The 144179-nt window shown below is 33.7% G+C and overlaps 2 protein-coding genes and 1 long non-coding RNA gene across 3 annotated transcripts in view; all 3 read left to right on the top strand.

Moving 5' to 3' along the window:
- Positions 1-17404, top strand: part of LOC109097233 (disks large homolog 5-like) — a 39254-nt gene extending 21850 nt beyond the window's left edge. Inside the window, 18 exon segments of the mRNA XM_042734869.1 lie at positions 1000-1096; positions 1977-2093; positions 2135-2311; positions 3133-3213; positions 3289-3448; positions 3816-3893; positions 7378-7540; positions 7623-7756; positions 7836-7970; positions 9310-9490; positions 9566-9714; positions 11349-11519; positions 12891-13087; positions 13162-13305; positions 15431-15558; positions 16483-16596; positions 16801-16906; positions 16993-17404. Coding sequence (XP_042590803.1) covers positions 1000-1096; positions 1977-2093; positions 2135-2311; positions 3133-3213; positions 3289-3448; positions 3816-3893; positions 7378-7540; positions 7623-7756; positions 7836-7970; positions 9310-9490; positions 9566-9714; positions 11349-11519; positions 12891-13087; positions 13162-13305; positions 15431-15558; positions 16483-16596; positions 16801-16906; positions 16993-17096 — 2436 coding nt within the window. The 3' untranslated portion in view covers positions 17097-17404.
- Positions 17405-25206: 7802 nt separating this feature from the next.
- On the top strand, positions 25207-106842 carry LOC109096456 (calcium-activated potassium channel subunit alpha-1-like). The gene is given in 32 exon segments (XM_042734836.1): positions 25207-25829; positions 43301-43447; positions 56420-56481; positions 67055-67148; positions 68102-68213; positions 71863-71938; positions 72702-72777; positions 73451-73621; positions 76534-76625; positions 78332-78442; positions 78574-78679; positions 79459-79541; positions 79636-79705; positions 80353-80508; positions 80585-80694; positions 81154-81222; positions 82986-83072; positions 83195-83271; positions 84398-84571; positions 85391-85423; positions 86463-86792; positions 87897-87993; positions 90539-90662; positions 91896-92120; positions 92351-92543; positions 93674-93787; positions 97029-97159; positions 98135-98329; positions 99362-99480; positions 100935-101150; positions 103980-104008; positions 105479-106842. Coding segments are annotated over 32 exon segments (4098 nt in total). The 5' UTR covers positions 25207-25562; the 3' UTR covers positions 105631-106842.
- Positions 106843-139844: 33002 nt separating this feature from the next.
- On the top strand, positions 139845-142433 carry LOC122139074. The gene is made up of 3 exons (XR_006155973.1): positions 139845-139983; positions 140540-140655; positions 142309-142433. It is a non-coding gene; the product is annotated as an uncharacterized LOC122139074 (long non-coding RNA).
- Positions 142434-144179: the final 1746 nt, after the last annotated feature.

Raw genomic sequence — 144179 nt, 5'->3', positions numbered from 1 at the left:
GAATTACATTAAGCATTAAACTATTGGTTTGAACAAAATTTGAGAATAATTGTAATAATTATTATTATTATTATTAGTCACGCTTTTTATTTTATTATTATTATTATGATTATTTATTGTTATTAAAATTATAAATATCAATAACAACAACAATAATAATAGTACTAATTATAATAGTAACTATTATGAGTAGTAGTAGTATTATTAAATACACATTTTTATTGCAGTAGTAATATATTTTAATAATTAATATTCTTTATTGATTTGTTTCTTTTTTTATAATTTCAGTATTAAATACAAATATTTTGGATTACAACAATAATAATAATTTGGACCCTTTTCAAAATCCTCAAAAGTTTTTTATATTTGTATTTTTTTAAAAATGTGTTTACATAAGACTGAAAAGTTCATCGGTAAATCCTCGAAAGTTGTTTCTAATGCAATGTGTTTACATTTATAACACTATTCTTTGTGTTAGATTACCTTCGCATCAAATTATTAAAAAAACTAGTTAACACTAATGCGAGGGTGTTTTTAATGCAGTTTCTAAAGTTTTTTTATTTTATTGAAAGTCATTAAAACACTATCGTGGAGTTTTTCCTTTTGCTATTTGAGCAAATGGGAATGCAAAAAAATGTATTTGTGGTACTCTCCTATTCGCTGCTGTTGAGGTTTACCCAACTGTGACGACTTCTGCTGCTGAGAAACCTTTTAAATAATAAATATCAATAATGAAAGTTATTTAACAAAATATTAAATATTTTAATATTTAATTTTTTTATTATTCAAAATATTTATTTTATTAGTATTCAAAATATTTCTTATTTCAGTTACTTAAATCAGTAGTTATTATTATTATTATTATTATTAAATTCACATTTAAAAAATTACTTAATATATCATAATATCCAACTGATCTGTGCGACTCCTAACTGATGCTGTACCTGTAATTCAGAAGCAACCGTGTTTATAACATTCAATCTGTTTCCTCTGCTGCAGAGCTTCTCTCACGATGAACAGTCTCCTGAACCTGTGGATCTGGTCCGGTTTTCTCCTTTCCGTTCAAACCGTCACAGCTTCTCGCCTGTTCAAGCACGTGAGTTTGACACAGTTATGTTAGTTGATAGAATCAAAAAAATTAAAATGTATAACACAGAATAGGGATGCACTGAAATGAAAATTCTTGGCCGAAGCCAAACTAAATGAAACACTGGGCCGAAGGCTTTTAATGTTTTGCCCCCCACGTATTTTGCCAATTTTTTTCACCATTGTATTAATAAAATACCCACATTTTGCTTTTTACTGTTCTGTCGGTACAGTAAAAATCAATTACAAAACAACAATTTAAAAATATTTAATTAACACTAAACATTCTAGCAGACATTATACCAACAAAACACAATTTAACTTAAAATTAATATGTAAGTAAAAAAAAAAAATAATAAATTGGTAATTTTTGAGACCCTGTTCTTTAATCAGGCATATATTTCTTTTACTGTACAAATAAATACAGCCTTGCTGAGCAGAAGATAATTCTTTTAAAATATTTCAGATCCCACAAATACAAATCTATTACAGATTTGAACACTGTGTGAATGTTATAATAAATGTATTAATATAGCTGTAGTTATTATCATCGTTATTATTGTCTTACTTTTGATTTTACAGAACAACAGTAAAATTACAATACTAAAACATTTATGAATGTTGATGGAGCTTTTATTTTGGCGGAAACCCCCAGGATGACCTCAGCGCTTCTTTTTTTGTTGACAACACCAACATTCGGTGCATCCCTAACACAAAAGTAGATGTTCATGCTGTTTTCTATTCAGTGAAATCTATTGATTTCCTTTGTATGACTTTTTAAAACAAGTTAAAACAATACATTTGTAAATGCAACTTGTTTTGCATGATGCTTGTGTATGTTAAAATTATTATCTTTCTTTGTGTGTTTCGGTGTATTTGTGTGTGTCTAGACACGGCTCCCAGAACGCTGTCTCCATACCCCGCTGTGACCGCAGTGATGAGGAACCCGGTGTACACGGCCTGGAGTCACTGCGTCAAAACCACCAGCTCTGCTTCAGTCCCAGCACATGACTCTGTCTGCTCTCTTCACACACACACACACACACACACACTCACACACTGATGTATGGCGTCTGTTCTGACTCTCTGTCTGCTCTCTTCAGTCCGCAGCATCAGGGCCGATGGAGTGTGGATCTCAACCACAAGCGCTCCGGTGAGCTCTTCGACGGCTCTCGCGGTTCGGTTCAGCACAACACCAACTCCCTGCCCTCCAGCGCCAGACAGGGTCTGTCCTCACACCAGCAGTGCTCTCTCACACTACACTCACTGTTATTTGATGATGCTCTATAGTGAGCATAACATGCACTAATTGCCACTTATCAGCACTTGAGAAACTGTAAGGTGTCCCTGCATTTTTCCGCAACAATACAATCTCTATGGTTTAATGTTACAAAATCAAAAAAAAATAGTTTGAAAGCAAAAAAAAATAGTAGATGGCTATACAGTTATTTTTTTTTTTTTGGTAAAATAAAATTGATGATGATTATTATTGTTATTATTATTATTATTATTATTATATAAAATACTTATTTTTATGTTTTACAGTGCTATAGTAATACTATAATAATAATAATAGTAATCATTTCTTTATTGGTGTATTTTTAATAATTTAAGTAAATAATAATAATAATAATAATGTTGTTTAGTAAATTATAATTATTATCATTTTATCAAATTATACAAATTCAAAAATATATTATTAATATTATTATTTTTTTTTATTTTACAATGCAATACTATTACAATAATATATTCATTTATTGGTTTAATGATTATTTATTCCTTTTATTATTATTATTATTATTATTATTATTATTATTATTATTATTATTATAAGCATGCCCCATGAGTGGGTTTGCAACTTTGTCACCTTTTGCACCCTGATGAGTTTGCATCCCTGTTTTTAATTTAAAATCTGTTGTGAGTGATTTGTGCTGTGCATGTAACCCATCCAAGTGCACACACACAGCAGTGAACATCTTAACTGGTGATCTAAACGAAGCCTGTGACCTGTGATTGATAAGGAGTTTGTGTTTGTGTCCGTAGGTTTGTCTCAGTACCGCGAGCAGCGCATTAAGATTCCCTCCACCCCTCGTTACGCGCGATCCGCTCACGGCTCTGACAGAGGTGCTGATCTCTCTACTTCCTGTGCGGTTACGAGAGTGATGATGTACCAATAACTGTACACATTGTGTGTTTCAGGATCTCTGTCTCACTCGGACTGCAGCAGCCCCAGTCTGATAACTCCGCCCCTCTCTCCTCTGGACGCCGCCTCCTTCAGCAGCAGCCAATCACAGGGCTCCATCTCCGCCCAGACAAGGCTGTCAGTCAGTCCTGTGCCAATAGACAGGAGGAGGGACAGGTAGAAATATCAAAATTTAACCCTCTGTCATCATTTACTCACCCTCTTAATGGTCCAAACCTGTGCTAATATTTTTCCATGCAACACAGAAAGAAATGCTTTATGTGAGGAACAGACTCAAATTCATAACCATTTACTGAAGCTCCGAGTTTGACGTTCGTAACATATTCATATGGGTTTATAATAACATGAGGCTGAGTAAATATGCCTTTGTCTTCATCTTGCATTCAGTAGTTTGTGCTGTTCTCGTCCTCCTCTTCTTCCTCTCGTAGTTTATTTAGCTCAGACCTGCTTGACTCTGTATTCTCCGTTCTAGTCTGTCTGCTCTTCTGCCCCATTTCTCTCTGTGTTCTCCTTCCTGCTCCAGATGCTCGTTGCGTAACAGGTCTTACCTGAAGCTTTCTCGAGCTCAGAGGTCGTGGTTTGCCTCTTTACGGACCCTGAGGTTTGTTCACTGTGCAATGAGAGCAAAAAAAAAAATTCCTGTTCAAGGGATTTTCTTTGATCTATTATGAATAAATTGAATTAATATTTAGAAAGCATCTGTGACGTGCTGTTATTTGAAGTGTTGGGGCTCACACATTATAAGTACTTACTTTTTTTAAGTAACTAGTAAAGTAACACATTACTTTTTAATTTAGAAGGTAATATCGAAGTTACTTTTTCAGACAAGTAACTCCAGTTACTTTGTTTCCAGTGTTTTGACTGACAGCTCTCGTGTTGCCATGTTGAGAGAAATCAGGATTTAATCCCATTTTTTTAATAAATGACTTTGCTACTGACCTTTGGTGCAATTCAGCCACACTAATAAGCAAAAATGACACATTTGTGTTTTTTTTTTTTTTATTGCTTGAACTTTCTTCTCCTGCATCATATTTTTCATGTTATTTGTTTGAGCTGCGCCCTCTACTGTACAGATGTGAATTTACCTTTCCTTCAGCCTGAGGAGTATTCACTTCACTTTTGGTTTGTAAAATAACCTTATTATATTAAAAACAAACAAGCAAGCCCTGCCCAGATTTAAAAAGTAACTCAAATGTAACGTAACGCATTCCATTCCGTAAAAAGTAACTAAGGATATTAGTTACTTTTTTAGGCAGTGACGCAATATTGTAATGCATTACTTTTAAAAGTAACTTTCCCTAACACTGGTTATTTATCACTGAAGTATTTAACTTATGATTACTTTCATTGTAATTGATTGACTATCAATTATTTGCAAAATATCCACCAGTTATCATGTCACTTTACACTCTTGAATAACGCATTTCTGTGTCCAAATCTATAATATGCCAGAGGACACAGATGGTGCACGAAAAAAAAAAAATAGTATTCTATGAGCGCATAACCTCTGGAGTCTAAGGGTATTTTGGGGCCTGGAGAAGTTTTGTCATGCCCTGACATTTGTGCTTTTTTTTCAGTTTCTTATAAAGATCTAAATGGCTAAAGTCAATCTCACTGTAATCAGCACAAACTAGGCTATAATAATATGTGAGCAGCATGTATGTACATGATTGTGTTTTTTTGAGAAAAAAAATGTTATGCGTGGTTTAGTGAAAAACTAAAAATGTTAAATCACTTGAATAAGGCAATAAAACACATACAGAAAATTGGTTTTCCCAGGAATTTTGAGAACTGGAGCTTGTAGACTAGAATTTTTTTTTTTCTAAATGATGTGAAAATCATCTTGTTTACTCACTTACCAGAAAAAAATATATTGATTTCAATTTTCTAAGACACTTTTTGTTGGTAAAAGTCATATGCGAGTAGGCGTCAACTATCATGAATTCACACCTGAGAAGACAAAGGCCTGCATAATGAGCTGCATAATGAGCCATTCAGTCAGCTGTGTCACTGAGAGGGATGAGTTACAAGAAAGAATGCGAGGACAAAATAAATGTATATAATTTTATGTTTGTAGAATATATTTAATTATCCCACAACATAATTTAATATTCACTTGTGAGTGCAGTTAAACAGTTTATTAGGAAAAATCAAAGCTGACTTTCAAACTGAATTTTTTTCATCATTACTCCAGTCACACAATCCTTCAGAAATCCTTTTAACAATCTTATTTTCTACAAAAAAACATTTATTGTTATTATTCTCATTATTATTATTATTATTATTATTATTATTATTATTATTATATTAATTTGAAAAGAGCTGAGAATATTTTTTTTCAGGTTTTTTAGGGGGGATAAATTGAAATAACAGCAATGATTGTTACATTTGGTTACAGTTACATTTATTGTTACATTTATATTATTTACATCAAGCTTTTGAATGGTATAATAGTGTATATTGTTATTGAAACTTCATAATATTTCACTTGATTATACATTTAGTCAGGAATTATAGTTTAGGAAAAAAGTCTTTGGAAAAAGTCTAACTAGTAAAATGTTTACACGTTATGTGAAAACTAGTACAAGTATATAAATAAATAAAAAGAGACTTACTCATGTTTATGAACTCTGCTGAATAAAGTGCTTCATTCTTTTTTCTGAGGAAATCCAAATCTCAAATCCTCAACCACATCACATCTTTTTGGGGTGAATTATGTCTTATTCCTCTCATCGCTAAGCAAACAGTAAAATAATAAAAACTTGAAGAACAGTCTCGCTGCGTTGTCTTCTGTTGTGTGGGCGTATTCAAAAGCCGCGCGCTTCAGTGAAACATTTGAATCTCAAAAGCGCGCGCTCGGCGCGGGGGCGTGGTCGCATTAGAAGATAATGAAGGGAGACGTGAAAAACGGACATCGCGTTGTTTTCATATGGATTACTTTATCACAGAATATTTGTTTTCAGCAGCACTTGGTTTAGTTTAAAAGTAGACATGTCAGGCTTTCTATAGATATCTTCACTCATGTCTCTTTGTTGAGTATTCACTGAGTTACAGTTCATTTTAATGACGCGTTTGTATCTGAAGATCAGCGCAGACAAAGGCTGCAGACAGCACTCCTTGTTTGTTATCTTTATTTTATAAGTGCACAAAGTTTTGTTGTTATTATGTCTGTATACAAAAAAAAGTAGACCCTTTACAGATTCGATTGATGTATTGCACTTATCTGTACGATCAAAACTGAAAGTGTAATTTAAGTTCTTTTCGGGGTTATCATGACAAAATACCCAAAAACGCAAATACGCACAAATCTACACCAAATCATTAACATGCTACATGTAAAATAAGTAATTGTATTCTATGAGCGCATAAAAAGTAAATTAATATTAATTTTTATAATGAAAAAAAAATATTTATATTATATCACTTTTTGAACAATTTAGATTTTTATTACTTTTTTTGGTAATAATGTAATGTTTATATTTTAACACTTTTTGCACAATGTATAGCATTAGCTTTTATTACTTTTTTATGTTATTTGTACAATTTATATTTTTATATCTATTTGTAATCACACACATTCACACACATATATAATATTAATTATTGTTATTATATATATTTTAATGCTAGGTGTGATTAATCATTCATTACACAAAAATGTGATTTAATGATTACTTTTTTAATCAACAGACAGCACTAATAAATATATATGTGTGTGTGTGTGTGTGTGTGTTTAATCAGATAAAATGTGTTAAATGTGATTAATCAAAATTCTAAGTTTAAGTTAAATATTTCACATACATTTTAAACACTTGACAGATGTTTTTAATCGCTTTTGAAGTCTGTGACTTTTTACAAACTGAGCGATGAGTGAAAATGATTTTCTTTGCCGTCAGTCAGAATGTCACAGATAATATCTATAAAGCCTCAACCTGAAATATTCTGATGCATTATGCAACAGATGAACACCGATCTGTTATTCTGTAATAACTGAACATGGCAGTAAATGCACGTGTGAGCGCTTGTGATAGTTTGGTTCTGTTCTGTTGCTCTGGTTGCCCATGTTGTGTGTTTTTGTGTTTTAGGCCGTACATTGAGGAGCCGCGATGTGTCACTATCCCCAAAGGGGCGGAGCCTCTGGGCATCTCTATAGTGGGCGGGGAGAATGGCGGCATCTTTGTTTCCAAGGTAACGGGAGGCAGCATCGCTCAGAAGCACCACCTGGAGTTTGGAGATCAGCTGCTGGAGGTGCGTCAGAAGACACTCGGAGAAATACAGAGCTTATCGTTACATCGAGCACGTGTGAATCTCTCTCTCTGTGTCTCCGCAGTTTAACGGCATTAATCTCAGGAACGCCACGGAGCAGCAGGCCAGACTCATCATTGGGCAGCAGTGTGACACCATCACCATACTGGCACAGTACAACCCACACATGCACCAGCTGGGCAATCACTCGCGCTCGAGGTACACACACACCGTACACGTGACTCTGTCATGCTTTAGAAACACTGTGGGTGTGTCCTGACGTCTTCATTTCCGTCAGCTCCCGGATGGAGTCGTCTGTAAGCTCTCACTCGACGCCCGACACACACTCCAACATCGACACGCTCAGCGAACAGGACGAGGGCACCATGACTCCGCCCTCCAAACAGGCCACGCCCACAACCAGCCCTCTCAGGTAACAAACACTCTGGCTCTCCTTCGCTAAGATTCCAGGGTTTCTGGTGGTCTTAAAAAGTCTTAATTCACCCTTCCATAATTTTAAGGCCTTAAATAAGCATTAAATGTTGCATACTTAGCAAAGAAATAAATATCTCCCTCAGTATTATTGTTTTGTTGTCTAATGCAAATATCTAAACATTCTTAAATCAAAGCTGCATGTCCATAACTTTTTTTGGTTTGGTTAAAAATTATTCTAAATCAATATTTGAGCAAGTGCATAACCAGCCGGTGTTCAAAACTAATGCCTTGCTTTAGCCGGATTCTCAACAGTTATCTTATAATAATGTTTTCTGATTTCTAAATCAGAAAGAATTATGTTTTTATGAAACACATCTGACTGAAATTACGGACTGCGGCTTTAAATGTAATCCAGCTTTCTGAGAAATTGAGCAAAATTAAGTGAGTTTATGCCTAAAATAAATAACCAATATCTGTCACGGGGATTGACTGATATTTGTTCTTGTTTTAATCATAAACTCGCTTTATTTTGACCATTGACTGATATTTGTTCTTGTTTTAATCATAAACTCGCTTTAATTTGATCACTTTATTATTATCATTCATAAAACAAAAATTCTTCGATTATATGATTGAGTCTTAAAACCTTTGCACTGGAAGACGAGATAAAAATACTGAGGATGAACATCACTTTTGTGTGGTGTAATTAAAAGGTACTTTTATTACTTAAATTTTCTTTATTTTAAAGGTCTCAAGTTTACATTCACACCACCTGCAGAAACCAAATTAAATTAAATTAAATTAAATTAAATTAAATTAAATTAAATTAAATTAAATTAAATTAAATTAAATTAAATTAAATTAAATTAGATTTGTCAAGGCAACATTTCTCATTTTAAGTTAGTATAATTTAATATACTAAAATAACAAAAAATAAAATAATAAAAATGAATAAAACTATGTAGACATAAAAAACAGAAAATACTAAAAATGACCAAAACACACAACAAAATTACTTAAACTTTAACTGAAATTATGAAAACAGAAATTATAAAAATAAAAAAACTGATGTCAAATATTAATAAAAACAATATCACTTTCCAGGATGTTTTTTTTTTTTTTTTTTGCCATATGTGTGATTTCAGTTGTTCCTACATTTATGTATAGATTGAGAATAAATTTTTTTTTACATACGTTTCTGATGAATCTCAAAAAGATTTGTTTGTGAAAACGTTTTTTTTTTTGTCATTTTTCTTTCGCTGTAATCAATGTTGCATCCTGAACACGCCTGCTGCTCTGATTGGTCTAACTGTGCGGTCTGCTCTGTGATTGGCCAGGGATCGGAGCGAGGGCAGGAAGCAGGCGGAGCTGAGGCTGGTGGTGCTGAGGAAGACTCCGGTGGATCTGGGGCTGAAGATCTGTGGAGGAAACCTGACGGGGGTTTTCGTGGAGGCTCTGGAAGAGGACGGTCCCGCTCGAGGAGCCGACGGCCTGCAGCCCGGAGACCTGATCCTGGAGGTATGAGAACCAGCCTCACGTGACCCTGTTTGACAGTGTGCTGGAGGGTGTCGTGATGTCATTTCCTGTTTGCAGTGTAACTCGGTGAGTTTGAAGAATAAGACCGCCGAGGAGGTGTATCTAGAGATGCTGAAACCCTCGGAGAACGTCACGCTGAGAGTCCAGTACCGACCCGAACACTTCAGGAGGGTCAAAGACGCACTCGGAGACGGGTTTTACATCAGGTGACAGACTGAACCCTGTCTATTGGTGGATAACAATTCTTTCCCTCTTCACTTTTATTTATTTTGTTTGTTTGTTTAAATGTTCCATATGTGTTTATGTAGTTAAACACAAACCACATATCAGTGTTATTCGAGTTTATAATATATAAACTACTCAAAATAAAAAATGAAATATTATAGTTTTATTGATATTTAATATTTAACCATATTTATATATGTTCTGTTTTATTTTCATTCGCTGAAGTTTTAGAATTTTGTTGTTTTTGCTTATTTTTTAATTTTTTTAATGTCTGTATACTATTTTTATTCATTTTTTTTAATCATTAAGGTTTTGTTTTTAGTTCTTTTAGTACTTAAACTAAAATGAAAATGAGAAATGTCTATCTGAAATAAAATAAAGTGTGTATATGTGTATATACAGTACAGGTCAAAAGTTTGGAAACATTACTATTTTTAATGTTTTTGAAAGAAGTCTCTCCTGCTCATCAAGCCTGCATTTATTTGATCAAAAATACAGAAAAAAACAGTAATATTGTGAAATATTATTACAACTTAAAATAATAGTTTTCTATTTGAATATACTTTAAAAAAATAATTTATTCCTGTGATGCAAAGCTGAATTTTCAGCATCATTACTCCAGCCTTCAGTGTCACATGTAACATCCAGTCTATCACATGATCATTTAGAAATCATTCTAATATTCTGATTTATTATGAGTGTTGGAAACAGTTCTGCTGTCTAATATATTTGATGAATAAAAGGTTAAAAAGAACTGCATATATTCAAAATAAAAAAAACATTCTAATAATATATTTTCTTTACTATCACTTTTTATCAATTTAACACATCCTTGCTGAATAAAAGTATTGATTTTATTTAAAAAAAAAAAGAAAGAAAAAAATTACTGACCCCAAATTACTGACCAGTAGTGTATATTGTTATTACAAAATTTATATATTTTAAAAACATCTTCTTCTTCTTTTTTTTTTTTTTTCCTTTTTTTTTTTTTTTTTATTCATCAAAGTATCCTAAAAAAGTATCACATGTTCTGAAAAAATATTAAGCAGCAGAACTGTTTCCAACTTTGATAATGAATCATCATATTAGAGTGATTTCTAAAGGATCATGTGATAATGATCCTAAAAATTCAGCTTTGCATCACAGAAAAAAATGATAATTTAAAGTAGAATAAATTTAAAAACAATTATTTTAAATTGTAATAATATATCACAATATAAAAAATTTTTTCTGTATTTTTGATCAAATAAATGCAGGCTTGATGAGCAGAAGAAACTCAAAAACAATAAAAATAGTAATGTTTCCAAACTTTTGACCTGTACTGTATATATATGGTAATTTTTACATTTACATTTGTCTAATTTAATTTTACTTTATTTAATTCAATGTTTTTTTTTTTTTTTTTTATTCAAGTAATGATTTTTTAAAATGGTTTTAATGTTGGTTTTCAGTAACTATAATTACCCCATCACATATAAATATTTACTGCGCACAATAGCTGTTTGGTTAAAATGAAACAGAGCAAATATTAAATATTAAGATATATCATCATGGCCTGCTCATTTGTCTGCATGATGTTTTTCATATTCTTACTCTTGATCTGTTTGTGTTTCAGGGCGCTGTTTGATCATGTTGGTGATTTGGAGCAGGAGCTGAGTTTCAAGAAGGATGATATTCTCTACGTGGACGACACGCTGCCTGGGGGGAGTTTGGGCTACTGGTTGGCATGGCAACTGGACGAGAACGCACAGAAGCTGGTGCGCGGACACGTACCCAGCAAGTGCATGTATGTCTAAATGTGCTCTTCATGTAATCATCACTGGTGTTGAACAATTCATTCTTATAAATAAGTTTATATATATATATATATATATATATATTTTTTTTTTTTTTTTTTTTTTTTTTTTTTTTTTTTTTTGATACACATGGATACCGATATATCTGAAACTGCTTCCAGTGTGAATTAAACATACATTACATGTGTCTATAGTGCTCAGTAATGCTCACACCACAATGTTTTAAGTAAAAATAGAAGAGAAAAAAAATCATTTTCTCTAAAGAAATGTGAAGTAAACATTCAAATCCTTATGTTTTTCTCCAGTGTATAGTATTTTTGTTCTTGGTGGATTCATAAGAGGCTCATGTTTCATATTAAAGGCATGGATTGATTTTGCATACCTAACGACAAAAATTAAGAAAGTGCTGCAATATTTTTATCATAATAATATGAAAATTTATAATATAACCTTTTCTAACAATTTATAGTTATTGGCATCCTCAAAAGTTTTTCATAAAATAAAATCGTGATAATAATATTAATGTATTTATTCTGAATTATCTTATATTTATTCTTATATTTGTTCTATTTTTATTTTATATGAAATGTTATTACAATAGTATTTTTTTTTTTTAGATTTTTGCATACCCGACAAAAAATTTAGAAATTACTGTCACAGATTTTATCCTGAAAATATAGTATTTTATAATAAAACCGTTTCTAATAACTTGCACGTTAACAGGTCACCCTGTAGTTTTCCTTAAAAATAAATGTATTGATTTTGTGTGTGTGTGTGTGTGTGTGTGTGTGTGCGTGTGTGTGTGTGTGTGTGCAAGTGTGTGTGCACGAGTGTATGCGCGCGTGTGTGTGTGTGTGTGTGTGTGTGTGCGCGTTCTGTGTATGTGTGTGTGTCTGTGTGTGTGTGTGTTGCATATGTGTGTGTGTGTGTGTGTCTGTGTGTGTGTGTCTGTGTGTGTGTGTGTCTATGTGTGATACATTTTACTTGTCTGTCGTGTGTGTGTGTCTGTGTGTCTGTCTGTGTGTGTGTGTGTGTGTGTGTGTGTCATGTGTGTGTATGTGTCTGTGTGTGTGTCTGTGTGTGTGTGTGTGTGTGTCTGTGTGTGTGTGTCTGAGTGTGTGTGTGTGTGTGTGTGTGTGTGTGTGTGTGTGTGTGTGGTCCTGTGTGGTCCTGTGTGTGTGTGTGTGTGTCTGTGTGTGTGTGTGTGTGATATCATAACAACTTGTAAGTATCAGCCTACCACTGTGTGTGTGTGTGTGTCTGTGTGTGTCTGTGTGTGTGTGTGTGGTGTGTGTCTGTGTGTCTGTGTGTGTGTGTGTCTGTGTGTGTGTGTGTGTGTGTGTGTGTGTGTGTGTGTGTAGGATGGATCAAGATTCCCAGCGGCGGTACAGTGTCACAGACGGTAAGGACGACAGCGGCTCTGGTAAAACGCTCTCAGCCGCGGCGCGCCGATCCTTCTGTCGCCGTAAACTCAAACACAAACGCAGCAGCTCCAAAGACGGGCGTGATGCTCCGGCGGCAGACGCCCTCAGCACTGACTCCGTGCCCTACATGGACGGTGAGAAACCACACGTGTAGTGAGTGAGACTTCACGCTTATCCTCAGCGTCTCATTTACTCTGTGTTTGTTCAGACTGTCTGAGTCCGGCGTATCAGCGCGTGCTGAAAGTGGAATCGACCAATCGCAGGCCGGTGCTGATTCTGGGGCCCCTCGTCGAGCCAATCAAAGACATGCTGCTCAGAGAGGCTCCTGGGAAATACTGCCGCTGTTTACCTGGTGAGACCTACATTCATAACAACCTGACCCTGACTGGGTGTGCAGTTTTGACTGCGGGATGATAATAAGATGTCAGATGATTTCTCACTCGCTCTGTGTTCAGAGGGGATGAAGGCGACCCAGCAGGCCATCGAGCGAGGCGTCAAAGACTGTCTCTTCATCGATTACAAGCGCCGGAGCGGCCACTTTGTGTGTGACTGTGTGTGTGTGCATCCATCTAAGTGAAATCACAGAGAAGTGTGTGTTATGTGTGTGTGGCTATTGTGTGTCTGTGTAAATAAATAAATGGTTATAATTTTATCTACTATGTATATATGTATATATGTTGTGTTACTATTCTGTGGTTTGTGTATGTATATATATATATATTGTATATATGTTTATATTTATTATTTATTAGTGCTGTCAAACTATTAATCGCATCCAAAATAAAAGTTTTTATTTACATAATATATGTGTGTGTACTGTTTATATTTATTATGTATGTATGTGTGTCACACACGTGTGTGTGTATGTGTTGTGTGTGTCATGTGTGTGTGTATTTAAGTGTCTGTATTTATATTGTCTGTGTGTGTGTCTATGTTAAATATGTGTGTATATGTGTAACGTAACATTTTCTTAAATATATACATGCATGGGTGTGTGTTTGTATATGTGATAAATGTGTGGAGTACACCACCACTAACTATGTAAACAAAAAACTGTGTGTCTGTCTTGTGTGTGTCTGTGTGCGTGTCTGATGTTTGTCTGTGTGTGTGTCTGTGTTTATCTGTGTGTCTGTGTGTGTGTTTTTTTGTCGTCTGTTGTGTGTCTGTGTGTGTTTCTGTGTGTATGTGTATGTGTCTGTGTCTTAATGTATGTGGTGTCTGTGTGTGTCTGTGTCGTGTCTGTGTGTGTCTGTGTGTTGTCTGTGTGTAAAGTCATGTCTGTGTGTAGAATGTGTTGTGTGTGTGTGTCTATGGTGTGTAGTGTGTGTCTGTGTTGTGTCTGGTGTCTGTGTCTGTGTGTATGGGGTGTGTGTCTGTGAGTTGAGTGCGTGTGTGTGTCTCTCTCGTGTTGTTCTGTGTTCTCTGTCTGTGTGTGTGTCTGTCTGTGTCGTCTGTGTCTCTGTTGTGTGTGTCTCTCTCTCTCTCTCTGTGTCTCTGTGTGTGTGTGTGTCTGTGTCTGTGTCTGGTCTATCTTGTCTGTGGGGTGTGTCTTGTGTCTCTGTGTCTGTGTCTGTGTCGCTCTCCTTGTGTGATAGTGTCTGTGTTGTGTGTCTGTGTCTGTGTGTCTGTTGTCTGTGTCCTGTGTCTGTGTCTGTGTCGTGTGTGTTCCCTCTGTGTCTGGTGTGTGTGTCTGTCTCTTGTCTGTGTGTGTTGTGTGTGTGTGTGTGTCTGGTCCTGTGTGTGTGTCTGTGTGTGTCTGTTTGTGTCTGTGTCTGTGTCTGTGTGTGTTCTGTGTGGTCTGTCTGTGTCTGTGTCTGGTGTGTGTGTGTGTGTGTGTGCGTGTGTGTGTGTCTGTCTGTGTGTCTGTCGTCTGTGTCTGTGTCTGTGTGTGTGTGTGTGTGTTGTGTGTGTGTGTGTGTGGTGTGTGTGTGTGTAGGATGGATCAAGATTCCCAGCGGCGGTACAGCGTCACAGACGGTAAGGACGACAGCGGCTCTGGTAAAACTCTCTCGGCCGCGGCGCGCCGATCCTTCTTCCGTCGTAAACTCAAACACAAACGCAGCAGCTCCAAAGACGGGCGCTCGATCACGCTCCGCGGCAGACGCCCCATCAGCACACACTCCGTGCCCTACATGGACGGTGAGAAACCACACGTTGTAGTGAGTGAGACTTCACGCTTATCCTCAGCGTTCATTTACTCTGTGTTTGTTCAGCTGTGTGAGTCCGGCGTATCAGCGCGTGCTGAAAGTGGAACGACCAATCGCAGGCCGGATGCTGATTCTGGGCTCCCTCGTCGAGCCAATCATAAGACGGGATATGCTGCTCAGAGAGGCTCCTGGGAAATACTGCCGCTGTTTACCTGGTGAGACCTACATTCATAACAACCTGACCCTGACTGGGTGTGCAGTTTTGACTGCGGGATGATAATAGAGAATGATGTCAGTCTCTGGATTTCTGCCACTCGCTCTTGTGTTCAGAGGGGATGAAGGCGACCCAGCAGGCCATCGAGCGAGGCGTCAAAGACTGTCTCTTCATCGATTACAAGCGCAGGAGCGGCCACTTTGATGTGACGACGGTGGCATCCATTAAGGAAATCACAGAGAAGGTGAGTTATTATGGGCGTATTAGTAAATAGGTAATAGTTTTAAAATAATTATATATAATTTTATCTACATTATGCTGTGTATAAATATAATGTACTTTTTATTATATCAGCTATATATATATATATCTATATATATATATCTATATATATACCGCATATATTATATATATATATGAGCTTTTTATTAGTGCTGTCAACTATTAATCGCATCCACCAAATGAAGTTTTTATTTACATACTATATGTGTGTGTATGTTTATATTTATTATGTATGTATAATAAATACACACACATACAGTTTTTCTATTTTGAAAATATTTACATGTATTTACATTTATATATTTATATTCATAAATAATTTTATATTTAAATATAGGTTATCTATAATTAATACAAGCATTTTCCTTTCATATATACATGCATGGGTGAGTATTTATATATACATGGTTTAACATACAGAATTTACACACACACATAGTACTATGTAAACAAAAACTTTTATTTTGGATGCGATCAGTCGCGATTCTTGTTTGCCTTCACTATCATTTTATAATATACTTTTTTTTTTTTTTTTTTTTGTGGTGAAAATAACCTGTACATGATTTCATGACATTTATATGCGTCTGTCATTAATATATCAATTCTAAAGAATCTAAAACACACAAAAAAAAAAATCTTTTTCTGAATGTAAAACATGAGTAAATAATCTAATGAATGATGTATCTATTATACATATTGTATTTTCAAAGGTCACATTTATGTAGTAATCACTCCAGAGGTAATGCTCTCTTCTCTCCATCTCTCTCTAGTCTCTCTCTCTTTGACTCTGACTAAATCTCTCTCTCTCAAAACTCTCTCTCTTCTCTCTCGTCTCTCTCTTCTCTCTCTCTCTCGCTCTCTCTGCTCTCTCTCTCATCTCTCTCAGGACTGTCATTGTCTGCTGGACATCGCTCCTCACGCCATCGAGCGCCTGCACGTCGTCAACATTTACCCCATCGTCATATTCATACGATACAGAAACGCTAAGCAGATCAAGTGAGTGACGTCTGCCTCTGGACGTTTACATAAACACTCATTTAGGCTCATCTGTGTCTTGTATTGGTCCTGAACACGCTCAGTCTTTCTCTCTCATTACATTCAATGACTTCGCATCTTTATATTGCATTGTCCTTGCAGGCCGAAATGCATTTGATTTGCAGGAGCTGCGTCTGTTCTGAGTCTGTGTTTTATTCACTCAGGTGAGCAGAAAGACCCCGTGTATCTGCGAGACAAAGTGTCCCAAAAACATTCCAAAGAGCAGTTTGAGTCTGCGCAGAGGATCGAACAAGACTACAGCAAATACTTCACAGGTCTGAGACACACACACGCATGTGTTTACACGATCACACACACGACGGCGCGCTGGTGAGTGATGTGTGATGCTGTTGTGTTGCAGGCGTCGTCCCGGCCGGCAGTCTGTCCAGCATATGCTCTCAGATCATGGCCATCGTGGACCAGGAGCAGAACAAAGTGCTTTGGATTCCTGATGGAAGCATATGAAGAGAGTACACACACATCCTTCACAACACACTGCTGATTATCTGCTTACTTTATATTTCTGTTGTTTTTCATTACACATATCTAAAGCTACGTTTAAGGAAAGAGACTTAAGGTATTACGTCTTGTTTTCTGAAGAATCGAGTGATGTGGGATAAGAAAAATAATCAAGTATTTAAGTAGAAGTTCATTAAGAAATGAAAAATGTGCTCACACTCAGATCAGCTGAGATCAGGATGAGTTTGTTTCTTCATCAGGTTTGGAGAAATGTAGCACTGCATCAGAGTCTCAGCAACAGATGCTATGCAGTGAATGGGTGCCGTCAGAATGAGAGTCCAAACAGCTGATAAAAACATCACAATAATCCACAAGTAATCCACAGCACTCCAGTCCATCAGTTAACATCTGGAGAAGACAAAAGATGAAACACATCCAGCATTAAGATGATTTTAACTCAAATACATAGAGTCTATAATCCATAATAACACTTCCTGCAGTGAAAAAGTGTTCTGGTGTGAATCAGGAGTGAAATCTGCACAGATCAAGCAGCGTTTAAACAGCTCTAAACAAATATGTGTCTGGATTTTGATGTGAGAGACAACAGCAGATGCACTTTTTCACTGGAGGAAGTGTTGTTATGGATTATAGACTCTATGTATTTGAGTTAAAAACATCTTAATGCTGGATGTGTTTCATCTTTTTGTCTTCTCCAGATGTTCACTGATGGACTGGAGTGCTGTGGATTACTTGTGGATTATTGTGATGTTTTGATCAGATGTTTGGACTCTCATTCTGACGGCACCCATTCACTGCAGAGCATCCATTGCTGAGACACTGACGCAATCACATCACAACTATTCCTTTAAGAACATTAAGATATTATTACAAGACAAGAATATAATTGTTTTGCAGCCGTGTAATAACACATGGCCATCGATCTCACACTGTTTGAAACACTCCACTGCTGTTAAATTCACTACAACCTCTAGGGCTGGACGCTATATCATATATATATATATATATATATATAATATATTTTCATGAAATATTAAGTGCTTTATGAGCAGCTATGAATTTCCTAAATGTTTAACATGTTTTTATTTGGTGGTCGAGCTTCATGATGGATTGCAATCAACTCGGATTCAGTGATTTGCATCATCAACGTCTCTTTGTTGCTTATAAATATTATATAATATGTAAATATCACAGTTTTTCTTTGACTATATCGTCCGGCCCTGAACACACACTCCTCGCACACACACACACACTCTCAGGCAACGATCACAACTGTTAGATGAGAAGCAGTATCCTCCATTCACTGTGTTCTCTCTGTGGTAACACTAATTTATGAGGCTTTCATGTATTTTGTGTTTACAGAGGTGAGGTTTTCTGAACCAGCTTACTTGAATGTTTAACTTCATGTATCTGTCCCCGTTTGGGTCCCTGATCCTATCGGTGCATGCTAGTTCCAAAACAGACGCTCGATTTAACGCGGTTTTCTGAGGTTAAAGTACTGACTGTTAAAGCTGTTTTCGAGTTTAAGGGTTCATTCACCCCGAAATGAAACTTCTGTCATCTTTTATTCAAGCCTGTATTCTGTGGAGCACAAAAAGGCTGATGTTTACATACTGTTTGAAAAAAGTGCTGCTCTTGTCACACAGGCCATGCTCCAAAAGCACAAAGCAACCATGAAATAATTCTTTCTTCGTCTTCTTCTCGCTTCCCTGCGCTGTCTTCTTTTCTTCTAGCTGTCGCTCTTCTCTTCTCTGTCTGTGTCTTTCTTCTCTTTCTTCTTCTCTGTCTCTTCTTTGTCTGTGTCGCTTCGCTGTGTCTGTCTGCGCGTGTGTCTCGGCTCGCTCTTCTCCTCTTCTCGATCGGCTCTACTGTCTCTCTCAGACGGTAAGACGACAGCTTGGCTCTGGTAAAAACGCTCTCAGCCCCGACCTGCCGCGCCGCTTCCTAGTCTTTCCACTCCCGGCAGGGACCGCTCTTTCCGCCATCGGCTAAAGCCACACACAAACGCAGCAAAAGACTCCAAGCACGGGCGTGACGCTCCGGACGGCAGACGCCCTTCAGCACTGACTTAGCCCCGGGCCCTACTACATGTGACATGTGAGAAACTCACACGTTGTATGAGTGAGAACTTCACGCCCTTAGTCCGCAGCGTCCGTCAATTTAGCTCTGGTGTTTGTTCAGACATTGTCCTGCTAGTCGCGGCTGTATCAGCGGCGGTGCTGAAAGTGGAATCGCCAAATAGTCGCAAGGGCCGGATGCTAGATTTCTGGGGGACCCGTCGGCGCGCCAATCAAAGACGATGCGGCTCTGGAGAGTCTCCATGGGAAAGTACTCTGCTGCCGCGGTTTCCCGGTGAGAACCTACCATGTCACAACAGGCTTGACCTATGACTGGTGTGCAGTTTTGACTGTGGGATGATCAATAAGACGTTGTCAGATAGATTTCTCAACACTCGCTCTTCGTGTTCAGAGGGGAAAGGGGATGAAGGCGAACCCAGCAGCGCCATCGAGCGAGGGTGGGGCGTCAAACGACTGTCTCTTCGTCAATTCATCGATTACAAGCGCCGGAGCGGCCACTTTGATGTGATGACGGTGGCATCCATTAAGGAAATCACAGAGAAGGTGAGTTATTATAGGCTAATAGTAATAGTAAATAAATATTATAATTTTATCTACTATTATATATGTATATATAATTACTATTTTATAATATATATAGATATATATATATATATTATATATTATATATATATATATATATATATATATATATACAATTTTTATTAGTGCTGTCAAACTATTAATCGCATCCAAAATAAAAGTTTTTATTTACATAATATATGTGTGTGTACTGTTTATATTTATTATGTATGTATAAATACACACACATACAGTTTATATTTTGAAAATATTTACATGTATTTACATGTATATATTTATATTCATTTAATTTATATTTAAATATATTATATATATTAACGTAACATTTTTCTTAAATATATACATGCATGGGTGTGTATTTATATATACATGATAAATATACAGAGTACACACACATATATACTATGTAAACAAAAACTTTTATTTTGGATGCGATCAGTCGCGATTCATTGTTTGATGGCACTATTTTTTATAATATACTTTTTTTTTTTTTTTTTTGTGGTGAAAAGTAACCTGTACATGATTTCATGACATTTATATGCGTCTGTCATTAATATATCAATTCTAAAGAATCTTAATCGTTCTAAAAAAAATATTTTTCTTAATATAAAACATGAGTAAATAATCTAATGAATGATGTATCTATTATACATATTTATTTTCAAAAGGGTCACATTTATTAGTATATCACTCCAGAGGTAATGCTCTCTCTCTCTCTCTCTGTCTCTCTCTCTCTCATCTCTGGGGGGCTCGGGGGGGGGCTCCACCCTCTCTCTCTCTCTCTCTCTCTCTCTCCTCTCCCATCTCTCACTCTCTCTCTCTCTCTCTCTCTCCTCCACTCTCTCCTCTGTCTCCCTTCCCCTCCTCTCTCTCGCTCTCGTCCCACCCCCTCTCCTCTCAGCACGCAACACTCTCTCTCTCTCAGGACTGTCATTGTCTGCTGGACATCGCTCCTCACGCCATCGAGCGCCTGCACGTCGTCAACATTTACCCCATCGTCATATTCATACGATACAGAAACGCTAAGCAGATCAAGTGAGTGACGTCTGCCTCTGGACGTTTACATAAAACACTCATTTAGGCTCATCTGTGTCTTGTATTGGTCCTGAACACGCTCAGTCTCTTCTCTCTCATTACATTCAATGACTTCGCATCTTTATATTGCATTGTCCTTGCAGGCCGAAATGCATTTGATTTGCAGGAGCTGCGTCTGTTCTGAGTCTGTGTTTTATTCACTCAGGGAGCAGAAAGACCCCGTGTATCTGCGAGACAAAGTGTCCCAAAAACATTCCAAAGAGCAGTTTGAGTCTGCGCAGAGGATCGAACAAGACTACAGCAAATATTTCACAGGTCTGAGACGCGCACACGCATGTGTTTACACGATCACACACACGACGGCGCGCGCTGGTGAGTGATGTGTGATGCTGTTGTGTTGCAGGCGTCGTCCCGGCCGGCAGTATGTCCAGCATATGGCTCTGGAGATCATGGCCATTGTGGACCCCAAGGAGCAGAACAAAGTGCTTTGGATTCCTGATGGAAGCATATGGAGAGAGAGTACACATACAGCCTTCACAACACACTGCTGATTATCTGCTTACTTTATATTTCTGTTGTTTTTCATTACCACATATCTAAAGCTACGTTTAAGGAAAGAGACTTAAGGTATTACGTCTTGTTTTCTGAAGAATCGAGTGATGTGGGATAAGAAAAATAATCAAGTATTTAAGTAGAAGTTCATTAAGAAATGAAAAATGTGCAGAAAATGTGCTCACACTCAGATCATCTGAGATCAGGATGAGTGTGTTTCTTCATCAGGTTTGGAGAAATGTAGCACTGCATCAGTGTCTCAGCAATGGATGCTCTGCAGTGAATGGGTGCCGTCAGAATGAGAGTCCAAACAGCTGATAAAACATCACAAGTAATCCACAAGTAATCCACAGCACTCCAGTCCATCAGTTAACATCTGGAGAAGACAAAAGATGAAACACATCCAGCAATAAGATGATTTTAACTCAAATACATAGTCTATAATACATAATAACACTTCCTCCAGTGAAAAAGTGTTCTGGTGTGAATCAGGAGAGAAATCTGCACAGATCAAGCAGCGTTTAAACAGCTCTAAACAAATATGTGTCAGGATTTTGATGTGAGAGATGACAGCAGATGGACTTTTTCACTGGAGGAAGTGTTATTATGGATTATGAACTCTATGTATTTGAGTTAAAAACATCTTAATGCTGGATGTGTTTCAGCTTTTGTCTTTACCAGATGTTCACTGATGGACGGATTGCGGGAGGTGCTGTGGATTATTGTGATGTTTTTATCAGCTGTTTGGACTCTCATTCTGACGGCACCCATTCACTGCAGAGCATCCATTGCTGAGACACTGACGCAATCACATCACAACTATTCCTTTAAGAACATTAAGATATTATTACAAGACAAGAATATAATTGTTTAGCAGTGTAATAACACATGGCCATCGATCTCACACTGTTGCAACACTCCACTGCTGTTAAATTCACTACAACCTCTAGGGCTGGACGCTATATCATATATATATATATATATATATATATATATATTCATGAAATATTAAGTGCTTTATGAGCAGCTATGAATTTCCTAAATGTTTAACATGTTTTTATTTGGTGGTCGAGCTTCATGATGGATTGCAATCAACTCCGATTCAGTGATTTGCATCATCAACGTCTCTTTTGTTGCTTATAAATATTATATAATATGTAAAAAACACATCTCACACACAAACACACCCTCAGGCAACGAACACACACTCCTCGCACACACACACACACACACTCTCAGGCAACGATCACAACTGTTAGATGAGAAGCAGTATCCTCCATTCACTGTGTTCTCTCTGTGGTAACACTAATTTATGAGGGCTTTCATGTTTACAGAGGTGAGGTTTCTGAACCAGCTTACTTGAATGTTTAACTTCATGTATCTGTCCCCGTTTGGGTCTGATCCAATCCGATCGGTGCATGCTAGTTCCAAAACAGACGCTCGATTTATGGTTTTCTGAGGTTAAAGTACTGACTGTTAAGCTTGTTTTCGAGTTTAAGGGTTCATTCACCCCGAAATGAAACTTCTGTCATCTTTTATTCAAGCCTGTATTCTGTGGAGCACAAAAGCAGATGTTTAAGCAGAATGTTTGAGCTGCTCTTTTCCACACAGGGCCATGCTCCAAAAAGCACAAAAGCACCATAAAATAATGTATTTAGAGAACTTTGAGTTTTTTTCGATATGAATCAGAATTTTCTGATAGACTTTTATTGCACAGAAAAGAGCAGAGTGAACTTTCTGCGATCTCCGGGTTTGAAACGACATGCAGATATTTTTCATTTTCGGGTGAACTATTCCTTTAAGCTTTAATGTAGCAGTTTCTTCATTTCATTTTCTTTTAAATGTACTTGTTTTTATTTAAATGAACGATGCATGATAATTTTCTTATATGCTCTGATTATTTTTACTGTCTGGTTCATTTGTAACTCTTAATTTAAATGTTTTTTTTTTTTTTAGTAGTCGAGTACTAGGCAGAGCTGAATTATTATTCGTAATATCTTAAAAGCTCCTCTCGTTTTCAGAAAGAAACGTGCCAAATGCTTTCTTCTGCTTGGCCTGTATTTTGCACTCATTTGGATGGAAAGGTAGACAGACGGGAGACTGAGTAATCCTCGTTCAGGAATAGCTAGTTAATCCTCTCTCTCTAGTGAAAGCTTTGGTACAACACTAGTCTTCCTGTTTACTGTGACATCACTTCCTGTTCTGACCCGGGTTGACCAATGAAACGAGTCGTCTGGTTTAGCTTCATCAACGAATCATGTAACGTTCTTCCGCTCATGCTAATAATGACACGGATGTCGATTGGTGCAGATGCTCAGATTGTATCTGAAAAAAAAAAAAACATAATTCCGATTAAAATTCTGTTTTCAGTTATGTTTTATAATGATATAACACCCTGGTACTGTCACATTAAAGAAAAAATATGATTTTGTAATTGTTACATTAATAAAGTCTAAATTAAACATGACCCAGCATATTTATTTATTATATAAAATGATTGTCTTTTTGTATTGAGTCTGTATGTTTGTAGTTTATGCTGAATTCATGAACAATTTGGAGCAATTAGGAAAGTGTAAGTCTCAAATATTCTACACATTTCTATAAACATGATTTAATGTAATGTGTGGTGTGTCCCAGAGCTCTTGTGGATAATGTGATGATGCAGTTCCTGTGAAGAGTCACCAGATGGCGTCATATCCTCCTTCAGCCTCTTCTCCATAACCAGGATTATATAAACATCACATCAGGTGAAATATTATTACTGGCTGAGCTTATCAGCCGGAAAATATCATAGGGCAGAGGGAGGATCATCTGTTATCATACAAAAGAAAAAACAAGCTCAAGTTGATCCCAAATGTGGCTTAGAGCGACTTTTATTGTTTCACTCGCAGAATATCAGTGATGCACATTTAGGTTAAAAATAAATTTATTTGAAGCCGTAGAGAAAAGTGCTTTCTACTTTCTCTGTAAGGTTTTGTAAGTTTGCATCCTTGTTTATCTATGCATATATTATTTTTACATTTCTGGAGTGCATGGATTCAGATGGAAAACCTTTCAATGACAGGCACATATGTAATAAAATCTGGGATGCTTAATGCATTTAAACAACATGTTATAAAAAATATAACATGCGGATCTGACTATGCACAATAATTAAGCCATTCGTATCCATTTATTGGGTATAAAATCATGGTTATAAATGTAATGAGCTTTTCGTTTACTAAAGTAACCATGGTGTCCTTGAAAATGCCATATATGAAATATGTAAGAAGATAAATTTATAATTTTGCCTATTTTGGTAGTAAATGACCTCCTGTTAAAAACTCTCTCTCTTAAAAAACTACACTATAGCACAATATATAAAAAAAAAAAAAAAAAAAAAATCTTTTTTTTTTTCCCAACAGACATTTTAAACTACAAATAAATAAAAAGGTTTTTGTATTTATATTTGTGTTTTGTAAATCTATAATAAATGCATGATGACCACTGATCTATATATGACTATATTATAGATCAGTGATGATGACAGTAGGTTCGATTGTAACACTGTAACGCAAAAAGAAGCCAGCTGTTGCTATGGTTACGTTCCGAGCGAAAGTGTCAATTTACCGCGCGACCAACTAACTTGAAAATGCACTTTTTATGGCTATTGAAACAATGTGTTTTAATAAATATTTTTATGCCCACTTGCCATAATCCACAACCTAAAAACTAAAGATGCTTTTCTCAAAACTGTAATTACCACGAACGATTTCTGTAAAATAATAGCGACTGATGGATGTTTTGACTGTCGGCGGGGTTTGGAGACGTTCTGACGGGCATCAGACCGACTGGCTCCGCCCTCTGGCACCTGTAAATCTGCCCTGAACGCGACGAATGGTTAGAACGGAGCTGAACGCAACACGTTAGTGATTGAGAGCGCACGAAGATCGGCGCCGTCCGCGGACACTCACGCAAGCTTTAAATCGCGGGGATGTTTTCCATCATAATACATACCCAGCGTGCGACCTCGTTTATCCAGTAGGACTTTGAGTGCGTTTTGGGGAAGACTTTTCGACTGCGCGTCACCGGTTGCGCGGAGAACCGAGCAGCGGGCGAGAGCGCAGAGCGCAGCGGGAAGAGAGTGCGCACACGCGGGGCTCTGCCCTGCCAAACATGGCTGATCGTCGGGAGCGAGGCGCTGCAGGGATCTCCAGAAACACGCTCGATGCTCCCCACTGAAGAACCAGAAGATGATGATGGTGATGAGAAGCGGCTCTCCACAATAATGACCTATCCGCCCGCGGTTCGGAACATGGCTGTGATCATCCCCTACACCAGCGATGTACCCTGTGACGCCAGAGGCCAGAGGATGTGGTGGGCTTTCCTCGCCTCCTCCATGGTCACTTTCTTCGGGGGTCTGTTCATCATCCTGCTGTGGAGGACCTTCAAGTACCTGTGGACGGTGTGCTGCCACTGCAAGGGTAAAAAGAAGGTAAAACGCCCCAGTGACACATGCTTTTAGGTCAAATGTTTGGACGCGCTTTTCGTGATCTTAAAAACCTGTGCTCTGAAGACTAGACGCATGCAAATTACTTCACAAAATACAATGATAAGCGCGCAAATCCTTCTTCAGCTTTGAAATCTCCTCTTGAAGTTGTCTGATGCATGAACAGACTGACAAAGAAGCTCAAGAGTTTTTACAACAGCGGCACCACATCATATTTGTGTTTCTCATCACTTTACAGTCATTCTAACAGGTGGGCAACACGATGAATGAGTGGTTGTGCCCAAACTCTTGACTAATAAAATATATAAAACATGCATATTTTTTAATTTTTTGTTGTAGTTCAGCTTGTTTGATTCCGACACTCACACTGTTATTATGATAGAGCTGACCAGTGCACTGCAAATCGCTTCGGATTGAAATGTGCCGAGTGTGAATGTAGTTTTGTTCAACCCTAAAGTGTTTATTCTTTTACACATGTGACCCCGGGCCACAAAACCAGTCATAAGGGTCAATTCTTGAAATTGAGATTTATACATCATCTGAAAGCTGAATAAATAAATAAGGGACAATATTTGGTCGAGATACTATTTGAAAATCTGGAATCTGAGGGTGAGAAAAGAAAATCGCCTTTAAAGTTGTCCAAATGAAGTTCTTAGCAATGCATAATACTAATAAAAAATTATGTTTTGATATATTTCTGATAGGACATGATCTTTACTTAATATCCTAATGATTTTTGCATAAACGAAAAATCAATTATTGACCCATACAATGTATTGTTGGCTATTGCTACAAATATACCTGTGCTACTTATGACTGCTTTGTGCTCCTGAGTCACATATAGCTCTTTCTGAGAGCTTGAGGAGACTAAAACCATTTTGTGCTCTTACTAAAGTCTTGTAGGCCTAAATGGTTAAAAAGTGTGAGAAAATAGGACTTGATGAACTTTGAATCTCTTCTTTCCTGATAACTGACTTGTAAACTGAGCGTTTTACTGATCAAATATGAAAGACGTCGCTTAGAAGAAGAAACAAGTGCACAGAACAAGTGCACAGTCATTTTTAAAAATCTATTTTTTCGTAGCTCTGTAGCATCACTGTTAAAAAGTAATTAGCTGTTGAAGTGGATTTATTTATTGTAGAGGAGACTACTATTGTAGAGGTAAAAGAAGAAAACTTCATCATGTGCATTGTAATGTTTGAAGGCTCTGACAGCACTACCATATACAAATGTTCAGTAGGCCGGGCAGATAAAATAATAGTGATTGATGGCATTTATAAATTCGCAGGACTTTACTTCATGTGGATATACAAAGCGGAAGATCAAAGACAATGAGCGCTGTAAAGGGGCGGGGCTACATAAGGTGGGAGGTGGTTAAAAATAATAGTGATTGATGGCATTAGTTGTTCAGAGATGCAAAAAACTCTTTTTTGGTAATAACAAACTTTTAAATAATTCACAGTATGATCAGGAACATGGTGATATAGTACAGTTTTGATTTCATGTTGACTTTAGATATGGATTCAGAAACTGAGTTTACAAGCTGTAGTTGAACATGCAACAATTTCATTCTCTCAAAATTCACTTGTGTTTTGTTTCTTCCTCTGTCTGTTAAGTGTGTGCGATATTAACCATACAATCATAACACATTATAAATGAGTGCTACTCAATCCACATTAAACAAACAGAAACGCATCTTGACAGTCCTAACACATTGGCAATGTGATGAATCCTGTTAAAATGCAGTTAGAATGACCATATAATTCAATTTATCTAAAAAAATATCCAGAGTGCTGTTTTCCTGAATATCAGCATGTCAGCGCGATTGCAAATTAGATTGATTGTATACAACAATTCAACAAACAAGATGTTAGTTTTAAGTGAATTAAACATTAGTTATACAATGTTTAGTTCAGTTCAATTTTATTTATATAGCACATTTAAAAACAACCATGGTTGACCAAAGTGCTTAACAATGTCAGGATTCTCTCTCGCTCTCTTTCTCTCTCTCTTTCACACACACACACACACACACACACACACACACACACACACACACACACACACACACACACACACACACACACACACACCAGACATATAACTGTCTGTTTTACCAATGAAACAGTTATAAACAAAGCAGGATCAGAATATTTGTGTGTCACAAAGAAGCCCTGCAGTGTTTTGTTCCTTAATGAATCTGTTTTTGAACAAATCGTTTGAGTCAGCGATTCATGAATCCATTCATATAGACAGTTGCTTGCTTTGTTTATGAACATTCTGAAGCTGTTTTGAATGAATCATTTAAATGAGTGATTCAATGAATCACTTACTGAGACAGGGTCTTCCCGCCAGCTACCGGTGGTATTAGTATCATATTTATTTTTCCATGACAGGCTTAAAGTGCCAGCACAAAATCACACTCAGCAAAATATTGTTTAAATACTCACTAAGTGAAAAATCACGAAAAATATTGAGAGATCATTCTTGTCAGAACTGCACACCTCTTCTGTCTAAACAATTATTGAAGACTAATGAGTGTTTTTAAAGAATCTGCTGTGCACTGTTGTACATTTACACCTGTATCTGTGTGAAAGCTGTTGATTTGACAGGAACACAGAGTGCAGAGTCGTACAAGAGCTTCACTTGCGTCTTTTACCCGTGTTTGACATGGAGCCAGTGGTCAGGAATAGGCTGAGTTTTCACTGCCATTGTGTAGTCTGCCCACACACACACACACACACACACACACACACACACACACACACACACACACACACACACACACACACACACACCACAGCTGTTCCTTTCATTACAGGCCTGTCAAACATAGTTGTGTTCATTCTGCCAGACATTTCAGGAAGCCCTTTTCTCCCGTTCAGACCTCAGCGGCCTGTTTCCACTCAAACACACGGCTCTGATTGAACTCAAATCAATCATTTGCTTATTTTCTTAAAACATGTTGCTGCTCTGATTGAGAGTGATTCATCTGTGACTGTCCTGAACTGTGACGTCAAATACAGCAGACAGGGAAAATATGAGTCTATTTCATAATAACCAGACATCTAAACATCTACTGCATTATTGCAATATAGATTATCGGCATATATTTGACCCTGGACCACAAAACCAGTCCTAAGTGTATTGAGATTTATACATCATCTGGAAGATGAATAAATAATCTCTCCATTGATGTATGGTTTGTTAGGAGGACAATATTTGTCTGAGATACAACTATTGGAAAATCTGGAATCTGAGGGAGCAAAAAAATCTAAATATTGAGAAAATTGCCTTTAAATTTGTCCAAATGAATTCTTAGCAGTGCATATTACTAATCAAAAATTAAGTTTTGATATATTTATGGTAAGAAATTTACAAAATATTTTCATGGAACATGATCTTTACTTAATATCCTAATGATTTTTGGCATAAAAGAAAAATCGATAATTTTGATCCATACAATGTATTTTTGGCTATTGCTGCAAATATACCTGTGCTACTTATGACTGCTTTTGTGCTCCAGGGTCACAAATGTGTGTTTATATTTGAAATATATGTATTTTTGCTTTTGCAATTGCTTCCCCAAAAATCCCTAAAACCTTTTGTAATTCATTTGTATTTAGTGATTGATTTTATTTATGTAAAATTAGTTTCTATTTGAAACCTTTCTATTGAATTTGAGGTTATATACTGTATGAGACATACTTTTATTCACCCATTTACATCCACACTTCTGCTGTATTTATAGTGATAGTTCACCCAAAAATAATCATTCTGAATTTGTAACTAACCCTCATGTTGTTTAAAGTCTGCCTGTTTCTCTTGATAAATAATTTAGCAAGATTTGACGGCAATTAAAATATTAGCTACATGCCTGCACAAATGTGCATATATTTGCAGTGTTATAATGTTTTAAAGGTTCAATGTTATAAAGAGCAAGCAAAAGAAATGAAAAAAGCCACTCGTGCATAAATGATGCAACTAGGCGTGTGATATTGGCAAAAAAAATTATATCTCAGTATTTTGGGGATTTTGTCATTTATGTTAATGAAACAATAACTTACTTCAATACTTTAATTCAAGAACGAAACACAGCACAAAATATTCTTATCCGAATAAGCCCAAATATTCGGATCCGGCTTTGTTTGGAACTTTTTCATTTGTGAAACCGTGTAACTCCTGTAATATGAACTTCCTGTTTGTTGAACTGTTTTATAAAATCAATCTCATTCACGATCTCGTGCACGTGCTGATATTCAGGAAAACAGCACTTTTGCTTGTGTGATATTATTAAACTATATCATATCCTATAGATATAAAAAATAAAAACCTATGCAGGGATTATTTTTAGCATATATACCTGACCTTATATGGGTGTTCTGACAGTCTTCATCACACAGTGCATGCTTTTGGACTCTGAAGACGTGTTTTTTTGTTTGTTTATATATGCGCGCCCCTACACTCAGCTACATGCACTAAATGTTATTGTTCTACTGATAGAAGTTCTTCTTAACGTGACATGCTTGTCAGTTCAGTTCAATTACAGTCTTTCTTACAGTATTTCTTTTCTGAACCATGTAGAATAGAATAGAATAGAATAGAATAGAATAGAATAGAATAGAATAGAACAAACTGGTATTACGCTTCACATTCTGTCCCTCTCACTTTGCTTTAGCTGCTTTTGTGTTCCACAGAAGAAAGTCAAACAGAATTGCAATGACATGAGGGTCAGTAAATGATGAAACAGTGTGCAGTATTGGGTGAACTGCCTCTTTAATACAAGTTATTGTCATTTTTAGAGCATATATTTTTTTGCAGTGATTAACAGCTGGCCGTGGCATTAATTGCAGCTCTCCAACTGTCCATCTCCTCTCACTTTCTCTGTTTTCATACATGCATCTTCCTCATTCAAAGTGCCGTGTCACTCTCCTGTAGTGTGCGTGAATCAGATGCTTGTTGCTAAGCAACAGGCGGCATATTCATTATTGAGCTGGGAAATATCCCCTTATGTAATTGTGTTTTTCTAGAGACCACACACACACACACACACACACTCACCTGTCAGAGTGTGTGATCAGAGTGTGTTTTCTTCACCACAAACGCATTTACATTCAGAATCTACAGGCATCTCACACACAAGCCAGAAATAGAAATCCAGTCTGATCTCCTTCAGATGGGTTTGATCATGTTCATATTCAGATGTTGTTTCACAGGATTCTGCTGTTTGTTAATTAGTTTTGCTCGCACATAATTAAAGCACGGATACACATTATAAATGACTGCAAACACAGAATACTATATTCTAGTGAGCTGCCTACATAGTCAGCTACCTTCTCTAAGTGATCTCTTCTGCTCACCGAGGCTGCATTTATTTGATCAACAACAAAGTGAAATTATTAAATAATATTGCAATTTAAAACAGCTGTTTTCTATGTGAATCTCTGTTAAAGTGTAATTTATTTCTGTGATGTGCAGCTGTATTTCCAACAACAATAATCAACAATTCAGAAAAAAATTATCATCATAAATATTTTAAAGTCTTAAACTGAAAAATCATAATCAACAGCATACTACATAACAAATTTGTGGAAACTGTGATGCATTTTATTTTTCAGGATTCACAGATGAATAGAAAGTTGCTAAAGAACAGCATTTATTTTAAATAAAAATATAAATAAAAATTATAAATATCTTTACTGGCACTTCTGATCAATTTAATTTCGCACTCAATATTTTTGTGGAAAATGTGATATAGTACCATTCAAAAGTTTGTGATAAGTAATATTGAAAGACATTAATACTTTTATTCATCAAGGACGTATTAAAGTGATTGAAAGTGACAATAAAGACATTTATAAATTAATGTTACAGAAGATTTCTATTTCAAATAAATGCTGTTCTTCTGAACTTTCTATTCATCTGTGAATCCTGAAAAATAAAATGTATCATGGTTTACACAGAAATATTGTGCAGCACAACTGTGTTCAACATTGATAATAATCAGAAATGTTTCTTGAGGAGCAAATCATCATATTAGAATGATTTCTGAAGATCATGTGAGACTAAAGACTCTAAAAATAAAGCTGAAAATCACAGAAATACATCACAGAAATACATAACAGATATTCACATAGAAAACAGCTGTTTTAAATAGTAATATGTTAATTTTTATTCTGTATTTGTGATCAAATAAATGCGGCTTTGGTGAGCAGACGAGACTTCTTTCTAAAGTCTCCATTTTTGTGGCTCCATTTTTATCATGCTGGATTAATCGTTTTCACTGATCTTGTAGCAGTGCATTCTGGGATTGTGTTCTCGATCAAGGATACCTTACTAGGCAGTAAAGCTGCTTGTTTGACGCACAGCAGGTTCCCAGTGTCTGTGTAATGGTGATGTTTATGGTGTGTGTGTGTGTGTGTGTGTGAGTACAGTCAGAGCGGTGATGGGAGATAAACAGGCAGATAAGATCAGTGTGTGTGTGTGTGTGTGTGTGTGTGTGTGTGTCGCCAGCCGCTGAGCAGCAGTTCGTCTCAGATGCTCACGTGGACAAACAAAGGCCATATTACCCAGACAGACACATCACCCATGATGCCGTCCCAGAGTGCAGTGTTTGAGTGACAGACGTCACCCCTCGAGCTGATGTTCAAGCGTTCAGAGCAATAATGAAACTCCCAATTAATCAAAATTAAACACTTATATTGCTCACAATTAATGATTGCTTTCTGAAGCATTCCAAGTAGCAAAACTTTAGTCTGGTGTTGTTTAGTGTGAAGTATTTTATTCTTTGAAGCCACACCAAGTAGCAAAACTTAGTGGGTGTATTGTTTAGTGTGAAGTATTTTTAGGTTTTGAGTAACCGTGTTTTGTGAACAGGTTCAAACATACCATCAAACCATATAGCTATCGTTATACATTATATCTAATAGCTAAACCTATATATATAACACATATTATAAAATCTATATCTATATCTCATATATATTGTTATATCTATTGTTGAGTCTATCTGTTATTACATCCATTGTTAGTTATTATATCTATCATTATATCTTATCTATAGTCATATCTATTGTTATATCTTATATATATATCGTTATAGTTGTTATATTTTATATATATTGTTAAATCTATCGTTATATCTCATATCTATCTATCTATCTATCTATCTATCTATCTATAGCTATCATCATCTATCTATCTATCTATTTATCTATCTATCTATTACTCTAAGTCTATCGTTCATCTTCTATCGTTCTAACGTTCATTCTATCAGTCTATCATTCTCGTCATTCTATCTATCTAGCGCTCTATCTACTCTATCTATCGTTACTATCTATCGTTTCTGATCTATCGTTCTATCGTGTCAAAAAACAGTCGTTCTATCTACCTCTAGCATTCTATATTCTATCATATCTATGCGTATCTATCTATCATATCTATCTTTCTACTCTCGTATCTATCGTCGTATCTATCGTTCTAAATCGGTCTAGTCGTTCTATCATTCTATCAGTCTATCATTCTATCTTCTTCTACTCTGATCTATCGTCGGCACTATTCTAAGATACTAAAGACTGTCCTTTATCGCTCAGAAGTCCCTGAAAAGTAGACTACTAGACTATTTTATTGTGTGTCAATCATCGCACACCCCCCTGATCGCTGTGTGTATCTTTCTGTTCCATCGTGATTTTTTCCCATGGTTTTCACATTGCAATCGTGTGGTGTGTGTTTGTTATTTATAGTGTGTAGTGGTAGTGGGTAGTCGGCAGTGTGTGTGATGTTGGCGTGTGTTGCGGACATGCACGCGTTCGTGCACTCGTTGTTAGCGTGTGTAGTGTTGTGTGTGTGTTTAGCGTGTGCGTGTGGAGGTGTGATGGGTTATGTGTGGTGTTTAGTATGTTATTGTTTTCACGCGATATGGGTGCTGCAGTGTGGGTTTTAGTACATTGTCGGGCATGCGGGGCCTTCCCCAGTTATGAACATTGCTCTGGCACTGCGCGATAAGAAAGCTTCTCTTCTCTCGTGTCTCTACGTCATCTCTCTGTCTCTCTCTGATCTCTCTCTCATCTCTCTCTCTATCTCTCTATCTTCTCCTGTCGTCTTACCCAATACACGTCTCTCTCTACGCTCTGGTTTGCCTGCCGCCCCCCCCCCCGACCGCCTCCCCAATCTAATAAACAGTCCATTCAGTGGAACGCCATTAAGAAGGAGGTCAGTTGCCAAATCATACTTTCACAATCCCTCCCCCTCCCTTCGGTCCTCTTTATATTTATCATATACACATCTTACACCCCTCTTAATATTTCCCCAAAATAAACACAACCACAGACACTCACAGTCCTTATACTAAACATAAACACATACACATTGTAATATTTGTCAGTTAGTTGTACACGAGAAAGAATGCAGCGCGTCAGAAGGCAGCTGCTCGTGTAAACACAGCGTTCCTGTTATCAGTGAGCACTGAACGCTTATGATTGATCGATGGTTTTATTTATTTATTTAAATTCCATAATTAATTTTTTTATATTTTTGTTTATTCATTTATTTAAATTCAAATACAGCAATAATTTAATTTAATTTAATTTAATTTAATTTAATTTAATTTAATTTAATTTAATTTAATTTAATTTAATTTAATTATAATTATATATATATTTTAATATATATTTATTAATAAATATGTATATACAATGTACAAATTGTAAACAATAAAATTATAAACACATCCCAATAAAAAACAAATTTAAAAAAAAACATGTATAACTGTTCTCGCAACTTTCATCTAATCTCAATCCAAAACCAAATTCTATACTAGTCATGGCAACCAGATCATTGCAAGCTGATAACATGTGCATACATGTCATATGTTTCGTAATGAATAAAAACAATAAACCTTCAACCTGAAACCTACTTCTCTTTTTAACATTTTTACATGTCAACATAGAAACCACAACATTACAAGCTGAATAGAAGCTCTAGAATGAACTAGAAAAATACAACGAGATTTGTGTTCCTACGAAGGAACATCAGTGAGTCACAGACAAAACGGTATCAAACTGGGAGAATGGCTGGGGCAGCGGATGTTTTGCTGCTGGATGTGTGAGATCTGGGGCAGCGGATGTTTTGCTGCTGGATGTGTGAGATTCATGCTGAGTCAGAGAGTCGCTGTAGCGAGAGCCACTTCCTGCTCTCACGGTTAATTACTAAATGGCCCCAGAGCTCTGACAGTGATTGCTTTACCATTATCTCGATCTGATGGATATGGATTCAGGCCGGCCAAGACGCTGACGACAGTGTGAGAAAAGCGTTCCAGCCCGACTTTAACTTTCAGCCTCGCTCAGAATAACTACACAATCATAAATGAGTCTGTCCCCCAGCGCCGGCTGATGGAAATGAGATGAACTTCCTTTTTAATGTCGGATTGGATTTGGTTCTTGGCCAAATGAAACGATCTGCCTAATTTAGCATCCCTCCGATGGAATATGTCCTGAATGATGCTTAGAGGACACTACACGATGATGATATGAAACGCATCCGCGCGTTTAATTACATCACAGGCCATCCGAATACAGATTGCGCTGTGGGAGCTCTTCTGCTGTTCTCCTACAAGATCATTTATCTAATAATGTGAAGGCACACCTAGAAACTTGGTGCTGGGTGCCGAATTATTAACAAGACAGATAACTGCGTTTTGTGATTGTATTGGACAGTGGCATTAGAGCACGCTCAGAGGCGTCAAGAGGTCAGCAAGTGGTAATGCATTTATTTATTCCAGTGTAATTACGTAAGCTGAAGGCCTCACTTAAGGAAAATTAAAAAATGTATAAAAAATTTTTTAATGCATTTATTTATTCCAGTGTAATTATGTAAGTACGTAATACATTTTGTTATTTATTTTCATTTATTATTTATTTAATTTTATCCCATTTTTTTAGAATATATGTATTTGTTTGTTTGATACAGATGCAATATTATTTATCTAAATAGAAGTCACGAAGTTTGTTTTGACTCATTTATTTATCATAACCCCTTTTCATAAGTATGTTCAATTAAATCATTTATTTATAATAAATTATTTATCATAACCCCTTTTCATAAGTATGTTCAATTAAATCATTTATGTATCTTAATGTATTAATTATTTTATTTTATTTATTAATTGTTGATCTTGTTCCAGTTAAATATATGTATTTGTTTATTCAATGTAGACGGTGCAATATAATTAATAGTCTAATATTTTAAATAAATAAAGCTTTTAAAAAGTTTGTTTAGACGAAAAATCATACAAATATATAAAAAACATGCAAGACTAACATAAATGTATCATAACCTCAAGAAATGTTGCATCATTTTGCCTTTAATTTAAAAAGTATTTATTTATTTGTTTGTTAGTCTTAATTCATTTACATATTTATTATAGTAATTCATTTATACTATTGTCCAATTTTTAAATATGTATTTGTTTGCAATATAATTGATCTAAACAGAAATGGTAAAACACTAACATTTATGTGAATACTTTTTCAAAATGTATTTATTCAATGATTTATTTACTTAAATACAATTTGCAAAAAAGTTAAAGATTTTGATTAAAAATTTGTATATTCAGCATAGATGATAAAAATTTGTTTATGTAAATACAAGTGGCAAAAAAGTTAAAGTTTTTGATTAAAAATCATACAGATATATCAGAAATAAGCAAATATATCACAGATAGCAAGGCTAACATGTAGCCTACTGTGTACATATTTATTCAAAATAACCACAAAAGCAAATTTCTGTGTACACTAATCACTTTTGATAACTTCAAGAAATCTTGTATTATTTTGCTTTTAGTAAAAAACACAACAATACACTCACTCTCAGTGACACAAAACAAGTAGAAACAATCTGAATGCAAAAGTTCTGATGGCATTGTTTGTTGAGGGAAGATTTCTAATCTCTACTTAATCAATTATACACAACAAATCAGACCAATCACCTCCGAACATTTTTTGGACGTAGTGTCCCATTATCACTGCTGAATCATGGTTTCAGGATTAATTAGAGCCATCACTGCCGGCCATTTTTCTTTGAACTTTGCCATCTTTTAAATTAAATATTTATAGAGAGCGAGCTTTTCTGGGTGACATTTTCAGGCGAGATCATTAGGCCGGACAGATCTGCAGCGCAGCCAATTAGTCCTGATCTGAGGCGTCTGCCCTTCGCTTCCTTTCATCTCCGTCTCTGCTAGTTTTTAAATTGTGTTTATTGGTGCCTTCGGTTCTCCAACAAAACTTTGATGAAGCTCGCAGACTGGATCGTCCTCGTACACGTTCATGTGCTCGTCTGGGAATCAAGACTAGTGTGTAAAAACTAGTGCACTTTGCAGCTTATTCTGGATCGGTACCGCCCACTTCAACTCTGTTTAGAGACAGTTTTATCAGAAATAAGTGCAATATTTGACCAGCATGAAAACTAATTACTAAAAAAAACTAAAAAATAAAACAATGTGATGCTCTAATAAGCATTAAATATTGGATCCATTTTTAATCATAAAATAATTAATTCCATTTTAAATTAAAAATTAATATGCTCTAACAACCATTAAATATAGTATCCAATTAAAAGTATAAAATAGAATAAAATTTGGTAAGGTTTTAAGTTAATTGAAAGTAAATGTATCATTTTCATTTTCATTTAATTCTTGCCTCAATTCAATCTTCATTCAAATCCCTACTTCATTAAAAATCAAAACAAAAACCCATTTCCATTTAATTTAATCCCAAAGCATGATGCCACACAAACCCATATATTTTATTATATATGTATGTATAATATTCTATTTTAAATGTTTAACTTTTCATCTCATCCCAATCAAAACCAAATTTTACTAAAAACATCCCGAATAAAAACAAAATTTTACTAAAAACATAATGCATACATTAAATATTTAAAATAGGTAGTTTTGCATATAGAGCAATCCGCATGCATGTCCCTAGGTTTGCGTTCAAGAACCCTAATGGTTTGGTAACTTAAAACCGTTCCTTCTTTGTTTACTTTCTTTTCTGGGAATCAAGACTAAGTGTGTAAAAACTAGTGCCCATTGCCTGCTTCGGTATTCTGGACAGGACCGAACCGCCCATATTTTAATGTAATTTGAATTATATTTGTACCACACTTTTTTTAGTATGGAATGTAACATGTATAACTAAGTTGGTAAGGTTTTAATTTTTTTTTTAAGTCTCTTTTGTGTTTTTATGTATTTTATATATTGAAAGAATCGCTTGGCCGCAAAGAAAATGGACAAGCATAACACATTGTGGTTTATATTTCTTGTAATTTCAGTTCACTATAACCAATGTTAGGTTATGTAAGTGGAAGTTATAAAGAATTTCTTATTTGATAAAAAAATAAATTATATAAAGTGTCCGTTGATAGTCAGAGATAATAGTAAAAAAAAAAACAAAAGTAAGTATAGAATGTATTTTAAAACACACCCACCAAATCAAAAAAAGCATTTAATTACATTTGTAAGTTATTATTTTTGATTTTACTTTTAAATTATATAATTAAATTTAATTTTAATGTATTTAGATGTACATTAACTTTATTCAATATAAGTGGTTAAAAAAGTTTTGATTTAAAGAATCATGTAAATAATAAACCATGTGATAGCTCTAGGAATAAACAATAATAAACCAGATGGGTCAAAATGGTCAGGGTGGGCACAAGAAACACACAGTACGTTTGGTTGGTACTATAGAGCAGTATTATTCTTTTTATAATGAACGAGTCGGAAATAGTTGTCCACACATCACGCGCAAGCGCTGGGTTTGGGATGATGCGTGACAAACTGACAAATGAGCTACAATACACTGTGCAAATGACGTATGCATTTGGGGAAGAGACCAGCTAGAGACCAAAAGTGAAATTATGAAATATTATTACAATTTAAGAGTCTCTTCTGGTCAACAAGGCTGCATTTATTTGATCAACAACAAAGTGAAATTATGAAATAATATTGCAATTTAAAATAACTGTTCTCTATGTGAATCTCTTGTTAAACTGTAAATTTATTTCTGTGATGCGCAGCTGTATTTTCCAGCATCGATCTTCAAAAATCATTCTAATAACATTACATTTCCTAAAATAACATTCAGAAAACATCCCAATATGATAATTCGTAAATATGATTTAGTGTGTGCCATGCCATATCTAGTTGTTCACAGAGATACTGTACTGTGTGTGTGTGTTTAGTGTCACATAGAGCTCTTTATGTGAAGTCGTAAATATGATTTAGTGCGTGCCATGTCTTTAATCTCAGACGTGTTCACAGAGATACTGTACTGTGTGTGTGTGTTTAGTGTTATTTATGTGTGTGTACAGTACAGTTAAATAGATTCCCTGTGTTTATTCAGCATCACACACTAGTTTAACTTCTCTAGACTGTTTAATCAGCTGAAATAGATTTCTCTCCCTTTTTTGGCGTGGTTTATTGAAAGCGATGCGATCGCTGCTTCATCTTTTGGGAAATGACTCGCATTCCTTCAGCTTCAGGTGGGATTGAGTTTATTTTATCAGTGCATGTGTTTTATCACACTTCAAACCTGTCCGGCAGAATTTAGATGAAAGTTTCTGCATTAGTTTTGTCTTTGTTGGAAACATTTCTCTGCTCACGGCCAAAAATAAGTCCTCAACAAATGAAAAACAAGCTTCAGTAGCTCTAATGCACCGTAACTGTAATTCTGCATCAGTCAAAGCCCTTATATTGATCAGTGTTACTTTAGTGTCATTAAAACTGTTTTTTTTTTTTAATATTATAAACTATTTTTATAGCGCCTTTGCAAAACCCAAAGTCATTTTAAAAAGTTAAATAATAAGTTAAATTGCCTGTCCAGTTATTTTAATTATTAATGTTTATATATATATATATATATAGTTTTAGTACTTGCATGAAAAGAAAATGTGCTATATATATTATATATATATATAGATTATATTTATATATATATATATATATATATATAGTTTTAGTACTTGCATGAAAAGAAAATGAGTTATATAGGCTATGTGCTCAATATTTTTGAAGTGTTTAAGTTTTGGTTTTATGGTTTTAGTTTTAGTTAACGATAAGAGCCCTGGTTTTGGGGGTTATTTACTTCCTAAAAACTCACGTCTGTCCGTTAGATCCAGGTGATCGTGAGCGGTAGGATGTGAATCATCAGTCAGGCATACAGTAAATACATGTAGTGTGTAATTCATCGTTAAACATGTTCAGAGAGAGAATGAACATGCTTCTGGTCTTCTGTCTGATGTTCATCAGCGATGATGAATGTGTAAATGCAGGAGGTCTAGTGGAGAAATCAACTTGAAATCAAGGTTTTCAGTGATGTTATTGTTAAGAAAAACCTGTTTTTCTTCATAATCTTTCATTAAAATCCTTAGTAATCGCTCTTTTTCATCTGAAGTCATCAATGCCTTTTTATCATCCACCTTTATATGCTAAAGTTCAAAAGTGTGTGTGTGTGTGTGTGTGTATTCATCTGCATAGCAGCATGTTTTTATTTTTTTTAAAAATTTAACTAATTTTCTTGAATGTGTCTAGGATTCAAATAAAACTAATTTACTTATATAACTATAAAATTAATGTAACTGTTAAATGATATACTCATTGAGAAAGTGTATCAAATAATACACAATCATTTTACCTTTCAAAATGTGGTTTGTGTTGATTGTTTTACTGACTGAGAAAGTGTTTCAGATGATTCAGCGTAGGCGGTGTATAGCTAAACTAACCTAATGTTAGTGTAATCTATTAATTATTACACACTTCATAAACCCGTCTGTTTAGGCAAGAACCAGATATGGAGTCATAAATATTTTAATAGGACTGAATTTGCAGTCTAACAAACACAAAAAAAATTTAAAAAAAAAAAAAGAACATTTTTATTTCCAATCTCCAATTTCATATTTCAAACAGCAGATAAATTATATACAGAAAGTGAACAAAGAACATTTACATTATCAAAGGACATTATGACTCTTAATCACTCAAAAATACTCTGGTTCTGTGAAATGAAACAAATCTTAGCAAATCTGTTTCACCAGTATACTGTTATTACAGTCTACTCTCTTAAAAACAAAGGTTCTTTACTGGCATCAGTGGTTCTGTGAAGACCCTTGAAAATCCATGCAACCTTTCAAACGCAAAAAATGTTCTCCAAATGGTAACTGAGGATGCTTTAGACTGTGATATATCTTTAAAACTGTAACCCACTATACATAAAAACTTTAGATACACTAGATAGAGAGTGTGTAACTGTGTGTGGTTTTTCATCATCCTCTCAGATAGATACTGTAGATACAGTAGATAGAGAGCAAACATAGAAGACACTTTCTGTGTGTGTGTGTGTGTGTGTGTGTGTGTGTGTGTGTAGTTTTTTATCATGACTTTTCATTAAAATAATACATTTTTATCTCTTTCATGTTTTATTCATCAAGGATGCATTAAATTGATCAAAAGTGACATTTATAATGTTACAAAAGATCTCTATTTCAAATAAATGCTGTTCTTCTGAACTTTCTATTCATCTGTGAACCCAGAAAAATAAAATATATCACAGTTTCCACAGAAATATTGTGCAGCACAACGGTTTCCACATTGATAATAATCAGAAAATGTTTCTTGAAGTATCATTAGAATGATTCTCTGAAGATCATGTGACACTGAAAGCCTGGAGTAATGATGCTGTAAAATACAGCTGAGCATCACAGTGAAATAACTTACACTAACAGATATTCACACAGAAAACAGCTGTTTTACATTATAAAAATATTTCACAATTTTTACTGTATTTTTAATCAAATAAATGCAGCCTCGGTGAGCAGAAGAGACTCAAAAACATTAAAACGTTTAAACACTTTTTACCTTCCCAGTGTATAAAATCAAGTCGTCCTCATCCTTTGTCTCTTGGAAATAAGTCTCATTATGGAAGTCAAATGGATTGTAAATGCTGATGTAATGTGTTAATGGCTGTGACACTCAGCTGTCAGTGTTTGTGAAGTATTTCCCGAGCATGCAGGGCTGTGTGTGTGTGTGTGTGTGTGTGGGTGTGTGTTTCAGTGTGGCGTGTCGGGCGTCTCACATATGTAACATTCTCTGGCCGGCGTGTTTGAGCGTGACACCTGACTCCAGCACCGCGGCCTGTTTTAGAAACGCAGTATAAGCCTCTATAGGAAGCGTTTGCAGCGCTGCGAGTGTTTGAGTGCTGTGTGTGTCACACAGGAGCGTGTGAAGGTCATGTGTGTTTGCCGTACATAATCAGAAATATCATATGTGGGCCTGCGTATGATTCTACAAATGCTTTTTCACGAATGCACACTTCATAAGTAAAATGTAAAACATATAATTATTCAATTCTAATGGAGTTCACTAGTATTAAATCACACGTTTGGAGTACATGGACAACTAAAGCACATCACACCGGACTTTTACAGGCTAAAAGAAAAGAAAAGCACTGTTGTTTACTCATTACCTTGAATGTTTATAGCTAATAATATCACTTTTTTTCCCCTGTATTTTTTTTTCATACAGAGACATTTTCTCATCTGATCAGTTTCTCAAGTCCTGCCTATCATTGTTTTTCCTTGTTTATTATGTATAATTATCTACAGTTTTGAAAACTTAATGTCATACTGTATTTTATAGTTACTTGTCCAAAATATATGTTTTGAGATATATATATATATATATATATATATATATATAGTTTTTCATTTAAATATAACATTTATAACATTCTCATTATTTTCAAATGAAATAATAATAATTATATTATTACTGTAATACAGTATTTTTTACAGTAATTATTATAATGATTTTTTATTTAAATCAGAATAACTTAATTGCAGTACATCTAATAATACCATCATGTACACACACTTATTGTATTACAGTAATAAAAAAAATTATGAATCAAAATAAAAACCTTAAACTTAAATAATTGACTTAATAATTAAAAATGCCATTTTAAAGATTTAGTTTTTTTTAATACAGTAATTTGTATTTGAGGCATTAAAATGGCACTAAAATCAAAATTCTCATTAGATTTTATTTACTGCAATGCTGTAATTTCTGTCATATTAATGTAATTATAATAAAAGTATTTTTGAAATTTAAATAATAAATTAGATGTAGTACAACTCAAAATTTTAAATAATATTTATATTATTTATTTATATTAATATTATTTTAAATAATAAAAAATACATGTAATTTTTTAAATTTATTTATTTTAATAAAAAAAATCTAAAAAAAATCTTCATGTTCAGCTTTATTATTTTTTCTCAAAACATCAGTAGTTCTTTCTTTTGTTTTTGTGGTGACGTACCTGAAAGCTTTGATGATATTCAGCACTGAGTTCATGTTCACTCGCTCAGGATGCTGATGGTGTGTGTGTGTGTGTGTGCAGAACGTGCAGCGGGTCAGTAACCCGGCGGTGCTCGGTGACGGTGTGACTAAAGCAGCGGTGGCGGTCAGCGAGGTGGGATGGATGACCTCAGTGAAGGACTGGGCCGGGGTCATGATCTCTGCTCAGACGCTCACGGGACGCGTGCTGGTGAGTCCAGCTGCACTCATCACACTCACACCAAAACTCAACAGGATAACGTTTGTGATTACACGATCGGGAATATTTCTGAATAAACCACCAGATTTTACAATTCAGCTCATGTTCACTTCGTTGTGATATTGTCATGAAGGAAGAATAATTAAAAGGTTAGTTTAGCCAGAAATTAAACTCACCGTCACATACTGCCAAAAACTTAGATTTTTATTATTATTATTAGATTTTTTATTTTTAGTATGCAGTAATACAGTTAATATTTTAATATTTGTACAATGTCATATTTCTTTTATTTTTAGTATGCAGTAATACAGTTAATATTTTAATATTTGTACAATGTCATATTTCTTATTTTTTATATTTAATAATAATTATAATTATAATATTAATTCTTCTTGTTTTAATCATTATTATTATTATTTTATTGCCATATTGATATATGATCAGAAAATTTAAATCAGAATAAATTAAATGCACTAAATAAAAAATAAAAGGCTTATGTATATATGTGTTTTTTAATGGCCATGCTGATAAAAGAATCACATATATATTTTCCATAATAATGCACAAAATCAAAATATAACAACAAAAATTTGCAGTTAGATTTCCACAAAAGTCAGCCCTACAAACAAACACAGCTAAGCTGGATTGTTTTAAATAGCTTTTTAAATCTCAATTTTTGTCAGAAAAGTTGCAGTTAGATTTTTCCCCAAGTCATGCATTTGTATGAAGGGTCATGAAAGTGCACAGTAGGATTGAGGCAGCGAGCGTCTCTGCGCTCACGGATGTGTATGCTGGTCATCACGGTGGGCTGGAGAGGGTGTGGTTGTAGTGATGTGTGTGAGGGTTTAGAGGACTCGTCACGGGCGGCACATGTTGGGTAACGTTAGCAGGATTGTGACTGTATGACGGCTTACAGGAAAGACTTAAACCACTGCAGATTATCCTGAGAGTCCAGAGACCGACTGTCTGACTGATGACACACACACACACACACACACACACACCCTCACACACACATACACACACATACAAACACACACATACAAACACACACACACACACACACACACACTGACCCTCACACACACATACACACACACACACAAACACACACACACACACACACACACACACACACACACACACACACACACACACATACACACATACAAACACATACAAAAACAAACACACACACACACACACACACACACACACACACACACACACACAGTGTGCACTAACACACACAACAATAAACATAATCTAACACCAACACACATAGCGTGTTAGTGTTTACACACACACACACACACACACACACTCCTGATGTGTCCGATCAGAAGTACAGTACACACACACACACACACACACACACTCCTGATGTGTCCGATCATATGAATTATTTATATGCCACGAGATGCTGCAGTTTCCATGGAGTAATATTGAATTTTATCTATAATTAAAAAAACATCAAAAATAAAAAAAAAAACATATAACCTATAATATACAACAAAATATATATTATACATATAATGTATAACCTATTATATACAGTTATATATTATTGTGCAATTATATTTTATTTTAATTTTTTTATATATTTGTTATATTTACTTTATAATATTATATTATTATTTTATCATTTATTATATTTTATTTTTTGTTTATTCGTCTGTTTGTTTGTTCTTTCGGTTGTTGTTGTTGTTTGTTTAATGGGGAAAATGAACAATAATGGAACATCATTCAAAAAAATACAAAAGTAAAACATGCTGGATTATGTTCAAATATATTTCTAATAACATTTTTATATTGCATCTGTAGTGACAATATACAAATACAAATATGCACTGCATATCTGTATGTATCTGTACAGTTCAGGTGTATAACTTTAGCAAAAGCAAAGGTAGTTTTTGAAGACAAATACCACAGTTAAATTACAGTTACTCTAGTGAAACTTTTTTAACTAAATACTGTTGTTAAACTTAGATTTGTGTGCTAAAGCAGGGTTAATAGTGTGTGTGTGTGTGTGTGTGTGTGTGTGTGTGTGTGTGTGTGTGTGTGTGTGTGTGGTGCGCGTGTGTGTGAGTGGTGTGTGTGTGTGTGTGTGAGTGTGTGTGTGTGTGCATGCACAGGTTAATTCATGAGTCATTTCCTGTCCAGATTACAGCCGTGGCTCCTTATATTGTTGTTTAGTAGGAACAGTCTGTAACCATGGAGACAGCAGTTAACCTCCTTACAGCAGGTGTGTGTGGGTTGTTTAGGGGTCGAATGAACCTGCAGCTCCGCACACACACACACACACACACACACACACACACACACACACACACATATTCAGAGATGCATGAGTTCGATCCAGGTTTTTGAGCACGTCACACACGTGTCTAATTTGACGAGCATGACCTGATCACATGACCCCTGCACTCAGGTGTAACCCGAACTCTTCATTAAAGCTGTATTAGCTGTGACAGTGGCCGTGAGGGTCCGCAGCGATGATGCGTTTCCTGTTCCTGTGAGAGCCGTACTCCAGGGATATTTCAGGAAGGGCTGTTATTAATTCATGCGCTGTCCGGCTGTGTCTGAAAACACCTTTAATGACTCTGCTGGTGTATTATTCTCCTGAAGATCTGAGATGATTCAGAGACGCTAAGAAATACAGACACAAAGATATATAGGACTTTAAGGTTGTATTCTTTTTATTTATAATTTACAATAATAAGTAAATAAAATAATAATCTTTAAAATACTGTTCTGTATGATTTGTAATATCCGTTGCACACTGTAAAATCTACTATGCTATAATAATAATAATAATAGTGGTAACAATTGAAACTTTTCATGCTTATCCTTTACAAACTGTAAAATCCACTACACAATAAAAAATATACAACACTATATAGTTAAAGATGATTTAAAGATTATTATGACTTGATATTTACTTTACATTACATTTACATTACATTTTGGTCATTACGCAGATGCTTTTATCCAAAGAATGACTTACAACATGAGCGGACAATGGAAGCAATCAAAAAACAACAAAAGAGCAATGATATATAAAATGCCTATAACACAGTCTCAGTTAGCCTAAAACCAGTATCCGTAGCAAGGGCTCTTTTAAATAATATAATAAATAAAAAGAAAACAGATAGAATAGAAAAATAGAATAGAGCCAAGCTAGTGTTAGAGGTTTTTTTTTATAATTGTATATCCATAAAATGAAAAAGAAAATAGATAGAATACAAAAAACGATTAGAAAGGTAGTTAGATTTTTTTTAATATATTTTTTTAAATAGAATGTAGAATAGTGAGTGCAAAAGTTTAGAGGGTCAAATAAAGATGGAAGAGATGTGTTTTAAGCTTTTTTACTCTCCTATAAATAGGTGCAGATATGCTAAATATTGATATATTATGCAAAATCTGCATCAGCTGTCAGATTCACAAACTCCATCGCACTGCAAGAAATCTCCTATAAATAGGTGCAGATATGCTAAATATTGATATATTATGCAAAATATAATTTCTCATTTTTAATAATACTTCTAATAGTAATAATATAATGAACCAAGATTAATAACCCTATCTTGAAGTGTTACTATTATTCATAATAATAACAACAGCAATACTTTAAAATAAGGTTGTATTCATCTTGATTAATAAATTTTTTTGCTTAAGATTTATTAATTTCTATATGTACTTATACATTTCTAACAATAGAACATATATGAAACCTATGTTTATGGATTAACATTATCATTAGTCAGTTGTAAATTTTAGATCAGGAAAACATCATCAAGAGAATCATGTTGCATGTTGCAAAAAATAAAAAGGTCCTAAAAATACAATGGGTTTCATTTACTTCACGCAAAATATAAATACTAATTTCCTAATAATTATAATACTAATAAAATTAAAATAATAGTAATAATTTAAAATAAGATTGTATTCATCTTCAATTCAAGTTTTGTGTAGAATTTGTTAATTTCTACATATACATTTCTGACAATAAAAAATATTAAACCTGTATTTATAAATTAATATTAGTTAAAATAATGTTGTGAAAAATATTCATGATGTCTAATATGCATTAAAGAATGTTGAATTATTAGAATCATTTCTTGAATCAATTTAGTTTTGCAGTTCCATTCACTAAATAAATAAACGTTTCCTCTACTGTACCTTTAAGCTTGCTACAGTATAAATAAATGACCTCCTCTGTCAGATTTAGATCATGAAAACAGAGTCAGGAAAGTCATGATGCCGTGCAGAAAATAGGTGTAGTTTTTTTCATGCAAAATGTGATTACTTATTGTTTTCTTATTGTTAATTTAAAAACAGCAACTCCAAAGTCATGGGTTTGATTCCCAGAGAATGCATCAAACTGATCAGGTGTCCATCTTAAATGAAATACAAGTCATTGCTTTGGATGAAAGCATCTGCAAAAAGCATGAATGTGAAATATAATGTAAATGGAATGTGACCCAGACGGGTTTTTTCGTCAGATTGACCCAGACGGAAACACACCGATGAGAAAGAGATGCAGGTCGTTCCAGTTCTGTCTCTGCAGGGACAAACTCACTGTCCTGCTTTGTGAGCGCAGACACACACACACACACACACACACACACACACACACACACACACACACACACACACACACACACACACACTGTACTGTAAGTGTTCTCCATCCTCCTGCACAGGTCAGAGATCTATATTAGACAAACTCTGATCCAGATTCATTAATGAAAGCAGGTATTTCTAGAACCAGAGTCTACAGAGCTGCTAGTGCTGATGGATCTGCCTGATCGTTCATAGAAATTAATAACTCTATTCATCAAGAGCACGCACAAAATTGCTCAAAAGTGTCAGTAAAGACATTTATAATGTTACAAAAATTTCTATTTCAAATAGAATCTGTGAATCCTGAAAAATAAAATACATCACAGTTTCCACAGAAATATTGGGCAGCACAACTGTTTTCAACATTGATAATAATCAGAAGTGTTTCTTGAGCAGCAAATCATCATATTAGAATGATTTCTGAAGATCATGTGACACTGAAGACTGGAGTAATGATGCTGAAAATACAGCTGCGCATCAGAAATACATTACACTTTAACAGATATTCACACAGAAAACAGCTGTTTTACATTGTAATAATATTTCATGATTTTACAGTTTTTACTGTATTTTTGATCAAATAAATGCAGCCTTGGTAAGCAAAAGAGACTTAATTTTTTTTTACTTTTTTATTTTATTTTATATTTTGAAATATATTTTATTTATCATTAAGTAGAATTACATTAGGTTTATTTTATTTTATTTTTATTTTATTAAGTACCATTTACAGGTTTGGATTGTTTGATTATTTTATTTTATTTAAATTTATGTGAAATTCAAAGCAGGTTTAAATTGTTTGCTGAATATTAATAAATAAAAATACATAATTAAAATTAATCATCATGAATTAATTATTAGCTTCAAGTTTTTTATTTTATTTTATTTTATTTTATTTTATTTATTATTAAGTAAAATTCACATCAGGCTTGGATTATTTTTGTGTTTTGTTGTGTTTCTGTTTTGTTTTATTTATTTTATTTTATTTTATTTTATTTTATTTTATTTTATTTTATTGACAGATTTCCATCATGATTTAAGTACTGTATGTTTTAGTAAGGTGACAGATTTCCATCATGAAGGTGAAAGTGAAGTCGTGTGGTCAGTGTTTATACCGCTGGTTAAAGTGAGCGAGTTTGTAAAGTTATCAGAACCTGCTAGAGAACAAAACGAGAGAAAGAGCTGAAATAATCTGCTCTCGTTGAGGAGATGAGACTGAAAATCCTCTTTGTCCTCTTCCACATGCTCAGAGTTTTTAGCGGAATACAGGCGTCTCGATCCCAAACCCTCGTTATGAAACCGTACACAAAATATCATCAGAGCGTTACATCACAGCACTGGATTACACTGCCGCATCAGTTCAGACACAAAAATTAATATTCTGTTACAGTTTGTGTCTTTTTTGTTTTGTGACTGATTGTGGTAAGTTTGGATATGCAGATGTGCAAATGCATTCAGATAGTCTCATCTTAAAAGACCAAAATATTCATGATTTATTTTCTAAAACTTGGAATGAAATACTGGCATCAATTGGTATTTGATATTTTAACAACCAATATTAGTTTCTTGGTTTGCAGCTTTTCAACAATTTATTATTATTAATATTATGTTCTATTATTACTGTTATTGATGTTATTATTAAAGTTTATTATTTTAGTTTAGTTTTTTAGTTTAGTGTTTGATGTTTTTTTGTTGTGGTTCATATACATTCTTTCATAATTTTTTATTTTAATTGTATTTTTTTTTATATTTTATTTTTATTTATGTTTTTTATGTTTTATTTTTATTTATGTATTTATGTTTTATTTTATTTATATTTTACATTTAATTGATTTGATTTACTGTATTTGTTTTATTTTAGTTTTATAAGGTTTATTTAAAGGTTTATTTTATTTTTGATTATTTAATTTAGTATATTAGTTGATATAAAAAAATTAATTTTATTACTGCATTGCCAAAATCATTTACATTATATGTATTTTAATTTATTTATTTATTTATTTATTGATTTCTCTAGAATAATTGACAAAAATGACACCGAACCGAATGAAAGTCAAATACCATGCCAAATTATGTGAATGCAGTAAATTCAACTGTGGTTAAATGTTTAATTGAATCTCATTTAAATGATCTCAGGATTCACCAAAAATTAAAGAAATTTTACTTAATATGTAATATTTTAATTATCATTATCTTAATTTATTTATTTATTTATTTTTATTTAATATTTTCGTTAGAGAATCCAGGATTCTGTTAGTCTAAACAGAATTCACAAAAATGTACACATTTTGCTTGATTTATTTAATAATTTAATAAATATTTAAATTAAACATTTTGAAGATTTTAAATATATTTTTTATGATTTAAATCAGTATTATGTTAGCCCTAAACCAGGATTGCTCAGAATTGTGTGAACTGTGACATAGGCATGTTAGCTACACTTTAGAAATTTGTTCCATCAATTACGTATTTATAAGTATCAGTGTTTTTCCAAACTAACATTTGTGTTTCTGTTTTCTAGAACGACACATGCCCATGCAAACCACAAATGAGGATCACACTGTTAGTTCTCACAGCTTTTGGCTGTCATTTATACTTATAGAGTAACCGGTTGACTAAACGCTCTCCATCCTTCACAAAGCACTCGAACAGAAGATCTGTGACATTTCCCTCGCTTTACTCCAGCCCTCATTTACAGAGCGCTGCGAGGATGAGGAGGATGAAGAGCGCTTTTATCACTAATTCACTAGCTGCTGTAAATCACTCTCTCTCTCTACTCTCTATCCTCTCTCTATGTGTTCTCTCTCTCGCGTAGTTGTTGACAGATGCCGGAAGTCACTTACTTGCCGGTTTATTTATGTATTTATGTTTTGTTTGATGTTTTTTTGTTGTGGTTCATATACATTCTTTCATAATTTTTTATTTTAATTGTATTTTTTTTTATATTTTATTTTTATTTATGTTTTTTATGTTTTATTTTTATTTATGTATTTATGTTTTTTTATATTTTATTTTATTTATATTTTTACATTTAATTTATTTTGATTTATTTGTTTTATTTTAGTTTGAGGTTTATAAATGGTTTATTTTATTTTTTATTTTAATTTAGTATATTAGTTGATATAAAAAAATTGTTTTATTACTGCATTGACAAAATCATTTTTACATTATATTATTTATTTATTTATTTATTTATTTATTTATATATCTACATATTTATCTACATATCATTTATTTATTTATTTATTTCTAGCAATTAATTGACAAAAATGACACTGAACTGAATGAAAGTCAAATAACATGCCAAATTATGTGAATGCATTCAATTCAACTGTGTTTAATGTTTAATTGAGCTCATTTAAATGATCTCAGGATTCACAAAAATTAAATAAATTTTACTTAATATGTAATATTTTAATTAGCATTATCTTAATTTATTTATTTATTTATTTTTATTTAATATTTTAGTTAAGAATCCAGGATTCTGTTAGTCTAAACATAATTCACAAAAAATGTACACATTTTGCTTGATATTTAATAATTTAATAAATATTTAAAATTAAATTTTGAAGATTTTTAAATATATTTTTATGATTAAATCAGTATTATGTTAGCCTAAACAGGATTCTCAAAATTGTGAGAACTGTACATAGGCATGTAGCTACACTTTAGAAATTTGTCCATCAATTCGTATTTATAATTATCAGTGTTTTTCCAAACTCATATTTGTGTTTCTGTTTTCTAGAACGACACATGATTACCTGCAAACACAAATGAGATCACACTGTTAGTTCTCACAGCTTTTGGCTGTCATTTATAATTTATAGAGTAACGGTGACTAACGCTCTCCATCCTTCACAAAGCACTTGAACAGAAGATCTGTGACATTTCCCTCGCTTTACTCCAGCCCCTCATTTACAGAGCGCTGCGAGGATGAGGAGGATGAAGAGCGCTTTCAATAATTCACTAGCTGCTGTAAATACTCTCTCTCTCTCTCTCTCTCTCTCTCTCTCCGTCTCTCTCTCTCGTGTTTGTTGACAGATGAAGGAAGTATCTGCCGTATTCAAGTCATTAAAAGCAGTGACATTTCTGACAGAATGGAGCGTCAGGCGTCTGATCCATAACGAGCTCAACCTTTATTAGCCTTTACTGCTCTTATACACCGTCTGCTCCACTTTACAGAGCTGCTCTGCTGAATGTTGTTTTGTTTAGTGCTGGCCTTTGAGTTATTTATTTATTTAATTCTTTAATATCAGTTTCTACAGTTTGTTTGATCTGAACCTGAATATTAAATTAATAATGATATATTTAAGTAAAAACCAATTGAAAATATTAATACAATGAGTAAATATCCATTATTAAATATTACAAATAATTATTAATATTCACTAATATTAACATTAACATTCATGGTCAGATATAGATTAAACAGACTGTGAAAACTGATATCAAATCAATCATAAAACTATTTATGAAAAACTATTTTTTTAAAGAAAATAATAAAAATGATAAAAAAAAAATACATTAAAAGCTCAAGTTAAGGTAGAATAGAAAAAAATAAAAAATATTTAAAAATCCAGTTCATTGTATTAGAATGATTACATTTCAGTTATTAAATATAAAAATATTTTCTTTTTACTTTTTTGTAATTTTGTTGTTTTTGTTACTTTCATAAACTCTAGTTTTTATTAATTTTAATTAATACAGTACTTCAATTCAAACTAAACAAAAATGAGAAATGTTGCCTTAAAAAAAACTGAAATATTTATATTAGTTTTAGTTAATTTATTTAACAATAAATTAGTTTAATAATGATTAACATTATAAGAACATCAGCTTTTTTACACCTCCAGCGGGTCTTTATATGAAGAATGACAGATTTAAATTTAGATTAAAAATACTTTTTTTAAATAGCATTTATATAGCTTACTAAAGGTGCATGGCATTGATCATTTACAGTACAGGATGAACAAAAAAATTGCACTCAACTGAGTGGAACATGATGTCACTTGAATGGTTGTTTAAGAGCTAATAGATGTGAGTTTTTAAACTTCATCCTGTTTAAAGATGATTGCAGAAGGAGAATCATGGAAAGATGACAGAAATGGTGCAGATCTTAGATGGTTTGTTGGTCGGATGAAGAAGAAATGTTGCGATGCCGTGAGTGACAGTCCTTCAGTCAGGAAACACACACACACACACACACACACACACACACACACACACACACACATACCCGTCTCCTGCCCTTGTTTCCTCTCTGAAGGACACACACACACACACCGGCAGTGAAAGCACGAATCTTAGTTCCGCATGTGACGTTCATTCTCATGTGTTTTTTGCTATTTTTTATTTATTTGTTTGTTTATTTTTATCCATGACGTAGATTCTGAACCTGATACAATCTTTCCTGCAGCACAGACTGAACTCTGGAAATATATTTAGCTATATCTAGTATATTTACATAAACTATGTTATCTACTGTTAATATTACAATTAATATTAATTATTAATGAGGGGTATAAAATATATATTATATGTAATTAAAAAATGTATGCATATATTATATTTAGAACTAGATTTATATAATTGTATTAATATTAATTTTAAATGAGATATAAATCTGTTCTATATAATACATTTAATATAATAAATTATTTTTTATAATGTTATATCATACTAATAATATTACTACTTAATATTAATTATTAGATAAGATATAGAAATATGTAATTAATAATTAATTATTAAATTTAGATTTAATTTGAAATAATATGCATATATGTTTGTGTATTTAAGTTTTGAAACTAGTGAAAGGATTTCACATTACTGTGTTACTGTGCTGAAATAAAACAAACTAATGTGACTTAGTCCTGTTATCCAGCGTACTGTATATGATGGGGTCTGACAGCAGGAGTGACTCTTGTACAGTCTGGAGCCGGTTTTCTAACGCGCCAGCGCAGGCGGTTAATGAAATGCGTGCGACCTCTGACCCCTGCAGCTGTATGTAGTAAACAGTCCTCTCCTCTTCCGCTCTCAATCAGTCAGCGATTAGAAATCTCACCGAGTTTCACTTTCAGACAGCAGATTAGATCTCATGTTAGACACACAACTCACTCCTGCATTATACATCACATCAGGCCAGTCAAATCCTCAATTATTCACATGCACTTGATTCAGATTTTATACCTTATAGAGGCGACCGGGGCTAGTTGTCACAGTCAAGTCCATTTCTGTTTAGACTAGTTACTGAACACTTCTATAGTTACTTAAAAGAAAAATTCAACTAAAACTAAAACCAAAATAATAAAAAAATAATATCAAAAAACAAAATTCCAGTATCCCATTTATTTGTTTATTTAACAAATTTTAATTATTATATTTTCATTATTTAGATTATTTATATATAATAATTATATAATTGTTTTTCATTAATATTTCTATTAATATGTCTGATTTATGATATATTATTAATATTACTATACTTACTATTGATTTTAATTAATTTTAATTATTTAATAGGTAATTAATATTTAATTTTAAATGATGAAAACGATCATTACTTGAAATTAAATAAAATAAAATATATAATAAATATTTTCATTTCAACTTGATGTACTAAAATAATTAAATCTAAGTTTCTACAATTTAACTAATAATAAAATATAACATATTACATAAAATATTTTAATACATAATTTAAAATATATGTATCTCAAAGATACTATATGTGTGTGTGTGTGTGTGTGTGTGTGTGTATATATATATATATATATATAACAATTTATATATATATATATTCTGTATTCTGTATTCTGAACTGATACAGATATATTTGATATATAATATACTTTCAATATATCTTCATTTCTATCTATTCATATATATCTATTCATTTAATATAATAATAATAATAATAATAATAATAATATAATCATGTTAGTTTATTAAATTTTATTTATTTAATAATCAATTAATCAGTCAAATATTATAATTAAATAATCAAATGTAATTGTAAATAATATTGATAATATTGATAATGACATATATTTGTAATATTGCTAATAAATATAACAGTTAAATCTAACTGAAGCTGTTTCTGTGGGTGAGTGTTGTCTGTGAGCATCAGCTGCTCCCTCTGCTGGTCACATGGGCCGAAGGGCCGCCCATTACCATGGAAACAGATGTGTCAGAGCATGAGTGCATGGATCAGACTCCTAGAATCCACCGTTTGACGACTGTTTTGACTCGCTCCCGTGTGTGAGTGGCCATTAAAAATACATGCAGGTGTTTTCTCAGCAGGAGCGATTCAGTGCTTTACAGACAATAGCATTTCCCCTCATGGAAAATAATCTAGCTGCTCATTCAAAATGCATGAGAGACTCACAGCGAGAGGAAGAGCAGGTCAGCCGCGCTTCCTCACATCCACACACCTGTTTGCTCTCGATCGCATCACTGCCACCTGCTCTCTCAGAGATTATTCAGTCAGAAATTAACTTCAGCATTATTGATTCACTCTCACGTTGCTCCAAACCTGAATGACTTTCTTCATACAGATCTGAGAAATGCCGTATCAAGCTTCTTTTCATTACCTTTTAATATAAAGAATAATGAGAATTAAACAGAGTCAATTAGAAATCATTATATATTATTCTAGAGCTATAGTTGTCATTTAATTTAACTTTATGTACTGAAATAATTTAAAACTAAAATATGATACTAAAAAAAAATGTGTAAATAAGAAATTTGTAAATAAAAATCTATTTCAATTTTAATTCAAAATATCAAATTATGATATTGAAATAACACTATATACATATTTTGTCCTTACTTTTTAAGTTTAAAGGATAATGAGAATTAAATGCTTTCATATGGCTTCAGAAGACTTTTTATGATTCTGTTATGGTTTCTTTTGGGGATTGAACAGTGTGAACATTCTACTAAACGTCTCTTTTTGTGTTCCACGAAACAAAGCGAGACCGATTTGGAAGGACATGAGCGAATGATGACAGAACGTTCCTTCGCTCTGAACCGTTTCTTTAAAGCTGGATGTGAGATCTGGTGGTTTTTAAGTGTTTTTTTTTCCCCTGTCCTCGGTGGCTTGATGTTTACACAGTGTCCTATTCCTGCCCAAATCTCATCAGGATCTTTCAACTAAAATGGGTTTCTGCCAGCAGGACATTCTGACTAATGAGAAAAACGTCCCTGTTCAGCTGGAATCACACACACACACTCGAGCTGAGCCTTTTTACAAACCATGCTAATCGACAGCAGGTCACAGATGATGCACAGAGTTTGATTTAAAGTAACAGACGTGTTTTATTGTCTTGTGTGTTTCAGGTGGTGCTTGTCTTCGCTCTGAGCATCGGAGCGCTTGTGATTTACTTCATCGACTCCTCGAAGTGAGTATATGTTCATTTTGTTGCTGTGCATTTACATACAGGGTTCAACAATATCCACTAACATTCACATGCAAGCAATAAAAAATGCAAAAAATAATAAGCCTTGGTAGTTGACTGTAATACATGCTTTAAATTGAATCATAAAAGTCTGTTCAAATCAAGCGTGAATATTCTGGTCTGGTTGAATGGACCTTTTGACAGCGATTTGGTGTCTAAAAAAGCCTTTGAAATTATTTTTTTTTTTCAAATTTTATTTGATTACATTTAATTTAATTCCCATAAAAATGTGTCACTTAAAATAAAATAAATTTTAAATAATATATATATGTGTATATATATATGATATGTATTTCAGCTAGCTGCCATGGCAACATTTCTCATTTTTATTTAGCTTAACAGGATGTACTAAAATAATTTAAGTGAAATAATAAATAATGAAAACTATAAAGAAAATATTAAAGAAAAATTTAAAGAAAACTAAACCCAATAAAAATAATAAACACACAGCAAAATTACTAAAACTTTAACTAAAATTAGAATAAAAATGGAAAATATAAAAATAAAATATTTTATTGAAAATATTAATGAAAACTAAAATAGTATGTTAAAATAACACTGGTATTAAATCATAAATCACAGAATTTCATAAAACTGAGAATTTCCAGAAAAATTAAAACAGTTCTGGGGACAAAAAGAAAGAAAAGAAAAAAGAGAAAAAAAGATAACATAAATAAACATTTTATAAGGTACCATTGGTGTTTAGATCTTAATAAAAATTGTAAAAAATTTATTCAGCTGATGAGACACCCTTTTTTAGTATTAAATTTGAATTAAACCATTAATACAGATTGCAGAAAAAGTTCAATGGGAAACACTGAATTTGAGAAAAAAAATAATAAAATGGTTTTCATGGGTCTTATGTATATAAAATGCAAAATACTGGAATAAATATGTATGATACATTCAGAAGTTAGTTGTGGACCCTCCATGAATCCATGAATAAGTGATGGGGACTGGGGCGGAAGGAATCGTCCCCTGGGCTTCGACAGACAGATTTAGGAATAGAAACACACTGAGAGAGAGAGAGTTTAGAGCATCACCGCTGAACATACGCTGTTTCAGAGGTCAAACTGATGTCATCACACATCTCACACTTCAGCGAGCTCATAAAGGTGAAGAGTGTTATGGCACAACCGGTTACGCCACGGCCACCACTTAAAAAATTTAAAAATTTTAATCAGGAGAGAAATCTGCACAGATCAAGCACCGTTTAAAGAGATCTAAACAAATATGTGACTGGTTTATGATGTGAGAGACAACAGGACATTGAATTCTTCACTGGAGTTAGCATCATTATGAATTATGGACTCGCATTATAGTAAAAAAAATTTCTTCATGATAGATTTGTTTCAGCTTTTGTCTTCTCCAGATGTTAACTGATGGACTGGAGTGCTGTGGATTATTGTGATGTTTTTATCAGCTGTTTGGACTCTCATTCTGACGGCACCCATTCACTGCAGAGCATCTGTTGCTGAGACTCTGATGCAATGCTACATTTCTCCAAATTTTATGTAGAAACAAACTCATCCTCATCTTGGATGGCTTGAGGGTGAACAGGTTTACAGCACATTTTTATTTTTTGGTGAATTATTCTTTTATCATAATAACATCTAACACATGCAGGAATGTGCGTATGGTTAAGTTTCATTTAAATATCATAAATCATCAAAAAGCAGATCAGTTTCAGAACAGTCTTGCTTGTTTCAGTAAATCTTGTTCTGACCTATTGTGGTATAATCTTTCAGATCTTTCATATCTGAATAGCATGTCCTGTTCAGCATTAGAAACACGCACTCATGCCGTCCTGCTCAAAACAGACCTGTTGACACAGGAAGTGAGCCTTATCCTCTTCCTCATTAGTGCATCATGGGGGATTTAGCAATTTCATTTGAGACATTGGCCTCTGGCTAGCAGTGTTTAATTGTCCTGAGCGCTGTAACCCTGCAGCAGGGCATCAGGGTCACGGCCGCAGGACAGCATTAGAGTGTGTGCTGAAACCGCATTAGAATATGAGCGGGTTTGTTTGTCAGAGACACAGCAGGTTCAGACGTGGGCGAGTGCCGTTTCTGTGTCTCTGTAGCCTTGATTCTCAACATTTGTTTGCCCGCATGAAGTGCCAAACATATACCACAAACTCTCCTGCAGTCATTAAGGTCCTGTGAATATCACTGTGATGAATGATTATTGTGTGAATGAGAAAAATACAACACAGATGCAGAAAGGGCTGCAGACAAAAGCAGGATGGATGGATGGATGAACAGATGGATAATTAAATTAATGGATACTTGGATAGATAGATAGATGAATGCTAGATCGATGGTTGATGGATGATGGATGGATGAATGACTAGATCAATGGTTGATGGATGGATGGATGAATGGCTAGATTGATTGTTGATTGATGGATGGATGGATGAATGGCTAGATTGATGGTTGATGGATGGATGGATGGATGGATGAATGGATGGATGGATGGTTGATGAATGGATGGATGGATGGTTGATGGATGATGAATGGATGAATGGCTAGATTGATGGTTGATGGATGGATGAATGCTAGATCAATGGTTGATGGATGGATGGATGGATGGATGAATGGCTAGATTGATGGTTGATGGATGGATGGATGGATGAATGCTAGATTGATGGTTGGATGGATGGATGGATGAATGCTAGATTGATGGTTAATGGATGGATGGATGGATGGATGGATGGATGAATGGCTAGATTGATTGTTGATTGACGGATGGATGGATGAATGGCTAGATTGATGGTTGATGGATGGATGGATGGATGGATGGATGAATGGCTAGATTGATGGTTGATGGATGGATGGATGGATGAATGGCTAGATCGATGGATGATGGCTGAGATCGATAGATCGATGTTGATGGATGGATGGATGGATGAATGGCTAGATCGATGGTTGATGGATGGATGAATGAATGCTAGATTGATGGTTGATGGATGGATGAATGAATGCTAGATTGATGGTTGATGGATGGATGATGGATGAATGGATCGATGGTTGATGGATGGATGAATGAATGCTAGATCGATGGATGGATGGATGGATGGATGAATGCTAGATCGATGGTTGATGGACGAATGGATGGATGGATGAATGCTAGATCGATGGTTGATGGATGGATGGATGAATGCTAGATCGATGGTTGATGGATGGATGGATGGATGGATGAATAGCTAGATCGATGGTTGATGGATGGATGAATGAATGCTAGATCGATGGATGGATGGATGAATGGCTAGATTGATGGTTGATGGATGGATGGATGGATGGATGAATGCTAGATTGATGGTTGATGGATGGATGGATGGATGAATGGCTAGATCGATGGTTGATGGATGGATGGATGAATGCTAGATCGATGGTTGATGGATGGATGGATGAATGCTAGATCGATGGTTGATGGACGAATGGATGGATGGATGAATGGCTAGATCGATGGTTGATGGATGGATGGATGAATGCTAGATCGATGGTTGATGGATGGATGGATGAATGAATGCTAGATTGATGGTTGATGGATGGATGAATGAATGCTAGATTGATGGTTGATGGATGGATGATGGATGAATGGCTAGATCGATGGTTGATGGATGGATGAATGAATGCTAGATCGATGGATGGATGGATGAATGGATGAATGCTAGATCGATGGTTGATGGATGGATGGATGGATGGATGGATGGATGAATGCTAGATTGATGGTTGGATGGATGGATGGATGAATGCTAGATCGATGGTTGATGGATGATAATAAAAGGATAGATGAATAGTTCTATGATGAATGGATGGATTGATAGATGGATGAATGGCTAAATAAATGGATGATGGATAAATGATGGATGGATGACAAAAGGATGGATGAATAGTTAGTGATGAATGTTAGATGATGGATGGATGATAGATAGATGGATGATGTATGGATTGATGAATGCTAGATGGTTGGATGGATAAATAAATGTATCAATAAATTTATGGATTTTGTGGATTAGGTTGGAAGAACGCTTAATTTCCCAGAATTCATCATCTGAATTTCATGTAACTTAGTAAGTTGATTTTCCTGTTGTTCTCGTTCCAGTTCAGCTTCCTGTGTGTTGTGTCCGATTCAGTTCAAATTCTGAGTCATGATCTGAACTGGAGCAGAGCTGATTGTTGGGTTGTTTGTTGTATGTGTCCTGTGACCTGAGCCTCCTGTGAAGTATTACTTACGTTAAACGTCTCTTAATTACAGTCGTGTCACTGAGAGCTCGGATGCGTCTCTCTGACCCGCGGGAACAGAACCCAGCAAACAGAGCTGGATAGAGTTGCGTTTCTCAGTCCCCGCAGCTGTTCTGAAACTCCTACAGGTTGAGAGTTTCACAGCTCGCTGTTCTCTCTCGGGTCCTTTGATGTTCTCAGCCTTTGTACAGTAGCATTGAATCGCTTACACTAAAGTCAAACCCGATCCACCGGAAATAACAGACTGGAGCAGAGAGTTTACTGTAGCGCTCTGATCTCTGAACCACTTCCTGTGATAGTGTCAGAAGTTCTCACCATATATATATATATAGTTATATATATATGTTTATATTTTTATATGTTATATTTATTTTATTTATTTATTTTTAGGATTTAATGATTTTAAAAAATAATAATATTTTCATGACATTTCCTCCCAAAAAATAAACATAGTCATTACTTTAATGTGTAAAAATATATTAAAATAAAACATATTTAAAAAAATGTGTACATCAAGATAGTATTACTGGTTTTATATGTATATAATTAACTATATATATATATGAATTTACTTTATTATATGTATTATGCATATCATATTACATACAGTACACATAATTGTGCTGTCAAACGATTAAACGCGATTAATCGCATCCAAAATAATTTTTTGTTTATATATTTTTAAAATATTTACATGTATTTACATACATATATTTATATTCATAGAATTTTTTATTATATAAAAATATATTTCATATATACATCACATATTTTTCTTAAAAATATACATGCATGTGTATGTATTTACTGTATATATACATAATAAATATACACAGTACACACACACACACGTTATGTAAACAAATCTTTTATTTTGGATGTGATTAAAAAACATATTAAAACATTGTACATATTGTATTGACAATAAGAATATATACTATTTAGAATTTTTTTTAGTAAAGAAATCCTGTATTATAGCATTTCTGATTCTATATAGAATTATACATTATATTTTATAGTACTGCATATAAAAACACACTCCAGATACTTGGCAATAATGAGACTTTAGGGGGAAAATTTCTCTTTTTTTTTCTTGAACAATTACCCAATCAAAACCATCTGTCCTCAGCATCGTTACGAAAAAGCAAAGACAATCAATGCATGTGAGATAAAGAACTTACACTAACGTATCTACCTGCTAGTATTTGGTGTAAGAAGAGTATTCATGACATACATGTGCCAACAGTTATGAGCAGTAAATATTTACATGGAAAAAATACTCTTAGAATTGCCTTCAGGACATTAAAATTAATAAAACGCCTACTGTATGTCACATAATAGCACACATCAAAAATCAAAATATTACGGAGTTAATAATTCATAATATTCCTGAATAGTTTTCTGCTTTATAATGATGTTAATTGTTTTCGCTGACGGGAAAAGGATGCATTTAACACCCGAATGAGAGCTGCATTATAATTTTATGGAATGAGATAATTCATTATTACTAAAAATGTATTGATCGATCAGCCACGTCAAGACAAATTGCTTCAGTGAAATCATGCTTAATGCAAATGTTAAAGAGTATTAAACTCTTGAATGCATAACCTTATACCCATTATATCCCAGGTTCTTGCAGTGAGCTTGAATGATTGTATTACACCGAACCTTCATTAAAGTTAAGCGAGGTCTGTTTTCTGTGTTTAAACAGACCCATCGAATCCTGTCAGCAATTCGACAAGGACTACACATTGCCAGATCGACATGGCCTTCAACGTGTTTTTCCTCTTGTACTTTGGGACTGCGTGTAAGTTTATTTAAAGGGATAGTTTCGCCGTTCAGTTGCTGGTCCCCATTGACTTACATATATGGGAAAAAAAAAACACTGCAAGTCAATGGGGACCAAATGAAGGTGAACTAACATGCGGTAGTAATTCACCATTCAGTTTATTTCAGTGTCATTTTACTATTTGTTATATACCATTATATATTTATTAATATTTTGAATGAACTTTTATTGGTATATTTTAATTTTAGTTTAGGTTTTAGTCATTTTAATGTTTTTTTTTTTTGAGTCATTTTTATTAGTTAAATAGTAGAAAAAATATTTCTGTATAGCTTGATTGTGTTTTGATAGTTTTAGGCATTTTAGTACTTTAGTTTTAACTCACCACATTTTTAATTTTCATTCAAGTTTTTGAAGTTTTAGGGCATTTCTTTTATTTTTTTTTAAATATTTTATTTTAAATTATTTCATTTATTTAGGTTATTTTAGTAGTAATTATATACTATTATACATTGCTTAATATTTTGAATGAGCTATTATTGTTATATTTTATTTTAGTAACCAAATTTATTTTATAGTCTTTTTATTTTTATTTTATTTTCAGTTTTCAGTTTTAGAAAAACCTTTCTGTATAGTTTTGATTTGTTTTAATTGCAGTTTTTGTAAATTAAATTAGTACTTCAAATACGTATTTCTAATTTTAACTTAAATTTAAGTTTTCATCTAATATTTAGATTTTTAGCAAATAACCAAAATATATGTTATTTTAATTATTCAGTTTTATTTCAGTGTTATTTTAGTATAGTATTTTTATTTTATTGCTTAATACTATATTTAGTATAGTATTAAACATTATTTCAGTTTCCAAAAACCATTTATAACAGGTTTATTTTTTAATTAACAATAACAACTCTGGTTTATTTATACGCTTTTATCGAGCTGGACATGCGTTTCCTCTTTCTCTGTTTCTGCATCTTCGCAGTTCATGTGCAGCCAATTGATAAGCTGTGGTTCTGGCTGGAGGTGAATTCAGTGGTGGACTTCTGCACCGTCCCGCCTGTGTTTGTGTCCGTGTATCTGAACAGGAGCTGGCTGGGTAAAGCCTTCTCCCATTACTGACACTTTACCTTTAACATCTGATTATTTCATCAGATTTATGACCAGAGGGTGTCAGAAAACGTAAAGCCCACAGGCAGATATTATTAGATAAAGGTCTTGCCCCCGGACCGCCACCTGCTGGAACATTAAACGCATTAGCCCCACCCAATCTGTCAGTAACACAATCTGTAACACACAATCCATTAGTGTTACAGCAAATCATTTATTCAGCAGCTCGCTGGGATTTTGTGATTAGAGAGAGGTTCTCTAGAAATCCTCCTATTGTTTTGAAATGGCTGATTGTTTGTTTTCTCATGCATCGATTTTGCCAGGTTTTTTTGAGGGCATGAGCAGCTCAGGTCACTTCTAAACCTCTGAATAAATTATTAAGTACAGCAAGAATCATTCAGCTGCCTCAGAAAACAGACAGGTTATTTAATTGTTGTGCAATTACAGACCGTTTTTACTAATTTTGAGGTCAGAATGATTGTCTGTGGGAATGAAGCAGGACGCAGATGCTGCTCATAGTCCTAAAACCGCATATATTCTTTTAATGAAGCGTGTTTAATTAATCGCCAGAAACAAGTACTTTCACTGGATTAATGTGATTTAATTGTTTGGAGTAATTGTTGGAGTGCAGGCTGAGACCCATTTTCTAAATGAGCTTGTGTTTGTGGGATTGACTTGTACGTCAGGAGGTTTCCAGGGTGTCTGATTAAAGTCTGTTTTAAAAGCTTGGTGGTCAAAAAACGGGGCGCATTTAACTGGACCATTTATTCTGCAAGGATACATTAAATTAATCAAAAAAGTGATAGTAAAGACATTGATTCAAAGAAAGACCTTGACTTCTTTTGAACTTTCTATCCATCTGTGAATCCTGAAAATAAAAATGTATCATGGTTCCACAAAAAAATCCATCAGCACGAAGTGGTTTCAACGTCGATAATAATCAGAAATGTTTTTCTGAGCAGCAAATCAGTATTATTAGAATGATTATCTGAAGAAGATCATGTGGACACTGAAGACTTGCTGAACATTCAGGTCTTGATCACAAAAAATAAATTATATTTTAACTTATATTACATCGAAAACCTGTTATTTGAAATTGAATAAGTCAAATATTTCACATTTTTAACTGTTTTTACTGTATTGATCACAAACTACAATGCAGCCTTGGTGAGACTTCTTTAAAGAACATAAAAAATCTTACAGACTCCAAACTTTTAGACATTGGTTAATTCAAAAAATGGATACCACTGAATGCCATAATACTGTCTTGTAAACTCGTTACAAGCTAGAGTGATTTGGAACAAGGCCTTCATATAAGATACGCACAAGCGCTGCCCTTATCTGCTGGGTAGAATAAAACCAGGACAAAAAACCATACACTAAATAAAAAACTGATTTTCCTGTTGTTCTCGTTCCAGTTCAGCTTCCTGTGTGTTGTGTCCGATTCAGTTCAAATTCTGAGTCATGATCTGAACTGGAGCAGAGCTGATTGTGGGTTGAGAGTTGTTTTTCGTGTTTGTTGTATGTGTCCTGTGACCTGAGCCTCCTGTGAAGTATTACTTACGTTAAACGTCTCTTAATTACAGTCGTGTCACTGAGAGCTCGGATGCGTCTCTCTGACCCGCGGGAACAGAACCCAGCAAACAGAGCTGGATAGAGTTGCGTTTCTCAGTCCCGCAGCTGTTCTGAAACTCCTACAGGTTGAGAGTTTCACAGCTCGCTGTTCTCTCTCGGGTCCTTTGATGTTCTCAGCCTTTGTACAGTAGCATTGAATCGCTTACACTAAAGTCAAACCCGATCCACCGGAATAACAGACTGGAGCAGAGAGTTTACTGTAGCGCTCTGATCTCTGAACCACTTCCTGTGATAGTGTCAGAAGTTCTCACCATAAAAAATATATATTTTCATGACAATTTATTTGTTTATTTTTAGGATTTAATATTTTAAAAAATATATATTTTCATGACATTTCCCTCCCCAAAAATGTATTTAATTTAAAATAAATAAATAAATAAACATTGTCATTACTTTAATGTGTAAAAAATATTAAAAATAAAACATATTTTAAAAATGTGTTTCATACATCAAGATAGTATTACTGGTTTTATATGTATATAATTTACTTATATATATAAAATAATATATATATATATATAGATATATATATATATATATATATATATATATATATATATACATATACATATACATATATATGAATTTTACTTTATTATATGTATTATGCATATCATATTACATACAGTACACATAATTGTGCTTTCAAATGATTAAACGCGATTAATCGCATCCAAAATAATTTTTTGTTTATATATTTTTAAAATATTTACATGTATTTACATACATATATTTATATTCATAGAATTTATATTATATACAAAATATTTCATATATACATAACATATTTTTCTTAAATATATACATGCATGTGTATGTATTTACTGTATATATACATAATAAATATACACAGTACACACACACACACGTTATGTAAACAAATCTTTTATTTTGGATGTGATTAAAAACATATTAAAACATATTGTACATATTGTATTGACAATAAGAATATATACTATTTAGAATTTTTTTTAGTAAAGAAATCCTGTATTATAGCATTTCTAATTCTATATAGAATTATACATTATATTTTATAGTACTGCATATAAAAACACACTCCAGATACTTGGCAATAATGAGACTTTGGGGGGTAAATTTGCTTTATTTTCTTGAACATAAAGTCATAATGAAGAACAAATACCCAATCAAACCATCTGTCCCCAGCATCGTTACGAGAAAGCAAAGACAATCAATGCATGTGAGATAAAGAACTTACACTAACGTATCTACCTGCTAGTATTTGGTGTAAGAAGAGTATTCATGACATACATGTGCCAACAGTTATGAGCAGTAAATATTTACATGGAAAAATACTCTTAGAATTGCCTTCAGGACATTAAAATTAATAAAACGCCTACTGTATGTCACATAATAGCACACATCAAAAATCAAAATATTACTGAGTTAATAATTCATAATATTCCTGAATAGTTTTCTGCTTTATAATGATGTTAATTGTTTTCGCTGACGGGAAAAGGATGCATTTAACACCCGAATGAGAGCTGCATTATAATTTTATGAAATGAGATAATTCATTATTACTAAAATGTATTGATCGATCAGCCATGTCAAGACACATGCTTCAGTGAAATCATGCTTAATGCAAATGTTAAAGAGTCAAACTTTGAATGCATAACATTATACCCATTATATCCCAGGTTCTTGCAGTGAGCTTGAATGATTGTATTACACCGAACCTTCATTAAAGTTAAGCGAGGTCTGTTTTTCTGTGTTTAAACAGACCCATCGAATCCTGTCAGCAATTCGACAAGGACTACACATTGCAGATCGACATGGCCTTCAACGTGTTTTTCCTCTTGTACTTTGGACTGCGTGTAAGTTTATTTAAAGGGATAGTTCGCCTTTCAGTTGCTGGTCCCCATTGACTTACATATATGGGAAAAAAACACTATGCAAGTCAATGGGGACCAAATGAAGGTGAACTAACATGCGCAGTAATTCACCATTCAGTTTATTTCAGTGTCATTTTACTATTTGTTATATACCATTATATAGTTGTTAATATTTTGAATGAGCTTTTATTGGTATATTTTAATTTTAGTTAAGGTTTTAGTCATTTTAATGTTTTTTTTTTTTGAGTCATTTTTATTAGTTAAATAGTAGAACAAAACATTTCTGTATAGCTTTGATTTGTTTTTGATTAGTTTTAGGCATTTTAGTACTTTAGTTTTAACTCACACATTTTTAATTTTCATTCAAGTTTTTGAAGTTTTAGGGCATTTCTTTTATTTTTTTTTAAATATTTTATTTTAAATTATTTCATTTATTTAGGTTATTTTAGTAGTAATTATATACTATTATACATTGCTTAATATTTTGAATGAGCTATTATTGTTATATTTTATTTTAATTTCAACTTTAGTGTTTTTATAGTCTTTTTATTTTTATTTTATTTTCAGTTTTCAGTTTTAGAAAAACCTTTCTGTATAGTTTTGATTTGTTTTTATTTCAGTTTTTGTAAATTAGTACTTCAAATTACGTATTTCTAATTTTAACTTAAATTTAAGTTTTTCATCTAATATTTAGATTTTAGCAAATAACCAAATATATGTTATTTTAATTATTCAGTTTATTTCAGTGTTATTTTAGTATAGTATTTTATATTTTATTGCTTAATACTATATTTAGTATAGTATTAAACATTATTTCAGTTTCCAAAAACCATTTATAACAGGTTTATTTTTTAATTAACAATAACAACTCTGGTTTATTTATACGCTTTTATCGACTGACATGTGTTTCCTCTTTCTTTTCTGCATCTTTGCAGTTCATCGCAGCCAATGATAAGCTGTGGTTCTGGCTGGAGGTGAATTCAGTGGTGGACTTCTTCACCGTCCCGCCTGTGTTTGTGTCCGTGTATCTGAACAGGAGCTGGCTGGGTAAAGCACTCTCCCATTACTGACACTTTACCTTTAACATCTGATTATTTCATCAGATTATGACCAGAGGGTGTCAGAAAAGTAAAGCCCACAGGCAGATATTAATAGATAAAGGTCTGCACCGCCACCTGCTGGACATTAAACGCATTAGCCTTAATCTGTCAGTAACACAATCTGTAACACACAATCCATTACAGCAAATCATTTTATTCAGCAGCTCGCTGGGATTTGTGATTAGAGAGAGGTTCTCTAGAAATCCTCCTATTGTTTAAAATGGCTGATTGTTTGTTCTCATGCATCATTTTTGAGGTTTTTTGAGGGCATGAGCAGCTCAGGTCACTTCTAAACCTCTGAATAATTATTTAAGTACAGCAAGAATCATTCAGCTGCTCAGAAACAGACAGGTTTATTAATTGTTGTGCAATTACAGACCGTTTTTACTAATTTAGGTCAGAATGATTGTCTGTGGGAATGAAGCAGGACGCAGATGCTGCTCATAGTCCTAAACCGCAATATTCTTTTAATGAAGCGTGTTTAATTAATCGCAGAACAAGTACTTTCACTGGATTATGTGATTTAATTGTTTGGAGTAATTGTTGGAGTGCAGCTGAGACCCATTTTCTAAATGAGCTTGTGTTTGTGGATTGACTTTGTACTTCAGGAGGTTTCCAGGGTGTCTGATAAAGTCTGTTTTAAAAGCTTAGTTGGTCAAAAAAACAGGGCATTTACTGGACGTTTATTCTGCAAGGATGCATTAAATTAATCAAAAGTGATAGTAAAGACATTGATTCAAAGAAATGCTGTTCTTTTGAACTTTCTATACATCTGTGAATCCTGAAAAATAAAATGTATCATGGTTTCCACAAAAATATCCATCAGCAGAAGTGTTTTCAACGTCGATAATAATCAGAAATGTTTCTTGAGCAGCAAATCAGTATATTAGAATGATTTCTGAAGATCATGTGACACTGAAGACTGCTGAAAATTCAGGTTTGATCACAAAAATAAATTATATTTTAACTTATATTCACATCGAAAACAGTTATTTGAAATTGTAATAATATTTCACATTTTTACTGTATTTTTGATCAAATAAATGCAGCCTTGGTGAGACTTCTTTAAAGAACATAAAAAATCTTACAGACTCCAAACTTTTAGACATTGGTTAATTCAAAAAATGATACACTGAATGCCATAATACTGTCTTGTAAACTTTTACAAGCATGAGTGATTTGGAACAAGGCCTTCATATAATATAGCACAAGCGCTGCCCTCTGCTGGTAATAAAACAGAAAAACACTACACTACATAAAAACTGCAAGTATCCTCTGATTGGAGAAAAGGCCTGTATGCGACTGCTTTAATGCTTCGTCTCCCTCATGAATTGAGTCGTGGTCTAAGCGCAGCTTATGTTCTTCATGTCTGCGTCTGTTTTCAAGGACTTTAATCCTGCTGTAGGGAACAGGAGGTCACGGGGTCACATCATCCAGCTTTAGTTATTATTCAGCTTCCTTTGACTTAATGTCTTTTGTTGGTACGTCTGTGTGTCCAGAACATATTCATCCTGGTTTCGAGTGTTTTTACGGCAGTTTTAAAAGGTTACAAGTAATTCCGTCCGTTGTTAGACATCAAAGACAAGACTATTTTTAGTGTTGCCGGCAGCTATAGAATGGTTGCTTAGCAACCGCATCGAAACATTCTAAACACCGTTCAAGAACTGTTACATTGTAACGGTGAGTTCTGCACATGCAGACCCACTCAGATGCTCTACAGAGGATGCTGGAACCTTGTAATCCGTGTTTCTTGGCACATCAGACATCTGTGGTTTTAATAATTGATGATTGTAGAATCGCTCTGGCTCCGGATCTGCTGGCGATGTTAAACAGGCTTTCTGTCGGCCTCCGCGTGCGTCCCGTCCCACGACGATTCCTAAAGGAGCTTATACTGTAATATCCTGATGAAAAGGGTTTGTTCTAAGCTTTCACTACATGCTTACATGATCACAACTGGGATGCAGTTTTTTTTTTCGGTGGGCTTCAGTGCATTTCGACCACCTCTCTTCTCAGAGTGAGACGGAGCTTCTTTCCTGCCGACTCGACGCTGTAAATTGGGAGCGTTTTTATCAGAGTCGTCGTCATGATCCCGGCTAAGATGTTGGTGTACCGGAGCCCAGACGGGGCCATGCGCACCGAGGCCCTTCTGAACACACGCAGACGCAAGAAGTCCTGCGACGAGCTCTTTCACAACGGCTACCGTGTGAAGATGCTCCACGCGCCCGTCTGTGAGAAAGAGGAGCGTGACGACTCTCAGCACACGCTCTCCTCGTGTTTCCATACCGTCTTGTACTGGGGTAAGAACTGGTGCTGGAACCCACACGGATTGATGGATGTTTCCCGGTCGTCCGAGAACAAGGAGGCAGCATTAAGTAGCTTTACAGGGGTGTTCTCTTGTGTTCAGAGAAAGTTGCTTAGTTTTAATTCAGCAGCGATCCTCGAGACACGGGACAAAACAAAACGCTAAAAACAACATTTCCACTTTGAAAATAATCAGAGAAAATCAATAGAATGTAAATATACCATTGCAATTAATTCAATATGACATTTGCCAATATTTGAAATAATTTAATTTTTAATACAGAATCTATGAACATGTTTAATAAATTAATCTAAATAATGATAAATTAATCTAAATAATAATGTTGCATTCGTTTCTTCCATTTTTGTGACCTTTTGTCCCAGATCTCAAGAACCAGTCTTTTTTTTAAGCTCATGTGTGTTTAATCATAGCTTATGAGCTTATCTTCGGAAGACTCTGAACATCATTTTAACCTTTTAATCATTCGTTAAGGTCGTTCATAATCAGTATTCCACTAGAAATGCATAAAAACAAATCACAGGCTAAGGGACAGTTTGTTGTGCATCAAGCGAAAGTCAAGTGCATTGCATTATGTGATGCAATATTTCATGCAGTAGGCTTTGTTGTTGTGTATTGCACATGTTGACAGGTGTTTGATGCATACTGTATCTAGTATTCAGACAGTCTGTACTGGAGAAATAATGCAAGCAGTACTATTGAGAACACAGCCATAGTTCCAGTTTAGTGTTCTGGAAGGTGGACTGCACGATGTTGAGCAATGAAAAATTTAATGTGAATGAGTAGATCTCTCTGCTGTATGATGATATTTGTGTGGATCTGTCATGCATTTGCATGTGTTTTTTCATAATAAGCAAGGTCACCTCACTGTAGTCACATGGTTTTCTCTCTGTTTTTTTTTTTTGTGGTAATGCTTCTGAAACATCACTCAAATTTAGGCCTTTACGTCATGAGTGTTGAGCCGACTGTCTGTCTAGAGACACATAAACTCCATCCAGATGTGTTCAGTCCAGCGCTGCGGCTCTCGTCTTTTGGCGCTTTCAAAGACTGATATTTGCATATTTTGAGGGTTTTATTTTTTGTAGCTGCGGTTAGTTTGTATTGTTAGTTGTGTTTTTAGGGACTGATGAAATCAGTGTCGTTTTGTTAAGATGGACGAACACTTTAAAGGTACGAGCTGAACTCGATTCTCACGTGTCATGATGTTCTGCGTCTCAGTGTTGTTTCATGAAAGTCTTAAGTGTGTTTCTTACTTGCTTCTGCTCTTTTTACGCAGGATTGAGGTTCTTAAGAGCCTTGAGGCTGATCCAGTTTTCAGAAATATTACAGTTTTTAAATATCTTAAAAACAAGGTAAGAATGCATTCATGTGCGGCATGTGATTTCTGCAATTCTTCACCTGCATGTTCTTTTGCGTTATCCTTGATCTGAAATGACCTGATAACATTATATCATCTAGGGACACTTGCATTTTATATATTGTGCTTTGTACTTTGATCTTTAGAGTAGTTATTTTAAAGTAGTTCTAGTGCAGTTTAGTCTTTTAAAAAGTTTGTATAAATAGGGTATAAAGTACTGTTTTAATATGAATACATTTACCAAAATGTCTTTAAAAATATCTTGGAAAATTACCAGTACATTCTCATTTTTCTATTGATTTTTTATTTTTTTATTTTTTTTTTACATTTTATTATTATTCTTAAATTATGTTATAGCCAGTATTTTATTTCTGCCCGTCGTGCTTGAATGTCTTTGACATCTGTCCGTCTCCCTGCAGCTTAGATCTAAAGCTTTAGCGCAGATGTCCAGGAGAGCTTATTGTGCAGCAGAATGAATAATCTCAGTGCAATTCATTCAAATGGAGAGGTGAAATCTACTGAATAAACTGTGCCAAAACAATCTGAAATGAGTTTTGGACTAAAATTGGCCAGTATTACTGTATATAAAGAACCTTTAGTCATCCGAGTCATTTCTGTTCTTTTGAAAATGTTTTGTTTGTATGAGGTTTAGCAGGCTTTCCAACTCAGATTTATGTGCAGTATTAGTTCAGAAATGTTGATTCATGTGAGTATCATTTGCGAGTTGATGCAAATATTTCTAAAATTTGTTTTCATAGCAACTCCATAAAGTTGGTGAATTTGTGCTCGATCTTTATAAGCACATGGCTGACGGCAGCAGGCTTCATACATTTGGTAAGTCAATCGCATCAGGAATGATCTGGATGGTGAAAAGCTACATTTTAATGAACCATCACAAATACATGCTTCTTTTGAATAATGTCCACTAATGAATCATTCACAAGACAAAAAGGAATGGTTCGAGTGGAATAGTTCACCGAAAATAAAAATGAAATATTGTTTCTTTATCAGGTTTGTAGAAATGTAGCATTGCATCAGTGTCTCAGCAACAGATGCTCTGCAGTGAATGGGTGCCGTCAAAATCAGAATAAAAAAAAAACAACGTTTGTAAGAAACAAATCCATCACTGAGACATCATAAAACAAAACAAGAACAAAAAATCAGAAACAAATCCATCAATTACACGTTTTTAACTAAAATCCATGATCCAATAAATACTCCTGTTGTCTCTCACATCAAAATCCAGCCACACATTTGTTGTTGTGGATTATTGTGATGTTTTTATCCTCTGTTTGGACTCTCATTCTGACGGCACCCATTCACTGCAGAGCATCCATTGCTGAGACACTGATGCAATGCTACATTTCTCCAAATCTGATGAAGAAACAAACTCATTTACATCGCGTGTTTCATTTTGTGGTGAACTATTCCTTTTGGATGAGTTTTGCTTCAATGTTGACAAAGTAAATCTTAAGTAGAAATACTGAGCCTGTTGGTGTGTTTTCAGGTGGAAAACTCAGGGGATCCTTGGGAAAACTTCCAAAATTCCCAACCGCTTTCCTACTGGGAGTGTGTGTACTTACTCATGGTAACCATGTCCACAGTGGGTTATGGAGATGTTTGTGCTAAAACAACCCTCGGCCGCCTCTTCATGGTCTTCTTCATTCTCGGAGGATTGGTAAAAAGAAATCCCATAATAATTCACCCACAGCCTGCATTTCTGCCTCCAATTATCAGGTCCTTAATCATTGTATCCTTGACAACCAGAGCTGGAAAACGAACCCTACATTTAGCTTCAATCCCATCCAAACGTTCCCAGCTTCTGCTCGTCATGATGGAAAGATCTTCATGTGTTTTTGCTTGTGCTGCATTGCGTGTTTTGGTTCTTAAGCCATTTTAAGTATTTCTGTATTTCAAATGCTATATTTGTTGATTTCATGTGATTTCAAGTGGAACCATCATTAGGGAGTACAAAGTAATTCTGTTTGTAGAAATCATGTCTGACTGCGGTTTTAGACGACCCAAACCAATTTACCCCACCCCAACTCCAACAAACTCTGTGAAGGGTTGAGATATGAGATGCACTCCGTCACGATGCCAGCATACATCATACAAACATGACTATCTCAGATCAAAATGGTATTTAAAGAAGTCTATTATTAAAATAATTGTAGAAATAAATATAAAAAAATTAGATTTAATATATTAAAAAAATTAAAAAATTCTGTAAAAACTAATACAATCATTTAATAAAAACATAAAATAAACAACACATAATTGTATAAAATGTATTGCAATGCTTTTATAAAAACATTAAGGACACATTAGTGCACAGATCTTTACAAATCCTAATATATATAATAAAATAAAAAATAAATTAATTAAAAATATAATTTAAAAATATATAAAATATAAATAAAAATAATAATTTATATAAATAATTTACAAAAAATACATAAAATAAAAACAAAAAAAAAAAAAAATTAAAATTAACATTTTATTATTAATAAAGTTTGTAAATATAAATAGATTTTTCTATTAAACGCTTATACAAAAAAAAAAAAAAAAAACTTAATAAAATAAATTAAGTAAGCTTTTCCAAAAGCACAGATCTTTCCAATTTTCCATATTTATGATTCAATTGGTCAGTGTAATACCAAAAAAAAGTGTTAATGAAAGACTATTCACTGCTTGTCTGAAATTTTTTAATGACCAGCTTATTGCCATGATTGTTTTCATATAAATAAAATAATAAAATATTAATATATTTAAATATGATTTCATAAAAATATTATGAATTATTAAAACAAGATTATATAAATATATTAAAACAATTATAATAATATTCATAAAATATGATAATTTGTAAATATATTAAAATTATATTTTTTTCATAAAGTATATCATTTTGCTATTAATTGTAGTATGTATTGTAATGCATGAGATCTGAGGTAGTTTTAAAAGGTAAAAAGGTAAAAGGTAAAGTGCAGCAGTGTTCATATCTGCCCAGCGGAAGAGTTTGTTTGGACTAAACATGGCTCTTGAGGTTTCCTCCTTTACTTCACCGTTTTCCTTCTTAAAACAGCAGATCGAATTTCATTTGTGGCTTTTCTTCTCTTTAACACCGATATCCCTTCAAACAGGGATATTTGTCAAACAGAATGCTTTTACTTTAACCTGTAAATTCTGGGCAATGCATGTACACAAGCATTCTGACTCTCACTGTCTGCATTTTAAAGCTCCAGTATTTAACACTTAAAGGGATAGTGTGTGCAGAAATGAAACTCCAATCATCTACTCATCCACATGACCAAACTTAATTTGGTACAAAACTAACAATCTATACTACTCCATACAATCAAATTCAATAGTGTAAAAAATCAAAATTAATAAAAATATCAAAAAACAAGAAAATTTGATTCAATTCAATTTTGATCTTGATTCAATTCGATTCGATAGTGTAAAAAATCTCTCTCAACTAATCTATTCAATAGTAAGGTGATTTGTAAACAAACATTTAAATATAATTAAAATAAAAATAGAATAGTATAATAGTAAATAAGTTAAAAATTGTAAATAGTTGTATTTAAATAATTATAATTAATTTAAATTAAAATATTAAATATAATTGAGAACTTTTTAATGATATAAATATTTGTTTCTACATCAGTTTGTTGTTGAAATATAAACATTTAAACTGTATGTCATTTTGGAATTAATTGTAGTATTTATCGCAATGCTTTTATTAAAGATTTTCTACATAATTTTTTTTATATAATTATAATAAATATAATTTATATAATTATATTTATATAAATATAATTATAAAATATAATTTTGTATAATTATATTCATTAATATGAATAAAATGAGTTATATACAAGATTTTATAAATAAAAATCAACATTAATTTTAATATTAATAATTTAGTAATTTACAGCAATACTATTATGAAACATTTTCTACGTAAAAAAAACACATTTGTGCACAGATTATTTCAATTTGCCACATGTATATTGATAAATTTGATTGGTGTAATACTAAAAAAAATAAAAAACATAACAGCTGTAAGTGAATTTAAAATACAATTCACTGCTTATCTGACTGTTTTAAGATCTACTTATTGTCCTTAATATATTTCATATAAATTAATTAATAAAATGTGAATATATTATTTCAATATTAAATCTTCATATTGATTTTATATAAAATATAATACATTATGTTTTATATATAAATTACATTTTTTATATTACATTTTTTATTAATTGTTACATATACAGCCCTAGTTCCGTTCATCAAGTTCATCAGTTATGAAAACAAGCTCAATACAGTTCAAGTTTTGGCTCGGTCACCCATCATTTTCATTACATTGCAACGAGATGCTCATTGTTTTATACATGCATCTTTTTTCACGGAAGAAAGTCAGGGGTTTGTAATGACACGAGGGTGAGCAAACGAGGACCGAACTCTCATTTCGGCTGAACTATCGCTTCAAGGCTCTTATTTCTGAAATGAAATCTCTCTTCTACTGAAGGTAGAAGCATTGGCAGACTTCTATTGTCCTGTGTCTCCTGTCTCCTCCTCCAGGCCATGTTTGCCAGCTACGTTCCTGAAATCATAGAGTTAATAGGAAACCGCAAGAAATATGGTGGTTCCTATAGTGCAGTAAATGGGAGAAAGTAAGTACCGCGGGTTGGGCTGCGCTCGCTCAGTGCGCTCAGCCCGTCTGCATGCCCGTCTCTCTCTCTGTCCCATGCATGTAGGCAATGTTTGCTCGCTACGTGCCAGAAATCGCTGCTCTCATCCTAAATCGGAAGAAATATGGAGGGAGTTATAACTCGACCCGAGGAAGAAAGTAAGTCAAAGGATCAAAGTCACCGAACCTCTAATGAAAAGGTTCTTATTTTCTGCAGGGTCTGGCGTGGAGGAGCGCGGACTCTGACCTCACAGGAAGTCGCTGTAGTGCTTCCTGTGACGTCAGAGGTGCTTCTCCACAGGAAGTCGTATTATTATGAGGGTCTGGGGTCAAATGGCACAAATCATCTCATTGCTTGTGGCGTCGTGTGAGTCGCTCATCGCTTGCTGATTCGTGCTACTTGTGACACTGGGCTTCTGCGTGTGTGTGTTGTGTGTTTTCATCGCAAAGCCGCATTTTGTACAGTTCAAAAGGTTTTATTTTTTGGAAAGAAATTAGTTATTTTGTTCGGCAAGTACACATTAAATTGGTCAAAAGTGACGGTAAAGTCATTTATAATGTTCAAATATTTCACACTTTCTATTCATCTGTGAATCCTGAAAAATGAAGTGTATCACTGTTTCCACAAAAACATGTTTTCAGCATTATTGCTAATAAACATAAACATTTTTCATAGTATATGTACAATCACAAAATTCAAATACACGTCACTATGTGACACTGAAAATTCAGCTTTGAACACAGAAATAAATTACAGTTTAACATATTTTCACATAGATCAGCTACTTTAAATTGCAATAATATTTCACAGTTTTTACTGCATCTTTGATCAAATAAATGCAGCCTTGCTGAGCAAAAAATACTCAAAAACAAAAAACTATACCCAGCCCAATCTTTTCAGTTATATACTGTATATATGAATTGTTTTGATTTAGCCTTTTTTTTTAACTTTCAGGTGGTCACTGTAATGTTTTGTGTTTCAACTTACTTTCAAATGAGGTGTCACAAATATGCACATTTTTCATAGTACATACAATCACAAAATTCAACTACACGTCACTGTAATGTTTTGTGTTTCAACTTACTTTGATGCTAGCTACAACAGTGTACACATCATATATGAAATATATGCTTGTATTAGTTTATATTTAATCATCAGCAGTCATTTTGATGTATTATCCTTTTCAGGCCGTCGGTGAAGCTTCTTTTTGTTGCTCAAATGCTTTGGTTTTAAAGTCCCCATGAAATCAAGATTGTTTTGTTGTTGTTGTTGTTTAGTCTGTAGCCCATCTACAGTTTATGCTCATTTTAGCAGATATAAGTATTTAAAATATATTTTATAAGGTTATCTTAATAGATACTAGATGTTAGATAGAGTAGTGATTTTATGGGGTCTTTAATTCAGTGGCACCGTGTTGCTGTTACTGCTTTAAACTCATTTGTAGTTGTTTGAGGTAAACTTAAGACAAGGTTTGTTGTTGGTAAAGTATAAATCCAGTTCCTCCAGAGAAAACCCACCCAGACTCCCTTCAAACTAGCACATGCACATGTTCATTTCACATGATTTCAGTCTGATTTGGTATGATTTGAAGGCTAAATGTTGAGTTAAACTTGTGATCTGGGTGGTTTTCTCTCTCGTTGATCAGCTCTGATGTTTTCTGATGAATACTCACCCGTTGCGTTTCTCAGGCATATAGTCGTCTGCGGTCACATCACACTGGAGAGCGTCTCCAACTTCCTCAAAGACTTCCTACACAAGGACAGGGATGATGTCAATGTAGAAATAGTTTTTCTCCATAAGTAAGTATAATAGTGAAATTGAATGGAGTTTTCATCCGCACAAAAGATGTTTTGAAGAACGCTCCTGCTGCTATTTTTTGAGCGATGATTGTCTTGGTCTCACAGTGCCGTTGTGTGTGTGTGTGTTTCAGTATTTCCCCTAATCTTGAGCTGGAAGCCTTATTCAAGAGACACTTCACACAGGTGGAGTTTTACCAGGGATCCGTCCTCAACCCTCACGATCTCGCTCGAGTCAAGGTACAGGTCTAATCTCCTAAAACTGAAAAGTTGCTTTGACAAAACACATAAAAAAAACAAATAAAATGTCATAAATAAATATCATAAATAAAAAAAATCATAAAAAAAATCTTCTATGGAGAATCTACTGTTTTTAGTTATGCTCTGTAAAATATTTAATCAGACATTGTTCTTGTGTAAAGCACGTTATTATTATAGTAAACTAAAACCAGTAAACATATTTTCATTGCTTGAAATAAAATAAATGTTAACTGATATAAAATAAAATATTTTAAAAAATAGTTTATTCCAGCTATTTGCCAAGGCAATGTTTATCATTTTTGTTTAGTTTAACTTGAAGAACTAAAACTAAACTAAAGCAAAGAAAATTAACATATTTTAAGGAAACAAAAACAAATAAAAATGACAAACACACAGCAGAATTACTAAAACTATAACTAAAATTAAGATGAAAACAAAATGTAAAAATAATATCATTCTTAAAATTAACAAAAACTATAATAGTACTAAAATAACACTTAAACATTAAAAATGAATAAAAAGAACAAAAAAAATACTAAGATAAAACTGAAGTGAAAACAGAAAATATACAAATATTTAATTTGAAACAAAATTTATACAAATATTAAAAAAAGTTATAATAGTTTATCAAGGATCCTAAATTAACTTTTTTTGTGTGTGCCATGAGTCTCTTTAACTGGTTCACTAATTGGTCTGAATGATTTGTAAGGTTTATTCACTTTTTAAATTAGATCTGTTTTTTTAACCCATTTTTCTAGATTGAGTCGGCCGATGCCTGTCTGATCTTAGCTAATAAATACTGTGCAGATCCTGACGCTGAAGATGCATCCAACATCATGAGGTGAGACAGGAACCACCAAAAAAAAAAAAAAAAACGATTAAATAAGATTTAGTGCATTATACTCTGAAAAACAACTTTTGATGTGTTTTTCTAGGGTGATATCCATTAAAAACTACCATCCAAAGATCCGAATCATTACACAGATGCTGCAGTACCACAATAAGGTGAGAGTTTCCATGTCATTATACGTTTATTATACCAAAAACAGCCAAAATGTTCTTTTTCATGTCCATTTTCCCTTTTCATGATCTTTAGAATTAAAGGGATAGTTCACCCATTAATGAAAATTCTGTCATTAATTACTCACCCTCATGTCATTCCAAACCCATAAGACCATCATTCATCTTCGAAACATAAATTAATATATTTTTGATGAAATCCGAGAGCTCTCTGACCCTCTATAGACAGTAATGATATTACCACGATCAATGTACAGAAACATAGCAAGGACATTGGTAAAATAGTCCATGTGACATCAAGGGTTCAACCGCAGTTTTACGAAGCTACGAGAATACTTTTTGTGCTCAAAGAAAACAGTAATAACATAATTTATTAAACAATTCTTCTCCCCGAGTTACCATCTTCTGCCTTTTTGAAGAGTACCCCAGAACATAATGATTACCTTGATTACATTCTAGGGTACTCTCCAAAATTAAAACTAAGAATCACAAGCTGTTTGGTATTAATAAATGTTCTGGATGAACTAAAGAGGGAATTTTGAGTTGTACATTTTCAAGTATGTCACATTGTACTTCAAAATCTTGTTTCAAAGGCCTTTAAAGCATGCACTTTCTGTCCTGGTCTTCTCCAGGCTCATCTTCTCAACATCCCGAGCTGGAACTGGAAGGAGGGCGATGACGCCATCTGCCTTGCCGAGCTAAAGCTGGGCTTCATTGCTCAGAGCTGCCTGGCGCAGGGTCTGTCCACCATGCTGGCCAACCTCTTCTCCATGAGGTCCTACATCAAGGTCAGTTCACTCGCTGGAGCAAGCGGTGTCAGCGTTTGAATCCTGAGCTTGAAACTCACAACTTACTTCTGTTTAGATTGAAGAAGACACATGGCAGAAGTATTATTTAGAGGGAGTAGCCAATGAAATGTACACGGAGTATCTGTCCAGTGCCTTCGTGGGTTTGTCTTTCCCCACCATTTGTGAGTAAGTATGATGACTGCGGTTATTTTGAGCATTTTACATACAGTATGTTAGTATGACAGTAAAGTCATTGAAACTATGAAAAAAAAAACACAAACTGAAGTATGAGAATAATGTTGAGAAATGCAAACTCTTATATTTGAGCAATTTCAAAGACGGCAGACTTTGCTTTGTTAAAAAATTCAAGCATTGAAAATGTCAGTGTCTACAAAACTGCATTTAAGCAGAAGCCTTTGTTAAAAAGTTATGTTTATGACCATGAGAGGGAAATTCAGTCAAGTGTGTTACAATTTTTGACAGGTTTTCTAATAATTTGATTATACGAATACATTTCTGGATATTTTGACTGTAAAGTTATAAACAGATATAAATGAGATAAATAATAAATAAGGAAACAAATGTCCAAAAAATGTCGTCTAGTTTGTGTAATTTAGTTTTAATTGATCTTTTGTTTCTCTGTAGACTCTGCTATGTGAAGCTGAAACTCCTGCTGATCGCGATCGAGTATAAATCAGACCAGAGAGAGAGCAGGTCAGTCTGATCTTCATTAAAAACATTCACAGTCCTAAAAGATCCAGTATCCTGACAGCAATATGTATTTCTTTAATTTGCAGATCTTGACTCAATTGCAGTGTTATTTTAGTATCATTGATGCACTATTATAGTTTTTGTTAACACTTAAATAAGATTGTACGTTTGTTATTTTAATTTTAGTAAAATTTTTAGTGATTTTGTTGTGCATTTTTGTCTTTGTTTTAAATATAATTTTTATTTATTTTTATTTGTTTTATTTTTTATTTTTATTTTTGTTATTTTAGTGCATTAAAATTAGAAATATGTAAAGTATTACTAAAAGATTTTTAAAAATGTTTTTATTTCAGTTGTTTGTTATTTCAGAAACCTTTGTCAGACTAGTATTTGCGATCTAAAGTTTGTTACAATTATTTATTTTACTACAGTTATTGTTAGTTTTATTTCAAGTAACAAAAATGATTTTAGTTTGAGTTTTAATTAACGATAATAACCCTGCTGAAATGATTAGCGTGTTGTTTAGCGTGCTCTTTATCCTGCATTTAGTGGCTTGTCTGACTTCGCTGCTGTTTGTGTTTGTTTCACACAGGGGTGGAAAATGGTATGAAATTATAAGGTTTAATTTGGTGTGGTCACGTCATGCCAAATTCTCTTGAAAATTTACTTGCCATATTTCCCTGAAACGTTCCTGAATGTTTTAGGGTCTTTAGGTTCTTTATGCGCTTGGTTAAAAGTCGAGACAACATTGTAAATGGCTTTTAGTCAAGGCAGTAAATTATATGTGTAGATTTTCAAGGGATACTGTTGTTCAGTTTCTGTACTTCTGGCCGAGCTGTGTGTGTAAACTGTAATGTGGCACTGAAAACAGTGGTGATGTATCTGCCACTGCCCTTCTGAACATGTTTAATGTTCTTACTGTCAACAAATCTGTTATTTTCTGTAGTGACACAATTATGAAACTAAACATGCTGATCGTTTTAGGGATAGTTCATGCAACAATGAAATGTCTGTGATCATTTACTCACTCTCATGTCATTCCAAACCTGTACGACTTTCTTCCATGGAACATAAAAAGGAATGCATGTGACAGCATGTGACTGATCATGATGCAGCTTGAAAAATGTAATCATGAATGAAATTTGAGATTTGCAGCAGAAGGGAAAATCAGAAAATTGTTTATTATACTAAACCGTTGTATATTTAAGGCATTATGCTAAATATCTTCTTTAATGTTCCATGGAAGAAGAAAAGTCACGTGTCTCGAATGACATGAGAGTGGAAATGATGACAGATATGCCCTTTTTGGGTGAACTATTCCATGCTTGCATGTCTGTTGACCAAGTAAACAAATACTATGTGTTTGCATGCAAATGTCATCCTGAAATGTTTAAAATAGGTTATTTTAGTTCAGACATAACAATAACCTTCATCACAACAAACAGATACAAAGAGTAGTCTTATTAAATAAAAAAAATAAAAAAATCATTTTAGTAAATGCATATCGTCATTAACAATAAAACGTAATGTCACGCTTCTTTTTGTATTCTGGGTGATTTTGACATTACTGTACAAAATCTTTATTTAATGTCTCTTTTGAGTAATTTTTTTCTACATTAGATTTTCTTCTTTCAATGTTAAGTTTTAAACGTGTTTTCACTTCGTGGCATGAGCTGTCCTGTCTTTATAAGTGCAGAAATTATGATTTAAAGGAAGCTATTTCTGAAAACATTCTGTGGTTTGTGAGTGTTGTTTGTATTTTACAGCACACAGAACAACCATTAAAACCATCAAAAAATTCAAGATGCAACACTGAACTCCTTTATCCCCAATTATCCAAAAAAGCCAAAGAGGTGAAAAGTTTATAGCACGATGACATTACATTTTTTCTTTTTACATTTCCAGCTATAGATTCATATAATAACTGCTCATATGGTCTGAGGATGGTTTAAATAAGATCGCCTTTTTCCATTAGGGCACTTTTCTACTGTAAAGCTTGTCACGATGACATTACAGACCCGAAACGGATCAAGAAGTGTGGATGCAAACGGAGTAAGTTACCATGAAAACATTTATTAACAAAAGCCTTACTTTCACTTTTATAGGTAGATTTTATTAGTTGTATTTTATATCACTTTCATTTTTCCAAATATGAAAATGTATTTTTTTTGATTATAACATTTATTAAAATATTTAATCGACCCTATTGTGGGATCAGGAATCATCAGACTGGATTTGTTGTGAAGTTTTTACATTGCACTTTACCACAATTTTCCCCACAGCTGGAAAATAATGATTTAGATATAAATCTCTCAGATGTGGAGGAGTTTGTCAATGACGTCTCTACCGAGGCTGTTTCATCAATATCACTGCACTGCCTGGCCACATTATCAAACTTTTGGGATTTACCTCAACCTGATACTTTTAAAATACATCAAAACATTTCGTTAGTAATTGACACATTTCACATTTTCCCTTTTTCTCGCTGCCCTGGATCTGTGATCATTTTTCCCACCCTCTGATAGTGTTGTATTGTGAGTAATGACTGAAGATTTCTACTGTAGCCTGCTGCATGTATGAATGTGAAACTACATCTTCCATCAACCCACTTTCCTCCACCGCATCATCAACAGCTTGTATTTTTGCTGTTCTAACAGGCTCCTAACAGTACTTGGGCTTTTCTGAGGATTATTCTGTTTTGAGTTTAGATATCACCCCATATGTTTTGTTTTATTTTGTAATATTAAAGAATATAATTTTGTGTAATTTATGAGGTAAACTGTTGTGCCTTGCATAATTTAAGGGCTACAAAATACTCTTTTATATTTTATATACCATGGCAGGACGTTACAGTGATCTTTTCTTATTCATCTCCATGCATTTCCATGCTTTACTCACATCTCTAAAATACAATATTCCCAAGAATATAAAAAATAATTAAAACAGCATTGGAACCATTTGAACTGATATCTTGTTGTTGAAAAATAGAACAGATTTTACTCTGTAACAGAATTGTATATAACTTGATAACAAACATGTTTTTCTGAAGGTGTTCCTCAGGGCTCTATACTTGGCCCGCTGTAGTTTCTGGATGTCCAGCTTCTGTTAGTGAAATAATGCTCCCATCCATTAACATGCTTCTCCTCCTCCTCTCCCCTCATCCACCCCATGACCCCAGCCAAGAAGTCCGCCTACAAGAGAATGCATCTGGCATGTTGTGTAGCTTGCGGTGGGGCAGAACGTGGCTGCTCGTGCATGTCAGACAGTGTGGCTAGTAACATGGAGGTTCTGCACCGTGGCTTCCCCTTCTCTCCTGTGTCTCTGTATGATAACACGACCACTTTATGCTCCTGTAAGTGAACGCCTTCCCTGTGGCACCCGTGCCGAGTGCCCGTGTAGTCATCTGTGCCCGCTATCTGTGTATGTGCCATCTGGCTGGTGCAGTGCCATGTAGCAGTGGCATCTGATGTGGTGAAGACTGCTGTTAGCCCATGGATGTATCTGTATGGTAGACTTGGTCTCCTGCATGCTGTTTGTGTGAATTGTATTGATGCAGTTTAGTAGTTAAGTTTTGTAATTCATTGAATCTTTATTGTAATATTTTATTTTACATTCGGCTATGTACAGTGGTCTTTATCTGAACATGTCCTTTAAGCATAGTTTGTGTTTTATGCTAATAATCTAGATGTTGGGTATGATGATTGACTTTACTAACATCTATATATATATATATATATATATATAGATGTTAGTAAAGTCAATCATCATACCCAACATCTAGATTATTAGAATAAAACACAAACTATGCTTAAAGGACATATATATAATGGCTATATTGCATAGTAGAATTATACAGTTTATGTTATAAATACACATAGTATAGATGTCTTTTGTATTGGAGGTTTAGAGCATAGATATGTTAAAGCTTATACCAGCGTAAGGTAATAAGCTGGTGTCCCAGTCTGGCCATGCTGGTTAGATTGGTCTAATTTGATGTTTTTAGGGGCTCTTTGGGTCAGCTGGTCAGGCTAGGAAACTAGTTAAGTTTTTTGCTCACTGGGTGGTTGAATATAATCAATTCCAGGTAGCTATTTATTTCCATTTTCTTTCTCACTTGTTAATCAATTTAATGTGTCTCACCTTATCCTAATTTTGTCTTGCATTTTCTCAGCTAAAAGTAACTATAACGGATACATCAAATCAAGTAAGTCTTTTCCCCGTTTTTACTTATTTGTTTCTTAACCGTCTGCTGTTTCTTAGTCTTTCTTCTCTTCATTCTTGTCATTCTTCTCTTCATGTCCTGCTCATTCAAATATTTCATGTGATTTGGTCTGATGTATTTGCGAACTGAGGTGCAGACTATGTGTGTACTATATACAGTGGCCCCAAAAAAGTAGTTGGACAACTAAGACATACATAAATATGTAATTGCATCAGATAATATTTTAAAGCAAGCGTCATTCAAAATATAGAGAAAGAGCTTTTTTTGCTCGTTGGTCATTAATAATAATAAGTGGCTGTATGAAGTCAGTTTACACAGGTTGTGTCCAAATACTTTTTGCGGTGTGTGTATGTAACTGTCTGAATATAATGTAGCTCTGTAGGCACCTGCTCTCATTCAACACTAGATGGTGCTGCTGCACTGCAGTTCTGATAATGTGGAGCTGTAACTTCAGAAACTTTGTAGATTTCACAGCTTTGGCTTTCATTTGTTGTTATTGTTTTCTAAACATTTGTGAAGTTTTTTTTTTTTTCTCTCGAATGATGCAGAATATGTCGGCTAATGATGCTGTCAGCAATTTTCAGTATAGGAATATTATCCATATAATATCACTACTACCTGACAGATATCTCTCAAATAAGGATCCTGAGAAATTGCACCTGGCTCGGTGACTGTGGAGGATCAATAATAAATCAATAAGTAATTAAATATTCAAAAGTTATTTTTTAAATATATACAGAGTCAGTATTTAAAAAAGCATGCACTATTTTTGAATTTCCTTTATTTAAAAAATCGTAAATAAAATATAAATATAAAATATACATAAAATATAAAAAATATTACACATTAAAAATACAAAAACAGAAATATTATAATACATTTTCTATATATTTAAAAAAACAACAACACACTTTTAAACATAATACCTAAAATGAAAAACATTGTATCAATCATATGTTGAGGACAGTAAAAATGGGTGATTCTCTTCACTGCCTAATTATGAATGTTTCTTGTCTGACAGTAAACGATGAGCTCAGTCCAACATTCCAGCCCCAGAATCCCAAACCCGCCCTAATGCGAGCTCAGTGCGCAGTGAGAGCGTCTCCTGCTGTCCCGGGCGTCCGTGTGTCAGTGCCTTTAGTAAATAACCGTAAAGGCAGTCTGCTGTCTCCGGCTGCCTTATACCTGCACAGACTCAGTCTGGCCAGCTCTAGAGAGCTGTATCAGAGCAGCAGCACTGGCACAGGAGCATCTGATGCCATCCGCCTGCATCGGGCCTGTAGTCTGCCTGTTAAATACAGATATCATTCCAGCCACGGCTCCACCTCCACCATCGGCCCGCACACGCTCTGTAAGACTCGGCCTGGCTTTGTGGGAAATGCATGCGGACTAACAGGGTTCAGAAATACTAAACAAGCTATCCTGAATTGCAATATTATTTATTATATTGAACATATTATTCAAAAACATATTATTTATTTATTAAATTTTTTTTTTTTTTCAAAAGAGAGAAGAGTGTTTTTTTTTAAGGGAGAAAATAATTTGATGAGAAATAAAAAAGCGAAAATATTTTTTGAAGAGGAAAGATATATATATAATATATATTTAAATAATAATATATATTATTATTTAAATATATATTATGATAGGGAAAAATGGGTATTTGGAAGAGAGAACATTTTTTTGAGAGATATAAAAATCAGATACAGAAAGAGAAATAAAGTATGACTCAGGAAGGATCTAAGACACTGTTTTTTTTCCAGTGTGTTTTTTTTTTCTTTTTTTTTCTCCATGTTGCAATTCGGGGCTTCCGTACATATACTATTTATTTAATAATAAATACTATAAGCCACCCCAACAAAAACATGTGTATTAGAATTATGATGATAAATAAAATGAATAAATATTTAATAAAACTAGCAATTATTTAAAATGTAAAATGCATTAAAAAATCTGTTATAAATACTGTATTTTGTTGCAAATTAATCCTTTTACCGCTTTCTGTTTAAAATAATGCTGAAGTAAATACATACATTTTATAAAAAAAAAACTAACTACCTATAAAAAAAAAAAATAATGCAGCTAACACTAAACTTGAAGCCTTCATATATAATGCATTTATAAAGAATGAACACAGTTATAATACTAAATACTGTATATTCAATATTACACCTGTATTAGAAAGTATAATGCAGTAATTCCCACAACCTCCAGTTTCAGATGTAACAAGGAATCTGCAAATATTCTAATGCATTTTAACTTTGGTTACATTTATTTATGAAAATATATAATGCATTACAATGTACATTATCCATTATACATAAAGGGTTCAAGTAAAGTTTACCACAAACAGTAGTCCACTCAATTAGTCCACTAAGTGTTTTGGAGTGTTTTAATGGTTTGTGATGTAACGTATGTAGTTGGGTTGCATCTCAAACTGTGGCTGGTGTTTCAGTAGTGGAGGAGGAGCAGCAGACGGCTCTGTCGCCCAAGAAAAAACAGCGTAATGGAGGGATGAGAACGTCGCCCACATGCTCGCCCAAAATAATAAGGTAAGAGCACAACCATCTTTCTGCAAAAATCACTTGAAGCAATGTGGCATTATTTCACTAGCGTTGCTTTGTGAAAACCTTTCACATTCAGCATCTCTATACTCGCTAATGCTCACTAAACCGGTCACATGGCCCACGGCTGCAGCCAATCAGAGGCGGCGGTCGGTCTGTGTCGCCTCAGGCTGTCGTTCTCTCAGTGCCGTCCGCTTTTAACTCCCGCTACAGTACCTGCCTCTTATCCTGTCCACCAGAATTACTGATCCATTTAGTGATTTTGACTGATGAAAGAGCTGCTAGTGAATTAATAAAAGCCATTAATACGCAATGATGGATTGAGAATAATATCTTCTGAATGCTTAATCAGGACAGCAGGCAGGAATAATTCATATTGTATGCATGTGTGTGTCTTTATATATAAATAATAAATATACACAGTACACACACATATATTCTGTAAACAAAAACTTTTATTTTGGATGCGATTAATTACGATTAATCATTTGACAGCACTAACATATATATATCTATATAAGAATATCTATCTATCTATCTATCTATCTATTATATATATCTATATATATATATATATATATATATATCTATATATATATTTTATCCTAGCAACAAAATCATTACATAAAATTCCAAAACTGATATAAATTTCACTTTGATAAATCTCACTGATCTAAAAAAACCCCACTCCAGTTCATTTGGTCTTGATAAATTTGCTTTATGTTTCAACATCATTCCAGGATATTTACAGAATCTGTGTTTTCCATGATAGCTACAGGACCTGAATGAGACACACTCAGACACTATGAGCCGATACAGCTACAGGACCTGAATGAGACACACTCAGACACTATGAGCCGATCGGTCAGTTATTAATTAGTGCTGGCGAGGACAGTATGAATGTGTTCAGCGCTGACAGATCAAGCCCCTGAGAGGATCGGAGGATCGGATAGAGCGCTGAAACACTAACTGTATAGATTCAGTGAGAAAGACTGATGTGCTGTCAGTGTCCCGTCTGATAAACCTCACCTACAGACAGAAGATCACATTCATCCGGAGCGGCTGAGACTGAATCTCACCAAAACATGTTCTGCTCACATTTACAACCATTAACATCGTTCTGAATTTTATATAAACAGAATATATATATAGATATATATAGATAGATATATAGACACACAAACACACACACACACACACACACACATATATATATATATATATATATATATATACTGTATATATATATGCACTGCAGCAACATAATCATTCAAAAAAATAATATTTTAGAAATAAATAAAATAAATGAAAAATAAAATCTGAAAGACAAAAAATAGTCACTGTGGTTGTGTTGTTACCAAGGTAACTGATAATTTTAGTAACAATTGCTCATAAATAATATTCTATAATTTTCTATTAAATAACTATAATATTATACATTATGTTTTTAAATTGTTAAAATATTATATTATATGTATATACACGCACACACTATAATATAATTGTAATTGGGTAACTATTGCAAATGAGTGTTTGGGGGTAAATTTTCATGTAAATAATGTAATAATGATAAAAAACTAAAAGTAGTCCTAAAATGATCTTAGTAATATGTATTAAAAACATTATATTCATACATTAAAGTCATTATTTAAATTTTAATTTATAATGAATTATATTACTTTTAAATAACACATTTTTTAACAGATTTTTTTCCTCTCTTTTTTAGATTTAACTTATTAATACACATCACAAAAAATTTTTTTTTACATTTATTTAGTTGTTATATAATACAATAAATGTATTCTTCATAAAAAAATATTTTAAATATAAAAATGTAATTTAATATATAATAAATGTATATAAATTCATTATGATATAATTGTAATTGGTGGTAAATTGTCATTAAAATAATGTTATGATAAAAAAAGTTATAATAAAAACAATCTTCATTTTCTGTATGCAAAGTATAGTTTTAAATGGTTTTAATGTCAGTTTTAATTTTATTTTAGGGTGAAACGTGGCCCATGAGTCATGCTCCTGACAGATTTTTTGAGATTAACCCTTTAATGCCCAGGTGTGTTAGTGATGCAATGCGGTACAGTGGCGTGTCTCTGGCATTTTCTCTCAGCGGGCGTCTGGCGCGGCGAGGTGCGGTGCTGACCGTGTGGTTTTGCTGTCATTCTGTGCATTAAATTTGATGGACAGAGAGCTGGAGGAAGTGAGGAGAGCGTCTGCAGCTCTAATGGCCTAATGATTGAAAATAAAGTCATAACAGCAGCTGCGGCTGACGGATGGAAACACTCGCTGACAGAATGCTGAAACCTCCACCCCTCTAATGGGCCAATCAAACGTCCCTGAGACCCTGAGCTCCTGCTCTCAATCACGTCCTGTAACAGCAGCCCTGCTTCCCAGCATCCAATTCATTCCCTGCAAACGTCTGGTTTATAAAGTCATCGATCTCGCTGTTGTTGGAAGTGAGACATGAATTTGGCCTCTCAAGTTTGTCCATGTTTTTGTGGTTTGTTGATTTCAGGCACGACCCGTTGTTGGTCCCTGGACACGATCAGATGGAAACAATGGATGAGAACATAAAGAAATATGATTCGACAGGAATGTTTCACTGGTGTCCATCAAAAGACATAGAGAAGGTCATGCTGGTGAGAGACATTCAGTGTGTTACACAACAGAACTGAGAGACTTTACACTTTAAAACAGCAGAACGGAAATATTATCATATTTTACAGTATTACCGTAGTTATAATTTAGCTAAATATTGTATTTTTTTGTTTTAAATTTTAGTAAATTTGTAAAATGTTTATTTATTTTTATTTTTATTAGTTTTAGTCAGTTTAGTAATTAAACTATTTGAAATGGTAATTTTGTTATGTTTTTGTCAGTTTTATTTTAATTTTATTTTTAATTCTTATTTCAGTTTTAAATTTAGTTTTAGTAATTTTAGTGCTTAAACCAAACAAAAATCTGAAATGTTGCCTTTTGAACTAACTGAAATATTTAAAGTACAATTGAAATAGTTTTAGTGATTTTGTTGTCTTTTTTGCATCGTTTAAAAATGTTTATTTAGTTTGTTGTTTAAAATTTCTTTTCTTTTAGTTTCATTATTTTTAGTTTAACTCATTTTAGTACTTCAACTTAAACAAAAAATTAAAATGTTGCCTTGGCAATTATCTAGAATATACTATATACTCAGTTAGACTTTCAAATAAAAGTAGTTTTTTTGTCAGTTTTATTAATTTATTTAGTTTTTATTATTTTTTATTTAAATTTTAGTTTCATTATTTTAACTTGTAGTTTTAGTCTTTGTAGTACTCAAAATATTAATTTGACAACTGAAATATTTATTTCAAGTATAACCGAAAGTAGTCACAGTAAATGTTTTTGTGTTTTTATCCATTTTTTTAATATATTTACTTAATTTTCTATTCTTTTTATTTCCTTTTTAGATTAGTTATTGTAATTCTTGAACTTAATCAACACAAAAATGTGAAACATTGCCTCGCAAATAACTGAAATATTTACTTTTAATAGTAGTTTTAATCATGTTGTTGTTTTAGTCAGTTCTATTACTTATTTAAAATTTTAAAAAAATTATTAGTTTTTCTTTTGTTTTTTTCAGTTTTAGTAATTCAGCTTAAAATAAATATACATTAATATTTCTATATAAATTGTAATTCTACATAAATAATGAAACGGAAAGCTTTTTATTTCAAACAATGTGAATGTTTTTACTAGTTGTAGTTGACAGTAATAACAGTGTCAGACTAGTGTTAGTTCACAGTTGACAGTGAGGGTCAGTCAGACTAGTGTTTGTGACTAGCTTGAGGGTCAGCAGAGGTCAGTCAGTGATCTGTTGGTCTGTATTTCTCTCTCAGACTCGCAGCGAGGCGGCGATGACGGTTTTGAGCGGTCACGTGGTGGTTTGTATATTCGGCGACGTGAAGTCGGCTCTGATCGGTCTGCGTAACCTGGTGATGCCTCTGAGAGCCAGTAACTTCCACTATCACGAGCTGAAGCCCATCGTGTTCGTGGGCTCTCTGGAGTATCTGAAGAGAGAGTGGGAGACGCTACACAACTTCCCCAAAGTCTCCATCTTACCTGTGAGCGGACGGCAGTCTCTGTTTAACCCGTGATGCACTCTAAAAATCTCTAGGGCACAATATACTGTTCTTACAGGTGTTCTACCAGTGTTTTTAAATTTTACGCTTAGAGTTAACAGAAATGTTAGTGGATAATGTCACGTGTAATGAGCTGCCAGTGCTCTTTCTGTTATTTTCCGGATGTATTTTTTTTTACAGCGTCACGTTTCTGACGTGTGTCTCCTGTTTAGGGGACTCCACTGAGTCGGGCCGATCTGAGAGCCGTCAACATCAACTTGTGTGACATGTGCGTCATCCTGTCAGCCAATCAGAACAACATCGACGACGCCTCTCTGCAGGATAAGGAGTGTATTCTGGCGTCTCTCAACATCAAGTCCATGCAGTTTGATGACAGTATTGGACTCCTGCAGGCCAACTCTCAAGGTACCGGAACCGTCCTCAGCTCAGATTTTTGAATCTGTTAACATTTTAACCAATACATAATTGCAAAAGGAAGCCAAAATATTAAGCATCATGGATGAATATTTAATGAGTAATGCACTATTTTGTAGAGGAGGTTCAAAATGACATTTTCAGCTGTGATTCAGAGCCTAATTACAGGACGGTAAAAATGACTTTATAAAGTTGGCAGTATATGATAATTTTATGATTACACAGAGATTGGTAGGCCTATTAGTAAAATCTGTTGACTTTATCCATCTTTGTTGCATTATATGCCAAAAGTAACCATTCAAAAATGGGGAAAAGGCACTTCTTGTGTATTTTTCCTGAAGTTGGCAGGACTGTAACTAAAAAAGCATTAAAGATATCTTAATATCCTGTTAGATTTTAGATTCATCTTCATCTTTTCTTTTGCTATCTTAATTTTTAAGGCCCCGTGTGGTTCATTTCCAGAGATATTGGGGTTGTAATGTGGCTCCTTGAGTAAATTGTTTTAGTTATATGGCACTATGTTCTCTATACAGTTGTTTCGATAAAGCAAAAGAGGATACATTTATAGTTTCAAAATTATCCATTCCACTTTAAATTCAGTAAGTATCACTTGTATACAACATTTGATAAAGTGTATCAAATAAGATATGAAAAGGAAAGTTTGTTAAGACCCAAAATCTGAAAGGATATTACGATATAATTAACCCACAGATACATACATGCAAACAAAACATACAAAACAAAAAATGAAATTTTCTTTCTCCTCCCATTTTTGAATGGTCACCATTGGCATATAATGCAGCAAAGATTACTTAAGTCAACAGATTTTACTAATAGAGCTACCGATCTCTGTGTGGAAATAACATAACAATGCTGCCATCTTTTAAAAGTCATTTTTAACACCCCTGTAATTTGGCTCCAAATCTCAGGTGAAAATGTAATTTTGACGCCCCTCTACAAAATAGTGGATTACTCATTAAATATGCATCCATGACATTTAATATTTTGGCTTTCAGTGCTATTTATGTTTGCCTTTCTTTAGGAAAAGTATGAAAATAATAAAAAATTTGAGCTGGGAAGTTTCTGAAATGTGGTTAATTTATTTTTGTGCTCTGCTCCAGGCTTCACTCCTCCTGGCATGGATCGCTCGTCTCCGGAGAACAGTCCCGTACACGGATTGGTGCGAAAGGCGTCCATAACCACCGGAGCAAACATTCCCATCATCACAGAGCTCGGTGAGAATCACTCACTTTTAAGCCCAAACTAATACATTTATTCATCAAGGATGCATTAAATTTATCAAAAGGGACAATTTGTCACCAAGTGTTGGTAAAATGAGTCACAATGAGCAAATGTTCAAAAATTTATTATTTTTTAATTTTACATCCTCTATTAAAAGACCATGAAAATGATGTATCATTTGTTGGAATCGGACAAAAAATGACTGAGTTACACCTGTTTGAAGTCGATGGAGTCAATTTAGAGAAAAACTGAGGTTTCAAAGCAAAATCACCAGCAACATTACATCTTTTTCTCCACATCTTTTCTTAATTATCATTACTAGATTAATAATCACAATATAGCAATTTTTTATTTTATCTTTGTTGTTATAAATAAGAACCGATGCAAAAAAATGAATAAAAGTGTGTTACCGACTTTTTTCATTTTACATCTAAACATAAGCATTCAAGTAAGAAAAACAAATAGTAAAATGTAAAAATCACTTAAGTGTGTTCATTAAATATAAACTGATTATTAAAACTAAATAAGCAGTTCAATCAAGCAGCGATTCCCTCTTTTCTTTTATTGTTTGATTAACAATAATGACACAGATGCCTTTATTAAAACATAGTGTAATGCACGGATCTAATATACTGTAATGTCACACATCCGATGTTTTTCCCGGATTTATTAACAGATTATGTTGAATACTTAAATATATTAAGCACGCTTTGGATGAGAGGCAGTGCGAGAAGCGAGCGGAGAAAAGGTAATCCTCTCAGAAAGAGTACAAATAAAGATACTTTTAAATATTTAATTGCTATTTAGAGCATTGGGATCACTAAACGAGGGCTTTATGAACTCATGTTTGTGAAAATCTCAAAATCAACCAATATGTTTTATTTTATTTTTTATTTTTAATTTTTTTGCCCGTAGCTCAAAATTAGCTTGTGCACATTGCTACTCATTTTGCCATCACGGGTCACATTTATAATGTTACAAAAGATTTCTATTTCAAATAAATGCTGTTCTTTTGAACTTTCTATTCATTAAAAAAAAAAAAAAATCCTGAAAAATAAAACGTGTCACGGTATGTGCGGTATAATATTATTTAATTTGCCTGAGCTAACATGAACTAACAATGAACAGCTGAATTTTTTATTAATTAATTTCAAGGTTACTATAGTTAACTAAAGATAAAAACATAAACATTTATTTCAAGTAATGAAAGATTTGACTTAAAATTAAATTAAATTAATAATTATTGTTAGTAAATGTTGAAATAAGCATTAACGAAGATAAATAAATGATAGTTTAACTAATGTAGCTTACTAATGTTAACAAATGGAACCTTATTGTAAAAAGTCCTACTGACCCCAAAGCATCTGAGTGTGGACGGCTGTTTTATTAACAGTTCCTGAAAATAACTTAGAAGCTAGTTTCTAGGTTTATGGTTGCAAGTGTAAAACAACTAAACGGCTGGTTTTGGTAACTGGTTGTTTTATGCTGCTAGCTAAAACAGACAAGTTGCTGCCCCTGGTTTCTCTGAGCCAGGACAAGAGCAGCGGGAACAACATCCCAATGATAACGGAGCTGGGTAAGAACGGCTGCTGTTCCGGTGGCTCTGTGGAGCTTTCTGCTCTTCTTCTGTTGCTCTCTGCTGGTTTTCTCTGTTGGCATGAGCGTTTCTGCAGCATGCTGTGAATCCTGTGTGCTTCTGTGTGGCGAGACGCGCTGCTGGTTCGTGTCAAACCGATCGACAAACCTGTCGTCTGTTCAGAAATGATCTGTCACTCCGTTACGTGTTTCTGAGTGTCTCTGACAGGAAACTCAAAGGCTCAGGGTCCGAAATGAACTTCCTGCCGCTTCTGACAATCAATCAACAACATTTCTGGCCATAAATTATCCATTTTTAACCAATAAATATCATTCAATATTATACATTTTTTTTTAAATATATTTTCAATTAGTTTTTATTTTATTTTTATTTTATTTTTTATTGAAATATTAATATGTTTTAAAATTAAATCTAATAATGTTTTAAAATTAAATCTAAAAATAAAAAAATTCAAATATTGATAAAAACTATAATAGTTTTAAATAAATGATTTTTACTGACCATGAAACTGCATTTTACATCATTTTATTGGTTAATGTGAAGAATTAGTTTTTATTTTATATTTAAATTGTTTTTGACAGTTTTTGTTTTGGTCATATATACAGTATATACAGTATATTAATGTTCTTATTGATCTTTCCATTTGACTTCAAATACATTTCTTAGTACATTTACCAGCAATGTGAGTTTTATTTTATTTAGTTGCCAAAGTTTATGCATTTTCATTTTATTTACTTGCCATGAAAATAATTTCAAAATTTAAAAAAAAGTCTTAAATGTCAACGTTTATGCAAATTATGAATTTTTGAATGTATTTTTTATATTTTCTGTTGACATTTTTTTTTAAGTTTTAGTAATTTTGCTGTGCATTTTTGTCATTTTTATTATTATTACTATTTTTTTATTGTCTATAGTTTTTATAAATTTTTATTTCAGTTAGTTATTTTTGTACATCAAGTTAAGCTAAATGAAAATGAGAAATATTGCTAAACTAGCTAAAATAAATAAGTTAATTGTTTTTTTTATATATTTAAATTTAGTTCAAGTTTGTTGCATTTTAAGTAAAACGTTAATTGACTGATGGATTGATTGACAGTTTTAGTTAATGTCTCGGTTAGGTATGTAACCCTCGTTCCCTGAAGGAGAGAACGGAGACGTTACATCAGCAGCGACTCGCCAGATCTCAGCTTTCAGTGTTAACAGAATCCTTCAGTCGCTGCTGACGTAACTGACTGAAAGAGAACTGTTATAACCTTTCTTTTGTCATGTTTTATCAGACTGACTCATAATACATATCATCACATCATGTTTCTGCTTAAAGGTCTGAAGAAAACCTTCATCTAGATTTACTTTAGTGCTGAAAAAAAAAAGAGTTCATTTTTGACCCTGTGTTGTCCTGTTATTTTCTGTGAAAATTGTGTAATTTGTCCTGTTACTTTTGTGCTGAAAAAATTCAAATTGTGTAAGACTCCTCATTAGTTCATTTTTGACCCTGTGTTGTCCTGTTATTTTCTGTGAAAATTGTGTAAGACTCCTCATTTAATGAAACACATTCCTAACAGTCTGTGTCTGTGTCTGTGTGTGTGTGTGTGTGTGTGTGTGTGTGTGTGTGTGTGTGTGTGTGTGTGTGTCTGCAGTGAACGACTCAAATGTCCAGTTTCTGGACCAGGACGATGACGACGATCCCGACACGGAGCTGTACCTCACGCAGCCGTTCGCCTGCGGGACAGCGTTCGCCGTCAGCGTGCTGGATTCATTAATGAGTGCCGTAAGTGAACGCAAACACAGTGCTGTCAGGCCTCGCGCACTGCTCCGCGTCTGTGATGTACGGTGGCTCTGCAACTTAAGAAAACGCATGCAAAGCACCTGCAAATTAAGAAAACATCTTCATCAGTCTGACAGCACATGTGCTGCAAATTCTCACAACACAAACAAATGAAGAAATGCACAAGCAGCACAGAGCACAACAAAACTACCCCAACAAATCTAACATTTTTACCATGTTTGGCATATTGATTTACCATTTATATAACCACAGTTGTACAAATACCAAGGTTAAACTATGGATTGTGTAGTTAATCCATGGTTAATTTGTATATGGTGTAACTATAGTAACCAGTTTTTGTTTTTATTTAGTTTTTATATAATAAATGGAGGTAACACTTTATTGTTACACACATTAAATGTACTTCCTATTATAATAACAATTAATTATGCATAATTACATGCAAGTAACAATAATCCTAACCCTAACCATATAGTAAGTACATGTAGTTAATTAATATTACTCAGTACTTATATGTATAACTACGCTGTGACAAGGACACCTTAAAATAAAGTGTTACCTAAATGTATTTATCACTTAATTAATTTTAATAGTAAAACAATAGGCAATGGTTGATTTTTGTGGGGAAAATTGTAAAAGTAAGTTAGCCAGCTTATAAGGAAGCTATAAGGAAGGATGTTAAAATAAACAAAAACCTCACCTTTAGAGCAAACATTGGTAAATATGTCCCAGCCATGTTCATCACTTCTGTAACCATTTCTAAGGTGGTGCCTGTTTGTAGCGAGTTTCTGTTTTTGCAGCGCGCTACTTTATTTGGATGTGTTTTATTTGCAGTGAGTGTGTTGTCAGATTAATGAAGATGTTTTTGTAATTTGCATGTGTTTTTTATTTGCAGCGTGTTGAGCTGTCTCGTCCACAGCAGTAACGCTCCTCTCTCTCTCTCTGTCTCTGTCTCAGACGTACTTCAATGATAACATTCTGACTCTGATCCGGACGCTGGTGACCGGCGGAGCCACGCCGGAGCTGGAGGGTCTGCTGGCGGAGGAGAACGCGCTGCGTGGAGGATACAGCACACCGCAAACACTGGCCAACAGAGACCGCTGCCGCGTCGCACAGCTGGCGCTTTACGACGGACCCTTCGCTGATCTGGGGGTGAGACTGACATCTCTTACTTCTTCATTTGCTTCATGTTTAACCCTCAGGTGCTGCTTGTGTGGAGGTCAAAAATTACCCTTTTTTATTATTATTTCAATGAAACGTACAATATGTTAGTTAGATAATGTTTTTTATTTAACATTTTGTATATATAGAGGAATTTATGGTACTAAATTATATTTATAGAATAGTTCTGATACATTTATTATACCTATCAACCACTTTTTGAGCATAGACATGAAAATGAAATTACTGACTTGTAAATGAAAATGAAATTTCCAACTGGTTAAATCTTGGCTAAAGCTCATAACTTAACTCCAACTCATAAATCTTGAATGCTTTGGAGCACAGACTCAAGATTTTTTAAAGAAGACACTTGGCAAATTATAGAAGTGAATATTACATATTTATATGAATATTACATTTTATGTGAAAAATTTATTTCCCAAAACGGATATATTTTTTTTACTCTTAAAAATGTGTGAAATAACTCTAAAGAAGTTGTGTTCCAAATTTGAGGTTGATATTGAAGAAAGAGCTTTCAGTGTTTATTTATTTATTTGTTTGTTTATTTGTTTGTTTGGGTGCAGTACCAAACATTTCCACTAGATGAAATTTGCTTTCCTTTTTTTTTTCTTTTTTTTTGTTATCATAACAAGTGGCAAAAACCTTAAAGTGGTCCTGAAAAAAAAAAGTGTCACACTTATACTCCTCGCAGTCAAAAATGACCACATTGGAAATGAATGGCAAACAAATTTCATCTTGTGGAAATGTTTGGTGCTGCACAAAAAAATCTTGTTTTTTGTGATATCAACCTCAAATTTGGAACACAGCTTGTTTAGATGTATGGCTTTGATTTTTTGGCAGTTTTATAGTAACACATGATTTGAAAAAAATATGTTTTATATAAAATTTTTAAATATAAAACAGGACTTTCTGGATGTTTGGAGGCCTGAGAGTCAAATACTACAGTTTTTTGAATCTATTTTAGTAAATATCACCATATAATGTTTATGCTTGTGTTTTCAGGATGGAGGCTGTTATGGTGATTTATTCTGTAAAGCGTTGAAGACGTACAACATGTTGTGTTTTGGAATCTATCGATTAAGAGACGCACATCTGGGAGCACCCAGCCAGTGCACTAAACGGTGAGTGGACCAGCTTTACTAGCTTTACTATGTGGTCGGTAATATTTTTTATGTTTTTGAAAAGAATTCTCTTCTGCTCAACAAGGCTGCATTTATTTGATCAAAAACACAGTGATATTACTATAATCTAAAACAGCTGTTTTCTATGTGAATCTCTGTTAAACTGTAATTTATTCCTGTGATGCGCAGCTGAATTTTCAGCATCATTACTCCAGTCTTCAGTGTCACATGATCTTCAGAAATCATTCTAATATGATGATTTTCTGCTCAAAAAAACATTTCTGATTATCATCAGTGGAGTGGTGTGTAAAATGATGTAAAACAAACATTTCATGGATTTTTGAAATAAAGAAAAATCTGTATAATTCAGTAAATTACAAAAGATAAAATAAATGGACAATACATGCAAAAATACACAAAATAAAAAACAAATGCACCAAATATAAAGAGCATGGTGGAGAAAGTGTCTATGTTTCAACCAACAATTTGCATTTTTAGTTAATATTACATTAAAATATTACAAGTCAGTAAAAATACTAAATATTAAATTATTGGTATATTAATAATATTACATGTTCTGATCATATAAATTGCAGTGAAAATACAAATAGACTACAACATTAAAATGTATTTTTCTTTTATCAATCAGTTGCATTCAAAACATAAATTAATGAACAATACATACTAGAAATACACTGTACAAAATACAAAAGAAAATATAAAATAACTTGTACATATTTCAGTTGAACAAAATCAATATCAGGTTCAATATAGTTCAAAAGAATAGAAGTTATTTGAAATATAGTTTTTTCTAAATTTAGGTGTAAAATTTTGGAATTCATTGCCTGATAATTTAAAATAATCTATCGCAAATTATAATATTTTTTTAAAAAGCTACAAAATCTTGGTTGATATAGCATAAACTTGTTGTCATATTTAGTGTAGTTATATTATACATTTGTGTACTTATATGTGTTATTTCAGTTTCATCTACGTTTATTGCATCTGTCCCTTACAAATAAAACATTAACAAAAATTGTATTATAAAACGAATCGTTCCGGTCCTTGATTCTGATTGGTTGAGCCGCGTTCGAAGCTGTTGTAAATTACTCTACAAACACACACCTTTGTTTACTTCTGTGTGTTGCTCGGCAACCACTTTGTTACAATTGTTTCTGAGGAACTACATTGTTTGGTGGAAGAATACTGTTTTTATTAATATCATTACACTTTATTTGCTCTGTTTTATTTTGTGAAACCTTACTGCGTAAATGGAATAACCGTTTAATAAAAGCAATAAGCCCCGTGAAGCTGTTATAAATTCACTGTAAACCACGGCTTCTTGTGGATTATTGCTTTAATCAATTTAACGCATCCTTTTTCTTTAGTAGATTGTAACTTTTTTGTTACATGTCAAATTAAAATGTTGCCAAATACTGTTTCTCCCGTGACAGATACGTGATCACGAATCCTCCATACGACTTCGAGCTGGTGCCTACAGATCTGATCTTCTGCCTGATGCAGTTTGACCACAACGCTGGCCAGACGCGCACCAACCTGTCGTCTCACTCCACCTACTGCCCCAGCAAGAAGAGCCCATCCGCCCTCTCCATCCCCTCATCCGCCCGGCCGGGACGCAGCCGGAGCCGCAACCCGCGCGACAAACAGAAGTACGTTCCTCTGTAAGCGTCAATGCGGACTCTCATCACAAACGCAAATCCCGGACTTTATTTTTTTACACGTATCAAATGTTTACTTCGCACATCATCTTTAGCATACTAGAAGTTGCATCTGTATAAAGCACCGGCCAGCGTTTACACCACAAACCACGATCAGTACGTCTTACACGGGTAACACTGCGTTGGGTTAATGAACCAGTTTTACCATTTTGCACTTTAACTGCACTTTAATCCTACAGTATGACCTGACGAACGCTCATGTGCTTCATCATCCTAATATTCCTCATAGAACACATCTGCTGTCTCATGTTACCCACATACAGTGGCTCCAAACGTCTGACGGCTTGCATTTTGAGTTAATAAAAAATTACATTCAATTATTCAGTCAGTAGATTTAAATTTAAATATTTAAATGTAAATATTAAACTAATAATATTAATAAACATTTTTCTTTTTTTTTGCAATTTGTATTTTTTTAATATTAGAGAAATTGATTTTTGAACCGTTTCAGAACTCAAATAATGTAAAACAAACATTTTGTGGATTTTAGGAATAAAGAAAATTAAATCTATTGCAGATACATGAAATAAATGAACAGTACATACTTGAAATATGCTGACAAATACACCAAATATAAAGGACATGATGAATACACATTTGAATTGATATTTTGCAATTTTAGTTATTAAAATCAATAAAAACATTAAATAGTAAATAAATAATATTAATAAATACATTTTCTGATCATATAAATTGCAGTTAAAATTTGCATTTAAATTAACTTGAATTTATTTTTAATTATGTAATACAAACATTTCATGCATTTTAGGAATGGAGAAAAAACTGCACAGTTCAATCCATTATAAAACATAAAATAAATGAACAATACATACTAGAAATATACAAAATATGCCATAAAATGAATCAAATATAAAGGTCACATGGGCAAAGTGTGCATATTTTAATTGATGTTTTGCATTTTGAGCTACTAAAAATACATTTAAATTTTACAATTTAATAAAGATATTAAATAATAAATTAATGTTAATAAAGAATATTAAATTTTCTAATCATAGACTGCGGTGAAAATTTAAATAAAACTTAAAATGTAAACTTTAAAATACAAATTTTGTCATTTGTGATGTATTTTTGAACAATTTAGATTATTTTGTAGATTTTTCAACAGAAAAAAAACTGTACAATTTTAATCAGTTGCAGATCCATAAAATAAATGAACCATACTATACAAAATGCAAAACAAATGCACCAAATACGTATAAAGTTCATGATGAAAAAATGGCATATATTTTAATTGAACAAAACCATTATGAATGTCACAAAACATTTTGATTAGTGACAGAGAAATCTAAAATATTACTCAATTATATGTTATAACATTTTGCAAATTTCAAAATTTCACACATTTTTACCAACTGTACTTACACATCACTATAACTATACTATATATATATCTGTGTGCTCATAACGAATGTTAGTATTTTTCAAATGTTTTATTTTCCATTCACTGCCTTCTTGAGACGACAGATGACAGAATGAGAGTTTAATCACCTCAGCCTTGACAGAAAGAGAGTCATCTGACAAATGTTTTATCTTCCACTCAAAATCTTTTCCATATTTCTAAGGCTGTTAAACTCTTTTTGGACTGAACTCGTGCTGTTTGGTTGGTTGGTATAACTCACGTGATATATGATAGTGTTGCGAAGCTGCAAGAATAAAGTTGTTTGATGAGTATTTGTAAAGAAGCAAGCGGGACGTTTGTTTGCTTTCTATGTTTAATTCACGTTCATTGCTATAGTAAGACGCTCACACCAAAGTTTTGAGTCTCTAAATATCACGTGTAAGAGATTTTTCTTATATGATTATAATGAACTAGTGTATGCGATATCTTAAACATAATAAAAGTATTTTTTTTTCTGTATTGATGATGTGACGTCTTTGCTTTTAAGACACTTAAAGCATCTGCTTTTGGGTCAGGACCTCATTTTCATTGATATTCCTATTATTATTTAAAAAAATAAAAAAATAGTGCTTTTCGTGTATTTTTTTATTGTATTACTTTTTATTTTAGAATATTAAAATTAAATTTTTGATTTTAATAATTTTATGTAATTATAATAATTTTATATACTGTAAATTGATAACTATTTTAAACCTAAAGTACAAATATATTTGTAAATACCTTTACAGTATGTTTGTGTGTGTATATATACATCTATATATACACACACATAATCTTTATTATTTTAGTGATTTAATTATGATTATTTTATTATTTAAAATTATTTAATGATTTTGTATAAATTGATTACATTTTTGAAACATAAGTACAAATACATTTGTAAATACTTGCATATTTTTTAATTTGATAAATTTTACATTTTAGTTTTAATTTTATTATTTTAATAATTTAATGCTATTAGTATAATGTTAATTATTTAATGATGTTTTTTATATATTGATATTTTTTTTAACCTAAGTATACTTGTGCATATATATATATATATATATATATATATATATATATAAATATATAATTATTATATATTATTTAGTATTTTATTTTTATTCTAATGATTTTATTTTTGTAATTAGATTTTATTTTAATTTATTTTTAGAAATGTGTAAATTATTTAGTATTTTATTTTTATTCTAATGATTTTATTTTTGTAAATTGCTAAATATTTTTAAACTCGTGCACCAATATGAATAAGTATATATGTGTTTGTGTGTGTAAAAAAGATTGAGTTCCCTCAGAAAATCAGGACATTTGAACTTACTCCGTTTGCTCTCTCTTTAAAGTGCACCCAGGACGAATAAAGGGGTTTCAGGTATGGAACTAAATGCATGTCATTACTGCAACCATCTCTCATAATTCCGATGGTTATGAGCTGAAACCTGCATTGAATCCGTCATGCCAGCATTAATTCTTTGCTTTCTGACTGAAAGCAAAGCAGCTTTTGGCGGTTCTGGCTGTTTTGCTGAAGGTCATCTCTGCGGTGCATGTTTCTCCAGATCCAGGGCTCTGCTGTAGTTCAGTAGTTGTTTTGATCTCTTGATATCTATGATCTGTCATAACACTGAGAATGCTTTTTCCATTGCAAGCCTCTGTAGAGATTTAGCTCGCGTGTCTGTAGTACATACTCTGTAGTATGCATGGTTTTGATTTCCAAATATATGAGCATGATTACAGCAAAATCATTTGAAAGCAGTTCTTACAATGTAAATGGCCTTCACCAAAAAAATAATAAATAAATAAAACAAAACAAAACAACATTTTGCATTAAAAAAAAAAAAAAATTCTGGTGAAGTTGCTGGAGAAACTGCTCGTTTTTTTTTTTTTTTTTTTTGCAACAAATTTAGATTGATTTGAAACAAAATTAAGAAAAAAAAAACTTTGCTTATGACTTTTTAAATTCAATGTTAAAATACATATTTTGCAAAACAAATCAAAAAAAAAAAAAATTAAACACAAAAACACATAATTTCAACCAAAAAAAAAAAAAAAAAAAACTTATACACAAACACTAATACAACACTTAGACACACAGACTTATTTGCATTTTTAAAAAAAATTTGGGTTGTTGTAAATGGAAGGTTGTTATACATTTTTTTTTACTGTATTATTATTTATTTGGCGTAGTTTTAATTTATTAAGTTTATAGTTTTTATAATACTTCAATTGAAAAAAAAAAACTTTTTACAATTAGAAAGCTTACAGTCTTATTATTCAGTATTCACTAGAATTTTAGTTAAGCCTTAAAATTATTAAGTTTGTCATTTTTTTTTTAAATATTGGAATAAATTTTATTTTAATAAGTTAAGTTTAAAACCTTTTAGTTCTTTTAATCACTACCAATACATAATAACTTACAGTCTTATTATTATATTAATAGAGTTTTAAAGCCTTAAAATTTTATCTTATTTTATTTTTAATTGGATAATAATTTTAATAAGTTAATCAAACACTTGCTATCATGACTTATTGATCATATATTTTTTTTTAGTTATTTTTTTATAGATATTTATATATTTTTTTTTTTTTTTTTTGCGCTGAAAACTAAATAAATTGTTAATGTAAAGTTTATTAAATGTTAAAGTAACACATTTTTATGGTGCTAATTTTAGTTAATATTATAATACTATAATAACCCTGCTATGAATTCATTATGTAATGATGTATTGAAACATTTCAAAACTCATCAGCGCATGAGATGGAGCTTGTGTAGCTGAATTTGCTTTCATGTACTTGTGCACTTCATGCTTCAGACGTACAGTAAATGATTTCAATGATTCTGCAGATAAAAACTGGTACACAGACGAACCTGAGAACAGCTTCCCTAGAAACACACAAACTAAACACACCAACACACACACAGCCAATCAGACCAATCAGTACAAATCCACCAGCAACATCATCCAGCCAATCAGAGAAGTGGAGGAGGAGCCTTGAGACGACCTCATCTGGACTCACCTGATCACAGACGGATCATCAGATCTGCTGACTGGAAACCAGTTGAGAACCACTGGTTTTGGAAATAAGTATCAGAGTTGCTAAATAGAGTGTTATAGATCTAGAAGAGATAAGCGTAGAATGTACTGCACTTAATTCTAACTATGAGCTAAATGCATATAAAGAAGTTTTCCTAGATATTAGCAGGCACATAATTGGCTTTACATCACTCACAACAGCACAGAGTTGTCATTATCTGGGAAACCAGCCAAGGAGCGTCAGGATTGGATCAGGCTATCTGCCACAGATCGAGAAGAGCGGGCGCAGGTCCTCCCTCGGCCTGGCTCGGGATTGGCCACCGAATCCAAAACCAATCCAGATGCTGGGACACATTAAATCTAGAAAATCAACTAGGATGATAGCTGGATCAGAAGGCAGCTTCGCCGTGTTCTTGTACCAATGATTATGCACTGTAGCAATAAATCTGCTGCTTCACTTGAGATGTGTTTGGATAACTGTGCATTTTAATTGGGTTTAATCAGCTTCATGTCAGTAATGTGAGGATAGAGGTTCAGGTTCATGGCCTGTATAACGTTAAACGTCCTTTGGAGAAGAATGAAACGCATTCCACATCTTGTGCCGATGGATTTGATCTGCAGTGTTTCTTTAGCTGTTTGCTTTCAATCTGAGCTTTTTACTGTTAATATCAAAGTGCTGTACACCTTTTTTTTCGCCTTGAGCTTCTGTTCACTTCTTCAGTCATTCCAGTGTTGCATATTAAACTCTGATCAGGTTAATCGTGTGCTTTATTTATATACACGTCACATGAGCCTTAACAGAGCTGATCTGAGATCAGCAGAGCCGGACTCGAGGGAGGACCTGCAAAAGACCCGCTCCAGCGAAAAGTGGCCCTGAAATCATCAACAACAACAATTAAAATAGTGCAACGTAGTTTAAGATTAAAGACTGGATGACTGAAGAGTGACATGTATTTGCTCATGGTGTTTGATTTGTACTGTATGTAATTTTAGTGATACACACAAGCAGACGTATTTTAATGAAAATGTCTTAAGCATTAAGTGTGAATCATGTGCTTTAATATGTTGAATGAAGAGAGAACTGACTTGTGTGCTGCTGGAGAGTTTAACATTATATACTTGACAACGCAAATACAATATATTATAATGTACAAAAGGCTGTAAATAAAATGTACATGATAAAAATTTATATATTAACATAATAAACATTGATGTAATATTATTATTAACAGTTTTTTAATATTATTAATTCAAGTAATAAAAGATACATGATAAAAGAAAAAAAAAAAAAATAATAAAAATACAAAAAAAATAATAATTTAACTAATAAAAAAAAAAAAATAAACATAAAAAATAAAAAAAAAAATAGAACAATAAAAAAATTAAAAAATATTTTAAAAAAAAAAATAAAAATATAAAGTTTTATGCTTTTAAAAAAAAAAAATTACCGATGAAATAAAACACACTTAAGTTTTTTTTATGCTAAATACAAAAATTGCCAATGAAAAAAAGATCAGTTTATAAAGTTTTATGCTTTTAAAAAAAAAAAATTACATATTAAATAAAAACCATGAACAAACTCATAACCAAATACATACCTACAAAATAAAAATCAAATACAAACTCAGAATCCAAGATATTTTTTAATTACTTGGAAGAAGTGGATTTCGAGCTACAAGAGCAGACAGACAAATAGATAAAGATAGATAAACTATATGGTGGGGAAATGTTTACTACATTAGATTTAGATAGATAGATATAGGCAGACGATATTAGATAGATAGATAGATAGACATACAGACAGACAGACAGACAGACAGACAGAAAGATAGATAGACCAGACAGACATGACAGATAGATAGATAGATAGAAAGATACAAAATAAGTCAATTAAAATAAAAACTTTTCAGTCTCGAAGCTCGATGTACACACTCCATGAGCAGAGTTCATGTGAGAGCATCACACCAGACATGAGACAATGTCACAATCAGCCGAGACACAAACAGCATCCTGCATCAGCACCACGGCAATCAGCATCTCCATGACAACAGGATGCTCTCCCTCCATCAGCAGCAGTCCAGATAAACAGATCCTCCAGCAAAAACAAGCTGCTCATTACCCAGCGTCCGGCTTGATTAAGTGACCCGCACCTCCTGTCCATACAGCCGTCATCAGTCTGAGATCTGAAACCAGTGACCTCTGGGCTCCACATCAGCCAACCTGACAGGAACGGACAAACCTTTACTCCCCTGATAAGAGAACCATGGTTTGTGTCCTTCTTCATTCAGTGGATCTGACAGAGCTCTGATAATGCAGGAAAACACAGAAAATAAAGCCATCAGGATACTGTGACCTGATGTCCATCTCAACTACATACAGGACTAATGAAGCTACAGGACACTGCTACTGCTCAGAGGTTTCTCTTCATATCTCAGCATACAAACTCACAAACACTGCTCATCAAATATCAGAAATGGATTTCAGAGTTCACAAGCGGTTAAAATGTGTGTGCTTTCAGAAAATATACTCAACACTGGCAAACATATACGTACTCAATAAGACTGATATAGTAGTATTTAATTTTTTTTTCTACTTTTAATAAAAAGCAGTGTTAAAAACTGTTGTGAAATGCCACATACACAGTATTTATTTTACATCATTTCATAAGCATGAACTAAGCTGTGAATAAGATAAAGATTTGACAGGCAAATTATTGATACAAAATTGATTGACTGCAAAATGCAATCAAATGCAAATCTATTTTTAAAAAATTCTTATTAAAAAAGACAAAAAGAAATGCAAATTGACTTTTATATATTTTTAAACAAAAACAATAAAAAAAACAATAAAATCACTACCTTCATCAGGCATTTTTAACCTTTTATTTAAAGTTCTAATTAAAAAGCCTAAAATTAGCAATGGTCTCATGACCTTCATTAGGCATTTTTAACTTGAATATGCCTGATGAAGGTCATGAGTCTGGAACACTGTCAATAATTATTTATTTTTGATACTATGTGCAAGTATTGGATTTTCTTTTTGATTTGAAGCCCAAGACACACTGCATCATTTTAATAATGCTATAAGATCACTGCATATCATTACATGCAGGTGTGCAATGATGATTGTTAATTGATTCATTAAAAAAGAGCAAAATGCAAAATTACCCTATTTTTTTAAATTGTAGCAATTTTCTTATTAAAAACAAAAAGACTAAGAAATGCAAAGTGACTATTTTTTTTCTTTTTTTCCAGATGATGCTGAAGTCATCAATCTTGTGTCTGTGTCACAATGCTTCACTGTCTATAAATTTCTCACTCTCCAAATCCATCTCTCGATGACATGTTTGCATTATATTACAGTACGTGACATATTTTTGTGTTTGGGTTTTAAATTTCATGTTTGTTCCTCTCAGTTCCTATTAGGATGCGTTACAGGTGTCCAGATCAAATGAAGCTCCTGCAGGGTGAAAAATGAGAGACGCTGAGCTGGGGATGGAAAGTATTGTGGTATGTAAGCCGATGCTGATCTTTTGCAAGCGATGATCCGTGACATTCACTCCCGCATTATTGATGGCTGCTGGCTTGGGCAGAAATCACATCTGATCATCACAGCCATCAGTTACACACGCGCTGATACAACACTGACGGATCCGCAGCTGATGTTTAATGACGTGTCAGAGACGTCTGGATGGATATCAGGAGACTTTAGCAGGGAAGACATTCACATTTTCTGAATTGTTAATGTGGAATTTTAACTCCATTCTGATTGAATGAGACACTGAAAAATAAAGGAATATACTACTAATATGCTACTGAAATAGTACCATATTTATATATGTATAGTATATGTACATTCTAACATCTTCGCAACACTCAAAAAAAATATATATAAATATAGAGATTTTTTTTAATGCAAAATGACTCTAATTGCGGCAAAATGTAATGAAATGCAAAAGCTCAAAATTTTTCAAATGCTCTACATAAGACTAAAAAAAGTGAAATAAAAAATATAATTAAAAAAAGACTCAAAAATGAGTTTCACTTTTCAAAAAACTATTTTTTTTTTTCAAATTAAAGACAAATTTTCTATGTATTATATATATACACTCACACACACACATATATATTACATATTTCTAATTAAAATAGACCAAAACATGTGAAGTGACTTTAACTTAATTTTTATTAAAAAATACTTTAATTTTTCAAAAAGAAAAAAAATAAACGTCTTTTTTTTTTTTACAAAAAAGACAAAAACATTTACTCAAAAAAGTGTCTCAAATTTTTTTTTTTTTTTTTATAAATTTCTAATTACTGGTCTCATGATCCTAAAAATCAGTCATAAAAAAAAAGTAAAGTGCCAAATATTTTTTTGTAATTAAAAAGTTTATAATTTTCTAAGTTTTTACAATTTTCTAATTACTGGTCTCATGATCCTAAAAATCAGTCATAATGCACATCTTAATGCATAATTCAGAAAGAAAGAGCAAACAGTAAAAGTCTACAAAAGCCACACATTTGCAATTAATGCAAAAACTAGTTGGAAGCTTGTTAATGGAAATAACTGTGCTACTGTCATGCAACTGAAAATAGTTCATGTGTGTTTGTGCACCGGCCGGATCGGCGTCTGTGCATCGCAGAACAACATTGGTTTTAAAGCCCATTAGTTGTTTGCGCGTTGCATCATCTCTGCATCTGCTGTCTGTCTCTCAGCATCAGCACAAACTCAAGCGCTGTCACGAACATTGAGGGATGTCCACAGAAACACAGGAGAGCATTGAGAGACCATGTCAGATTTGTTGCGAGAAGCAGGACAGAAATGCTGCAGCTGCCATATTAATGGTCAGTGTTTCCCATGATGCTGAGCGAGTCTGACATCATATCCTGTCAGCATCACAACAGACAGCCCTTCAGTTACCTGCTGAGTTTCACACCAGCAGTTTCTGCTGCACAACCAAACTGCGGCTCTACAGAAAATAAAGACATTTATGAGTTAAAATGTTAACAATATCAAAATTAAATTATTAATTAATATATTTATATATTAATATTTATATATTTATATATACAGTATATATATATATATATATATATATATATATATATATATATCTATATATATATATATATATATATATACATGCATATGTATACATTATATATACAGTGCCCTCCATAAGTATTGGAAGAGTAAAGACAAAATTTCTCTGTTTACAATCTGTAAATATGATTAAATATGATATGAACAGTTCATGCTATTATTTTATGTTGCTTTATAAAGAACTCCTGCGTGACTGTGACTGTGTTGTTAAATCGTGCATTTCTTATACAACTCACGTTCTTATATCTTGCGGCTCGCCGGACTCACACAGACTCAGTTGAAGTGCAGGTCACAGTGAGGAGATCGGATCCAGACTCTGAGGTGTGAAAGACTGTCATCACGTGTTAATGTGAGGCGTGACACGCCAGTCGAGCTCCGCAGGCGTCTCACAGACCCTCACAGCGAGACCGAGCCGGACCCAGCTGCTCCCGCTGACCCCAACACACGCATGCCACGCGTGTTAATGTGTGTGAAGCTCGAGGGACGTTATGGACGGTCAAAGTCTCTTCTCAGAAAGACATGTCACTGCATCTGTTTATGGCTAAGTAAAAGCTTTAAGAGATTTGATGTAACATTGCATCAGTGTCTCAGCAATGGATGCTCTGCAGTGAATGGGTGCCGTCAGAATGAGAGTCCAAACAGCTGATAAAAACATCACAATAATACACAAGTAATCCACAGCACTCCAGTCCATCACTTAACATCTGGAGAAGACAAAAGCTGTGTGTTTGTAAGAAACAACTCCATCATTAGGACATTTTCAACTTCAAACCATAGCTAAAATATGAGTCTATAATCCATAATAACACTTCCTCCAGTGAAAAAGTCCATCTGCTGTTGTCTCTCACATCAAAATCCAGACACATATTTGTTTAGAGCTGTTTAAACGCTGCTTGATCCGTGCTGATTTCTCTCCTGATTCACACCAGAACACTTTTTCACTGGAGGAAGTGTTATTATGGATTATGGACTCGTATTGTAGTAAAAAAATGTCTTAATGCTTGATTTGTTTCATCTTTTGTCTTCTCCAGATGTTAACTGATGGACTGGAGTGCTGTGGATTACTTGCGGATTATTGGATTATTGTGATGTTTTTATCAGCTGTTTGGACTCTCATTCTGACGGCACCCATTCACTGCAGAGCATCCATTGATGAGACACTGATGCAATGCTACATTTCTCCTAATCTTGGATGACCTGGGGATGAGCACATTTTCAGCAAATTTTCATTTTTGGGTGAACTGTTCCTCTTAGCTTAATCAACAGCATTTGCAGAAAATTATTTTGACTCTTAAAATCAATCAAAAATTACATTTACTCTAATGCACTTACACATGCATTGCGATAAACACACAAAGAATGACCTGTGCCCACTGAACACATAATCTGCACAGTGGTTTAGCACCTGAATGACACAATTTAAGCAAATCAGGTAATCAGATGAAAAAATGCATGCAAATCAGAAGCAAAAAGTTCAGTGCAATATGCATGTCACATTTCCCATACTACAGGCCGGTTTCTGAGTGATGTTGTAATGCATTGCACAAAAAGCATTCTCTCTTTTTTTTCATCCAGATTTCAGGTTTGTGTTACTATGAATTTCAACCTTCCAGAGCAGAATGACAGGCACTAACTGTAATCATACATTAGATTTGATCAGACAGCCTCTGCGGCAGCCGCTCGAGCCAAACACACCCGCTGTTACTGCCGCTCACAGACGAAACCAAGATACTTTAATTGGGTTGTTAATTGATTTTCCTGTCAAGCATTAGTACCATGATGGATGGCTCATTTTCTTCGAGTGCTGAACACACACACACACACACATGTGCGTGCACACACACACACAGCAGATCTCCAGCAGTCCAGTCTTTAATGCCGCTTCTCATCCACTGTCAGATGTGGGATTTTTCTACTTGATATTCTCATAAAGGGTTTCCAGTGCCTGATCCTTGAAAGATGACATACAGTTTAAAGAAACAAACTGGTTTTTGCTTTTTTGTTTGTTTGTTTGATTTTACAGTAGCTTTAGTGTTCAATTGTCTATTATTAGCAACCAAAATGCAAATAATAGATGATGCTCTGAAATGCCAGACTTAGCAAAATAAAACATAATTGACAGGGTTGCACACACTAATACTAGCAGACAGGTTTTATCTTTATGTAATATAGAAACTGGTCCTTTGATGCATTTTATTGGCATTGTCATTAGCAGTGAGTTTGGAATTACAGCCTCTGTACTGTATATCATTTTATCTAAAACAATTTAAAAAAATTAAACATAACATCAATTCTTTTAAAATAAAAATTTTTATGCCTTTTATATGCATTTAATTACAATACCATTCAAAAAGTTTTTTTTGAGTCCCTTTTGCTCACCGAGGATGAATTTATTTTATCAAAAATACAGTAAAAATGTGAAATATTATTACAATTTAAAACAGCTGTTTTCTATGTGAATACCGATTAAACTGAAGATTTGATGCTCAAGAAACATCAATTATCACATTATTATCAATGTTGAACACAGTTGTGCTGCACAATATTTTTGTGGAAACTGTGATACATTTTATTTTCAGGTTTCATTATTTTTTTATTAAATAATTAGATTTTTTTCTTTTTAAAAACAACATTTATTTAAAATAAAAAGTTTTTTATTAAATTAATGCATCAATGCTGAATAAAAATATAAATTTTTTTCTATTAAAAAATAATAAATTACATAAATATTTCTATGGTTTTGTTTTACATTCATGCTTTAAAAAAGTAGTTGTGATGTTTATGATGTTCTTCTCAAATATGATGATGACTACTCAAAGTGAAGAAGAAAATGGTTCATAAGTTCATGTTTGTCCTGGATCTCCGTCTCTGAAGACTGACGGTCTGTTTTGCTGTTCAGTGTCAGAGTCACTTCATCTTATTGGAGAAGATCCCTCAAACCAGAACATACGAGGCTCTCGCACGGCTCTCTTTGAATCATCACCCTGACTCAGAACATATTGCTTTTTCAATAAGGCTTATGAGAGCGAAAGCCTGTCCAAATCTGACCTGCCAATGAACTTGTACAGGTGGTTAAACTAATGAAAGTAGAGAGGGTTCATAATGCTTCTCAGAGTCTACAAGACTCTCATTTCCTTAAGAAGAACTGATGCATTGTCTTTTCCGAGATTTAAAGGAATAAATAAGCCAAAAATCATTCTATCGCCATTTACTCAACCTTATGTTGTTTCAGACCTATGGAGGCCGGCTTAAACCACATGAAAAAAAAAAGTTGAGTTTGTGAGAAAAATCTTTTTTATTCAATGGCAAGAACAAAAAAGTCTGAGTTGTGAGATGTACTGTAAACTCAGAATTATGAGGAAAAAAATCTGAATTCTCAGTTTATATCTCTTACTTTTTTTCCTTTTTTTCTCAGAATTTTGAGATCTACACTCTGAAATTGCAAGATATAGAGTAAAAAACTGTGAGTTGTAAATTCTGAAATGCGAGACGTAAACTTAGAATTGTGAGACGTAAAGTTCGAACTGCGAGACATACTGTAAACTCAGTATTGCAAGAATTGTGAAAAGTCCAAATTGCGGCCGGATTGCGAGATGTAACCTCAGAATTGCAAAAAATGACCTCAGAATTGTGAGACGTAAAGTCCGAATTGTAAAATGTAAAGTTTGATTTGCGAGACGTAAAGTAGGAATTACTAGCTGTAAACTTCAGAACTGTGAGACTTAAAGGCTGAATAGTGAGACGTAAACTCAGAATTGCGACAAAAAGTTGCAATTCCCTTTATTTTTGATCCTCTGATGAAAATGCACTTTAACACAAACCTGTATGACTTTCTTTCTCTTTATACAGAACCTGTGCAGAACCTTCTACCTAACATTGTGTCTCACAGATAACATAAAGTCATACAGGTTGACAGACTGTTTCATTTTGGGCTGAATTTCTCATTTAAAGGTTCTTCAGGTCGCTTAACCTTAAGAAAAATAGCCAGACGTCTCTCGTGTCGTTCGTTTGACCTTCATACTGCGGCACAGCTGCGTCTACAGTGTGTCAGACTGCGCTGATGTTGTTCATCTGTCCGAGATCACTGCGCTGACAGATTGATCGAGCAGAGCTCAGGTATGTTTGGATGCAGCGGCGGTCGGCGGGCGTCTGGTGACCCTCAATCCTGCGCACGTGTCCTGCGGGACTGACAGGTTTCATTAGCACAGGCCTGGGAACAGTTATTACCCTGATAAAACCAGATCACGGCGGAGGAAATTGAATTCTAGAGGACATCAGTTCTCACTGAGAGAAGCTCGGACGCCAGACGAGAGGCTGGATGAACGTCAAAGATATTTCTGCAATCTGCGATAGAGCAGGACACACTCCAGCGCTGGCGAGCCGAGATAAGAAACCCGGAAAACATCCCACTCTGGGGAAAAAACAGAATATCAAGAAAAACTGCTGACGCTGACAGTTTGTTTTACCACTTTCCGAGCTAATTGAGCGGAAGATCGTCTGTTAAAAACACTTTCCGAAGGGAATTCACTAAGAAGGAATCACTGCTGATGCAGTCTGTATTATAGCCGCATGAAATCTGAACCTTTTTTTCTTTCTTTATATCTTGATTTTGTGTAATTTAATATGTTGATTAACTGTTTTTTTAGTGTATTGATCTACTGTGTGTTTTTTTATTTTTTAATTCTGATTGATTGATCATGTGATCTCCTAAATCATCATGTGATTCCTTAAATCAAGATGGCTCCTATTTCCAAAATTGTTTGCCTTGTTGCCTTGTTTTTTTTTTTTTTTTTCAGAAATTTGCTTACACTGCTATCATCTCGCTTGTGACTTTTTGATTTTTGATAGCGATGTGAGAAACAAACCTTTTGGAAGCTTTGAATCAATTGAACCAATTGCTTCGCAAAATGATTTACCGTTTTAAAGCGAAAGTGTGTAAATGCAACAAAAACAAACGCTAAAACAAAAACAAAAACGCAAATTAAAAACCCAAAGCAAAATACATAAAAAAACAAAAAAACATTAAATGCCATAAAAATGATAAAATACCATTAAATATGAAGTGTCTGTATATGGCTTTTAAAATATTTTATATTAATTTGCAGGGCTTGTTTTGTTTTGTTTTATGGAGAGCATGTATATATCGGCCAGAAAGAGACTATTAACTACTTATCCCTTTATTTACACAAATGTGTTAAAAATGTCAACAAATTGACGAAACTGATCGGAGATCAAGTGAAAACCTTAGCCGCTGGTTCAATAGTTTGCCACTGGGGGGCGATCTCAGTAAACGCGCATGATTCACAGAAATCACCCCCCAATGAAAAACCATTGAAATTTCAAAATGTTTCGAAACAGTTATGATGTAATGAAGCCTAGTTTACTGAAATCACGTGACTTTGGCAAATTTATCCAATCTCCAAAAAGAATTTCTCCAAAAAAATCAATCACAAAAACTCTTAGTGTTCACAAAGCAGTGCTACGAAAGCGGCCATCGCTAATTTTTGTGTAGACTTTTTTCAAGTATTTTACTTTTTGAAATCTGAACCTGAAACAGTCACTTATCATTAACGTAAACGCAATAGGCCTATATTGTGAAATATTGCATTCTCTCCCCAAACTATTGTGTTCCCTAAAATAACTTACTGTAGCTTTTCTTGGGACAACACAATAGTTTTTGCAAAAAAAAATCACAAATGTTTTGTGAGCAAATACCTAATTTCTCTGGGGAACACAAATGTTTGGCAAGAGATGCAAAGTTTTTTGGGGAACACAATACTTTTGTGAGCGAACGCAGATGTTTCTTAGTAGTTTGTAAATATTTTGCGAGAGAACACATGCAAATTTATTGCAAGAGAATGTAAAATTTCTTGGGACAACAATAGTTTTGCAAAAGAATGCAACTGTTTTGCAAGTGAATGCAAGCTTTCTCTTGGGAATGCAAATGTTTTGCAAGAGACAACAAAGTTTTTCCAGGAAACACAATGGTTTTGGGAGACAGTGCATAATTTTTGCACCATTATTGGTGCCAAACAGAATTACAAAAACTGTGTATATATATATATATATATATATATATATATATGAAGGCTGTGGTTTTAAACTTATCTAAAAAAACACACATTGAATTAGAAATAAACTGAAAACCTGGAAACAGATAAATCCTTTCAGTCATGTGATTAATTCACTGGTGTGTTAAATTGCTGTGTAATAATGTCAGTGACTGTGACTCTCCATATGTGCCGCACACTTTATGTGTGATCTGAACTCCTCCGAACAGATGAGTAATGACAGTAATTATCAGATTTTCCTGGCAGTAAATTTAGTCTAAATGAGGATGAATGGCTCATGATCTTAATTAGCGTGAGACTCTCTGCTGCTCTTTTCAAACAGCTCTCTTCATCATCAGCGAGAAAGATAATCATATGAGAGGAACATTGAATTATAGCCTGGGAAAGTGACATCACCCTGAACTTACGAGCTGGTAATATGTGCATTGCTCATATGACTATGATAATGGGTTTTAAACCTAAAAAAAAATCACACATTGTTAGATGACCTGTCTGATGGAAAGTGAATTCCTGCCATGTGAATTCACTTGTGTAAGCTGTGTCATAAGTCAGTGACTGGACTCATATGTCCGCACACTTTATGGTGATCAAACTCCTCCGAACAGATGAGTAATGACAGTAATTATCAGATTTTGTCACAAAATTTCTAAATGAGGATGAATGGCTCATGATCTTAATTAGCAGAGACGGCTGTTGATGACCGTCCTCTGCTGCTCTTTTCAAACAGCTCTCTTCATCATCAGCGAGAAAGATAATCATATGAGAGGAACATTGAATTATAGCCTGGGAAAGTGACATCACCCTGAACCTCAGACGGCTGTTGATGACCGTCTGATGCATGTTGCACACAAATTTCAAGAGATTTCAAGGTTCCCACACTTTCCCACAACCTTTCCAGTGGTTCAAGATAAATAACAAAAGCCAAAAACAAACCTTCAATTAATAAAAAAAAAAAAAAATGATTCTTAACAAAACTACTAAAATAAAAAAGATTCTTATTAAAGTTACTAAACTGATTTAGTCACGAGCAGTGAGTGATTTTCTCTTTTTCTTTTGTTTGATTAACATTTGTAGCCAGCGGAAGCAGGTTTACGCTGCTGTCGCTTTAAAAGTCCTGAGGATCAAATATTTTGACACATCTGTATTTTTCTCAACAGTTCTGATTCACTTAAGCCATAACCGACTGTATTTACATGAATAGTCTCCAAGATGGGCATTTGGACATTACTTTCCATGTAAGTGTCTCAGTGGTAGAGCATTGCGTTAGCCGTGCAAAAGATTGTGGGTTCGATTCCCAGGGAACACACATACTGGTAAAAAAAAAAAAAAGTATAGCCTGAATGCACTGTAAGTTGCTTTGGATAAAAGCATCTGCTAAATGCATAAATTAAATTAATTAATTAAAATTAGCTGAGAGAGGCACTTTCGGTAAGCACCCTTTGGGTATAAATATATATATATATATATATATATATATATATATATCGGCTAGAGTCTGAGTCAAATCTCGAGACCGGACTTGAGTCTGAGTAAAATTACCTCAACTCTACCATCTCTGTTTGAAAACCTGCAATTGCAGTTATTTGCGGATTTATCTTCATTGTGTGTGTTGTGCTCCGGCGCGGCTGCAGCGCGGATGAATCTAATGTTTTGAGGTGAATGTGTGGCTGTCAGTCACCGCTCCGGTGTGGATATCACTGTACTTCAGAATCACAAATTCTAACCTACGTCTTGGAATATGACCCAAATAAGAATTTTCAATTCATTCGAATTTCATATTAAGAAACCCAATCCCAAAAGGCAAATTATTCTACTCTTTCGAATGGGTTCTCTTTAAAATACAAAAACTTGTGTAATCCCACGTAGGCTGCCTGTAATCAGATGCACATTTAAAACTGAAATATAATTTAATTTCAGTCACATGTGTTTCATAAACACACAATCCTTTCTGGATTACAATCTGGCATCAAAATGATTGGTTTAATTATTCCAGCTGCTGTGAGAAAAGCCTAACGATCCGCCACCTGCAGGATCCTCACATGCGATATATAGCCTACTAGCCAGAACTCAATCTTTATGTTTACAGACGTGACGTAATGACACAGCGGCATGCTTGAATTTCCGGAAAAAACCTACCTGTACCACTCAAATTAGAAAACATTATTATAAACTAATCGTTGTGATTAGGCTAAAGTAAGGATATAGTTTAGAGTACTGGCTGGTTATGTACTTGCTCAAATTGGAGATTTTTTAACCTAAAAAATGTTACAGACTGCAGCTTTAATCAATCTTATTAATGTACAAAGGTGCTCCTATATATATATATATATATATATATATATAGAGAGAGAGAGAGAGAGAGAGAGAGAGAGAGAGAGATTTCATTATTTTCATAAATCATGTAAAATATTATTTTTATGTATATTTTATTTAAATTTAATTTATTTGTATTTATTTATTTTGTGCATACATTTTCTGATTGAGTATATAACATTTAAAAATCTTTTCAGCAGCTTTTCCTGACTGGATTTATTATCCATTTTTAATCAATTCAGACACCCAAGGTGTGATATTATATATTGTAAATAGTCTCTATGACACACAAAATCCAGCCTCGTGTACCTTCTAAAGCCTGAGATGAGGGTGAAATGTCAGCCGTTTCCTGCTGTGACTGTGACTGCCATCAGAGATTTATAACCTCGCGGATCGGATCCGCTGTGAGGAGACAATATGAGAACTTATTAAGACACAGTGAGCTTTATATATCGCAGAGAAAACAGCAAAGACAACAACAGACGAGGATCAGGCTTCAGACAAACACACACTCATACTGAAGTCTGTCAAACATTCCCAAACCTGTCAAAAATCATCTGTGGCTCGTTTTCACACCAAAATCAAATAGAAAATAAGAATTTTTTGGCTTAATGTAAAAAAAAAACCATTGCATTTTGCAAAGAACACAACATAAAATAAAAAAATATATATATTTATATATATATTCGTATTTTTTAATTTTAATTTTATGTTGTGTATATATGTATGTATATGTATATATTTTTTTTATATGTATTCTGTTTAAAGACGTTTGGCCTCATCTGCCTTCCATATGGTCAGATTCTATATATATATAAATTCAATCTGGTAACATGAGGTTCTCGGACTCCAGATAATCTGAGAGTTATTAAGTGAGCTGTAAATATTCTCCTGTCTCCACGTCTACCGATAACTAACCAGCTCTGTTTTTGACATTATTATTCATTCTCACATAGAGACAAAGTGTTAACAGCATAAATCTCCCCTGACATTCACTTCAAAGGGCACATGAGGATTTACAGACGCCAACAACCCCTCAACCCATCCGCCTCTGTGGAGACCGACGAAACCTCTCAAAGAGCATTAACAATACTGGGATGTCCGAAAGAAAGAGCCCGTGATGAAATATCCATAAGTGTATGAGGAAAATGACCATCATCACTTCTGACAGAGTTTGAGTTGTGCGTCTCACGGGTGTGTTTCTCCCAAGAGTCCATCTGTCAAAGGTCATGCATCTCCATCCGTGTGTCTCCTTCCCGTCTCTAGAGTCTTTGTTTACTGCTGCCATGGAAACACGTGGCAGATGAGGTCAGAAGGTCACAGTGACATCATCGCTGGATCCTGCTGCTAATATGGAAGGTGGATGGGACCAAAATCATTTAAAAGGAACGTGTGAAATTAAGTATATATATATATATATATACTTTATAATAAATAATACTACAGGGTTAAACACTGTATTTTATTCTCTCAACCCATTAGAGTGAATCACACATCTTTCTGAAATGACTATATGGAAGGCAGACAGGGCCAAAATCGTTTAAAAGGACCGTGTGAAATTAAGTATATATATGCTTTATAATAAATATTACTAGAGGGAATGACCATATGAAATGACTATATGGAAGGCAGACGGGGCCAAAATCATTTAAAAGGAATATGTGAAATTAAGTATATATATATATAATATATATATATATATATATATATATATATATATATATATATATATGCTTTATAATAAACATTACTAGAGGGAATGACCATATGAAATGACTATATGGAAGGCAGACGGGGCCAAAATCATTTAAAAGGAAGGTGTGAAATTAAGTATATATATATATATATATATATATATATATATATATATATAATATATATATTATATATATATGATTTATAATAAATATTACTAGAGGGAATGACCATATGAAATGACTATATGGAAGGCAGACGGGGCCAAAATCATTTAAAAGGAAGGTGTGAAAATTAAGTATATATATATATAGATATATATATATATATATATATATATATATATATGTATATATATGTATATATATATATATGCTTTATAATAAATATTACTAGAGGGAATGACCATATGGAAGGCAGACGGGGGCAAACGTCTTTAAACAGAATATGTCAAATTTGACCATGTATACCACCTAGACAAACACATTCTGGCCTTGTTAAGATGTCAGTTTTTACCGTGTTCCTTTAGTCCATGTAAAGACACAATTATACCCTTGTTAAAAAGAGTAAGAATTTGAACATGTCTCGTAATGCATGCACATTCTGGCTGTGTTCAAATGTGTAATTTTTTAAAGCAGACTTACATATTAATCATTTCTTTAGTTTATTGCGGCATTACTTTACTGATACGAGTACCAGATTAGACTGATACTAGACTAATTGGACTGTCTAGCAGTGCCATAGAAACACACTAAAAACCATTTTAAAAAATCTGAGCAATTACATGCCAACATGTAAAACTAGTTTAATTGGGAGTTCAGCATTCTCAGCTGTATCTGTTTCTTGTGTTTATTTATTATGCATGAGCTCAGAAATGCAACAGATATGAAAACCTGACATTACTCTTGTTCAGTCAAGGCAGATTTGTTTGCTGTAGTAATATCTGCATATGATCATAAGCAGTTATGAACACACATGCTCATGTTGTGATCGGACGTGATTAACTCTGCTTTGATCAGCTACAGTCTCACTCTTCCTTCCTTCACATCCACTGCGTTTCGACAGGAGAGATTTGCTCTCTTTGATTTCTGTGGGATCAGGGTGAGATGTTGGTGTTGAAAAGCTTTTAGCAGCCCGTCTCCCTGAAGAAACAGAGCTCATCATGGAGCTGCGGCTGACAGATGGGCCGCGTGTGAAGAGTGTGAGATCTCCTGTCTCAGGAGCTGAAGAATTTGACAGGAACCACAGGGGAAGAGCACCTGACAGACACACAAACGCTCACAATCAGTGCTGTTATACAGTTAAAACATCAAAACATTTGCGAGAGAAGCAAAATAGCACCAGATAATACATTATTTTTCTTGCTCTACATTTTACATTTATGCATTTAGCAGATGCTTTTATCCAAAGTGACTTTTTTCAGCAGTATGTGTGTTTCCTAGGAATTGAACCCACAACCTTTTGCGCTGCTAATGCAATGCTCTACCACTGAGCCACAGTGCTCTATCGGCAAACTTATTTTTTTCTTGTTCCATGCAAGAGTTGGTTTCTTCATCAGATTTGGAGAAATGTGTTATTCTGTCACTGTCTCAGCAATGGATGCTCTGCAGTGAATGGGTGCCGTCAGAATGAGAGTCCAAACATCTGATAAAAACATCACAATAATCCACAAGTAATCCACAGCACTCCAGTCCATCAGTTAACATCTGGAGAAGACAAAAACTGAAACAAATCCATCAAGAGGTTTTTCCTTCAAACCATCACTTCTGGTGAAAATCCATAATCCATAATAACGCTTCCTCCAGTGGAAAAGTGGTCTTTTCTGAATCAGGAGAGAAATCTGCACAGATCAAGCACTGTTTACGAGCCAAAGTAGTCCAAAAACAGCTTAAAATAAATATATGGGGGTATTTTGATGTGAGAGATGACAGGAAATGCACTTTTTCACTGGAGGAAGCGTTATTATAGATTATGGACTCGTGTTTAAGTTAAAACATTTTGATGGTTTTGCTTTTTACAAACACAAAGTTTTTGTCTTCTCCAGATGTTAACTGATGGAATGGAGTGCTGTGGATTACTTGTGGATTATTGTGTTGTTTTTATCAGCTGTTTGGACTGTCATTCTGACGGCACCCATTCACTGCAGAGGATCAATTGGTGAGAAACTGATGCAATGCTAAATTTCTACAAATCTGATGAAGAAACAAACTCATCCTAATCTTGGATGACCTGAGGATGAGCACATTTTCAGCAAATTTTCACTTTTGGGTGAATTATTCCTTTAGTCATAAACCACATGAAATGCTGTTAGATTTATACTTAATTCTTAGAATAATGACAGTAAATCCAGAGCTTCAGTCTGTATTACTGACTGTGAATCTTTAGCTTTTACAGATTCAGTCCCTGTGTGACCAATAAACCTGTTCAGTTTGTATTTGCACTAATAAAATCAGTCTCCAGATGCATGTGGCTGCTGTTTTCTCATTAGCTTCATTAAGCCGTGTGTTTGTGGAGATGCGGGCCTTGCTGAAAGGTGTACGAGCTCCATGTTTGTGTGCGCCTCTGATCAGCAGGAGCTCTATTTTGCACAGCTAAAAAGCAACTGTACAAGATCACTGTAAGTTGTTCAGGAAAAGCAACGTGGAACTAACAATTTAAGCATATATATCCAGAACAGAGTGTGTTGCAAAACATTTGTAAGGGATGCTTGATTCTTATTTTTTAAATTAAATTAAAATGTTTTTCGGTCATGCTAATTAATCATTTTCAACCTTTGATTTGGGACATGCACAACATTTTTCAAAACTGTTTTTGAACTGCATTTGTGTTTGACATGCTTTTCAACAGCTAGTTTTGTTTACATCTCTCTAACTCTCTCAACAGGTTCATTGCTCTCTAAAACACAGTCCCCTTATCCACATATACAAATATACAAGCTTTCATGCGTTCAGTTTAATTACGGTTGGCCCTCGTTAGACTAATTGCGTTGCCGTTCTCTTGAGGGTAATAGCAGGTCATGAGCAGTTTTCTCTTGGGTGCTGCATTGCATCTTCAGACAGCAAAAACACTTATTTAGACAGTCAGCAGAAACATGCCGTGGATTCTGGGATTGCCTCGTTGTTTATTAGCACTGGCTAAATGAACCACTGGAGTATAACTGCAGAGACTGTCAAAAACACTTTCATATGCTTTATTGGATTCTGCAGCATTTATAAATAGCATGCATAATAGAGGGAACAGGTGAAAACTACAACGCGATTCATAAGGATGGAGCTTTTTATCTTGCAATTCTGACTTTTTTTGTAGAATTGAGAGTTTATATCTCGCACTTGTGACTTTTTTAGAATTGAGTTTACAGTACATCTCGCAGTTCTTCATTTTTTTCTTTTACAAAAGTTGATTTTTATAAACTTGCAATTCTTAGTTTATATCTCACAATTCCAACTTTTTTAAATTACGAGTTTATATTTCACAATTCGTAATTTTTTTGCAGAACTGCAAGTTTATATCTTGCAAATATAAGTGTATATCTCGCAATTCTTAGTTTATATCTATATCAAGTTTATATCTTGCAATTACGACTTTTTTAAATTGCTTACAATTCTTAGTTTATATCTTGCCCTTTTTACTTTTTTTTTTTTTTTTTTTTTTAGGAATTGCAAACTTATATCTCGCAATTCTTGATTTTTTGTAGAAAACTCAATTCTGAGTTTATTTCTCACAATTTTCTCAGAACTGCAAGAAAAAAAAGTCTAAATATGTTTTTTTTAATTCAATGTTGGAATCAAACTAATTTAGATAACTAATGTTAACAACTGGAAACTTATAAGTTTTATCAGTGAGACAGATAGACATTTGTGTCTCAATCTCCACTGTTGCCTGCTTGCAGGAGTCACTGAAAACACATCTACTACAAGTTGACTATGATACAGCTGAGAATGGCTAACTTCTACTGATTATAATAAATGCACAGCAACAGATGCAACATGTAAAGTGCCTCTGCTCAGACGCTGCTCATCTATGACCAGAACTCAACTAGCAGCAAAATGAAAAGTATCTTGGTTTCAGAAACCAATTAAAATCACTTAAAGACCACAAAAACCAAAGGATGGTAAAAGCACGAGGAATCTGCATTATCTAATAGATAATTTAGGCACTAATAGGTTAAGGGGCTTTATCAGGACAGGTGCGTTGGCTCTGGAAGTGCATCATCTCTCTCGGGCCTCATTATCTCAGCCGCTCCGTCAGGAACACGATCTCACAAACACCAATCCTCTCACGCCCTTCCACATTCTCTGCTAAGATAATTAGCGCTAATTAAAAGGTTTCCAGCATGACCGTGTCTCCTGAATGATCCTGCAGGTGTTTACTAGCACAACTTTTGTTCTTTTTGTTCCTTTAATTAAGATTTCTGCACTGCTTTGTTCATTTATGTACAAAGCGGTGCAATTAATGTTAAACAAAAGCGGGATGTTGATTCATTTTTTAGTAAACCATCTTGGCCTAGGGACTCCAAACAAAACATTTGAATAGCTCTAAATATACTTGTCAGGAAGCATAAATCCGATGCTTTAATGCTATTTGATAGCATTAAATGTCCATGTTTAGAGTCTCAAATACCCTAAGTACATGCATGTTGTGTCAACAGCAACCAATAAAATAAAGCAAAGCATGCATATTAAAAAAATCACTTCATAAGGTTATTCAGACAAACTCCAAACATGTGTCGAGTGTGTACAGACACATTAATTAATTCGATTCAAGGGTTGATTTCATTGTCCTCTGCTCTCAATGTGAGAAAATACATGATGTTTGCATTAAAAATAACTGTTGTGAGTACTGAAAACTTTTTCATGAAGGGCAAATAATCAGCCTCGTGTGTGTATGAGTATAATGGAGATTGGGGCTAGTTGTCACAAAAGGAAGTTACACATGAGTGTTATATCGGGTTACCATAAGAAACTTATGTTGTAGATTTGGTTATCCTCTTTCAAACATTTAATTTAGATGGTGATAGTTAGGGTTGGTTGATAAACCAATAAAAGTGATTGAATTAAATCACAAGCAAATATAATAAAATAAGAACAGATGCAAATTGAAGTTTAACGTACATTGCACAAGTATTTTTTAAGATCTGTTTGAAAACGTGACTGTGTTACAACTGATATTTAAAGACATATGACAGACAGTGGGTCTTATTCACCAATATTAAATTATTCATTTGGGTTATTCCTATTTACTTCACACCAAATTCACAATTTGCTCTTATCCTTGTTATAATGATAATGTAATTGTAGTGTTCTAAATGAGCGTGTGTAGAGTATGTGATCTTTTTACAGTATGTGTGGTTTCAGGTATCCCTGCATTTTTTTCATACTGTATATTTAGAATTAATTTTAGTATGAAAGTTGATTTGTTCATGAAAATGTTCATATGCAGATTCAATGCACAAATCTACGCATATGGACAGTTCAGGCCCTGATATACTTCTACAGAATAACAAAAACAAACTGGTGTGATGTCATTTTCAAATAAAATCAGGCCAAAAAGAAGTTGGATTTAGGTTCGAGATTCCGAACGGTTTGTCAAGGAGAACTTTCTGGAAAAGTTTGCTCTGACTGGTAAACACTGAACTTCTATTGGTCCATGGTGATTATAATAAAAAGGTGGGTGTGGCTCTGAGGCTCCGCCCTATTTAAGGTGGGGAGCTGCTTTATGGCAGAAATTGAAGTTGTAAATAATTGAAAGCCCTTAAGGACTATTTATTATTTCTATGTAAAGAGAAGTTTAAAAAAGAAAGTCAGAATGTCTCAGTAGCACAGGAAGAGTTTAAGAGAAGTCCAAATAGGCTGAAAAGTGACTAGTACTTTTTTAAAAAAATTTGTATGAAATATTTCTAAGAAAAAAAGACTGATTTGAGAGGCCTGAACATATTTTAAACAAAGGTAAATGTTTTGCCAAGTTCTGGATTAAGTTTGATGATGAAAACTGTATTTCTGCTTGCTTTTTTCCAAGGTAAATTTGTGTGTTTTTACAAAAGGACACCCGAAAGCCAAATAATGTAATGACGAATGTAATGAAATGTAATTAACGTTCCTGGTCTTATTGTGACTTGATTTAGCTTTTTAGTAATTACTGATCAAGAATCTGATGTGTTTTGTGGTGCATCATCCAAGTGTTGACACTGACTGCGGTTCTCTTTATCAGAAGCATTGATTTGTTTTTGGGATGTCAGGAACACACACACACACACACACACACACACACAGCATCGTTCAGTCGCTAGGCTACGGCACGGAAACGGGGGGCAGAGATGGACTCGACAGGAGGCTGGCGTGACTGCGATCACGTGAAGGGAGTTAAGGCTCTCTGACAGTATTGACGGGACAGAGACTGACGGCGACCCCCGCTGGTGCTCTCCTACCTCAGAAACACAGCCTCTGTCAACATCATTACACATCACTTCCTGGAGCTGCAGCTGCCTGCGAAGTGCACTTGATTGTGTAGTGATCTCAGAATTGAAGTCTGATGTGTCAAAAAGTGAGACAATAATTATTTCTCGGTTTCTAAATATAAATTATGATAATCATACTCTTCCCTTACCCTTACATTATCAATATCATGCTGTTAATTACAGACAAACATCAACACAACATCAACACTCTTTTTTTCTTAATATGCAATGAAGGACAGCATATTTACATCCAAATACCAATTAATGTGTAAACTGAACCTCAAAACACGGCTGCAGACTGTTAAAATGACCCAGATTCAAATTCATAAAAGCCCAACAGATGTTTTTTAAACAATATGTGAGTAGCTCATAGGGTTGTTAACCAAAACTATTTAAAATTGTTGGTTAAAATAAAACTCATAAAATATAAATAAAATTATAAAAATGAACTTAATGAAAATTTGAAATGTTTCCTCGGCAACTGACTGCTTTTAGTTAATCTAAAATTACTAACTGGAAACTAAAACTGAAATAAAAATTAACTGCAAGGAGCAATATTTAAATATTATATAAAAATAATAGATGAAAAACCTAAACTTAAAAAACAAAAAATTCAAATTATAAAATAAAATGACTATAAATGACTAAACTGGAATAAAAACAGATACATAAAAATCACATAAAATTACTAAAAATTCAACTTAAAATAAAAAACAATGCACATAAAAAGTGAAAGTATAAATAGAGAGAGAGAGACTAAAAATAATAAAATCGTCAAAAGCACAAAATTACTAAAAATGAAACTAAAATTAAAATAAAAACTGAAAATATAATTAAAAAAAAATAAGTATATAAACGATACAATTAAAAAACATTTTTCTACATAAATGCCTATTTTGCAAAGATTGTTTTAATAAATAGGTCTACACAACCTGTGACATCAAAATAACTGCATTTCTGCATGATGTGAAACAGGCTTATTGTAAATGACTCAATGCACATCATTCCACAGAAAAAAAATGCATGCCTAATTTCTATGTATCAGCAAATGCAGTAATGACTTATGCAAATGCTGTAAAAAGCAAAACCTCAATCTATTAAACCCATAAAGGCGATGTTTCTTGTAAAGAATGGAATGGAAATGACTTTGTTGCTCTAAATCGTGACTATAAATCATTTAGGTGTGCGTGTAAACAATGGCTGCGTGTTGCACATTTCTGAAGAGCACCAATAAAGCGACTCCGTAGACAACAACAGTTTGGAAGAAGAATAGACTTGCCCTCGACGCCTCCTCTGGGAGAGTGAACGAGTCAATTTAACAAGCAAAAGACAGAAAAGGCCATATAGAAACCATTCCTGCAGAGAGGATTTAATGATTCAGAGTGATGCAGAAAACTGGTGCATTTCAATGCAAGTGTTTGCTTGTTATTTCTGATGTTTGAAAAGATAAGTGTCACTATTTTGCTCATGATGAGCTCAAATCTATAATTATTAAATACACGAGACCTCAAATTGTGCAGCATGTTCTTATTTTTCTAAATGACCTTGCAATTTATCTATCAGAGAAAAAATTGAGGGTAAAAACATGTAAAGACCCAAGCTATATCAAGGAACTAGAAATAAAATGACACGCTAAAACACAGAAAAATTAAGTATCTCAATGCTATGAAGAGACTATGAGGTAATGAAACATTATGAGAGAAAAGAGTTAAATATTCCTAACGATTCCCCAAAGAGACAAGCAAATGCAAGCCGACTGAAAGCTCTCAGAGCAAGACATAAGCAATAACCACATATTTAAACTGTCCGGAGTGTCTAACAAATCTTTACTGAATTGCAGTTTTACCCTTTATATTATTGCTTAGCCCTGATGACAACGTTCAGTTCCATCGAGGCACTTTATCTTTACAGTCCCAAGACTGCACAAAAATGATAAAATATCAAATATAATTTGAGAGAGCGGCACTTTTATAATCATTCATAACTTAAGTTCTGTTCAATAATGATGAAAATACTTTGTTTTACACAAAAAAAAAAAGTCAGCAGCAAACTGAATTTACTGATTGTCATAACACTCAGTGGAGAGAGATTAAATGCATGACTGAAAAAATTTATAAAGTTGCTGTGTGCTGAAAAAAAGAATTTAGCAGAGCTAAAAACAACTAAAACTGATAAAAATAATAATAATAATAATAATAATAATAATAATAATAATAATAATAATAATAATAATAATAATCTAACAGAAAATAAAAGCTTAAACTTAAACTGAAATAAAAAAATAATTGAACTACAAATTATTAATCTAACTCTAAATATTTAAACATATTAATACTGATAATAATAATCAGCAAAAACATAAAATGACAAATTAAACTAAAATAAAAATTAGTATTAGTAATATTACTATTTTTTTTTTTACACATATCCATTACACATGCATATATTATACATATTAGATTTACATATAATTATTAAAATTAAAATGTGACCCTGGACAACAAAGAGTCATAACGGTCAATTTTGTGAAATTTAGATTTTTAAATCATCGGGAAGGTAAATAATTATGTTTTCCATTGATGTATGGTTTGTTAGGATAGAACAATATTTGGCTGAGATACAACTACTTGAAAATCTGGAGAAAAAGAAAAAAGAAAAAAAAAATCAAAATATTGAGAAAAAAATCTTTAAAGTTGTTCAAATGAAGTTCTTAGCAATGCACATTACTAATCAAAAATTAAGTTTTGATATATTTACGGTAGGAAATTTACTAAATATCTTCATGGAACATGATCTTTAATTGATATCCTAATGATGTTTGGCATAAAAGAGAAATGTATAATTTTGACCCATACAATGTACTGTATTGTTGGCTATTGCTACAAATATACCCCAGAGACTGGTTTTGTGCTCCAGAACCACAAATAAAAATAAAATTTAAAAAAGAAACAATTTTAATAAAAAATTAATTGTTAGTTCATATAACCTCATAGATTAAAGTATAAATAAAAATAATTAAATTGGGTGTTTATATAAACTAAAAAATGGTTAATATAACTGTGTTAATCAACAGCATGAATTTATACAATTATTGAATTCATCTTCCATTTAATCCAGGACAAGAATTGAAAAGAAATACTCCATTTTTGTGTCCAACATACTCAGTGTTGCAATTTCTCATTATTCTCTGTTCGTCGTCTGCCCTATGCCTTGTACCATCTCTGCTTCACAGCTGCAGTAGAGTTCAGCATCTCTCTGATGGACAAACGCCTGGACGTCATTCTGAACACATTCAAAACACATGCATATTCATAAACAACACTGTGCTTAAAGAAAACCCCACATCTCTGCACACCCAACCCTTCCTGGCCAACACAACGGCCATTTTTCACAGCAACGACACCCCAGACAATGCTAAAATATGACTTTTATCAATAGCTGTGCTCGCGCGGGGATATTAAAGTCCTAGACGGGCGAGGGGGAGCAGGCTGAAGAACCTTCCCATCATCCATCAGGCTCTGGGATGGGCGCCGTCAGAGAAAGAAACTCATTCTAACAGACATCCATCACTCTGCGTCTGCCTGCAGCTCTACTGACCTGATCCTGAACCCTGCGTCTCTCAGGTATACGCCAGACGCCTTCTCATCTGCACCGCTTCTTCAGAATAAAAGTCTGCTCGCATCTACAACGAACACGATCCAGACCGCGGTATAAATCACTCAAACAGCAGCCTTTGACATGTTTTCACGTTGATTTTGGAGGGAAAAATCTACAGATCTGAATTCTAAGATTTTAAGTGAATTAGCAAAAATATGACACCCCAGGCAAATAGAGTAAAATATATATTAATTATTAATTAATAATTCCCCACAGGTGTCATCATACTTGATTAATTACATTAAAAATTGCAAAATATATATATATATATTTAAAAAAAAAACGGTATAACTACATAAATCCAAAAACATAAACAAATTTCTTAAATTCATGATAAATTAATTTGAAACATTAGTGCCAAAAGGTTTTTACAGAAGGTATTTTTGACATCTCCTTTTATAACTCCATAAATCTGAAAATATGGTCAATAGCCAGTCTAAATACATTTTCACCATGATTTTAGCAATAAAATGTTCTATAAAATCAGGCCAATGACACATGAGCAAACATAGAGAGGAATAAAAGTAAGTTTTGGTGTAGTAAGTTCAGCCGAAGTGGTGGAAAAAACTTTTCTTGTAGGGAAACCTCTATTAAAAATATGTATAGCTATTGAAATCTACAGATGCAAATAGATAAAGTGCAATAAAATAAACAAGTCTATTTTGCATGTTTTCTTTCCACTAGTCTGACGAAACATGTTATAAAAAAACCAAACAGCCCCAAATCTCAAAACTGACCAATGCATGAAAAAATAAAAAGTTTTCTAATGTAGTGCCTTAATAAACAAACACAGATGTGCGGTTACTGGTTAAAAAACAAAACCGGAGCATAATCAAAATGAGAAATGAACTGAAACAGGGCCAGTAAACCTAGGAGTGTGTGTGTGTGTGTGTGTGGAGGCTGAGTTATTTTCTCTTATCTGACTGTCGCTGTTAGAGATGATAAATGTCCTGCGTTGGCTGCCAGACCTCCTCTTAACCCACAGCCCTGGCTCTCTCTCTCTCACACACACACACACACACATACACACACACACACACACACACACACACACACATACACACACGCGCGGTAAATCAGCTTTCTGGTCGAGCGCTCTGACAGATGAATGTGGCGTTTGAAGCGACGGGCTCATCTTCCTGTGGGTCACAATATCTCTTTCTCTCATCACACACACAAAAAAACCACGGACAAAGTCAAACACAAAAGATCATTCTCACTCACACCACACTATTCGAATTAAGTTTATTTTTCTAACCCCATTTTTTCTTGTTTTAAGCATCAACTCACTTGATTTGGACATATTTTTGGGAAACAAGTAAATGTTTTTTGATTTAAGAATGTTTACATATTTGTACTGTAAATAAAACAAGACAACTTTTAGAGAATGTACAGTATATTACTTTTCTAGCCTATAACTATTTTAAATCGGGAGTAACTTCTAGCCGAGCACAAGCAGTATTAAAGCAGGTTCGCCACCACAACACATACATAAAAATGTACTTTGCCAGGTGATCATGTACTGTCTTGCATGAAAAAGTGGAATTTTTCACTGGTTTTATGATCCAACAAGACAGATGATTTTAGGAGTCAGACTTATTGGTTTGAAAAAACTTCTAATATGAGCAAAAGTAATAATGATGTTCGGCACTCGGTGCATCTCACACCTGCTGCTTTACAAGAGAAAGAGAGCGTGCGAGTAATATTTCTATGAAGTATTTGATGTATGATCTCTCAGTTTGGTGAACCCTCGTGAATCCGTGCAGGATCATCCTGGCTCACGGATCAAAGCTAGTTTTAAAGTTTTATGGTTGTCTGTGATGTGAATACAAAATATTACACCACAAAATCTCCAGCTGACAGAGTTTACAGGCTTCAGTTCATCCAAGAATAAAAGCTGTCATCATTTACGCATTCCAATATCATTCTAAACCTGTATGACTTTCATCTTCAATAAAACACACGATGAGAAATTGTGCAGAATGCTCTTCACATTGAAAAAAAAGCACAGTCAAGCTCCAAATACAGCAGAAAGCTCCGTATATGCATGATAATACGCCTTCTTAACTCATAAATGAGTTTGAAGCAACATGAGGGTGAATTAATGACAGAATTGTCATTTTTGAGTAAATTATTGCTTTTATTTGAACTGTAATGCTAAAGGAAAAACTACATTTTCCCTCTCAGAGAACTGATATATTAATCTTAAACTTGCTGTCTTCAGATAAAAAGCACTTTATAATTACACTATAATTAATAGAGCCAGCAGAAAGACCATCGTAAGTCTGATATCCACTTCAATTAGGAGAATAAATGACACCATTAGGTCTGTCAGGGTGACCTTGTGCTTCCTCAGTAACATACACGCGAGAGCATGAAGCACTTTACACAACAGACGGACAGAGAGAATGAACCTGCTCTTATATGCCCGACTATAAATTACAGGGAAAAAATACAAACTAGCAATGCCAGAGGGTCAGGATTAGATACAGGACAGATCAAGGCAAATTTTTCACGATTTCTGCATCTGCTTCTGGTGGATTTTACCTTAATAGCAGTCACCTCACCATTAAGAATGACATTATTGGACTTTCATGTGAAAGTAAAGGCCATCTGTTCTGAACACGTGAAGCGTCTCATGGCTTCTCTTTCATCTGAGACTCAAAGTCAGGGGTGACGGGGGTCACACATAGCCAGACGTCTGATTATTGACAAAATCTGGTCCAATTTGCAGCTTATTCCGGCCAAGAACTGCCCAATCGGCCAGGAAGAGACCATGTGACCCATCTAAGAAATTTTCAGTTCATTTTTATGTGATATGTAGGGATGGATTCTTATAAAATAGCGCTCAGAGTGCTTCAAGAAATAAATATACTGCAAAATAAAGCTCTAAATGCTTCACACTTCCACATGTAAATAGAAACAATTTCAGTAAAACAGGCAAAAATAAGAGAGAAAAAAAAAGAGTAAGCAAGAAGAAATGAATGAAATAAAATTCAAAACACAGCCCCAGAGGTGGTCAGTGAACGTCTGCGGGTCCATGTCGTCTGAGGTTGAGACTGTGAGGTTGCGTTTAACAGGCTGCTGTCTCTCTACTTGCCAAAGAATCAATAGTAAATGGCAGCGTCTTGTTAAATGACAACCTTAAGTCCATCTATTCCACTCTCTTGCCCTCATCGGCCCCTAATTTGCCGATATCCCATTTAAAGTCTCTCCCGAGCAGAAGTGCTGAAAGGGTTTGTGAGTGACCTTGTCCTGTTCAGTCAAAGCTATCGATATCCTCTTTCCTCCACACGCAATCGTTTGTCCTTATTACCGCAGGAGTTTTAACCGGTCATCTTGTAGCGGTTAAATCAATGCTGTTCAAGAGGGTTTGATTATTTGGCAGCACTTACAGGCTTTGTCTTTGTGTTTCTCCTTGCTTAAAAGTACTGTGGTGATACCATGATACTCCTGGCTGAATTTAAATGCTTTTACATTGTGGTTCTGGTTGAAACAAGTAAAGAGTCTAGCTGGAGACATCAGAATTCAAAACCTAAGATTTGCTTTATCAAACTTCATGAACTCATAATACTTTTATTTATCTATTCTGTGGTCTATTGACCTTTAATGCAGAGCATAATTTGATTTAGGATTTTTACAAGAACACCATCTACACTAACTACAACTGCATAGCAACACACAAAACATTTAGAACACCCTAATAACTACATAGCAACACAGTAATACTTAAACTGAAAACTGTATAGAAACACAACTGCATAGCAACACACACACACACACACACACACACAAAAAAAAAAACCTGGAGCATCCTAGAAATCGCATGACAACACACACTCACAAAACCCCACAAATTCATAGCAACACATGAAAACAACACACACTGCACAACAACCCCCAGTTAACATAGCGACACTAAATCACAACACCCTAGCAACTGCATAGAAAAAAACATTCATAACCCCAACTTAGCAACAACAGCCCAGTAACTGCATAGCGACAAAACACACAACACCCTAGTTACTGCATAGCGAAACACATAAAGCAACTGCACAACACCCCCAGTACTGCATAGCAACACAAAACACCCTAGCATAGAAACACACGACATTCATAACACCCTAGCAACTGCACAACAACAGCCCAGTACATAGACAAAAACACACGAAACCCCCTAGCAACTGCATAGAAACACACGAAAAAAACACCCTAGCAACTGCACAACAACAGCCCAGTAACTGCATAGCAACACTAAAACACTCACAACACCATAGCAACTGCATAGCAACACACCAAAACAGTCACAAAACCCCAGCAAATTCATAGCAACAGATGAAAACATTCATAACACCCTAGCAACTGCACAACATCACCCCAGTAACTGCATAGCAACATTCACAACACCCTAGCATAACACACGAAAACATTCATAACAACCTAGCAACTGCACAACAACACCCCAGTAACTGCATAGCAACACTAAAACACTCACAACACCATAGCAACTGCATAGAAACACACGAAAACATTCATAACACCTTAGCATAAACAACCCCAGTTAGCAAGCGACACAACAACACACCCAGCAACTGCATAGCGACACTTCAAACCCTAGCAACTGCACAACACCCTAGCAACTGCATAGCGACACTAAAACACTCACACACCCTAGCAAAAACACATTCATAACACCCTAGCAACTTGCACAACAACACCCCAGTAACTGCATAGCGACACTAAACACTCACACACCTAGCCACTGCATAGCAACACACAAAACATTCATAACACCCTAGCAACTGCACACAACACCCCCAGTAACAACTAAAACCACAGCCTAAACTGCATAGCAACACATGAAAACATTCATAACACCTTAGCAACTGCACAACAACACCCCAGTTACTGCATAGCGACACTAAAACACTCACAACACCCTAGCAACTGCATAGAAACACACGAAAACATTCATAACACCCTAGCAACTGCACAACAACACCCCAGTAACTGCATAGCGACACTAAAACACTCACAACACCCTAGCAACTGCATAGAAACACACGAAAACATTCATAACACCCTAGCAACTGCACAACAACAGCCCAGTAACTGCATAGCGACACTAAAACACCCTAGCAACTGCTCAAACAACAAAACATTCATAAAGACACCCTAGCAACTGCACACAACAGCCCAACACATAGCCACCTAAACACTCACAACTTCATAGCAACACCAAAACAGTCACAAAACCCCAGCAAATTCATAGCAACAGATGAAAACATTCATAACACCCTAGCAACTGCACAACATCACCCCAGTAACTGCATAGCAACACTAAAAACACTCGCAACACTAAAACCACTCACAACACCCTAGCAACTGCATAGCAACACACGAAAACATTTACAACACCACAACAACACCATAGCAAGTTACACACTAAAAACACGCAGAACACCCAGTAACTTAAGAGCAAAACACTAAAAACTCACAACACCTAAGCATCACCCTAAAAACACTCACAACATCCCAGCAACTTCATCAACACTCAGAACACCCTGTCAACTGCATAGCAACACACTAAACACCACTCATAACATCAAAGCTGTTAATCTCCAGTACAGCACACCGAGCTGCATGTAATCCCGTCTGATTTGGCTGTAATGAGGCGCATGTTCATCACCTGTGTGCACTGGAGGGACTGTGGGAGCCGCGGTTCTCTGCACAGGTGTGCTTACACAGCCCTAATTAATATGATTACGCTCATTTAGCAGCAGAACTAGTTAATTAAGATGATTAAGCTCATTTAGGAACATGCTGTTATCATTTCCTTTTCCAGCCAAACACACACGCCGCCCCTAAACGAGACCACTGGGCGTTATAACTACACAACACCATAAAATATACTAAAAAAAAACACCCCTCCCCTCCTCTGAAGATGATGTTTAAACACAAAACTCACTATCAAGCGTCATGATACGTTTGTTACACTATTAAAACTACAACTGAGGAGAGGTTCTTTTAAGAAACCAGTAAGCAACTACTCAGAACACCCTAGCAACCACAGAGCAACACCCTGGCAACCAAGGGGTCAAACTTTGTGTTGGTAGATAGATAGATAGATAGATAGAGATATATATATATATCCATATATAGATACTGTATATATATAGATATATATCATCACACACATACACGCACTCATATAAAAGCGATTAAAGTTTTAATTACAAAATGACAAGACATGGGGATTAATTAACTAACCTAAATTAATCACATATTAATCGGACATCAAGTTTGGCCAAGAAATGACCCCAAAAAGCAAACTTAAAATCAGTATTGTGTTAAAGGAGAAAAGCACTAAGTAGACTTTACAAAAAGTAGCTTGAAAAAAGAAACAAATCTTTTTAATATTTGGGTGAACTATCCTTTTAATTTTTTTTAATTAATATGGATTTTTTACTTTTATTTTCATGTTTTTTTTATTAATATATAAAATATTATTTTAAACAAAATTATAATCTAAATAAGAAACAAAAACTGCTAATAGGTGGTGGTAAATTAAAAAGTTTTAATTAAAAAGTCATTGAGTCATTCATTCATTTGATTCATTGAACTTAACTAAATCATAAAATATTCAAATTCTGAAATTATGATTATATAAACATATACTAAAGAAGATAAAATATTTTATTTAAAAAAATATATTAAATCTGTTTAAATCAAAATGACCATTAACTGACATCGGAGAACTGCGAACATGCAAATGTGTTTAAATGAAAAATTATTTAAACTAAAACTTTTTTAGATCAAAGAGATTTGGTTGGTAATTTTTGCAAATATTAGCACATATTTATTCATACCAGTGTTTCCTAAAATGTGGTTTGCAAACTCCTGGTGGTTCGTGAGGGAACTGCTGGAGTTCTAGCTAATAAATTAATTATAATAAACAAAATAAAATTATGTAAAAAAAAATGTAATTCTAAAATTATCAAAATAAAACAACTGGATGTTGCGTGACCATTGACTGACATCAGAGAACCATGAACATGCAAATGTCTCGTTAAATTATTGAATTTTTAAGGTCAAATTGGGTCTGATTTTAACAAATATGCTATATATCTCCATCTCCATGATTTTATATACTTCTTTACTGATAACCACTCAAAACTTCTAGAGACGTCGAGGCCGGTTTCATCAGTCAGTCACTCTTTCTTTGGCATCTGTAATAGAGAAGCAGCAGCCTCTCTTGTGCTCTGAACTCAACTCCGGTCCTTTCTGCAGTCCGGGATTTTGAATTAGTCGCCGCTGACCTCACTAATTGGTCATCAGCATAAATAACGAGTCAATGAGCTGAACTCACAGCATGTCATAAATCAAACACTTCAGGCTGATCAGGGTTCAGCGTGAAATTAATCACTGTCTCTATTAATGATGTTACCACACACACACACAGCCCTATTAATGATGCTGCTGTGTGGAGGAGACAGGAGCTGTAAATCAGTGCTGATAAGAGAGTCTGCAGCTCCCAGCGTTACACCGCGCTCTCCTGCACTAATGCTCTGAGTGCAGCGCTGCTCTACGTTATACATCCTAAATATAATACTTGTGCAAAAGATGCTATTCGAGCATGTGTCCTAAACGGTCATGTAATGCTTACTATCTATGTTTTGTCTATTTATTGAAATATATACTGAGCGTGTTCTGTGTATAAATAGTGTATCTTGTTGATAATGCATATATTTTCACATTTTCAACTGAGAAGATTGTGTTATAAGAGAGTTTTATTTTGCCACCAGTGGATATAAATGCATTTCTACCAAAGCTCCGTTCTTGCCCTGTCATGCATACAAAGTTCACCTTTGTGCATAATTTGAAAATATTATAGCTTGAATGAAAATGACATACAGTACAACTAAATGAATCTATTCACTCTAAGTTATATTTACAGTTTTCTTCAAATGTCACGCCTCATATTTTAATCTCAAGCTGTTCACTGACACTTTTGACTCTTTGGATAGAAAGACAAAAAAAAAAAAAAAAAAGTAAAAGTCTGAGGGACAGTTGCAGTTTGTAAAAAAAAAAAAAGACAATAAATTTCACAAAATTACCCCTTTATAAAAAAATCAACAAACAAAAATACCTATGGTAGTTTGAAGAACGATTTTATGATTCTATTTAGTGAAAAAACTTTAATATATATTTTTATTTTTTTACATTTTATCTTTTTATATATATATATATATATATATATATATATATATATATATATATTTCACAAAAAAAAAAAAAAACATTTTTAGAACATCATAGACCCTTTGTTTTAGTTAAATGATTACTTTATTTTTTTAAATGTTTTATATTTAAAGATTGACTATATATATATATATATATATATATATATATATATTTTTTTTTTTTTTTCAGATCTTTTTTTCATTAAACTTATTTTTTATATTTTTCTGGTGTATTATCACATTTATCATATTTAAATTTATAGAATATATATATATATATATATATATATATATATATATATATATATATATATATATATATCTATATATATATATATATATATATATATATGTATATTAAATTTATACATATTGTATTATATGATGTATTATATTTAAAGATTGGGATGCACAAAATAAAATAATATACATAAAGTTCATTAAAGACATTTGAAATTTTTTTTTACAATAATGGAAAATAAAAGAAAGTCTCACCTTAACGTACCAAAGAAAAATGATGAAATCTCTTGGTTTTAATAAAAATCAATTGCTTGCTGCCAAGGCATCCCAGTTTCCCACATGGACTCAATAAAGCACCAATCAATTAATCTATCCAAGGGGAGGAAGTCAATTAACGTCTGTTTCTCACACAAACAGACTTCAAAATACTCGTTACCAAAGTAATCTGTGGAGCTGTGCAACATAAACATCACCAGCTCTGACATTCTGCCCAACATTTCATTTGTGTTTCACAGCAGAAGGAAACATTGCACATGAGGGTTAGTAAATGAATTGTCATTTTTATGTGAACTATTTCTTTAATAATGAAAAATAGGTAAAGAAATATCACAAGAGAGACGTCTCTAGAAACAAACAGACGCAAAACTCATCATGTTGATGCCATAAACTGACTGTCCAATTATCACAGCTGACAAAAGCGCTCATGAGATATTGTGTGTTTCTCTGGAGCCGCGGGACGCTGAGATTAATGCCGTGTCTCACCACAAACCCTGATAATTTGGGTCACATTGTAGCAGCGCCGGCAAGAAAAATGAGTCGCACTCCAGATGATCAGAACCAGCAAACTGCGCGGTGAAGGTTAAACTGTGTAATAGTTTGAAATGAATAGTGTGAGCTCACAGTGCTGACAGAACGGCATTATTTACAGTCTGAACAACAGAACACACTACAGATCTGAAACAAACCCAACAGCTGCTCAGAAACTCGCTCTGGAGTTCATTTTTAGGATTAGTGATCTAAACTTTTCACATACTGTCTATATAGGAAGATTCAAAGGTTTTGAAACACAACCAGACTGTAGTTCTGGTCTCTCAGATACTAGGACTGACCGGAGATAAGAGAGACGTCCAAACCAACACTGATTATTCTGGTTGAATCAGTTCTTCTGTCGCACGAGCTGAAGATGTTGAGATGTTGGAGAGTCACTGCAGGTATTGACTATTTTATTGACTCCAAGTCTTATAAATGTGTCCAGACATCAGTCTGAAGAGCTCATCTGTAAAAAGACATCAGAACAGATTCCAATCAGCTGCAACAGCTTTCCTTAATTTAATTTATTTCAGCTTAATTTAAATAATAGTACAGCTGTGTATGCATAGTTTTTTTCAAAAAAAAAATTATATATACATATATATATATATATATATATATATATATATATATACACGTATTTACGTAGACAATATACATAATAAAATTTTCTATATTTTAATATATATATATATATATATATATCTATATATATATAGATATATAGTGTAAAGTAATTTTTGTATTAGAATATAAATTCATTAGAATATATGATATTATATATGTGTATTTCAATATTTTAAAATACATTTTTATATATTATTTAATATTATATATTTGTAAAGAAAAATAAATGTAAATGTAATATAAATATAAAGAATATATATTTCGTATTTGTATTGTATTGCATTTTAATTTTTATTTATGAATAATTAATATAATTAATCACTACAGGTATGATTTAAAGGCAATTCATTTAAACGTAAATTAAACATCGAATATGGAAACATTATACACACACACACACCACACACACACACACACACACACACACACCACACACACACACACACACACACACACATATATATATATATATATATATTACATATATATGTATTTTAAAGTTCTATTTTAAAAATAAATGTGTATTATAATGTATACTACTAATATTAATTATACAAAATGTTATATATTAATATATAAATATACTACAAAATATTAATTAAAATGTTAATATTAAATTGTAACAGGATCCACTTTTAAATTTTGATATTACAAAATATATCTAGAAATTTATAACTGCCTAAAAAAATTAGAAGTATATAAAATTATACTGCATTATAAAATATACTGCATTTTTAAAGATTGTGATTTTATATATTTTAAAGCAAATATATTCATAAAATATAAAAAATAAACAAATAAAATAAACAGTATGTACTTTTTTCATTGTTGTTCTGATCTTTCAGTATGTTGTGTTCATCTGTGTTTGTCTATCTATTTTTGAGCCCTACACATCAGTAAACTGTAGTTCATTTCAGTAAACACATAAGGATTGCATTACAGAAGAATAGGATACATCTGAACAGTGTTCCCAGCTCAATCGTCCCACTCCAAACACACACACACTCTGCTGTAACAGGAAGCAGTTCAGTCCGTGTGACACGTAGCATCTGTCATCTGGACAATCAATGGTTCCTCTCAGACGTTCACTCCTGAAGATGACCGTCATGCTGAGCACGGACGGAGAACCCGATCCTCTCTGGGGAGAATTACATGAAGAACTGCTCAGTCTAACGCCAGAAATGGATCTACAGTTTCCCTGATGCGCAGATGGAGACATTTCCACTGTACTTTTTAGCCGTGCCATCAAATAGCACGGATGTAGATGAGATTGGAAGTGACAGACTTCAGGAGAATATAACCTCTCACATATTCACCGTGTGTAAACTCGAGCGCTCTGTATCACGCTGGGGAGATGGTGAATGTTTGTCATGATTGAGACTTATGGCTGTTTTATTAATTCATGTCTGCTGTTCTCATCTCTACAGCCTCAGAGGAACCTGATGAACCTCCTACAGCGAATATCAGATGACTGAGAGCACCGAGAGAAAGCATTATGACTAGAGTATTACCAGACTGAAGCTATTTAAAGGGGCAAAATCTTGAAAATCGTTAAAAAAAAAAAAAATTATACATATAAAATCTTTCCAAATAAAATTACATATAAATATACATATATTTGCATTGTATTTTATTTGTATATTTATGTATAATTAATATAATTATTCACTATATTAATATAATTATTCACTATATCTGAAGTATAGTTAGTCGAATTAAATTGATTAATTTTATAACAAATTAATACGTAAAGATTATATGTCTGTGTGTGTGTGTGTGTGTGTGTATATATATATATATTATATATATATATTAAAATAATAAATATATAGATTTACAAAAAGAATTATATATATTCAAAAAAATTTTATAATAATATTAATAATTATTCAAATTATATTTATATATAATATATAATATATATATTATATAATAAATCTAATAAATATATATATATACAATTTAATTCACCAGAGCAGTATTTACCTGAAACAAAAATATTTTACTGTTTTTTTATGTATAAACTATGAGAAGCTAAATTTCAGGTGCCAACTTATATTTTGCATTGTATTTTATTTTTATATTTTATGTATAAGTAATATAATTATTCACTATAGAAATTTAGTTAACATTAATTATTAAGATGCAATTAGTTGAATTAAATTAATTAAAAATTATGTCTATATATATATATATATAGTAAATTCACAAAAATAAGTAAAATATATATATTCACACAAAATAAATATTATGATTAAAAAAATAATTTGAGAAATATATATACTATATATATAATATATATATAATATATATTTATAATATATATATATATATATATATATATAAACAATAAGAAGCTAAATTCAGGTGCCAATTAAAATGAACAAATAGATTCATAATAAACACAACTATTAACACTGGAAAACACCTATATTCATCCATCAGTGGAGAAATGATGAAAACAGGCTCATCAGCTCTCTCTCTTCCTGTCTTTCTTTGTCTCCATCGCTCTCTTCCTTTGGCCTTTTATCATCAAAGAGCACATCTGTTTATTGTAGTTCCTTCGCTGCCTCTTAAGTGTGCTCGCGTTGCCTTGACCGGCACGCTTGCATTGTTACTGAGGTGAAGGAGTAAAAATAAACAGGCCTGAGAATGAGAGGCGTACCTTCACATCAATTGTTGCGGCAGGGGAAGAGAAGAATCCCAGCGTGAGGGCGTCGCCGCGGTCATTTCCACTCAACGTGTCGCTGCGCTGACAGTATCAGCGGGGTTTGGCTGCAGAATCAGAGCTCTCCGTTTGCTCTGCTGCTGATCTCGTGTCAGATTGACCTCAGGTTTCTCTGGAGGACTCTCACTTCCCGCCAGCAACATGATCTCTGGCCTGAGTGCAATGAGAGAGGAAACCTTAAAATAATCTCACACCAAAAAAATATTTCAATACAATAATACTGAGTGTAATACAAATAATCAGTGTAAGTCATTTGATCAAATCTCTAACATCAGGCATTACAGTTCATTGTGCAAGTCATCCCCTGTTGAAAAAAGCAGCATATGCTGGTTAGGTATGTTTTGAAGCATGGCTGCTGGATTAAGCTGGTCCTAAAATGGTCCTTAGCAACTATCTCCAGCACATGACCAGCTTAGAACCAGTCTTTGTATAAACAACCACTAAAAACTCCAGATAAAAAAAAAATATATATATTTTTTTTTCTTCAGTGGATTAACTTTTAACTACCAAGATGCTCTAACAAAATACATATAATAAATTTTGATTTCATGCAAACTTTAAACTCTCATA

The sequence above is a fragment of the Cyprinus carpio genome, chromosome B12 (assembly GCF_018340385.1).
Source record: "Cyprinus carpio isolate SPL01 chromosome B12, ASM1834038v1, whole genome shotgun sequence".
In the NCBI taxonomy this organism is placed as follows: Eukaryota; Metazoa; Chordata; class Actinopteri; order Cypriniformes; family Cyprinidae; genus Cyprinus; species Cyprinus carpio.
The sequence above is the reverse complement of the archived record's forward strand: the minus strand, read 5'-3'. Positions and strand labels throughout refer to the sequence as shown.